This window comes from Lithobates pipiens, unplaced genomic scaffold (genome assembly GCF_037356315.1).
Source record: "Lithobates pipiens isolate NorthernLeopardFrog02 unplaced genomic scaffold, aLitPip1_a1.2 Scaffold_16, whole genome shotgun sequence".
Lineage (NCBI taxonomy): Eukaryota > Metazoa > Chordata > Amphibia > Anura > Ranidae > Lithobates > Lithobates pipiens.
Genome location: NW_027507748.1, coordinates 341,376,002 through 341,497,897, shown reverse-complemented (window position 1 = coordinate 341,497,897; position 121,896 = coordinate 341,376,002). Strand labels below are relative to the sequence as shown.

At 42.3% G+C, this 121,896-nt stretch overlaps 1 protein-coding gene across 2 annotated transcripts; it reads right to left on the bottom strand.

Moving 5' to 3' along the window:
* Nucleotides 1-1,368: 1,368 nt before the first annotated feature.
* On the bottom strand, nucleotides 1,369-90,640 carry LOC143982799 (uncharacterized). 2 transcript variants are annotated; one of them, XM_077481813.1, is made up of 10 exons: nucleotides 90,475-90,630; nucleotides 67,105-67,163; nucleotides 43,319-43,378; nucleotides 41,014-41,148; nucleotides 37,072-37,142; nucleotides 28,555-28,653; nucleotides 22,257-22,401; nucleotides 19,503-19,600; nucleotides 14,118-14,219; nucleotides 1,369-8,446 (listed from the first exon to the last, which is right to left on the bottom strand). In XM_077481813.1, exons 3-10 carry the CDS (start codon nucleotides 43,350-43,352, stop codon nucleotides 8,174-8,176), a joined length of 957 nt encoding a protein of 318 aa, XP_077337939.1. In that variant the 5' UTR covers nucleotides 43,353-43,378; nucleotides 67,105-67,163; nucleotides 90,475-90,630; the 3' UTR covers nucleotides 1,369-8,173. The 2 variants fall into 2 exon arrangements, with proteins under 2 accessions (XP_077337939.1, XP_077337938.1); XM_077481812.1 differs by lacking the exon at nucleotides 67,105-67,163 and having other exon boundaries at nucleotides 90,475-90,640.
* Between the last annotated feature and the right edge of the window lie 31,256 nt (nucleotides 90,641-121,896).

Here is a 121,896-nt window from a genome sequence, read left to right as displayed (position 1 = left end):
AGTATGTCCGATCGGCCCAGTTGGTCGGGAAATATTTCCAACATGTTGGAAAATTGGGTCCGACGGATATTCTGACGGAATCAGTCCGATGCATACCACACACAGTCGGATTATCCGATGACACGGTCCGATAGGACACATTCCGACGGATTCTCCGACCGCGTGTACAAGGGCTTATAGTTATTATGGGGAAAAAGCTACCTCCACTGAAGCTTTATCACCAAGGCTTGTTTCCACAACAACCCAAAATTTTCTAAATCCAATTGTCATTGGGACAGAAAGTGAGGTGAAATCTTCTGAACAGGGTCACTGACAATAAAACAAACATTACAGGGGTGATAACCCTTCCCTATGCTATCCAAAAAGCTTAGAAATTGTTTTTTGGCTGGAGCTACACTTAAAAAATTTACCTGTTCCGGCTTACAAACAGATTCTACTTAAGAACAAACCTACAGACCCTATCTTGTTTGTAACCTGGGGACCGCCTGTATTTAGAGAAATTTTAAAATCCAGCACCTCTGAAATCTATGAACTTTAATGATTTCACATTTTATCATAGAAGAACATTCCATTTCACTATGCAGGGGAAGGGAGCCACAGTCATTAACGACTTCAGCCCTGGAAGAATTTATCCCCTTCCTGAACAGAGCACTTTTTGCGATTCGGCACCGTGTTGCTTTAACTGACATGGCTCCCAAACAAAATCAACGTCCTTTTTTTCCCACAAATAGAGCTTTCTTCTGGTGGTATTTTATCACTTCTGCGGCTTTTATTTTTTGCGTTATAAACCAAAAAAGAGCGCCAATTTTGGAAAAAAAAAGCAATATTTTTTTACTTTTTACTATAATAAATATCCCCCAAAAATATATAAAAAAAACTTTTTTTTTCCTCAGTTTAGGCCAATACGTATTCTTCTTCATATTTCTGGTAAAAAAAAATCACAATAATCATTTCGTTTATTGATTGGTTTGCGCAAAAGTTATAGCGTCTACAAAATAGGGGATAGTTTTATTGCATTTTTATTAATATTTTTTTTTACTAGTAATGGTTGTGATCTTCTTTGGGACCATTTACATTTATACAGCAATCAGTGCGATTAAAAATTTGCTGATTACTGTGTAAATGTGACTGGCAGGGAAGGGGTTAACCAGCAGGGGGCCTCCTGGCCCTGCTAATATGATAGCCAGATCAGTGGCCCAATGCGGGGCCAGAAGGTGTGGCTGTGAGTGATAGAGCTCCTCTACCCTCACAGCAGGGATCGTTGTGTTTAACACGCACACACAATTTTCCCCTGATTTTAACAGTATATATCTTGGTAATAGAAATAGAAATATCATATAAATATCATATAAAATCAAGTAAGAAATCTTTTAGGAAAGCGTATAAGGAATCATTTATTACATTTGAGTTGGAACAAACAGAGCATGCATGAGCTTTATAGTCATAGATAGAATTGGATTGATTTTTAAAGTAAAATTCAAAACAAAACTTTTTTTTAGTTTTTGGATAGAGTGGGCAGGGGTTATACATTACTAGATTTCCGCACTCTTTTTGTCCTAGTCATCAAATTTATAAGCGGAAATTAAAATCTTTTTGCAGCTGCTGTTGGAATAGGAGAATCTTCCAATTTCCGATTTCCTTTCTATAATAGTAGATTTCACTCACTTTCTGTTGTGTGTCTCTCTTACAGGAAAATGAGTGAAATCCCCCCATCTGGGACACAGACAGCAATAAAAACCTGACAAAGGTTCTACAACTAAATCCAAAGTTAAATAAAAACTATTCTGGCTAGAGTTCCACTTTCATTAACCCCCCCTTTTTTTTTTTTAATCCAAATGCTTTAAGATTTTCAAGGTACCATATTCATGGTGCAGTAATGCAAAGCTAACCGTCCAAGTAACAAATTGTTAATTGTTTGTGACATACCAGTATAATAATATATAATTGTTAAAAAACAGGAGTTATTAATTCACAGGAATATGCTTAAAAATATGTTTTTATGATATAAAATGTATTATGAAACACTGTGTATTAATTGTCAGTAATGGTAGGAACCATCCAGGTATGGGTCTTCTTCACTAGGGATTTCCAGTGTGCCATTTTCTACCTATCAGTCTTTGTCTTTGTTTAGCTGGGTGCTGGCCCCCGTTCCAACGTGCAGGTTGCCTTTGTTTTTTCACCTGCGTCCATTACAGTGGTGTTTAGGCAGCCTATAGGGCAGTGATGGAGGAACCTTGGCACTCCAGATGTTTTGGAACTACATTTCCCATGATGCTTAGCTACACTACAGAGTGCATGAGAATTATGGGAAATGTAGTTCCAAAACATCTGGGGTGCCAAGGTTCGCCATCAATGCTATAGGGATACAAATGCAGTGGCTGCACAAAAGTTGACAGCTGTGCAGGAGTGGCTGCAGGACCCCGAATGCTTACTATGCTAGTGCCATCTGAAAGATGCCTTTGCACTTTCTACTGCACTTTCAATAGTGTAAAATAATTGAAAAATTCAAAAGCAATTATGAAACTTCTTATCATGGCCACACTAGATAGCAGTTCAAGGAAATCACAAGTAGGTGTCTCTTACAAAAGTCCCCAGCAAATACAGGAAGCTGGACAATGATTCAACCTGACAGTATCTACCCAAAACCAAATGAACTGTTCTAGATGTTTTGTATACATTTAATTTAAAGTGAGTTTGGTCAATCAAATAATAACAATATGGCTAAGCATCTGTAATTATACAACATTTCTTTAACAGTATCTTCCATGAGTCTGAGCTTTTCCTTTGCAACTTTCCAGGGGGTTTTCCGTTACCTACATTGGGAAGTAATTCAAGAGTATATATTGTCCAATGCCTGGATAGTCATTTGCACAATAGTTGTAGAAAGATTAGCTACATGCATTCTGTCACCTGCTTTCACATCAGAATTGCCAGAAATAGGAAAAATACATTTCTATTCACAACACAGCCAACCAGAATTCACCTACCGTGATGAAACAGTCTGCTTACTGTGAGCTATTGATATTTGGACATTAAAGTGTTACGAAACCCGATAATATGAAAATAGTTCATCCATCCCCCACAGCTTATAAATCATCTTTTTACATTAAAATATTGCCACTATATACCTTTTTGGATGATCTGTATACCACGGTTACATGATAAACTGCAGAGTTTCTCCAGTGCTGAGAGTTCAGGAAGAAGGAGATTTGCACTGCAGCTTATATACACGCCCACATGTCTGATTTCAACATCATGTGACCTGGCTAGCTCTGATCAACAAGTGAATGTTCTCTTCAGCATAAAAGACACAAAGGAGCATTTGCAAGTTGGCTACCCTGCCTGTGTTAACTGGCTTTCCCCAGATAGACAGTGCAAGGAGGGAAGGATCTATGCCTTTTTACACAATGCAGAGTTCCACAAGTTCCACAAGTTCCACAGTGAGTATAACAAGCATGCTATGCTGCATAAACAGACTGATTTTACTGTTGTGGGTTTAGTAACACTTTAACGTTAGTCTTTGTACAGTACTGTTTTATCAGATAATTACCAGTTCAGTATTTCTACTATGTTCCAGATATAACTTAACTTGCAACAAGTACTAATTTTACATTACCAGTAAGCCTGTTATTATAGAAATATAAAGGCTGCCATTATTGACCCCCTGAACGTTTTTACTTGACTGGCTGTTATGCTGAACTTCAGCTTTTCGATAATATCTGAGTCCTTGACCTGAAACAAGCATGCAGTTTAGGCTTCTTCTGCGTTGGTGACTCAAGCCTTAAAGCAAGACGATCTGTATGTAAGCCAGGATAAGGGTATTTTCAGGAGACGTCAGCTATGGCAGTCTCTATATACTTTTCCCAGTATATATATATATATATATATATATATATATATATATATATATTTATGTTCACAGCGGTACATAGAAAAATATATTCATCTTTGATGGTTATAATTCTGTTATTTATTGACACATTGTTCTCACTTCTACATTTGTATGGGTTATACTCTGTATTTTGCAAAAATCTCAATAAAAACTTATTGTAAGTGAGTAAGTGAAAAATAAATTCATTTTAATTGGTATAATATGCCTTATGAATAAGCTTTACAATATACACTGTAATTGTCTACTAGGCTATAAAGTCTATAAAGCAAATTGATACAACTCCCAAAATATCTGTATAAAAAATTACATTAAAATATATTAAATGTTAAGTACGCACCTTGGGTAGTTTACCGTATTTTCCAGCGTATAAGACGACCTTTTACACTTAAAAAAACTGGCCGAAAATCGGGGGTCGTCTTATACGCCGGATCAGCCCCTCCGATGCCTGCTGAGGGTTCGGTAATACTGTATGTAGCTTTGGCTACATACAGTATAAACACCGCTGAGCCAATCCCAGTGAGCGATGTATTCAAATGAATACAGAGCCCGCTCGGATTGGAGTAACAACCTCTGCCAATCCGAGCAGGCTACTCTGTAGCCTGCTCGGATTGGCTTTGAGAGTCAGAGAGGCGCGGGCTGATGATGATACAGCCTCTGCCAATCCAAGCAGGCTTTGTATTCATTAATAGAATACATCGCTCACCGTGATTGGTTCCAGCAAAAGCAGGAAGAAGGATATGGCGCCAGCTCCTGCTCCAGCAAGAAGGACGAAATATCAAGCGTCGGAAGCCTTGGAAGGGGGTCGTCTTATATGGTAAGTACAAGAAAAAAATGCTTAAACAACAGTAAGATTAGGGGGTCGTCTTATATGCCCGGTCGTCTTATACACCGGCATATACGGTATTTATATTCCGTATGATTACTCACAAAGGATCCAGACAAATTACTGCTTTGTGGAACCCTTTTAGGTCTGCTTCACACCTATGAGTTTGCGAGTTATAATGTAGGCTAACGTGCATTGGTCACAGGTGTTGTGTACGTGTCTAGGGGGTCTTCCATGCCTTCCTAATGAGCATCCATGTAGTAAACAATGTCCTAGACACTTACTGCACCACTATACATACATTTTTAAAACATATACAGTGTTGCTGTGTGATGAGGAAATAAAATTGTCAGGTGCATTTTTTGATGTGTGGATGCTTGTGAGAACCCTAGGAAATGAATAGGTTAAAATACATATATATATATATATATATATATATATATACACATATATGTATATGTGTGTCTTTTCTTTGGTCAAATATTACTTCACTATTAGCCTTTATTACCACTTGTGCTAGGCCTACTTGACATATTTTTGAACATTACAGTAATTCATTTATATATAAAATAGCTGTTATCTGTATATCATTTAATAATCATATAATTTTCAACATCTTGTGCAATATCTGCATATACAGTATCTCACAAAAGTGAGTACACCCCTCACATTTTTGAAAATATTTTATTATATCTTTTCATGTGACAACACTGAAGAAATGACACTTTGCTACAGTAGTGAGTGTACAGCTTGTATAACAGTGTACATTTTCTGTCCCCTAAAAATAACGCAACACACAGCCATTCATTTCTAAACCGCTGGCAACAAAAATGAGTACACCCCTAAGTGAAAATGTCCAAACTGGGCCCAATTAGTAATTTTCCCTTCCCGGTGTCATGTGACTCATTAGTGTTACAAGGTCTCAGATGTGAATGGGGAGCAGGTCTATTACATTTGGTGTTATCGCTCATACTCTCTCATACTGGTCACTGGAAGTTCAACATGGCAAAGAACGCTCTGAGGATATGAAAAAAAGAATTGTTGCTCTACATAAAGATGGCCTAGGCTATAAGAAGATTACAAAGAATCTGAAATTGAGGTGCAGCATGGTGGCCAAGACCATACCGTGGTTTAACAGGATGGGTTACACTCAGAACAGGCCTCGCCATGGTCGACCAAAGAGTGCATGTGCTCAGCGTCATATACAGAGGTTGTCTTTGGGAAATAGACGTATGAGTGCTGCCAGCATTGCTGCAGAGGTTGAAGGAGTGGGGGGTCAGCCTGTCAGTGCTCAGACAATACGCCGTACACTGCATAAAATTGGTCTGCATGGCTGTAGTTCCAGAAGGAAGCCTCTTCTAAAGATGATGCACAAAAAAGCCCCGCAAACAGTTTTCTGAAGACAAGTAGACTAAGGATATGGATTACTGCAACCACGTCCTGTGGTCTGATGAGACCAAAATAAATGTCTTTGGTTCAGATGGTGTCATGCGTGTGTGGAGGCAACCAGGTGAGGAGTACAAAGACAAGTGTGTCTTGCCTACAGTCAAGCATGGTGGTGGGAGTGTCATGGTCTGGGGCTGCATCAGTGCTGCCGGCACTGGGGAGCTTACAGGTCATTGAGGGAACATGAATGCCAACATGTACTGTGACATACTGAAGCAGAGCATGATCCCCCTCCCTTTTGAGACTTTTGACAACATAGGTAAAACTGCGCTACACACCCCTGAGGAAAGAGGTTTCTGAAACACGTCGGGTGTGGTCCGTATGTTCTGCTGTGGTGATCACCGTGGCCCCTCTAGAGCTTTGTTTCTATGCTTTGCCATGTATATGCATTTAATATGTCTATAGCCACTTATTGATTATTTTTATTTATTCATATTCATATAAACTTTGCATACTTATTTTTATATATCTTTAGTGTACTATTAATTGGGCCATTAAAGTCCCATAAGGGGGAGTTCCTTCTCCACTTTCCCTCACTTTTGAGATTGGGCCATAGGGCAGTATTTCAACATGATAACGACCTCAAACACACCTTCAAAACGACCACTGCCTTGCTAAAGAAGCTGAGGGTAAAGGTGATGGACTGGCCAAGCATGTCTCCAGACCTAAACCCTATTGAGCATCTGTGGAGCATCCTCAAATGGAAGGTGGAGGAGTGCAAGGTTTCTAACATCCACCAGTTCCGTGATGTCATCATAGAGGAGTGGAAGAGGACTCCACTGGCAACCTGTGAAATTCCGGTGAACTCCATGCCCAAGAGGGTTAAGACAGTGCTGGAAAATAATGGTGGCCACTTTGGGCCCAATTTGGACATTTTCACTTAGGGGTGTATTCACTTTTGTTGCCAGTGATTTAGACATTAATGGCTGTGTGTTATTTTGAGGGGACAGCACATTTACACTACAAGCTGTAGACTCACTACTTTACATTGTAGCAAAGTTTTGTCATTTCTTCAGTGTTGTCACATGAAAAGATATAATAAAATATTTACAAAAATGTGAGGGGTGTACTAACTTTTGTGAGATACTGTATATATCCACTGGAAAAATCTAAGAGAACAGATGACTATAACAATTCACTAACATTTCATCAAAAAAATAAAAAATAAAAAAGATATCTACAAAAGTCTGGAACTTCATGAGAGACTTGGTCCACCCAAAGTTGATGGACTGAGTATAGCGTTGAAATCACAAAGATAAATTACCCACAGAATGAACTTATGCTTCACTATTTAAGTGAAGGGCTATGGCAGAAACAAAAACGGTAGTATATGAAGGCAAATATCTTTGTCATTACCATAGCCTTATGGGGACTAGGTGTGCATTTTCTGCACTGTCTACAGTGTATAATTTTAGATTTTTGATTCACTTGACTCATCAGACTGCTGTGATTTCTGTAGGTAAATTTCCAATCCAAATGTCTATCTATCAGCTACATTTTTTAAAAGGAGATCTCATTTCCCCTTCTTTTTTTATCATTTATTTTACCCTTCAGTGGATGCAACATGGTAGTGGGGCGGAAATAGCTCTAACGGTCTAGAAAAACTTTAGTGGTGAGTTTTAGTCTGTGGAATCACACAGTGGTAATCAAACCAGTGGAATGATTCAGACTACCATATGCATCCACTCATAACATAAGTTTTGGGAGGACTAGGCCCTTTTAGGGCAATTTTAATTCCAGATTGTGGTACAAATATCACACAGCTGAGAACGTCATCATACTAAAAGAACGCCATTGGTATGATAATACAAATTCTTACACTAGTTACAAATTTTACAGTAATGATTCATACATCTGTTTTTTATGTATATACCTGTTATATTTCTCTGGAGGTATAAGTATATATCTTTTTCAACCCAATAATGTCATTACGTCAACATAAAAGATGTTTGTGTGAGTGAAAGATAGAGGTCACATTACAGATCTTTCTTCCACATTATATAGTGACCGACTTATATATGTGAAGAAGAAAAATAGTGCGAGAGAAAGATGACAATGAAAGCACAAATGAACATTCTGAGGACAGAACCGTCGTGGATTTGAGTGGCAGCATTGAAATGCACCTGTCCATCCAATTTCATGCAGCATCCAGTGTTTGTAGAGTTGCAGCATTCCTGGAAACAGTCACCATTGGTGATGATAGCACAAGATTTAGTGCTGGTGGCACAAGTGTTACTGCAACCTCCCTCGTAAGAGATAGCGCCATTCGTCACTTTTTTCTGTAACTGCAGAGCAGAAAACGAACATTAACATTTTTATATATTTATTTAGTACCAATATTAAATGACGAAGAAAGCTTTAATAGCACAGTCTGGAGAGACAGTATTATCATTTACCAGTACACGGCGTCCCTGACTTACGAACGCCCGACTTACGAACTACACCTACTTATGAACAGGGTGTTGCAGGGACCATCTGCCGTTCTGCGCATGCGCGGCCAGACGGAGCCCAGGAAAATGTGGGAAATGTCCGTAATTTGCCGAGCATGCGAAGAACGGCATTTCGACGGAACATCGGAAATGCATTGTCATGCGTGGCTGACTTACGAACATTTCCGGATTACAAACAGGAGGGAAGTCCCTAACGGGTTCGTAACCCAGGGACCCCCTGTATTGGTTATCACAAACATCTGAACTTGCTTTAAAGTAAATCTAAACCCTAACTGGGTGGTATTTAACTTGCTAAAATACTGTATCATAAACAACTGCTTTCACCTTTTACTTGTTGATGATCTCCTGTACTCATTTTCAGCCACTTCCTGTCTACATGAACAGGTACCAGCATTACCCTGGACTACACTACAGAAATAACATTTGGGATGGGATACCACAGCTGGACACATATTATCCATTCCTATATTATGTTTCCATACTTTTGGAGGTAATATAGTACATTTCGTATAGACTAAAAAGTGGGATAACTGAGGCTCCATATGGTATCGAAGGATTTGGTCTCAAAAGACAGAATGTCCCTTCAAATGAAGAACAGTTGGGAGCTATAATATTATAGAGCCACATGTTGTCATGATACTGCACAAAGCATTTAGCATATTACTGCCTGTTCAAGAAAGAATATACATTAACCACTTAAGCCCGGGCCATTTTACAGCTAAAGGACCAAGCCCCTTTTTGCGATTCGGCACTGCGTCACTTTAACTGACAATTGCGCGGTCGTGCGATGTGGCTCCCAAACAAAATTGGCGTCCTTTTTTTCCCCACAAACAGAGCTTTCTTTTGGTGGTATTTGATCACCTCTGTGGTTTTTATTTTTTGCGCTATAAACAAAAATAGAGTGACAATTTTGAAAAAAATGCAATTTTTTTTACTTTTTGCTATAATAAATATCCCCCAAAATTCTCCTCAGTTTAGGCTGATACGTATCCTTCTACATATTTTTGGTAAAAATAAAATTAAAATAAGCGTTTATTGATTGGTTTGTGCAAAAGTTATAGTGTATACAAAATAGGGGATAGTTTTATGGCATTTTTATTAATTTTTTTTTTTTACTAGTAATGGCAGCGATCAGAGATTTTTATTGTGACTGAGACATTATGGCGGACATGTCGGATAATTTTGACACATTTTTGGGACCATTGGCATTAATACAGCCATCAGTGCGATTAAAAATGCACTGATTACTGTAAAAATGTCGCTGACAGTGAAGGGGTTAACCACTAGGGGGAAGTGTAGGGGTTAAGTGTGTGGGTGCGTGTTTCTTTTATTTAAGGGGGGGCGTGGCTTGCGTGTGGTGTCACTGATCGTCTTTCCCTATGACGGGGAACAGGCAATCAGTGACAAGCTCACTAGGAAGCACGAGGAGAGGTTTGTTTACATTTACCTCTCCCCGTTCTTCAGCTCTGTGACCCGATTGCGGGACACCGGTGGCGATCGGGTCCACGGGTCCCACGGCCACGGTCACGGAGCTCAGGACCGGGTCGCGAGTGCGCCGCTGGTGGCGCGCGACCCCTGGCTGGGCACTTAAAGAGCAACGTACCTGTACGTGCTTGTGCCCAGCCATGCCATTCTGCCGACATATATCGGCGTGAGGCAGTCCTTAAGTGGTTAAAACCCAACCCCATCCAAATATTTTTTATTAGGTCTCAAAGGAAATAGTAAAGAGTTTTCATAACAAACCAACATTAAAGTTGCACATGTTTGAGACATTAAGTCTATTGTCAGCAAGGATACGATAAAGCACATGGATCAACCGTACTGAGTTGAAGCTAGCAGTAAAAAGAATACTTTAGACTCAGTATTTGAAGGCCTATGAGGATGGATGCTCATATGGTTCATGTAATTAAAGTATAACTAAAGGCAACATTTTTTATTTATTTTTTGGATGAAGTGCAGTGGGATTAAAACACCTGTCAGTTTTTATTGCCGTCTGTGTCCCCTTTAAGGAAATTAACCCTCTCTAGTTGTCCTGTTTACCATTATCATTAAAAGTGAAAGTAAAAGAAAATCACAAATTTTGGGTTGTCCCCAGAAAAGTAATAGAGGAGAAATCTTCCAATGGGGACACTAGTTCTGGTGTACCCCAAGAGATACCCTTAATTTGCAGGGATTTCCTCTCACTTCCTGTTTGGCTATGGAACAGGAAGTGAAGAGAAATCACTGTAAGCAGACACAGATGGCGGAAAAAAATCTGATGGGGTTATAACCCTCCCTTTCTCTACTCAAAATAAAAAAAAAGGTTTTGCCTGTAGTTATACTTTAAGGTAGAAAGAGAATAATGTTAAAAGAGTAAGTGAGAAGAGAGCGATAAGAGTTACATAGTTGGTAAGGTTGAAAAAAGACACAAGTCCATCAAGTCCAACCTGTGTGTGTCATTATATGTCAGTATTACATTGTATATCCCTGTATGTTGTGGTCGTTTAGGTGCTCTTCTAATCGTTTTTTAAATTATCGATGTTTCCCACTGAAACCACTGCTTGTGGAATAGAATTCCACATCCTTACCACTCTTACAGTAAAGAACCCTCTACGCAGTTTAAGGTTAAACTGCTTCTCTTCTAATTTTAGTGAATGGCCATGTCTTTTTAAATTCCCTTGCATGGAAACATTTTATCCCTATTGTTGGTCACCAGTACGGTATTTGTACATGGAAATCATATCCCCTCTCAAGTGTCCCCTCTCCAGAGAGAATAAGTTTAGTGCTTGTAGTCTTTCGTCATAGCTGAGATCCTCCAGTTCCTTTATTAGCTTTGTTGCCCCTCTCTGGACTCTCTCCAGTTCCAGCACATCCCTCCTGAGGACTGTTGCCCAGAACTGGATGGCATACACCAGGGGGGCCCAGAAAAGAGTCTTGTAGAGTGGGAGAATTATAATTTTATCTCTGGAGTGAATCTCGTTTTAATGCATGCCAATATTCTGCTGGTTTTGCTTGCAGCAGCTTGGGATTGCAAGCCTTTGCTGAGCCTATCATCTACTAGGACCCAGTGGCGTAACTAGAACCTTCAGGGCCCCGATGCAAGAAACCATGAAGGGCCCCCTGAACCCCAGCCAGGGCCCTTCCCTTCGAGTCCAGCGGTGGAACTCCAGGGCGTGGTCACAGGTATGACCTTTGTGAGCCCTGTAGGTCCACCACTGGCATCAGTAGTTTTTTTTAAATTATTTTTAATTTTTATTTTTAGGTGCCCCATTGGGGGACTGTCCCTAGGCAGGATGGGGTCCACGTCCCCAGAAGAGATGAGGTCCTTTTCTCCAGGGCAGATGAAGTTACTGCCCCCAGGTGAGAAGGGGTCCCTGTCCCCAGGGGAGATGGGGGTCCCTGTCCCCACGTGAGAAGGGGCCCCTGTCCCCAGGGGGAGATGGAGGGGATAAGTAATGGTGTGTGGGGGATGGGGTCCTCTCACTCATCATGACCAAGCTGCAGGCCGCGCACTCATCCATGTTGGTATGGGCTCCATCCAGTGTGCTGGACGGGTGATCAGCATATCTCCCAGAAAGACCTTTCATCATCTGTGTATGACGGGGGAGGAGGGGGGCTGGCAGACAAGCCTGCAGTGTCCTCCGGGAGCCGGCTCTCATAGGGCTGCACTGCATCTGTGTGCTTAAAGTTTGTTTACCCGGGAGAAGTATGCAGTGCAGTGTGGGCCGGACTCAGGGGGGGGCCGGACTCTGGCTGGGGAGAACAGACATCGGACTGAGCAGCAATGCATGGAGCAGGAGAGGGGTACTCTGAGGAGCCAGCCGAGGACACAGGTCATGCGGGGAATACACAACTAAAGAGCAGTCAGTGCGATAGTCGAGCGTGGAGCTCTGCTAGTCACCCTCCACCTCCAGCCACCCGTGTGCATGGTGCACTGGTACCCCTGGCTGCCTATGCTGCTGCCAGCCATATGTAGAGGGGGCTGCATGGGCCCCCTGCAGCACAGGGCACAGTTGCGGTTGCGACTGCTGCACCCCCTATGGTTACGCCCCTGCTAGGACCCCCAGGTCCTTTTCCATCCTAGATTCCCCCAGAGGTTCTCCCCCCAGTGTATAGATTGCATTTATATTTTTGGCACCCAAATGCATTGTTTTACATTTTTCTACATTAAACCTCATTTGCCATGTAGTTGCCCACCCCATTTATTTGTTCAGATCTTCTTGCAAGGTTTCCACGTCCTGCAGAGAAGTTATTGCCCTGTTTAGCTTAGTATCATCCGCAAATACAGAGATTGAACTGTTTATCCCATCCTCCAGGTCGTTTATGAAGAAATAAAATAGGATTTGTCCCAGGACCACACCAGACCATTCTGAGTACTCTGCATTTGTAACCACCCTCTGGACTCGCCCTTGTAGCCAGTTTTTAATCCATGTACACACTCTATGGTCCATGTTAATAGACCCTAGTTTGTACAGTAAACATTTATGGGGAACTGTATCGAATGAAAATTTTGAGGATTTAGGGTACTATTAATAGTAAAGTAAGCAATGATTAAAGGATGTTGGGTGGAATGTCTTGATCTAGGGGTCCCAGATTTTACAAAATTTGGGTATGGAGTTGTGGGAGGATGCAGTGTGCTGTGGCGGCAGTAACTCACACACAGTCCAGCTGCAACAGAAAGAATTTATATTTTAGTGAAAATATAACAATTCACAACCAGCCCAGCGGAAGGCAGCCTGACTGGGAATACTCACAGGTGAACATTAGATTGTAGCAAAGCAAGTCTCAGCCAAAATGACAGCATATGTCTTGAGGGCCGAAATATGGCTCTCAAGACATACACTGTCTGGAACCTTTCCCTGCTGCTATTACTGCCCCTGACAGATGAGTGACCTGTTGCTAAAATACCCACACGCTAAATGCGTGCCAAACTCAGGAGCCAGGGTCTTAAATAGACTCTGCCTGACCCAAGATGGCCACCAGAGTCTCATGGGCTGTCAGCATCCAACCAGATTGCTGCTCCTAGTGACCCAGAAAACCACAGAGGAGCCATTTTCCTCTTGACTTTCTCTCCCTCTGCACTGCTGTTACGGTTGAGTGCAGTGGAGAATAGACTACAGCTGCCTGCAGAGTTTTGGACACAACCACATGATTTTATTGCTATCTGTGTTCCTGTGGTAGAAATGTTCCCTCACTTCCTGTTCCTGGTTATTGACAGTAAGTAAGAAGAAAATCTCAAATGTGGGTAGCATGAGTACCTTCTGTATGTAATGCAAGTATGGAACTTGTTTGTATTATAGAAGAATAAAGGGAAGGAAATTATTAAAACTGGAGCAGCTGGAGCAGTTGTACATGGTAACCAGTCAGCTTCTATCTTTCATTTTCAAAACGTAACTGAAAAAGTTGAAGTTATAGACTGATTGGTTACTTTGCACAGCTGCCCTAGGTTCCGTGTGTTCCCATTTAATAAATTCCCCTCAATGTGTTTATACTACATACTTCGCAGACAGCATTGCTAATGACTTACCTCACAGTGGTTTACCCCAACCTGACATTGCTTTGTTGCTGCAGTAACTTGACTTGTAAAGCAGTCTGTCCCAGAGCAGGTAAATGATCTGCATTTCTTATCCTAAACAAAATAGAGAAATATTATTTAAAATGGTTGTCAATGGTTGTTCTGTCCTTAAAGAAAACAACACTCATATAGAGTGTTTTTAAACACACCTTTAGCATTGTTTTCTGACAGAAAACTCCTCTAAAAAAGCACAATCCAGGAGGTTTTGTATTTTTTTGCCTGTAAATGATGCACTTAAAATATGTCTCATAAATTAATAAAAAGAAAAAACAGAGCAGAGAAGGGTTAGAATCTCTGTCAAATTTTTATTGATGTGTTCTCAGGTCACCAAGACATGACAGGAAATTAATTGAAAACACCGAAAGTGAGGGGAATTTCCCCACTGGGGAGATACACACATAAAAAACCCTGCAAAGGTTCCAACTTATTCCTAGTCTTCCCACACCTACAAAACCGTTTTGACTTAAGGTTCCATTTTAATTGCATAATCCTACACGCCACTACATACTTAGTATTAAAAATCATAGTTGTATATACCCAGTAGGGATGAGCCGAACACCCCCCGGTTCGGTTCGTACCAGAACTTTCGAACGGACCCCACGTTCGTTACGAACGTTAGAACCCCATTGAAGTCTATGGGACTCGAACGTTCGAAATGGAAAGTGCTAATTTTAACGGCTAATATGCAAGATACTGTCCTAAAAAGGGTTTGGGGACCTGCCTCCTGCCCCAGGGGACATGGGTCAATGCCTAAAATGTTTTTAAAAATGGCCGTTTTGGCGGGAGCACTGATTTTACTGACAATGAAACTGAAAAAAAAAGTGAAATATTCCTTTAAATATGGTGCCTGGGGGGTGTCTGTAGTATGCCTGTGAAGTGCCACGTGTTTCCCGTGTTTAGAACAGTCCCTGCACAAAATGACATTAAACTGAAATAACACCATTTAAAACTGCTTGCGGTTTTAATGTTATATCTGGTTCCTGCAATATGGTTGAAAATCATTGAGAAAAATGGCATGGGTAGCCCTCCCTGCCCATTACCAGCCTATTTGGGTCTTGTACGCATATTAAGGGGAACCCTGTACCCATATTAAAAAAAGGAAATGCGTGTGGCCCCCAGGCCCTATATACTCAGAACAGCAGTATACAGGCGGTGCAAACAAGACAGGGACTGTGTAGGTTTGTTGTGTTAAGTTGAATCTGTTTGTAATTTTCAACTGGTACATTTTTAAAGTGTAGCTCCAGTCAAAAAAACTATTTTTAAGCTTTTTGGAAAACATAGGGAAGGGTTATCACCCCTGTATAATTTGTTTTGTCGTCCATTTTTTTTCATCTCACTTGCTGCTGTCTCCTTGCGTTTGCAAGTAGGAGATGTTTGTAAATTGGATGTTTGAAAGTAGGGGCCTGCCCTATATGCTCTGCAGAAATGGCGGAACAAGGTGTTGGTTTTGCTACAACATTGTAAGCCCTCAAAGTGACTCTTGGTGGGCGCTGGAGCGCCCTGCTGTGAACGATTATATCAAGAATTGTAATTACATGCCATTGTTGAACAGTGGTAGAAAAATTGACCTCTGGTGGTTGTGGTGCTGGTGCCACAACACTATAAGTCCTCACCGTTACTCTGGGTGGGCACAGGAAGAGGCCCTCCTGTGAAATATTATATCAAGAATTGTAATTACATGTCCCTGTTAAACAGGGACAGAAAAATTTGGCCTTAGGCACTGCTGCTGGTGCCACCACACTGCAACCTCTTCCATATACTCTAGTTTTTTTGCTGGAATTAGCCCTGCTGCAAAGCATTGCATCAAAAATTGTACTTAAACGCCCCTGTTAAACAGGGGCAGAAAAATTGGGCCTTAGGCTGAGGTGAATATCGCGGTGTATACTGCGGTCAGGGCATGCAGACAATAACCAGAAAACAGCAGAGATAAAGGGGTATATACAGATGTATACTGTGCTGTGCTGGAGGCACACACAACTTCCAATAACTCCTGCAGATGGCAATTGGGCTCAAATAGAGAACAGTTATGTAGGTGGATTATAGCGGTATGTACTGGGTACAGAGCACGCAGACAGCACACACTATCTCCTAACACTACTGACTGCAAGCTCTATTATTAAAGATAGATCACTAGCTATATAGGTGAGGTGAATATCGCGGTGTATACTGCGGTCAGGGCACGCAGACAATAACCAGAAAACAGCAGAGATAAAGGGGTATATACAGATGTATACTGTGCTGTGCTGGAGGCACACACAACTTCCAATAACTCCTGCAGATGGCAATTGGGCTCAAATAGAGAACAGCTATGTAGGTGGATTATAGCGGTATGTACTGGGTACAGAGCACGCAGACAGCACGCACTATCTCCTAACACTACTGACTGCAAGCTCTATTATTAAAGATAGATCACTAGCTATATAGGTGAGGTGAATATAGCGGTGTATACTGCGGTCAGGGCACAGACAATAACCACTACACAAGAGCAAGATAGGAAATCAGCCAAAAATGATCGGTGTGTACTGTGTTGAAGGTACACAGAACACCCACTGCTTCAGATGCCAACACACTACACGAGGCCGCCTCAATGGCGTCCTTATATAGTGTGGGGCATGCACTACACAGCCTGAGCTATGATTGGCCACAGGCATCCTGCCTGTGGCCAATCATGGCTCTCCTCGCTGCTGGCGCTGCGATTGGCCAAGCATGCAGGGTCACAGTGCATGCTTGGCCAATCATGAGCCAGCAATGCACTGCGCCATCGCAGTGCATTGTGGGCCATGAGCGCCACACGAATTTTGACGCGAACGGACCAAGAGTTCGGATTTCGCCGAACGGACGAACAGCCAATGTTCGAGTCGAACGTACGTTCGACTCGAACACGAAGCTCATCCCTAATACCCAGTCATAGTTAGCATGTCATAGTCCTTGTCATATTTAGGGGGGTCATATCCATATATGTTGTGCCATAGTTAGTTCTAGTCATATATATATATATATATATATATATATATATATATATATATATATATATATATATATATATACCCTGTTAAAGTTAGAGATGTAATTTACTGAAAGAGTAGTTGATGCTTGGAATAGACCTCCAGCAGAGGTAATAAGTCAGTCAACAGTAAGTGGCTTCAAACATACTTGGAACAAACATACATCTGTACTCAGACAAAAAAGTTAACAAAAAAAAAAAAGAAAAAAGCAGACTTAGTAGACTACTTCGTCTTTTTTTCTGATGTCACTTTTCTATGTTTCTATTTATAGCTCTCTCCTAGTAAGGGGGTAATAATTGTGTACACCTTATCATAGTTAGGGGGTTTGTAGGCAGATAGAGTTTTATGCTGCCCCAGTCAGGAGTGTTAGTGTTAATTGTGTTTCCCGATTCTTTCTTGGCAAGTTTTTTTGGGTCTGACACACTGGTTCTATGTATTAAAAAAGGACAGGGGTCTGGACTTGAGAGAGCGGTTGTTGCTGTTGGCTGTTCATTGCTTTGTTCATGGTACCATTGCTGGCATATCTCCTGCTAGCCTGCTGAAATATGCCAAGACTGTAATGCCAGTTAATGAACATCTGGCTTCAGGATCCTTCTACAGCTTAGGGGGCTTGCTGGGACCTGCAGTCTGCCCTGAAGATGCCAATCCTGGATTTTACCATCATGGACTCCAGGGTAGCCACAAGCCTGAATTAGGGACAAGTTTAGGGAAAGACTGTTGGCTTTGTTTGACTGTCATGCCAAGATATTTAAAGTGTAACTAAAGGAAGAACTTTTTTTTTGTTTTGGACAGAGTGGAGATGGATTAGAAAGCTTGTCATCACGTTAAAAATGAACAGACTTTAGTCCGTTCTTATGTGGGCAAGTCTGTTCATTCGGAAGTCTCTCGTAACTCCGTCGAAAGTCAGTCGGGAAGACCGTTGGACCTTTTGCTGGCAGAAAGTCCGGTCGTGTGTACACAGCATAGAGGAAATCCCAAATGTTGGGTTGTCCCCAGAAAAGTAATAGAGGGGAAATCTTCCAATGGAGAAACTAGTTCTGGTGACGTGGGTGTCCCCAGGGAATCCCCTTAATTTGCAGGGATTTTCTCACTTCCTGTTTGGCTATGGGACAGGAAGTGAAGGTAAATCTCCGCAATGGAACATAGATGGCAAAATAAAATCTGAGAGGGGTTGTTACCCTCCCTTACTCTATCCAAAATGAAAAAAAAAAGTTTTGCCTATAGTTTTATTAAACCTTTTTGAAACGTTGTCTTTGCAAGTAATTTGTAATGTAAACTTTGTAATGCAAGTAACCCTCACACATAGTCTACAGTTCAGATCAGCTAAGCACATTGGGGTATGAAGACAGCAGTAAAAGAGTTAATACAGTGTGAAGATACAAGTGGTTTCTCTAGCAACCTGTTGTAAGTGTGACATGTGGGGCAGCGATTTGCAGGAGTTACTTTCGGTACTCTCTGTAAACAGTCTGCCTCCCATAACAATGGGAGCAGATCAGCACAGCTGAGGTCCCCAGCCTATACACAGCCTATATGGAAGAGGAAGAGTTAGGTGAGTGCACACATGGAGTCTGTGCTAGGTGCACGGCAGGACTCCATTGCGTTAATGGGAGTGAGGTAGCAGAGATACGCTGGACAGGTGGAGAGGACAAGGGCTCTGCATGTCCCTCCTAAATGCTGTGAACGATGTGATTGCTGAATATAGCTTTGGACCCATTTTGGAGATCTTGGTGTGCTGGTGACATCTCTCTCTCTCTCCTAAATGCAACAGTGACCACGGTGGTGTATATTAACATCAAGGGAGTTGACTAGAGTTTAATCGCCTGTTCAAATAAAGGTCCCCCGTGTGTAAGGCAGTGACCCTGTACACAGTGTCTAGCATAGCCCAGAAGAACCCACCCTGGGGTAGGCCTCTTATTTGACCCTTTATTGGAGACCGACGAGAAGGGAAACCTGGAGGATGTGGTGACCAACCCACTACCCCATAGTCCCTACAGGTTGTGTCATATATACCCTGTCATATGTATGGAAACAATCGTTTTATACAGGATACCCTTTAAAGCTAATCATAGCCATATATACATTGTCATAATAAGGGGATCATAGTCATATATGTTTTTGTTTTTTTTCATAGTTACTGGGTCATTGTCATTAAAACTGTCCTTTCCCATGCCACAGATGAATGATTCCAGCACTACTTCCCCATTACAATAGACAGAACAATACCTGATTCCAAATGGCATGAGATTACGTGATTCTGGCACTATCCACAAGTTGCCAGTGCCATCTAAACCTGCTCCCCATACTATATCTGCATGTTCCGTTTATTACTTACACTGTATTGAATAGTTGTTGTAGTAGTTGTGGAAATGGTAGTTGTAGTGGTGGATGTAACTGGAGGCTTGGCAGTTTGGTTGCCCATAGTCATGTTACCTGTAATGAAGCAAAAGGAAAATGTGCAGGATGACAAAAGGAAGGGTACCTGTTTTCTATAAATGATGTTTCTTTCTATTTACAATTGTTTTGCATTAGAAAATCAGTCAGATATCATTCTGAATATTCAACATTTTTCGAAAAAGAACTTTGCTTGGTCTATAAGAAGATATTTGATGGATGTACTTGCATATAATTTAAGCAGAATGAGTCATCTATTTTTTAATATTTTTTAAGATATAGCTGACCCGTGATTTTCAGCGATTGTGCCAAAAACAAGGTAATTCATACTACTAAGACTCCTCTGCTGAAGCTGACTGTTGTTTCCAGTTCTGTGCTATAATTGTCAGTACAGTAAATGAGTTTATATGTAAAGTCAAACCTTTCTTTTTTAGTTTAAGAGTAGGGAAAGGTCAAAAATCTTGAATTTTTTTTGTAATCTGTGTTTTGCTGGGGAGATTTCCCTTCACTTCCTGTCCTGTAAACACAGGAAATCCAAATAAAGTCTCTTCAAAATGTAGTACATCACTTCTTTAACAGTTGTCACAGGAACAAGTATCCTCATTGGAAGGTTTCCCTACTCTTCCTGTTCTGGGGAAAGGCACTTTGGTGACAAATAGAGAGGTCAAGGCTCCCTAGTGAGGACAGCTTTTAAAACCTAACAGTTCTTACTTCCTGACACTCTAAAAAGGAAGAAAAAAAAAAGTTTCTGTTTCTGACATACTTTATTGCCAAGGAATTGACCATTGCATTTTTTCTAGGCTGTAGCAACTTGCACTTTTCTTATATATACAAGATTGTTTAAAGTTACTCAGCCCAGATACCGCAGATACAACAATACTTCTGGATAACATCAGAACTGCCAAACTTGTGTAGCGCCCCCCCCCCCGACCCCAGGCATCAGGGAGGGCGGACATTTCACCTCAGTGCAGTGGCGTCGATATGGGGGTGTGGACCGCACCTGTGTGACACCTGTCAGAGGGGTGACACCAAGGAACAGAGTTCCGTCACTTCGGCGCTGCCCTGTGCTTTCTGCTCACTGCTGTCACTTCTAAACACAGAAGCCAGGCTTCTTTATTTAGAACTGACAGCACTCCTGTCCGGGTCCGGCTGCAGCATCTCTCACCGCCGGCTGTCACGCTTTTGCAAGGCTCTTATGACAGGTCATGAGGAGGAGCCTGAAAGGAGGAGCATCTCCCGTACTGCACTGAGCCGCGCAGTATCTGAGGTCTATGTTTGGAGGGGAGAAATTAAAAGCATTTATTGTGCTAATTGGGGCATGGGGGTCAGTTCTGGTAGGGGAAAGACAGTCTTGCCAAGGATGGTAATTTGGAGGTGGAACTCTGCACCTGAATCCACCTGAAATCTGCACCTAGCACTCACCTGAACTCTGCACCCTGCACTCACCTGAACTCTGCACCCAGCACCCGCCTGAACTCTGCACCCAGCACCCGCCTGAACTCTGCACCCTACACATAGCAACCACCTGAACCACCTGAGCACCGTATCAGGCTAGCCGATGGGGGGGGGGGGGGGGGTGACACCAACTCTAGTGAAGCCACCTCAGGGTGCTGGTGGGTGTGGACATTTGTAAAAATGGTGGGTTCCAGACATTTTTAGAATGCAAAAGTAAGTTTATTGTTTACAACAGAAGAAAAATTTGGGAGAGAGGGTTAGGGCACAGGACACCTCAGAACTATATGAAAAAAAGCCCCAGCAGACTCCAAAATCCCAGCTCAGGTAGACAGCAATAGAGAACAAGGGCCCTAGGCCTGCACCCAATGTTCTGTATCTACGTAGACTACGTAGCCCCCAGGCAGCAAACAGGCTCTCTCCAACAGAGACCCCAAACATATGGCTAGGCCTCAGATTTCAGGCCTACACCACAGTAGCTGTTCCTCACACTTATGTGTATATAAAGTGAGAAAAAAACGCGCTATCCACAAACAACAAATAAATAATAGCTGCCAGCACCGCAGACTTACTGCAACAAACAAAATGGTGAAATAATAAAAAAAAGTGCAGCGCTTAGATTATATATATGACAATATCTATATAATCTTTTACCAGTGTAAATAATATAATCAACTTTAATAGTGAAAAAAAACTCTGCATAAATTAACACTATTAATGATTCTATGTTTTAGACAACACTATAGCCAAAAAATAAAAATAAAAATTGATATACGTATATCCACCAAAGTGAACGTGTTAGTCCATAAGTGAAACAATATGGTGACAAACTGCAATATCTTGAGAAGTTATAGTGACTTCAGTCCGCCGGAGCCACTGATTGGCTCCCCCCGCTGGCCAATCGCACGCCCACAGATCGCCATGTATGAGCCCAACGTACACATACGGCGATTTGCGCAGCCGAGCCAACCTGCCGCAGTCAAGGCCATCGGCAAGCGATTAATCTATCCATTATTATATGTATGTGCTCCAACTCAAAACACTCAAAATTATAGAGCTAAGACTGCAGTACCCTGGGGTGCCGTGACATGGCCACTGCAGCTTATGCATTTAATTGCAAATGTGTGCCATTTAAACCCCTTGGTTTTAACATGAACTGTTAGACAGGAAAATTTGGTTTGTTGCAGGGTGGCTGTTAAGTGAGCTGGGATATTTGGTTTCTATTTATACTTAATTTTCTTACCTCCATTTATGTGTTCTGCATTGAGGCATATCGATTTATTGCAGCAGTTTAGTGCACATCCATCTTGCTGTGTACTGTTGCACATGTGATGCATGCAGTGCTGATTGCATCTGTTTTCATAAAAGGAGCTGTTGTGACGGTACGTCTGAAATGACACATCAAAATTCAGGATTACTCACTGTGTTTAGAGTTTCGCTGATCCACTTTCTCTCCCCCCCCCCCTCCGGTGTCACATTTGGCACCTTCAGGGGGGAGAGGGGGAGCAGATACCTGTCAAATCCAGGCTCCCACTTCAGGCGAAAGAGCGATGCAGATTCTGCGGCGAACTACGCCATGTCCGGCCCCCCCTCCTTCCCCCCACTGTCTTCTGGGAGACACACAGGTCCCAGAAGACAGCAGGGACCAGTGAGGATGAGCAGTGTGACTCGCTCATGCGCAGTAGGAAACATGCTGTGAAGGAAACAGTCTGTGAAGCCGTGAAGGCTGTGAAGGCTGTGAAGCCGCAAGGCTTCACTTCCTGTTTCCCTTACTGAAGATACCTGGAGCCGAGGGATGGGTTGGCTTCAGGTGAGGACATTTCCCTGGACAGGTAAGTGTCCTTATATTAAAAGTCAGTAGTTGCAGTATTTGTAGCTGCTGACTTTATATTTTTGTCTTTTTAAATTACAATTAGTGTCTGTGTATAAATAGTAAATAAGTTTGTTAGCTCTCACATGGATGCACTAAGCAGGCTAGACACTGAGCCATCAGGAGGTAGAAAAGAACAGTCAAAAGACCTGCGTATCAAGGTGAAGTGGGCTCTTTTGATACCAAGAAAAGGTCAGGTAGACCAAGAAAGATTGCACCCACAACTGGTAGAAGAATTGCCCAGGATACAAAGAAAAACCCACAGGTAACCTCAGTTAAATACAGGATGCTCTCCAAAAAGATGGTGTGGTTGTTTTTAACCGCTTGACGACCAGCCACCATCATTTTACTGTGGCAGGTCGGCATGATCCCACGAGCCGTCGTAGCTAGTGCGCACACGCCCACTGCACTGCGGGGGTCCTGATGCTCGTGGCCAACTGTCGCGATGACCGCCGGCCACGAGCGATCGTGGGCACGAGAGGCAGAACAGGGATGTGTATGAGTAACACCCCTGTTCTGTTCAGTGAGGAGTGACAGATCGTGTGCCCCTAATTGCTAGGAACTACGATCTGTCATTTCCTCTAGGTCAGTCCCCTCCTCCTTCAGTTAGAAACACACACAGGGAACACAGTTAACCCCTTGATCGCTCCCTTCCCTGCCAGTGACATTTTTACAGTAATCAGTGCATTTTTATAGCACTGATTGCTGTATAAAATGCCAATGGTCCCAAAAATGTGTCAAAAGTGTCCGATGTGTCCACCATAATGTGGCAGTCCCAATACAAAATCGTAGATCGCCGCAATTACTATTAAAAATAATAATAATAAAAATGCTATAAATCTATCCCCTATTTTGTAGACGCTATAACTTTTGCTCAAACCAATCAATATACACTTATTGCGATTTTTTATTTTTTTACCAAAAATATGTAGAAGAATACATATCGACCTAAACTGAGAAAAAAATTGCTTTAAAAAAAAAAAAGGGGGGGGGGGGGATATTTATTATAGCAAAAAGTATAAAATATTGTGTTTTGTTCAAAATTGTCACTCTATTGTCACTTTATAGCGCAAAAAATAAAAACCGCAGAGGTGATCAAATACCACCAAAAGAAAGCTCTAATTGTGGGAAAGAAAGGAGGTCAATTCTGTTTGGGTACGGCGCCGCACTACAGCGCAGTTTTCAGTTATAATGATGCAGTGCCGAATCGCAAAAAATGGCCCGGTCATTCAGCAGCCAAATCTTCCAGGGCTGAAGTGGTTAAGGAGCACAAATCAATGATACTTGAACAAAAAAGGGCTGCATGGTTGAGCTGCCAGAAGGAAGCCTTTACTGCACCAATGGCACAAAAAAGCCAATGAGGCATGTCAAGGCGTTGTTGGCAAATTGAAACCATGTTGTTTTTGTGGAACTTGTATTTATTTGTGAGAAAAAAAGGGTGTCAATTTTGTTTGGGTGCAAAGTCACACGACCGCACAGTTGTCAGTTAAATCGATGCAGTGCCGTATTGCAAAAAATGCTCCGGTCAAGAAGGGGGTAAATCCTTCCAGGAATTGTGCTCCTTAACCACTTCACCCCTGGAAGATTTGGCTGCTGAATGACCCGGCCATTTTTTGCGACGCGTCACTGCGTCGATTTAACTGATAATTGCACAGTCGTGCGACGTTGCACCCAAACAAAATTTACATCCTTTTTTCCCACAAATAGAGCTTTCTTTTAGTGGTATTTGAACACCTCTGTGGTTTTTATTTTTTGCGCTATAAACAAAAAAAGAACGACAATTTTGAAAAAAAAAAAAGCAATATTCTTCTACATATGTTTGGTAAAAAAAATTGCGTATATTGATTGCCAAAAGTTATAGCATCTACAAAATAGGGGATAGATTTATGGCATTTTTATTATTTTTTTTTCTTTATTAGTAATGGCGGTGATCTGCGATTTTTATCATGACTGGCAGACACCTCGGACACTCTTGACTCCATTTTGGGATCATTGACATTTATACAGCAATCAGTGCTATAAAAATGCACTGATTACTGTGTAAATAACACTGGCAGGGAAGGGGGTTAAACACTAGGGGGCGATCAAGGGGTTAAGTGTGTCCTATGGAAGTTTTCAAACTGTGGGGGGATGAGCTACCACTGAAATGACAGTGATCACCTCCCAATCACAGGGAGCAGTAGATCCCTGTCATTTCACTAGGCAGAATGGGGAAATGCCTTGTTTACAAAGGTATCTCCCCGTTCTTCCGCTCCATGTCACGATCGCAGGCCCCCGGTGGACATAGAGTCCACGGGACCCATGGGCACGGTCGCAGAGCACGGGCCGGAGCACGTGTAACCACAATGCTGTGATTTAAAGGGGACGTACCTGTAAGCCCATTTGCCCAGCCTTGCCATTGTGCCGACATACATCGTTGTGCGCTGGTCGGCTAGTGGTTAAAAGGCCAGAAATGTGGGACATTACCCTTTAATTGTCATTTTAACCTGTGTGTGCCTCCTTCTGTGTCTGTACCAAGGCTAAACATTCCAGAGTATGTAAACTTTTGATCAGGGTCATTTGGGTAGTCTCTGTTGCCATTATGATTTAAAAAGAGTAAACACAGTTGATTGATAATGAATGGCTTCAGCCAAACACTAACTATGAGTGAAAGAAAAGTTTTTGTGTTATCATTCATATTCTCTGAAAAATGGCCAAGAAATCATAAATTCTGCCAGGGTGTGTAAACTTATGAGCACGACTGTATGTAGGTATATATATATATATATATATATATATATATATATATATATATATATATATATATACATATATATATACACACACATACACACTATGCTACCAAAAGTATTGCCTGTACACGCACATGAGCTTTAATGGCATCCCAGTCTTTGTCAGTAGGGTATAATATTGAGTTGGCCCACCTTTTGCAGCTACAGTTTCAACTATTCTGGGAAGGCTGTTCACAAGGTTCAGGAGTGTGTCTATGGGAATGTTTGCTCGTTCTTCCAGAAGCGCATTTGTGAAGTCAGGCACTGATGTTGGACCAAGAAGACCTGGCTTGCAGTCTCTGCTCTAATTCATGCCAAAGGTGTTCTGTTGAGTTGAAGTCAGGACTCTGTGCAGGCAAGTCAAACATTCCCATAGACACACTCCCAAACCTTGTGGACAGACTTCCTAGAAAAGTTAAAGCTGTTGTAGCTGCAAAGGATGGGCCAACTCAATATTGAACCCTACGGACTAAGACTGGGATGCCATTAAAGTTCATGTGTGTGTAACAGCCGGTATCCCAATACTTTTGGTAATATAGAGTATATTACTTTCATGCATTCTTGCAGCAGCCCCCTTAGCCCCCCTAATACTTACCTGAGTCCCTTTGCGATCCAGCAATCTGCACTTGGCAGGAAGGAGGGGCCAGGAGCCCCAACAGGGGGGCTGAGAAAAGGAGGATCTGGGCTGCTCTGTGCACAACCACTACACAGAGCAGGCAAGTATGAAGTGTTTGTTATTTAACCTTCCTGGCGGTATGATTCAGTCTGGAATAAGGTGCTGAAAGCGGTACAATTATTTTGCATGGAAATCTGGCTTTTATTTTGTAGTCCTGTAATTCTTAGGAATAACGCTCTGAAATCTCTTCAAACCAGAGTCTAGCAGACATCCCGGGTATGATAAAGTTTATAATATAATAAAGAATAATAAAAATTATTCAATAATGTAATCAAATCCAAAAAAAATGAAAAAGTGACATGTTTTGGTTGCTATGGACAATCTCCAAATTCCAGGCAGAAAAAACAGTATTTATAATATAAAAGTGCATGCAGGGCACTGCACAGACCACTAGGGACAAAGGGGATGTGTAATTTTTAATACAGCACTGTAATCTGTAAGCTGTGCTGTGTGTGTTTTGTGTGTTTTAACTTTTTTGAATTTGCCGCCGTTCTCCGCTCCCGTGCGTCGTAACGTCGCAGGGAACGGAGCTCGGCGGCATTCGGCACTGTGAATCGAGCGGAGGACAGCTCGATCACACAGCGCGGCGGACATCGCTGGATCCAGGGGACAAGGTGAGTAACTCTCCCTGTGTCCTCCCCTGCATCGAGCGATGCGATCCCGAGTCTGGCTCGGGGTTACCGCTCCTGTAATTAAAATCCCAACCCGAGCCAGACTCGGGATTACCGCTAGGAAGGTTAAAAAAAAACAAATAACTTACCTTAAGAGCCCTTTCACACTGGGGCTGCTCCGTGTCAGCGGTAAAGCTAGTTTTAGCAGTGATTTACCGCCGTTTTCACGCGGCGATATTCAGCCACTAGCGGGTCACTTTTGACCCCTGTTAGCTGCCAAAGAAAGGGTTAAAAGCACCCGAAAAGCACGCTTTTCAGGCGCTTCGGCAGCGCTGTCCATTCATTTCAATGAGCAGGGCCCCAAAGACACTGCTTGCAAGACTTTTTCTAATATCCTGCAAGCGCACTGACCCAGTGTGAAAGCACTCGGGCTCTCCCACTGAGGCTACAGGGGAGGCGCCTGAAAAACACCTTAAAACATGTGTGAAAGGGGTCTTAATATCACTTTAACCTTTCCTCTTTATGAAACCCCATTACTCTCGCTGGTTCACCATCCCAGCACACCAATCTCTGACTATCATACCCATATTCTATTTCTCCTCCTGTCCAGCCTTAAAATAAGATTATAGCCAAAACTTGTTTTCATTTTGGATATTGTAAGGCCTGTCATGTTTTCTATTGCCATCTGTTTTTGGAGAGATTTCACTTTCCTGTCCCCTAGCCACAACAGAACGTGAAGAGAAATTTAATCAAAGTGAGGCAATCTCTGGTTGGCACAAGGGTCACCAGAACTACTGTGCCCATTGGAAGATTTCCCCTCTATTCTTATTCTGGTGAGGATTTCCTTTCACTTTCCTTCTCAGTGATAATGGTCAACAAGACAAATGGAGATGATAAATCTTCCTAACAAGGACCTTATAAGTCTTATTGTCCATCTCCACTCTATCTATACGCTCTTATGCTCTAAGCCAGGGGTAGGGAACCTATGGCTCTCGAGCCAGATGTGGCTCTTTTGATGGATGCATCTGGCTCTCCCCTCCCAATCTGCGGATTGCGTGGTGTGCCGATCCGTGGATTGAGCCCATAGGAAAGGCCGCAGCTTTGGCCTAGCTCCGGAGCTGCGGCCATCTTGGTACACCCGGCGGCCGCCTAGGTGAGCGGCGTGCTGACGTCATCATCGCCCTCCTCAACTGCTCTTGGATCTGCCTGCCTGTGTAGTGGTAAGCAAGCAGACAATCGTAGGGGAGATGACGTGGATATTACAGTTATAATTGAAATTAGTTGATTAATCGATTATAAAAAAAAATATTTTTAAACATATTGTATAGCTCTCACGAAATTACATTTTAAAATATGTGGCGTTCATGGCTCTCTCAGCCAAAAATGGTTCCCTACCCCTGCTCTAAGCTCTAGGGGAGATTGAAAGTATTGCATTCACAGTATTACAGTATTAGATAGAAAATATGTTTAGCAAGGCCTAAGAATATTTTTCATTTCATGCTGTAAATTAATATTGATGAGTTTTCAACAAAACATGATGAGAATGTTTAAATAAAATAATTGTGACATACTGTATAAAGGCATACAGTTGTATAAATACCACATCTACTTACCTCACAAAAAGTAGGACATGTTGTGTTACTCAAATTTGAAAAAGAAGATTCATTTTTGTAACAAATGTCTCCCATGCAGTGATATAAGTGACAGGTGTTCTGTGGTAAAATGATAAACAGGCAATGTTATTAAGTGCAATATGAATACAATGAATTATTCAATCAGTTGCTTGACCCGTGTTTTTAAACTCTATACGAGACAAATCTTCTGTGTTATTGTTTAATGTTCATTTTGAAAAGTTCAGGTGTGGGACTGCCATGCACCACCTATAGAAGAGTTTTTTTTTCTGCAATCTTGTTTGACTATGACTTAATCCTGGGTCAGGATTGAAAAGTAGAATCAGACAGCACTTCTTTAATAAATCGGGGTAAAAAGATGATCTCAGTTCAACATGTTAAATACAGTAATTTTGTCTGGGGCTGTGCGGGGTGGGGTGAGGTCAGGTGCCAGGTTGGAGGGCCCCAAGGAGGAGGACACCAGGGAGGGGGAGCCCCTCCCTACTCTTTTGTGTGTGCAGGTCGGAGGGCCCCATGGAGGAGGAGGTCAGGTGGAGAAGCCTCCCGCTCTTTTGTGGGGCCCGCTGTCATAGTCAAGCAGGCTCCGCTCCGGTCAGGCACCAGTGTGTGCCAGGCTGTGCTGGGTGGGTGAGGCCAGTTGGTGCCAGCGGCGGGCCCCATGGAGGAGGAGGTCAGGGTGGAGAAGCCCCCCCACTGCTCTTTCTTGCAGCTGCTGCCGAAGATCCTGGTGGAGATGGGGCACAGGCTCAGCTACCTCTCCTGGCACCGTTGGACAGGTGACAGCTGGGAGGACTGGTGCTTCTCTAGGTATGTGTGACACTGCCTCTCACTTGTCCTGCTGCCCCCACCTGTCCTGTTACCCCCACTGGTGACACTGCCTCTAATCTGTAATGCTTCTCCCCCCACCTTTCTCGCTGCCCCCACCTGTTCGGCTGCCCTCCTTCCATGACACTTCCTCCTCCTGTCCTGCTGCCCCCTTCCTGTCCTGCTGACCTCCTCCCATGGCATTTGTGCGTTATAAGAATTGGATTTGCTTGTTCCATGTCGGGAGTATGTTCGATTGAAGAGGTCTGGAGTAAAACTGGGCAAAGGGAACTGCCTCGAAGGAGCCTAGTATCAAGCCAAGAATCCTCATGCAGGAGTGAACTGAGAGGTTTGATTTTGACTTAAGTGTCTGTGGGAGGGACATTAGGGAAGCAACTTTCCCCCAAGGAAAGAAAATTCTGGCTTGGGCTGCATTCAAGATTAGACGCAGGTACTCCAGACAATGGCTGGAGAGCAGATTTGTAAAGTTGATTATCCAGCTTGAGGGGAACTGAACACTGCAAAACAAAGTTGTGGCTGAGAAGTCCTTCAGCAAGAGGTCATCCAGGTATCCTGCGATATAAATGCCCTGGGTCCCATGAAAAGCCAGAAGTGCGGCATGCACTTTTGTAAACATTTGGGGTGCAAAATATATACCAGATGAAATAGTAGTGCTACAGATTAGAAGTATTGGTCTCCTACAGCAAAATATAGAAAGTGTTGAGGTTTATGGAAGAAGTGGAATGTGTGGATAGGCATCTACTGTATGTCAACAATGCCGGAAATTCCCCATCTCTGAGAGGTGCAATGCCAGATCTTGTTGATTTAATCTGGAATTTTGGTCCACACAGAAATATATTTAGTCTAGAATGGGTCAGATGAAACCTTGAAACTGTGTCTAAAAGATTGATACAACCACTACTTGTGCCTGAAGTTCCTGCAAAGCGGTAATAAACCCACAATTAAAAATGTAATATATTGTGGCTTATCAATCATTAGATGTGGTGGCTGCATTCATTTTCTTCTTTTTATTTTTTTTCCCAATGTTTTCACTTGGTGCAGCTGCTCCAGAGCTTAGTAAATTAGGTAAAACTTCACTTTGCAAAGACTATCCAATCACGTGCAGGGAAAATGTAAAAAAAAACTGCATTTTACTTGCACATGATTGGATGATGGAAGTCAGCAAAGCGTCTGCTCAGTTGCTAAGCTCTGGAGCAACTGCACTTTGCAATGTGCACAGTTGATTTGCCTTTAGTAAATCAATCCCTTAATCTTTTACAATACACATGTGTGGTAGGAGAACCGTTTTTTAATGATTTATCAAGGGGTTGCCCACATAAGGTGTCCAACATCAAATGGCTTGCATAGAAGATGCTTTTTATAAGCAGGTTCAGCAGAACAAACTTTTAGCCATAAAATCTTGCACTTTAGCATGAAGATAAAGGGACATACTAGATGCTTGGCAAATTACATTCTTGAGAGTGTCAACACAAAACAATAAGGCTGAGGGCATCAGCTGCCATTGTTTTAAAAGAGAGGGGTCAAAGACAATTTCTTGGCCTCTGTTCATTTGACTTGTACAGTTAGCAATAGTCTGGCAAATAGACATTGCAGCAATTGCTGGTAGCAGAGCTGAACTTGCAAGAGCAAATAAGGCCTTCATGAGGACTTCAAAATGCCTATCAACAAAAATGGAATTCAAGCCCAAGGGTGGCCATACATAGATCGATATTCGCCCATTCAGAAAGGATCAAATGAAGTTTGATCTATGTATGGGCAGGCTGGATGTACACAAGTCGATCTACAACCAGCTTGTTGTTTTTTTCCTGAATATTCAGTGGCAACGGCTATAGGCAGCAACACTGATCATTGTATTCTGATGACGAAGAAGACTCCCCGCTGTCAGAATACAATACCACAGTGGGAGGGATTACCGCATCCACACTGAATCAGTGGATAGGGGAATCAAGGCATTTAACTTTTGCGCAAACCAATCAATATACGCTTATTGCAATTTTTTTAACCAAAAATATGTAGAAGAATACATATCGGCCTAAACTAAGAAAAAATTTGCTTTTAAAAAAAATAAATGGGGATATTTATTATAGCAAAAAGTACAAAATATTGTTTTTTTTTTTCAAAATTGTTGCCCTTTTTTTGTTTCTAATGCAAAAAATAAAAAGAAAGCTCTATTTGTGGAAAAAAAGGACGTCAATTTTGTTTCGGTACTGTGTTGCACGTACAATTGTCATTTATAATGACACATAACGAATCACAAAAAGTCGCTTGGTCATTCGGCAGCCAAATCTTCCAGGGCTAAAGTGGTTAATGAACAGGGTGTCCTGGCAAGACCACGGTAGTCGGTTGGATTTGGCTAGGTTATTAGTAGAATGGTAAGTGACCAGGTAAAACTTATTCTTTAAAAGGGGAAGTTTATCATCTCTGAAGTGCGTTTCCTGGATAAATGCCACATCTGCACATGAGCATTTCAGGTCATTTAAGAGTATACGTCTTTTTTCGGGGGTATTTAGCCCCTTGGCATTAAGCGAAAGTATCTTAACATTATCCATCCCAGGGTAAGGAGTGTGGATTGCAGGGGGGGGGGGGGGGGGGGGAGGCGTCACAGTACTGAAAGCAGTATAGATGAAGTAGAAGTGTAGAAGTGAGGAAAAGAGAAAGAAAAACTACTAAACAAGAAAAAATTAGTAGTTCGATTCAGAGGGTCGTGTAGATAGGTACACGGCCCTTGAAGCTATAGTGGCAAAATATTGTCAGCAGCACACTTCAGCCAGTGTTGTCGCTGGGGTAATGCATCAGCCTAAGTGGGGGAGGGGGTAGACAGGAACCAACAGGGTTTGCCCCCACCCAGCCCACCCAACACGGCATGAAATAACATTACAGTAATGGAAAGCATAATAGTGTATCCATATAACCAAGGTAACAAAAGAACATTTCCTCATTATTGGAACTGTAAGTTAGGAGAGTTACCCAAGACAGCATGGAGCCATCCTCCTATCCATTATCCAGACAGGGGCGGCTCCACCATGTCAGAGGACCTAACTGCGCACTTGGGACATAGCAGACTTACAACCAGAGAGGTTATAAAAATTTCTAGTAGGCATCAAGACACGGAAGACCCTCATGCCAGCAAAAAGAGGACCTCTCCTGCGAATCAGTCCACCCAATCGCGTGCCACTCGTGATCTGTGTGTCTGCCTCTCCAAAGCCGGTACCCCGCACAAGGTGTTTTATGTCCCGACTCCACTGGACCTCCAACATCCAAAGCCCTGGTGGAGCCCTGGCATGTCCTCACTGCCCGCGCAAAACAGGGGCTGTAAACACTGTGGAGCATAAGAAACCCAGGGGGAACACCTCCCATCTTTGATATGTCTTCTCTAAGTGCTGTAATTGCATTATCTAGAGTCTGCCAGGCTGCATTTTCCAGCTGTATTTTTTAAAAAGGAGGGGGACAACGTCAGCTGTATTCAGTCCTCGTGGACATGCATACACTTATGTTCCACAGCATCACGTAGTGTCACGGATTGTAACACAGCAGAAATGTGGAACTCAAACATTAAGGCACTCAGACCTTCACAAGCTATAACAATCCTGTCTGTTCCTGTAAGGGATGTACACAGCATAAGTGCAAACCGATGTTCCTCTGTGTGTCTCACGTCTTAAGAGTCGATTCAGCTCCCATAGACTTTGTATCAGGAAGGGGGCAAACAGAGCAATGTTCTGAGAAGGTGTACCCCATACTGCAACCGAGGGCATGAGTTCTCTGCGGGGGCAGCTAGCAAAACAAAGAAATAGCTATGCAGTCTGACTGAGCGGACACAGAAGACAAATGGTAGGTACGATTACCTACACAGGGAGTATCGTGACGAAATGGTGAGACGTTATTCCCAGCTCTGTGGGCTGGGAGAGGGTTTTGCTTGCCAAGAGTTCCGAGGGAGAGCAGCATCATCATGCAGTCTACAGTGATCAGGACTCACGGGACCCTTCGCCGAGGGCACTCCGGATCTTCGCCGTGTTCTCTGAGGCTGAGAAGATCGCCAGGTTGCCACCAGACCCACGCGTCCCACTGTCCGGGTATGGACATCAGCCAGTTCTGGACTGGGACGGGGTCCGTCTCCATAAACTGGAAGAGTGCAGGCAGGTCTCCAGGTGAGAGCAGGGTAAAAGAGTGCTGGTCTCTGCGGAAGGTGGCTGAGAGGGGGAATCCCCATCTGTAGGTGTTGCTGGACTGGCGTGCAATCTCCAGGACCGGGCGCAGCATGGCGTGGCACTGTAGGGTGGCTCTGGACAGGTCTGAGAGGATGCTGATAGGGGCACCGTCAAACTCCAGGTCATCATGCTTCCATCCCTTCTGCTGTACAGTCTCCTTGAGTGTGTACAGTGCCTTGCAAAAGTATTCACCCCACTTAACAATAGTCTAAGTTGGTGAAGTAAAATTAGAAAAACATATACATAAAACTATTTTTCATAAATAAAAAACTGATAATTGGCATGTGCATATGTATTCACCCCCTTTGTTATGAAGCCCATAAAAAGCTCTGGTGCAACCAATTACCTTCAGAAGTCAGATAATTAGTGAAATAATGTCCACCTGTGTGCAATCTAAGTGTCACATGAGCTGTCATTACATATACACACACCTTTTTGAAAGGCCCCAGAGGCTGCAACACCTAAGCAAGAGGCACCACTAACCAAACACTGCCATGAAGACCAAGGAACTCTCCAAAGAAGTAAGGGATAATGTTGTCGAGATGTACAAGTCAGGGTTAGGTTATAAAAAAAATATCCAAATCTTTGATCATCCCTAGGAGCACCATCAAATCTATCATAACCAAATGGAAATAACATGACACTATAGCAAACCTGCCAAGAGACAGCCGCACACCAAAACTCACGGACCGGGCAAGGAGTGCATTAATCAGAGAGGTAGCATAGAGATCTAAGGCAACCCTGGAGGAGCTGCAGAGTTCCACAGCAGAGGCTGGAGTATCTGTACATAGGACGACAATAAGCCATACCCTCCATATAGTTGGGCTTTATGGAAGAGTGGCCAGAAGAAAGCCATTACTTTCAGCAAAAAACAAAATGGCACGTTTTGAGTTTGCGAAAAGGCATGTGGGAGACTCCCAAAATGTATGGAGGAAGGTGCTCCGGTCTGATGAGACTAAAATTGAACTTTTTGGCCATCAAAGAAAACGCTATGTCTGGCACAAACCCAACACATCACATCACCTAAAGAACACCATCCCCACAGTAAACATGGTGGTGGCAGCATCATGTTGTGGGCATGTTTTTCAGCAGTCGGGACTGGAAACTGGTCATAGAGGGAAAGATGGATGGTGCTAAATACAGGGATATTCTTGCGCAAAACCTGTACCACTCTGTGTGTGATTTGAGGCTAAGACGGAGGTTCAGCTTCCAGCAGGACAATGACCCCAACACACTGCTAAAGCAACACTTGGGTGGTTTAAGTGGAAACATGTAAATGTGTTGGAATTACCTAGTCCAAGCCCAGACCTAAATCCAATAGAAAATCTATGGTCAGACTTAAAGATTGCTGTTCACAAGCGCAAACCATCCAACTTGAAGGAGCAGTTTTGCAAGGAGGAATGGGTAAAAATCCCAGTGGTAAGATGTGGCAAGCTCATAGAGACTTATCCAAAGTGTCATGGAGCTGTGATAGCTGTAAAAGGTGGCTCTACAAAGTATTGACTTTAGGGGGGTGAGTAGTTATGCACATTGACTTTTTCAGTTATTTTGTCTTATTTGTTTGCTTCACAATTAAAAAAAAAACATCTTCAAAGTTGTGGGCATGTTCTTTAAATTAAATGATGCAAATCCTCAAACAATCCATGTTAATTCCAGATTGTGAGTCAACAAAACACGAAAAATGCCAAGGGTAAATACTTTTGCAAGGCATTGTATCTGTGCAGCCTACAAATCATGTCCCTCAGTCTGGTGGAATCAGTGGAGTGGGGACCCAGGGCTCTGTGGATCCTGTCAAACTCCACTTGGTTAAGGAGGGTATTGTCGGATACCTTCTGGAAGATTGCCGCTGCCGATTCCGCAAGGTCTTCAGGCCCCGTCGCTTCAGGCAGACCCCGTATCCCCAGGCTGTTCAGCCTGCTCCTGTCCTCTATGTGAAGTTGAAGGGCCACTGCGGCATCAATGTCAGCATCCTGGAGGGATTCCAAGGCCGACACTCTCTGGCTTAGGGTTGCCATAAAGGACTCCCCCACTCAGAGTCTGTTGGTAAGGGACTTCTCATCTCTTTTAACCCCCTGCATCTCCTTGCGGTGGTTCTCCTCCAGGCAGCCAATGGGTAGTTCAATGTCCGATTTAGTCGGGAGGGCCTGGAGGAGGACTTGGAGGTCAGAGTCCAACTGGAGGGTTTGCGGGTGATAAGCTTTGAGAGGCCGATCGGGGATCTGGCAGAATGACGGAGAATGCATCCGAAGCCGAGGAGACAATTGGGGAGGCTGGGTGATTGTAGGGGCTGGAGACCCCAGGCGAAGAGCCACGTGATTTTTTTTTTTTCTTTAATTTTTTGTCTTTTTTCATTTATATCGCAAAAAATAAAAAGCCCAGTGGTGATCAAATACCACCAAAAGAAAGTTCTATTTAAAAAAAGATAAACACTTCCTTTGCATACAGTGTTGCATGACCGAGCACTTTCCAATTATAGTAGCGCAATGCTGAATAGCAAAATATGGTCTGGTCATGAACTGGGTAAAATCTTCCATAGGTCAAGTAATTAAGGACATTGCTAAGATAGACCCAGCTGTTCCTGTTCACCTCACCATCATGGAATGAGTCCTTTTTTTTATTCAAACCCCCTCACATGTGCTTCTCCCCCCTAATGCAATGGCTCTGAGCTAGACCATTGGAAAGCTCACTTCTGTGACGGTGAAGGTGAGCAGTAACAGCTGGGCATCTCTTGCCAACATCTTTAACAATGTCCTTTGAGTTTCTAGTCAGGCTTCATGAGGTACTTAAATGGCCTACACCTATAGCAAGGGCATTATTCAATTTTGCTCAAAACAATAGACACCCCTTATCTGCATAAGTAGTTTTTTGGTAAAGGTGAACTAACCCTTTAACGTTAATAACTCAGAAAGTACTGAAAGCAGTGACAGCCAGGTAACTAAACTTCAAAAGAACATCAGCGGTGGAAGCCTACATATTTTTCACAGGACAGGTTACCTTTAGAGCCGGTTCACACAGCGGGCGATGCGAGGCGACACGACTCGCCTCGCCTCGCTCTCGCAAGTCGCCCCCGTTCTGTACAATGGAACCGTTCTGAGAGGAGCGACTCGAGTCGCTCCGACTCAGAAAAAAGGTTCCTGTACTACTTTTGGGCGACCTCGGGGCGACTTGCATTGACTTCTATACAGAAGTCATCTGCAAGTTGCCGCTGAGGTCGCGGCAGGTCGCGGCGAGGCAAGTCGGAGTCGCCTCGCCTCGCCTGCAGTGTGAAGGCTCCTTTAGGATAGCTCAGAATTGGACTGTGTCCAGGCTATTTATTTATCTATCCTCGGTAGATGTAAAATAAGCAAAATAAGGCCAGCTAGGAGATATACAGAAGTGTTTAGCTGTAATGGAGATTATGAATTTGAGCTCATCATCTAACATATACCACATCACAAGTGTTTGACTTGCTTGAGTTCTAGATACATACATTAAAGTCATCAGATGCCAGTGAGCTGTTGGATGTAGGAATAGAATGTTCCATATCCCCCATTGTCGGAGCTGTATAACAAAGGAAAACAGTTTGAAAACAAAGCTTCAAGCAAATTATTTTGTAAACAAAGTTGGGAAACCAAGTTTCAAGCATTAAGGTATTGTGTAATTAAAAAATATGTATAAAATGATCTTAAATGGAAGAAAGTTGGTGTTTTATGAACATACAATTAAAGTTTTAGACTAACCAAAGGTGATATTTTTTGTTACAGAAGGAGTTTGTGGGCTGAGTCCGATTTTTTTCTCAAATATTTCTTAAAGTAGTAAACCGCAGAAGAAACAAAACAAAAGACAATAGCCTAATGTACTAATATGTACTTAGAACGAGGCCTCCACAGCGTGCCTGGTCACTGCTGAGGGAGCTGACATGTTTCCTCTGCGTTTTTTCTGGGTTGTGAGTGGCCGGAGCCGCGATGATGTCACTCCCACACATGCATGCAGGAGTTCTCCGACTTAGTAAGGAGATCTGAATTTCTGGCACAATCCGGCAGTCCTTCAGTGCGCATTCACTGGCTTCAGTGACTACATGCAGTTTGAATATCTCCTAAACCATGCAGGTTTAGGAGATATTCATTTTACCTACAGGTAAGCCTCATTATAGGCTCACCTGTAGGTAAAAATGACCAAGCAGGGGATACAACCACTTTAAATATGAATAATGTTGTCTTCCTGCCATAGCTCCTAACTCTCTTCCTGTTTGCTTGAGAGATTTGGGGTGTTTCATTCCACCTTTGCATGTTCCAGCTACTCTAGAGCAATTGACAAAATATAAAAAAAAAAAATTTAAATATAGAAGGGAAAGTGCAGAATTTAGCATAGCACAGTGGCTAAAGGGTTAGCACTTCCGCTTGGCAACACTAGGGTTGTCAGTTTGAATCCCAACCATGGCACTACCTTGCCTGGAGTTTGCATGTTCTCCCTGTGCATGCAGGTTTTTTTTTTCCCCACACAATCCTGACGATGGCACTACCTGCCTGGAGTTTGCATGTTCTCCCTGTACCTGTGGGGAATTCCTCCCACACTGTCCCAACCATGGTACTACCTGCCTGGAGTTTGCATGTTGTCCTTGTACCTGCGGAGTAGGTTAATTGGCTGCTGTCTAAATTGGCCCTAGTATTTGTATGTATGAATGTGAGTTGGGACCTTAGATTGTAAGCTCCCGGAGGGCAGGGACTGATGTAAATTGATGGTGCTATATAAGGACCTAAAATAAGTAATAAATAAAAATGTGATCATATGAGCACTTATGATATGATATCAGAAATATTATTGAGAATATATCTGTGCTCATCATTCCCACAGGGGAATTAGGGGTTAAATTATGGTGCACACTCCCCCTGTCTCCCAGAAGGTGCTTTTATTACACTACTTTTACACCTGTGCGTTTTGTAGAAATACACAACAGTCTATTTAACATGGTTTCCTAGGGATGTAATTCACACCTGTGCATTTTTCGGCACTGTGTTTTTTTTTAAAAGGGTCTTTTTTTTCAGCAGATTGTGTTTTGTGTGTAATAGACATCAATGGAGTTGCACTAAAAACGCAAGTGTTGCTTTGCAGTTTGTTTTTTCTCTTTAAATACACTATGTATAGCTGGTAGCCAAGGAGCGGGCTGGGAAGCCAGCCGCTGCATCCTTAACAACCGATGAGTTAGCTGTCAGCAGGGTTCCTCACTGACAGCTGACTGTAAAAAAAAGAATTGCCCAGCAGGTCCCCACCCCCCCTGAACCATACCAGGCTGCTGCCCTCAACAAAGGGGAATGCTTTGATGGGGACAAGGGCCTCTTCCCCATGACCCTGGGTGCAGGTTATGGGGGTCTGCAGGCAGGGGGCTTATAGGAATCTGGGGGCCCTCAGATCCTGCCCCCCCTATCTGAATGAGTATGAGGTATGCATTCACCAAAAAAAAATACATACATAATGTCACATAATGTCACAAGGGGGCAGGGCCACCTGGTGATGTCACCTGGCCCTTACCTATTTAAGAACTGTCAAACGGAGGAGCGGGCAGTCGGCGGTTAGCCTTCGTCGAGTGCGGATTGAAGATGGATCTACATTGTGGGACATTGTTTTTTTTTTATGATTTGATTTGATTTGTCAAAATCTGTGTTTTTTTTTTTTTTTTTGACACTTTTTTGGTGAATGAGTAGGGGTACAATGTACCCTTAGGCTCGGTTCACACAGGGGCAACAAGACTTTTGGAGGCAACTTGGACGTGACTTGAGGTGACTTGACGTGATGTGACTTGACGTGACTTGACGCGACTTGACGTGACTTGGACATGACTTACAACACTACTTTAAGTCGCCCCAGGCCAGGCGACTTGCCGCGGCCAATCAGAGAATGAGCTCTCAGGGGGGGGGAACTCCTTTTGAGAGCTGATAATTCTCTGAGAGTCGCCTCTGTATAGACGGAGATCCGACTTGGAGGCGACCTCCATTGAAATCAATGGGTACCAGTCGCCTACAAGTCGGATTGAAGTAGTACAGGAACCTTTTCTGAAGTCGGAGCGACTTCAGTAGTGTGCATTAAGACAGCTCTCATTCACTTACATTGATTTCTACATGTTGTGCGACCTGAGGTGACTTGGGGCGACTTGAAGTCGGATCTGAGTCGCCCCTGTGTGAACCGGCACTAACTCATTCACATGGGGGCCCCCTTGTTAAAAGGGGCTTCCAGATTCTGATAAGTCCCCACCCGCAGACCCCCACAACCACCACCCAGGGTTGTGGGGAAGAGTCCTTTATCCCCACCAACATGGGGACAAGGTGCTTTGGGGTGGGGGGGCCTGGGATAGTTCAGTGAGGGGGGGGCACTTGCTCATCCCCTCCCTTCCCTGACCTTTCGGGCTGCATGCTCGGATAAGGGCCTGATATGGATTTGGGGGTAACCCCACGCCGCTTTTTTCCTGTTTTTTTTTTGCCGGCAATTCTTTTTTTTAACATTCAGCTGGCAGTGGGGAATCCTGTACCTCTGGACCCATTTACATTACATAGCCTCCATACCTCTGGACCCCTTCACATTCCATATAGAATTCTGCCGACAGCTGATGACTCATCTGTTATTAAGGACACGGCAGCCGAAAACTGCATGCAAAAATGCATCAAAAATGTGGGCTTAAAAACCTAGACTTACTCCAAATGTACCATGGATAAAAAGTAAGACAGCCACACACTGTTGATGTATAAATTAGATTTATTCCACCAATGGCTACAAGCCATAGTCCCCACCCAGAGACCTCCACAGTCAAATTCAGTTCACCAAATTGGCCTTAGTGGTAGAAAATGTTGATCTTATGTACATCACTGGTGTGTGGCTGTTCTTCATCCGTGTTACAAGGGAAGCTATTTGGCTTTACCCAAAAAAAGCATTGGATGGGGAAATGACAAAAAGGGGCTTATGTCAATGGTATCAGTTTGACATTAGTTTGGGATACCTCTGGGACCATTCAAAACTCATTGACCTACATTTGACCTTCTTCAAGTGGGTTTTGCATTTCCATAGACTTGTATGAGAATACAAAACCCATTTGAAACAAAGAAAAGCCCATTAGCACAGGCTTGAAAACAGTGACGGTAGCTGCTATAGAATATTTGGATGCAATGAACGGAATGGAACTCCAGAAGCAGCGGCCTGGTTACAACTGGGACTTTTGTAACCACTCTTTCTATGAATTACTGCACTTTATTTCAAGGCTGCGTGAAAAAAGTAGAACAAAGTGCAAAATAAAGAGGTTCCATTTATTAAAAACAGAAGAGCAGGACTGTCAGATTAGTATAGGCAAAAACTCTGCTTTTGTTCCCATTCGTTTTTCCCCATTTTTTTTTATGTTTTTATTTTTTAGTGTAGTCATACAGACTTTTGTAGCTATGTAATTTACCAGTTGTTGTGTTTGCTGCAGCATCCATGGGGGTCGCTGATATATTCTCTGTGGCAGGGTCTTCTGTAGTACTCTCCGCTTCTGTGGTATCTTTGACAAGAACCAATGAAATCCCAATCCATATGAGAAGGCATCCTAATGATTGATTATAAAACAGTTTTCAGGGTTTTGAGTAAGTACCATAACATCTTACTAAAGAAAAAGCTTTTGCGCTAAGTGCACAGATTCTAAAGATAAGAACAGCAGCACTCAAACCATCCTAATACTGGACAAAAATTTACTTATAAAGAACTGGTGCGCTATCCCTTTAAAAGTGGAAGTATAAATCATACAACCAAACCTTAAAATATAGGTAAATAAGTGCAATCATATATATCAAAGGTGCACATCAGACAGACAACAAAAAGTGCAATTTAAATGATAAAAACACAGTTCATCAAAAGTATGAAAGTCCAATAAAAATGTACTGCGCTGAGTGAGAAGTGTACTTCAATGTGAAATTCATATTGTGATTAAACAAAAGACGCATAACACTACCTTCCCCACCACACACACAAACGCACGCACAGACAAACACACACACACACATACACACCTAGGTTCCAACTTACCTCTCCACATTGGAGGCAGCCCCTATAGACTTGAATAGTCCTTACCCCTTTCTTTGGAGTAAGGCACTGTTAAAGTGAATAGAGAATGCAGGTACCAAGAGAATCTGCTACCATCAGAGACAGGTAAGCAGGCACTTAAGTATGATGTGCGGGCAGGGGTGCACCTAGAGCATTTGGCACCAGGGACAATTTCCTATATTTGGCACCCCCCAGGTGGCGCACTGCAACAAACGTCAATGTGCTGACGTCACGTGCAGCGCCTCTGCACACTGTGGCCCAGGAACCCAGAAGAATCTTCCCTCTGCTCCCCCGGAAGGCCACTCTGCAAAAAAAACCCTGCGGCCAGCACCAGACAGAAATACATGTAACTGCCAGTGGCATCACTAGGGTTGGTGTCACCTGGTTCAGTAAAACAAGGTGTCACCTGGTGTAGTAAAACATGGTGTCACCCCTCCCCAAAAAAAAAATGTTTTCCTGTTTTCTGAAAGTGCACCAAAAATGCAGCATGCAGGACTTTTTGGTTCACTTTTAGAAAATGCATAAAAAAACACGCAACCTAATAAAAACCTATAGGACTGCAGCTGTAACTGCGGGAAAAATGTAGGAAGACCCCCTTTACATTACACAGCTCCCGTACCTCTTGACCCCTTTACATTACACAGCTCTGCACATCTGGACCCCTTTACATTACACAGCCCTCGTACCTCTGGACCCTTTTACATTACACAGCCCCCACACCTCTGGATCCCTTTACATTACATGGACCCCACACCTCTGGAGCCCTTTACATTATACAGCCCCCTGAACCTCTGGACCCTTTTATATTACACAGCCCCCACACATCTGCACACCTTTATATTACACAGCTCCGTGCCTCTGGACACATTTAAGTTTTACAGCCCCCACTACACCTCTGGACCCCTTTTACATTACAAAACCACCGCACCTTTGGACCCTTTACATTACACAGCCCCCTAGCATCTCTGGTCCCCTTTACATTACACAGCCCACTCACATCTCTGGATCTCTTTACATTACTTGGCCCCCACACCTCTGGACCCCTTTAGATTATACAGCCCCCACACCTCTGGAACTCTTTACATTACACAGCCCCCCAAACTTCTGGACCCCTTTACATTACACAGCCCCTGCACCTCTGGACCCCTTTACATTACACAGTCCTCACATCTCTGGGCCCCTTTACATTACACAGCTCCCCCACACACCTTTGGAAAGCCCTCAGGCTTTCACACTGGAGACAAAACAGTGGCTGTTTCAGGGTGCTTTGCAGGCACTAGTTTTAGCACTGTAGCACGTGCAAAGTGCCCCAATGTGAAAAGGGTCTTAGGGATATTTCAGCTGCGCACCTTGACTTAATCATGCTTGCACACAGCCCAGTGTGTTGGGGATAGTACTCAAATTGCCAGAGGTCATCTTTTTCCAAATCTGTGTACAGAACTTGATGTCTAAATTTAAAGGGACTTCTATAGCATTGGACATGTTGATATAAGCACCATGCAGTCTTAAATTTATCATGTACTCATATACTCACCAGTTTAGTACAATAACCCAAAGCAACCAGCTAGGATTCATCTTCTTCTAGCGAATAATAGAAATATATAGCCTCAACAATTTGTTCTTCATCTCTGCTAAATCATCCCATGGATATATTTGTGAAAAAATTTTCCACTCACCTTGAAGTGTGATCCGATGGTGTTTGATCCCCATTTCTTAGGCAAAACGTACAGATTGACCTACAAAACCAAACAGAATATATGTATATGACACTAGTATTTCCGTAATCCTTTTAAAGCAGTTTTTGGAGATTTGGATTTCCTTTTCAAATTAAACAGGGATCATACTTTTATAGTGTCTGATCACTTGCTTTATAAGTAAATTAGATACAGAATTAGGGACATTTATCAAGCAATTTGGCAACACAATCTCATGCATCAGATATATTTTAAATCTGGGGTCAGCAACCAGTAGATCACGGCCAGGTGACTGGTAGATCGCGGTCTGGGCTTGCTGACCCATCATCTCAGAGCATCAAACAGAGTGCAATGCAGAGGGACCACCTGTAAAGCTGAAGCTGTAGTAGGGAGCAAGAACTGCATAAGCCGATGCCTCCTCTGTAGTGCTGGTTCCTGTCCCATGCGGAGTGAAACCAACTGCACTCCACTTCTTATCCCGGCTAGCCAGTGGCGGCAGGTGCTAAAAAAAATTTGGGGGGGGGGGGGGCAAGCAAACTGAAAAATACTGAAACAAAAACTTAAAATGCAGTCACTATGCCCAACATCTGCAACCACTGTGCCCCATCAATTGCAGCCTCTGTGCCCATCAATTTGTTAAAAAAAACACCCCTGCCGCTGGAATTCAGGTGCCCGGCATCCAAAAAGGGGCCGGACGCCTGAATAGGGGGTGGCAACAGTGGCCATGGATAGATTCATGCAATGCAATGCAATGCATGAATCTATCCATTTGTCATATCGGGGATGGCGTGACAGAGCCAGCATGGACGGGCCAGCAGCAGGAAAGAAGAAAGCTTTAGGTCAGTGTGAAGCAATACACTGGGCATAATAGTATACGGCTGCTTTCACACTGATGCGCTGTGGTTTACACTGCACACCACGGGTGCAGTGCAGTTTACCTGGGGGTTTGCTGCACTTAACCATAACTTCAATTATGTCCTGCGGGTTTGGTGTGCTTTCAGAAAGTGCACCACACCTGCAGGATATAATAGAAGTCTATGGCAAAGTGCAGCTAACTGTAAAGTTGAAGACTGTACACTGTGCTGCAACTGTGGTGCAGGTAAACCGCAGCACATCAGTGTGAAAAAAGCTTTATAGGTGGCTCCGAACAGTAATGCCGCGTATACACAATCAGAATTCCGGCCAGAAAAAGACCGATGAGAGCTTTTCATCGGAAAATACGACCGTGTGTATGTTCCATCGGAATTTAGCTGTCCGAATACCCGCCAGCCAAAAATTGATAGCATGACGGAAAAACTTTCTATCGGTAATTCCGATCGTGTGTATGCAATTCCGACACGTCAAAAATCACGCATGCTCAGATTCAACTACGAAACAGAAGCTATTGGCTACTGGCTATTGAACTTCCCTTTTCTAGTCGCGTCATACGTGTTGTACGTCATCATGTTAAAAACGATCGGAATTTGGTATAACCATGTGTAGGCAAGACAGCTTGAGCTGAATTCCGTTGGAATTCCGTCGGGAAAACCATCAGAGCTTTTTCCGATGAGAATTCCGATCGTGTGTACGCGGCATAAGGGTGCCTCTGCAACTAAGGGCTCATTCACAAATGCAGCAGTTACTGCTGCTTCTCTGAAAAGCCATCTGAGTGTGTTTGACAGGTAGTGAGGAGGTGATATGTTGCCCTCCTCACCACCTGATTTAAACCCATGATTGGCATGCAATGTATGCGATTGCAACACAGAAGTACACTGTCAAAACTGGATGACATTGTGGGTGATCTTTGGCTTCTTCCATGTTGTTCAGGTAGATCTCCACCTCTTTAAGGTTGCCTACCCCTGCTTTAAATATACTGTATGTTTTTTCAACGCTTCGTATTACCATTGCCATGTACTCCTATAAAACAAGTATCCTGTTCTCTTTGCATTGTTTTATTTGTGTGAAATACCTGGTAATCCTGCCAGTCCCCCTATATTCCTATTTTAAACTTACTATGCCAGGCCTGGAAGCACATCCATCCCAGCATAGTCAGTTTTCTTCTTTGCTTTCTACTTGGGAGTACAGCCTGCCTGTACTCCAATGGTTAGACTTGTGCTGACATCAGTGGCTGCCCGTCTCCCCTATCCATGTGACCGGCCCCCTGATCTACATACAAGGACACCAGTCACATGGATTCCAATGGGGGGGGTGTTTTTTTGTTTTTTTTTAAGCACGTGATTAGAGCCAGAGGCTCTAGTAGGCTTAAAAAAAGGGTGGGCTCGGGCGTAGAACACTGCACTCTGAGCCCACCCAGTTGTGTGACAACAGCAAATGAATATTCGTTATTCTCACAATAATTCGACTCCCAGCCAATCAGGAAGTGGGTTATGAGACCTGTACCAGATTGGCCAAAACAGCAGGCAATCCTATTGGACGCCTAGGAGGAGGGAGGAGGAGGAGAGAGGAGAGCATGGTCCGAGGAGAAGATCCACCAGCCATCACTGAATTGGCTCACCCACAGCGGTGCTCCCCGGGTTGGATGGGAGGGAGGGGAAATTGGATTGAGGAGGTAAGGAGGCCGTCCAACTCACACGCACATGGGGGGGGGCATTCCCCCCATTCATTTCCCTCGAGAGGGGGGTAGATTGACTCATCTCCCGCTGCGGGGGTGTGGTGGTTGGCGCCCCCCGAATTATCGAGCACTAGCCACTACTGGCTGATACACCCCCCCCTGCTCTGCTCTTCTCTGGGAGGATAAGTGTCTGTTGTTTCTCTGCCTCCTGCTGACGACCCTCCCAAAACACCCACAGCCCTTCACTAGGAAGACTTATGCCGCTTACACACAACCGGACTTTTCGAGGGACTAGGTCTGACGGACTTTCGGCGGAGTTCTGACGGAATTCTGACGGACTTTCTGAATGAACGGACTTGGCCACACACAATTACACCAAAGTCCGATAGATTCGAACGTGATGACGTACGACCGGACTAGAATAAGGAAGTTCATAGCCAGTAGCCAATAGCTGCCCTCGCGTCGGTTCTTGTCCGTCGGACTAGCATACACACGAGCGGATTTCTCGGTAGGAAGTGGGTCCGGTGGAGTTTCTGGCGGAAAAATTTGAAACATGTTCCATTTCTAAAGTCTGTCGGATTTTTGCAAATCAAAAGTCCTCTGTAGCCTACACACGATCGAATGGTCCGCCGGAATCGTTCCGTCGGACCTCTGATGTTGAAAAGTCCGGTCGTGTGTACGCGGCATGAGTGTACTGGGGTTTCTTAGCCTGCTGCTGACACTCCCCCTACACTACTCTTCATTGGGAAAATCCGTTATTGCTCTTTCTTTGCCTCCTGCTGACACCTCCCCCCTGCAGTCTCCGCCCACCACCTCTCTGAACCCCTGAGAACAGAGATTATGTGATCACTTAAAGATAAAAAAAAATTAGTATAACGTTTTATTATATATGAATAGACAGATTCTCACTCCAAACAGATGCACAAATAAAGTGGTTCTAAAGGCAGGGGGTTCTTTTTTTACCTTAATGCATTCTGTGCATTAAGGTAAAAAACCTTCTGCAAGCACCGTGCCCCCCTTATACTTACCTGAACCTGATCTTGATCCACCGATGTGCATGACAGCTGCGGCTCTCTTAGCTCTCTCTCCTCTTTGTCATAGACACAGCAGCAGGAACCATTAGCTTCTGCTGTTGTCAATCACAACCAGTGAGAAGGGAGACACATAGAGGTGGCTCGGGAGCGAGCACGCACAAGTACCCCCAGAGCAAGCCGCTTGCTGTGGGCGCACTCGGGAGGAGGGAGGAGCCAGGAGCACCGGCGAGGGACCTGAGAAGAAGAGGATCTGAGATGCTCTGTGCAAAACCATTGCGAAGAACAGGTAAGTATAACATGTTTGTTATTTTTTTTTTAAATAAAACATTTGCCTATAGAATCAGTGGTCAAGGTAGGTTTAATTTTGTCACTACTGTCGATGAGCAGCAGAGAGAGGAATGTATTAGTGAAGCTGAACTCTTATAGTGGGTTTCTGCCCTGCTGTTTAGCATTGCCTTTCTGTGCTACAGGATTGATAACTGTCCCCCAATGTGTTTCTATAGTAATAAATTAATAGAACAGTTTTGCCAAAATAATATTTGAATACTATACCTTTTCCCCAGCCTTCTTTGACTTAAAGTATAACTAAAGGCAAAACTTTTTTTTTTTAGTTTTAAATATAGTGGAGAAGGATTACAAACATGTCCATTTTTATTGTTGTCTATGTCCCCTTTAGACAGAATCACCCTCTTTATTTATCCTGTTTACAGTTCTCTATAAAGAATGAAAGTGAATGACTATCCATAATTTTGTGTTGTCAAACAGGAGTAAAGGGAAAATCCTCCAATCAGGACACTAGTTCTGGTGACCCTGTGACAACCAGGGATTCTTTCATGTTGGAGGGCTTTCCCCTCACTCCCTGTTTTGGCTATGGGACAGGAAGTTTATGGAAATCTCTCCAATAAGACACAGATGGTGAAACAGAAGGGGTTACCCTCCTTTATGCTATCCAAAAAAAATAAAAAAATCCTTTAGTTCTATTTTACAGGAAATCTGTACCAAGACAAATACAGTAAAACCTTGGATTGTGAGCGATTGAATTCGTTCCAGAAAAATGCTTGTATTCTAAAGCACTTGTATATCACCTGTGTGATTGGCTCACTGATTTTCCCAGAAGTCTGCACTAACATACAAGTCAGATTTTTGGCATCCCTTGTAATAAAAATGTCAATTTGGTGAGATACTCCCAAAGGGAAATCACGTCTAAAGGGGTGCAGAGCTTGTCAATTTCCTCCTTATACTCTTGCAGGTACAGCAGGTGATTGATAATTATAAAACCACTCCCATACAGATTTACTCTGAACATAGACACACTATTCTTTCAGAATCGCAAAAGGAAGGAATCTGCAACAAAGTTGGTTAAAATCCTTGCAATGTACATAGATCACCCAGAGGGGAATGTTTTTTCTCAACAGACGTGGAGTTAAAAATAAAAATGTATTGAACAAAAAAAGGTCTGGCTCGTTTACAGCTGCCGTTATTAAAATCTACTATTGAAATGCAGCTTGTAGGTTGCAGAGATTTGCTACTCCATTATTGCAGAGTTTACTAAGGTTGAAGGGCTTGCAATCAGGGCTGCTGATACAGCCCGTACAGCCTACCTGAGGGGGCCCCCTTCAGCTCCACCCCTGGCCCCGCCCATGGTCCCTCCTTCAGCCCCCCCTGTCCTAGCCCCTCCCCAGACCCCGTCTTGAAACAAAGTGCAGGTTTGTCTACAAGTGATAGGCATGGCTGGCACTGTCTGCAGCACATTATGGCATTGGCGGCACTGTCTGTAGCACATTACGGCATTGGCGGCATGGGTGACACTGTCTGTAGCACATTACGGCATTGGCGGCACTGTCTCTGCAGGCAGCACATGCGTTATGGGCCATAAAGCATGTGCTACCGGCAGACAGTGCCGCCAATGCTGTAACGTGCTGCAAACAGTGCCAGCCGTGACACTAATGGCATAACGCATGTGCTACTTGCTGACAGTGCACCCATGCCGCCAATGACATATTGTGCTGCAGACAGGGCCACCCATGCTGCCAATGGCATAATGCCATTGGCAGCATGGATGGCACTGTCTCTGCAGGCATCACATGCGTTATGACATTAGCGTCATGGGTGGCACTGTCTGCAGCACAATATGGCATTGGCAGCATGGGTGGCAATGTCTGCAGGCAGCACATGTCTTATGGGCCATAACGCATGTGCTACCTGCAGACAGTGCCACCCATGCCACCAATGCCATATTCTGCTGCAGACAGTGCCACCCATGCTGCTAATACCATAATGTATATACGCTGCTGCATCAGTAGTAGATCTTGAATTCCCCCCCAAGCAAGCACACACCTGTGTCATTTTTAGCTGGGCTCCATGAGGCACTTCTTCCCTGATCCTGCTGCTGCCTGGACTGGAGTGTCCAACTGTCCACAAATGATTCCATTCAGATGCAATCATGTCAATGATGCCAGCTACTTATTTTTTGTGTTCTGCCACCGCCGCTCGCCTCACTGGCACTTCTCGCAAGAGGAGGGGGAGGAATCACTCCACGGCGCCAAGGGGGACGGCACGATAGAGGACGCACTGGCTGGGACTTGAGCCACAGCCAGCATGAAGAGCGGGTGCAGAAGAGGTATTCTTCCGCACCCGAAATAGAAGAAATAGTCCCTCCCCTGCCGCCACCTAGTCTGCAGATAGCTATCTGCACACAAAAAAAAAACGTAAAAATAACCGGGGGGAGGTGGGGGCTATTTGGTTGGTAGTTGAGCCGGATCGGCCATGGCTGGAGGATTTTTTTTTTTTATATTATTTATCTGCTCAGCTTGCCTGGGCCCCCCTGCTGGCCCGGCCAAGCACAACAGGGCCAGTCGTACTGGCCTATCAGCGGCCCTGCTTGCAATAGTTTGTCAGCCGTTCGATGAATGCCAGTGCTATAATCTATAATCTCAAGATGTATCCTAGTCCATCATCTACTGCTTTTATCTAAACTAGACCAAATACTATACTTGTCTGACTTCCAATCCCAACAAAGGAACTTAAAGTTTAACTAAAGGCAAAATGTTTTTTTTTTGTGTGTGTATGTAAAGGATGGTTATAACTCCTGTCACATCTCCGCAGCAGCTCCGGTGCATCTTTTGGTCCTTTTCAGGTTTGAATTCAGCCAAAAATACGGGCTGAAATCGGACTTGAAACTGTGAATAGAAAAGCACTGGACTCCCGCTGTGAGCCGCTGCGTGTTTATAGTGTGAACCTTGCCTTAGTTGTGTACTCACTTGTTGCCAGCACTTTAGACATTAATGGCTGTGTGTTGAGTTATTTTGAGGGGACAGCAAATTTACACTGTAATACTGTACACTCACTACTTTACATTGAAGCAAAGTATCGTTTCTTCAGTGTTGTCACATGAAAAGATATACTAAAATATTTACAAAAATGTGAGGGGTGTACTCACTTTTGTGAGAAACATTATGCGTGCAGGGGAGGCTGATATAAAAACAAATTCAGATATTTACACTAGTCGCAGCAGCTTTAAACCCAGGGAGACAAAGCAGGAGAGTGTAGCACCCTATACCAATAGGTAGGTGCTAGTAATAGTTTTTTTTACTAGGAACTGTCAGCACAGGCAAATTTAGGCAGGCCTATGCTGCAAGCTAGGCCTGTCTGTTTTGATCTGGGGGGCTGGGAGTGGTCAGAGTAGCAGTGGGTGTGACCACCTGTGCTCCATTTCTGAGGCACCTCCCCTGCTTCCACGGGGAATATTCTCTTGGAAGAGGGGCAGGGCCTATAACTGGAGTGGCAGGCAGCTCATGTGGGAGCCCTGACCAATCCCCATCTGGTATTGGCAGGGGGCAGGCCTCCTATATAAGCTGAGATAACATGCCACTGGGGGGGAGATATCGGCTGAGTGAAGTGAGGAATGGAATAATAGGCAGCAGCAAGAGGGCACCCCCTTCTGGGGGGGGGGGGGTGTACTGATCGCAGGAGGAGGCCCAGGGAGAGCTGTGAAGGAACTTTGCCTCTATACGGCCATTGGCAATGTCTTTATCATCACACGGTCGGTGATAAAGAACTCCTGGAGCAGAGGGGCAGGTGAAGCTGTCGGAACGTATGGTCTGGTCAAGTTCCTCATCAAGGACTCAGGGCAGTTGAAGGTCGGGGGAACTTTACTTCTACACAGTCATTAGCAAAATCTTCATCATTTACACAACGAATGATGAGGAGTCCTGGATCAGAGGAGAGACTGTGGGGATCCGTGTCAAATCGATGTGGCCTGAGGGCACAGGATTTGCAAGCTGGGCTGGCTGGGAACAGTAGTCCATTATCCAAGTGAATGCTTTTAACCTACTAGGCCTCTGGGGAGAGGTACTGCAGGCCTTTGGCTTAGTAGAAGCGAGCAACCAGAGCCTGTTTAACCACTTGCTTACTGGGCACTTAAACCCCCCTCAGTCCCAGACCAATTTTCAGCTTTCAGCGCTGATGCACTTTGAGTGACAATTGCGCGGGCATACAACACTGTACCCAAATGAAATTTTTATCATTTTTTTCCCACAAATAGAGCTTTCTTTTGGTGGTATTTAGTTACAGCTCGGAGTTTTATTTTTTGCTAAACAAACAAAAAAAGATGCAAAAAAAAAAAAAAAAAAAATCATGTTTTAATAGTTTGTTATAAAATTTTGCAAACGGGTCATTTTTCTCCTTCATTGAAGTGCGCTGATTAGGCGGCACTGATGGGCTGCATTGGTGGGCACTGATGGGCTGCATTGGTGGGCACTGATGGGCTGCATTGGTGGGCACTGATGGGCTGCACTGGTGGGCACTGATAGGCATAGTTAAGGCGGCACTAATAGGCACAGATAAGGCGGCACCGATGGGCACAGATAAGGCGGCACTGATGGGCAAAGATGGGCACAGATAAGATGGCACGGATGGGTGGCACGGATAATTGGCACGGATGGGTGGCACGGATGGGCACTGATAGGTACCACAGATAGATGGGACTGATGGGCACTGATAGGTGGCACTGATAGGTGGCTCTGATAGGTGGCACTGCTGGGCACTGATGGGCGGCACTGCTGGGCACTGATGGGCGGCACTGCTGGGCACTGATGGGCGGCACTGGGGTGCAGCACCTTTGAGGCAGATTGGGTGGCACTGTGGGTGGCACTGTGGGGTGGCACTGTGGGTGGCACTGTGGGTGGCACTGTGGGTGGCACTGTGGGCACTATGGGCACTGACAGGGGGCACTGACGGGAGGCACTTACTTTTTCTTTTATTTTACTTCAGGATGGCACTGCGGGAGGCAGGTGGGCACAGGCAGGTGGCAGGTGGGCACATGTATTGATGGCCGTGATCGGGACTGATGTCCCGATCACGGCCGCCGGTGATCGGCTTTTTTTTTCTCTCCTCGCGCTGTCAGCGCGAGGAGGAATAATAGCCGATTACCGGCTCCGTTCTATCACATGATCAGCTGTCATTGGCTGACAGCTGATCACGTGATAAGGGGTCGGGATCGACCCCTTACACGGATCGGTGATCAGGCGAGTCTCACGGACTCGCCGATCACAGAGCGCGCCGCGCGCGCCCCTCAGGGGGCGCGCAGGCCGCTCGTAACCAGGACGACGTCAATAGACGTAGTCCTGAAAATGTAGGTCCGCGCTAATGCCGTCATTTGGCAATAGCGCGGATCTGAAGTGGTTAAGGACTGATTCAGAGTGGGTCCTTCTTGCTCATAGAAGATGTGGCATTACTTGTGGGGGCGCATGCGCGGCGCGATGGAGAGCGGACGTCCATAGAGAGAGCTCCAGAGGCACGGAGACTTCTCGCCTTCCCGCAGGGCTAATATCCCACCAAACCTAACCGAAATTGCCAGACACCCCTGCGGGAACTCCGGGTGTATGCCGTCCCGCAAAAAACTGAAAAACAAGCCGCAAGGGTCGCTTTCAACTTACCTCCTCCGCACAACTCCCAGAACAAGCATGGCTAAAGATGGCGCCCAGGCGCGGCGATCCGCTTTATCTCCGGAAGTCTGCCCTGGAATCTCCTCTCCTGTCCAGGATGATGGTGAGTGCCCCGCACATCTCACTAAAGCAGATTTGGAAGATAGCCTGACATCCATGTATGAAAAGTTAGCTGGGACTTTCCAATCAGAGCTGCACAAAGCTACGAACACTTTATCATTGGAAATTACGAACCTAGGCAACCGAACGGATATCCTAGAGACCAAACACGATGAGTTGGCACTAGCGCATGTGGATCTTCGTAAAGAATACGAATCCCTTGCCGACAACTTTCACATGGTTCAATCACAGGTCGAGGACCTCGACAATCGTAACCGCAGAAATAACCTTCGTTTGCGTGGCATTCCCGAAACTGTCACCGACCTCACTGCGGCGGCCATTAAAATATTTCTATCTCTTCTCCCCACTACCCCTTCTTCAGCGTTCACATGCGACAGGATACATAGGGCTCTCCGCCCCAAGCCTCCCGCAGACAAACCGCCTCGAGACATCATTCTGTGTCTCAAAGACTATTTAACTAAGGAAGAAATCCTGCGCTCGGCAAGAAATTCCACCAATATTGAATTGGAGGGAAACAAAATTCAAATCTATCCAGATATCTCCCAAGCTACATTAGACCGTAGACGTAAGATGAAAGAAGTCACCTCTGTGCTACAAGCTGCTAGGATCCGCTACAGATGGGGATTCCCGTTTAAACTTACGATACCTCATAATGGTTCAACATATACAGCATACAACGCAACAGAAGGAAAGGAGATACTGATTAAGCTGGGCCTCATGGAACCGAATACTCCAAACCGCCGCCCTTCTACACCGGCACCTAGTCCTATTTGGAACACACCTTCTTCACGCCGTGGTCAAGGTAGTTGGCGCCAATCCCTCCGTGACAAGCCAGCCTGATTCATCATTTCCCTCACGTTTTTGGTCATCACGAACTCAAACTTTAATCCAACAGCTATTTTTTACCCACTAGCCGTTGGCCACTTGGCCTATTTGTTCACCACTTAACATTTCAATCCGTCCTCTATGACCAGTCTCTAGGTCTATGGCTGAACATTGGGTTTTCCCCCCCCTACCCCCCCTGCCCCCCATACCCCCCCTCCCCTGTGTGTCTACTTTTTTCTTCACCCTTTTCGCCTTTTATATCCAACAAAATGGGGACGGCCTTCCTACACCTATGCACTTTTAAGTTTGTTACTGTAGTCCTGTTGGGCGGCTGGTCTCCCCTCGTCCGCTGTTATGCCCCCCTATCAGTCACTGGTATCCTCCTTTTTCTGGATCCACTGGCTGATATTGGACGTATTGTCCATGGTTATTTTGTATTTTTTGGTCATTAAGATTTTTTTTTCTTATGACCCCATTGCCTTCAGATTAATGAGAAAGAGATCCGGCCTTTTTTCCGGCCTCTCATTGATCCACTTTTTTTCTCTGGGTCTTTTCTCTTTTCAGATTTTTTCAATGATGCTAGAAAATTTAGTTACATCATTTTGTTCTTTTTACACTCGTTTAAATATTCAGTGTGCTATAGTCGATCAGACGGTTACTCGTAAAATACTAACACATGGATTTGGTCATTATTTCTGTTACTATGTATGCATTCTGCTTATGGTCTCTCCACGATACGTAATCCCCCTCTATCCTGTCTATGCTATCCTAATCAAAGTGTTGATATTTTACCAATGGCTTTAAAAATTTTATCACATAATGTTCAAGGCTTTAACCTACCACAAAAACGCAAAAAAGCCTTTTATCAATATAAAAGCCTGGGAGCTGATATCCTCCTGCTCCAAGAGACCCATTTTTCAACCGATAACCACCCACAATACTTTGATAAATCATTTAAACAATTTTTTGTATCCTCTTATTCTTCCAAGTCTCGTGGAGTGGCCATATTCATTAGAAACTCTCTATTTTTTGACCCCGAACATATTTATAGAGACCCTGGTAGCAGATTTATAATTCTACAAGGCAAACTGCAAGGCCGTACCACAACAATTGCCTCTGTCTACGCCCCAAATGTAGCGCAAGCAACTTTTTTTCAACAATTTTTTACCATTCTTGATAGGTACATATCTCCCCATATGATAGTAGGTGGCGACTTTAATCTAACAGCACACCCCACCCTTGACAGAAGCAGTGTTACCCCTTCCTCCAAGGCCTTCCCTAAATCACTCTCACACAGTTTAAACACACATCAACTTTTAGACGCATGGCGAGCACACAATATCGGCTGTAAATCATACACTTTCTATTCTCACCCACATGATAGCTCAGCCCGCATAGACTACATCTTCTGTACTCCTTTAGTACTTGCGAATTCCACCAATGCTGACATACATGTCTGCCCATGGTCAGACCATCAAATTGTGGCTTTCAGCATCTCTAGGTTAGGTCTTAAGCCCACCACTTACACCTGGAGACTGAATGACTCCCTGCTAACTGACCCGTCAACCATGGAGAATCTTACAACACATCTCCATAACTACTTTAATGAGAATCAGCTACCAGACACCCAACCTGGTTCTCTTTGGACTGCCCACAAAGCAGTGATGCGTGGTCATCTCATCAACATAGCCTCCAAGAAGAATAAGGCTAGGTTGTTGGAACTCAAATCACTTACTAAAACACTTGATAAACTTTACAATTGTTACAACCAATCACCCACCCCCGACTTATTACAGCAAATAAATAGCAAAAAACAAACCTTAGACCTTTTATTATCTGACAAAACAGAAAAATCCCTACGTTGGGCTAAACCTAAGTTCCTCCTTTACAGTAACACTGCTTCTACAATGTTCGCTCGCAAACTCAATCAAACGGTTAAACCGACTCACAATTACAAACTCCGTAACTCCACAGGCTCCTTGGTTACACACCCTGAAGATATACTTAGAATCTTTGTAGATTATTATGAAAAACTTTATGCTGCTCCCTCTCCTACTAAGGATCCTTCCTCCCAATCTTGGTTCTCCAACCTCTCACTGCCATCTTTGTCACCTCAACAAATAGAGTCATTGAATGCCCCATGCACAGAGCTAGAGATCTTGACGCTTATCAAATCACTTAAAACTTCTACTGCGCCAGGCCCCGACGGATACTCAGCCTCTTACTACAAAAAATTTGCACACATCCTATCACCCAAACTGACCTCTCTATATAACCATGTATTAAAGGGTAATGACTTCCCTACAGAAATGTTATTAGCCAACATGTCCCTTATCCCCAAACCCCACAAAGACCATACTCTCCCCCAAAATTTTCGCCCAATATCAGTGATTAACAACGATTTGAAGATTTTCGGTAAGTTGTTAGCCAACAGGTTGGCTGCTGTTATATCTTCTCTCATCTCACCTGACCAAACCGGATTTATTTCAGGCAGACAAATTACCGACAATATTCGCTTGGTCACCAACATAATCCAGGATGCCAATCTTAACTCGAACCAAACACTCCTGCTTAGTCTTGACGTTCACAAGGCATTTGACAGCGTCAGCTGGTCCTACTTAGACCACCTATTACCCAAATTCGGTATCTCTGGCGAATTCTTACACGGCTTCCACGCCTTATATAGGGAACCCCAAACTAGAATCAAATTACCAGGTAATAACTCCCAATTTTTCCCACTGCAGAGAGGCACAAGGCAGGGATGCCCTTTATCCCCCCTCCTCTTTGCCCTAGCAATAGAGCCCCTAGCCCGTGCCATTAAAGATAACACTAACATTCAAGGTTATCACAAAGGCCCAGACGAATTCAAAATAAGCCTATATGCTGACGATGTACTTCTTTTTATAACTAACCCCTTAATTGCGCTCCCCAACTTGATTACTTTGTTAGATTCTTTCTTCACTATCTCAGGGTTAGGAGTTAATTTAGCCAAATGCTCAGCTATGCCCATTAACATCCCTAACGACTTAGCCTTATCATTACAACGCCTCTTCCCCTTTGCTTGGTGCACCCAAACGTTTCGCTACCTAGGTATACAACTTACCCCTGATTTTAAGACTTTGTTCCAAGCAAATTATCCCCCGGTAGTTGCAAATATTAGATCGCTTCTACTTACTTGGGATAAGTATCATATCTCATTTCTTGGCAGGGTCACAGCCATTAAGATGGCTATATTGCCAAAATTACTCTTTTTTTTTTAGATCCCTACCTATTTATATCACAAAAATCTACATAGACTCTATTCAAAGAGACATCAACAAATTTATTTGGCACCATAAAAAGCCCAGATTCCACAAATCCTTGCTATACAGACCTCTTCATGTGGGAGGCCTAGGACTTCCAAATTTATGGCTTTACTATTTATCCGCCAGACTAGCCCAATCGGCTCAATGGCATAGCCCTCCAGCCGATATCCCTTGGCTTAAATTTGAAAGCAACTCCATCTTCCCCTTCCTACCCTCAGGATTACTATGGTCTAATTCAATCAAACCCAGTTGTTTCACCTCTCGCAATACAATCATCTATCAATCCATATATTTATGGTCACTCTATAGAAAGAAATTCCATCTAGCCTCCTCTATCTCGCCCTTACTGTCATATCTAGGAGACCCTGAGTTTCCCCAAGCGTTCCATGACTCCTCACAGTTTTTTTTTTGGCGAAAGGCTAACCTAAACACACTCCAGTGCTTTATAACAGGATCTCACTTTAAGTCTTTTCCTCAAATACAAATGCAATACAAACTTCCTTCCTCGCAACTACATAATTACACTTTAATTAAACAATTTTTTCAGTCTAGAGGCCCCTTAGACTCACGCCTACAAAGTACCTGCTTTGAACGTATTTGCTCTCATTCCCCTAGAGATAGAGGTATAATTTCTATCTTATATCGCTCACTTATGGAGACCACAATAGATGATAAAACCAAACCAATGCTCAAATGGGAAACAGATATGGGCTTATCATTTAGTCCATCTGATTGGCAGAAAATGCTGTCCAATATGTTCAAAAGTACAAGATCTTACTCGATACGTGAGACCGCTGTCAAATTACATATGAGATGGTACATGACCCCTGCAAAAATCCATTCGATTTACCCTGCAGTTTCCCCACTTTGCTTCCGTGGATGCAACGAAACAGGCACACTATCACATATCTTTTGGAGCTGTAGCCGCCTTTCCCCAATATGGCAGAAAGCCTCGGCCGTGGTCTCCTCCATAGTAGGCCGTCCTATTACCTTTACGATGCAAACCTGCCTATGTTTTTCTTCCATCCCTAATATACCAAAACACTGTAGAAAGCTTATTTACACACTCTTTATAGCGATCCATTGGTTATTGCTTTTAACTGGCGTTCTCCATCTCTTCCTTGGGCACAAGTCATGACAAGAATGGAAACTATTAAGTTATCTGAACGCATCCACCATATTTTATTCGACACTATGCAGTTATTTGATGATAAATGGAAACATTGGAACACATCATTACTATAAATGCCTTGTACGTTTTCCAAACTTCCACCCCTCAGTTTTTGTCTTGCTTTTTACCCTTTCAGACCAATTTCTGTACCTACTAACCTTTTATATCCCATCCTGTATATGTAAACTTTATCTCACTCTGTATGCCAAATCCGTTCTGACGCTACTGTTGTACTCATTTTTACATTCATTGAATAAAAACTCTTTGTAAACAAAAAAAGATGTGGCATTACTTGCTTCAGGATTAATAAATTTGTGCAGGAAAGAAGTTGTGCAGGAGGAGAAGTTCTGGGACCATCACTTTTACACAGTCAAGAGTGATGTCCTCATCCTTTACATGGTAATGGATGGGGAATTCTTGGAAGGAATAGTCTGCGGAGTTAAGTAGAGAAGGAGCAACAGTCTGCATAGTGATCCAGGAGCAGAATCATAACAGTCATAAATGCACATCAGCTCTTCAGGCTCTAACCATATGCTAGAGATTGTAATCTTTAAAATATGATGGCAATTCATTGATTCTATGGGCATCCCTTATACCCTTTTCCCCAGCCAAAAAAGTTTTACCCCCCCCCCCCCCCCAATAAAACAACAAAAAGGGTAGGTGATGTATGAAGTCTGGCAGCCGGGTGAATTGGTGTATTGTTTGTTACTAGTTGCCAATTACACCGCTACAAGAGCAATTGGCAATCAAGGACAGAGCATTGTCATACCAGAACAGGAAATGTCTGAACAAGGACCTGTCAGGGTCACCAAGTATTGTGATATAAGCTACAGATTTAAAAGTATGAAAAAATTAGTTTTAAATTATTATGTTAAAGATTAGAGTTTGTATCTACTTTACAAGTGTGTTTAATGAGTAAATAACAACATATACAACTGTATAAAATTTTATTTTTATATCTGTGAAGAGTTCAACTATGAATTAGTTATTCTGCCTGGCAATTGCATAAAAACAAACCCATTTTAATAAATATCCAATTGTTAGTAGCTGTGGCGCCCCAGGTTTCTTTGTCCTTATTGTGAAGCTATTTCCGTCAGTTCTCCTGGAGCTGAGGATGGGGCTCCAGATCAGCACGTGCATTAAATGTACGTCCTGTTCACATCCTCACTGTGCACTGCAGGAGACATTACTGCATCACAAAGTGCTTGTATTCTTTCCTGATGGTTCCAAAAAGAAACAACATCTCACTGCTCACAAATAACTGATTCGTTTAGTGAGAGACAAAAACCAAGTGCAGGAACCTTTTAACAACAACCGGGCAACCACCATCTTACATGCTCTAATTTGATAAAAGTTGAAATGTAATTGGCTGCTTGGCAGCATTACAGCACCTTGTTAGGCTAGCCATACAGATGCTGATAACCGGCAAAGAAAATTGTTTTAGACATAGTCTACTAGTGAGCAACTGATCTACAGATCATGCCCATTTGTCTTTATCCATTGTTGCCTGCTTGGATGTCAGATAAACTGAATGTTGAACTTGTTCTCTCTATTATCTAGAACAGGGCACCGTGTCCAACTGGCGGCCTTCATTTGTGGCCCACAAGATTTCAGATACAGCTGATGCAGAGGGGCAGCAGGTTGCTGGGTGCTAGAACGCTCCCTGCATTTCAGCACCTCCTGACACTTAAATGATGTTAGCCCTACCTGTCAGGTAAAGTGATCTTCTGCAAAAGAAGGAGAGATGGTGGTATTCCAGCATGTAAAATCTGTATCTTTATTAATGTAGCGGTACCCCTGTGAGGGCTGCTGATTGACTCTATACCGCACTGGCTACCCCGACTCTGCAGATCCTCTCTTACCTCTGACACCTTGGGTTCCATTCTGTAATAGGATGTTATCAATGAGAAACTCAAACAATGTCCCTAAACCACTCAGAAAGTTTACTAGAGTGAATATTAAACACAATGAGCAATATGATTAAACACAAACAATAAATGACAGTTGATAACAGTCAGTATAGATATGAAAACTGTGAATTTAATAATCACCATAGGGAGTATATGTAGACAGGTGTACAAAGGGACAAGTGTTCAATATGCTCCAAAACCTATATTAAACACCTTCCCACTGAGGCCTCACCAAATTGCAATATAATGTTACTTACATTCAATAATACAATGCAATATTTAACCTGTACTCAAGGGCTCCCCCTAGGTTGTAATTCAATGTTCAAACTACAAAACAGAACCGTGATGCTTTGCAAAAGATGATAAAAGTTCCTTGATTCCAGATATCTTCAGCTAGCCTGTAGTTTAAACTGCAGTATTTGTAATCCAACAGGGCAAAACAGAGAAAGCAAACTGTAGAATAAATGGTACGTTGATAACTGTGTAACTGAAGAAGTATGGCACTTGTAACTTGCTCCTTAAGTGTGAGTGTAATACAGTACTTACCTTACAGCACAGGGAATAACAAACCCCAGAGTTCAGCTATATGTTGCCTGTGAATAAGTAGAATCCCTTCTGTGGAACTACAAGTCTCACCAGCAGTCTGTAAATAACTCCCTCAGCAAACAGTGTACTTTACTGAAATGGGCAGGTGCCCTCTCACCACAATAGACTCAGAGGCTGTGAGGCTCCGTCCGGACTCCCCTCCTGATGTCTCAGTTTGATAAAAAAGATGGCGCTGTCACGTTGTACCACTCCTCCAGATGGCTGAGATGCAGTAAATCTTCCAGATGTCCTAGCACTGCACACCTATCCACTTGCTAAGCTGGCAGGGCTGTACTCTGAAGTTCCTCAGAGGCTGGCGATCCTGCTCCACGCTGTATAGGCCGCAGTCTCCTGGTCATACACACAGACCTCCTGCTGGCAGGTGTTGAATGGCATCCAGAGAGCCTGAAAGATGGCTACGCTGTTCCTTTTATTACTGCTACCAGCATGCAGTGCTGCGTGCTTTGCATTGTCTGTATTGTAGTTCAGGGCTGATCCAGCTAACAGAGTCACTTCCTCCTCCAAACTACATCTGCCACAATGCTTTGCAGCGCTGCTTCTCAGGAATTAAAAAAAAAAGTCCTAACGGCATTAAAAGGACACTAGAGGGAGCCAAACTTATTTGTAACCATAACAACTGTAATGTCTTATATTAGCAAACCCTTGGCTACATTAAGAATCCATTAAAAGCAAAGGCATGACATGGACATGCACATGCAACCCATGGAAAGTCAGCAAACATGTTTCACACTCCTGTGCTTAATCATTGCTGATTACACCAGGGTCCAGCACTCACATAACTTCGAAGCTGCAGGTGGGATCAATCAAAAGAAAATGATCACAGCCTCACGATTCCACAGCCCAACGAGACCACCCACTGCTCCATATAGTACATCAAATATAACACATTCAAATGGAAAAAAAGACAACATATACAGTTAGGTACATATATATATTTGGACACAGGCACAATATTCATACTTTTGGCTCTGTATGCTACCAGAATATAATTAAAACGAAACAATCCAAATGAATTTGAAGTGCAGACTTTCAGCTTTAATTCAAGGGGTTGAACATAAATATCAAGTACAAATGTTAGGAACTGCAACCATTTTTGTTTTTTTTATAATCTTTATTTAAAGTTTTCAAATGTAAAAAACTTATAAAAAATGAAAAATAATAATAAAACCCTGAAAAATAGTCATCATTTACATACAGTTAAATGGTAACAAGAACCATGAGCCATATCAGTGTTGTAGGAACGGCAACCATTTTTATACACGTTCCCCCCTTTTTCAGGGGCTTAAATGTAATTTAACAAATGAATATAATCATAAATGAATGTTAATTTTTCATATTTTGTTGAGAATCATTTACTGGCAATGACTAACTGAAGTCTGGAATCCATGGACATTACCAAAGACTGGGTCTCCTCCTTGCTGATGCTTTGCCATGCTCTAACTGCAACTGTCTTCAGTTGTTCTTTGTTTGTGGGTCTTTCTGCCTTTAGTTGTGCCTTCAGCAAGTGAAATACATGCTCAATTGGGTTGAGATCAGGTGATTGACCCAGCCATTGCAGGATATTCCAAGTTTTTCCTTCAAAAGCACCTGGGTTGCTTTTGCAGTGTTTTGGATCATTGTCCATTTGTACTAGGAAGTGCCGTCCAATCAACTTTTCTGCATTTGGCTGAATCTGGGTTGACAGTATATCTCTAAACACTGCAGAATTCATTTGACTGCTTCTGTCTTCTATCACATCATCAATAAACACCAATGACCCAGTGCCACTGGAAGCCATGCATGCCAATGCCATCACACTGCCTCCACCATGTTTTACAGATGATGCTGCGTGCTTTGGATCATGAGCTATTCCAAGCCTTCTCCACACTTTTTTCTTCTCGTCATTCTGGTACAGATTAATCTTAGTTTCATCCATACAAAGAATGCTTTTCCAGAACTGGTCTGGCTTTTTAGATGCTTTTTGGCAAAGTCTAATCTGGCTTTTCTATTCTTCACACTTACTTCTCTTGATTTTAGACTTTGACTATGATACACCCATCTCCTGGAGAGTGTCCTGGATATTGTGAATGGGTTTTTCTTTACCATAGAGAGGATCCTGCGATCATCCACCACTGTTGTCTTCCATGGACATCCAGGCCTTTTTATGTTGCTGAGCTCATCAGTGCGTTCTTTGATGGATTTGTTTAGTTTTTGAAGTCTTACAATGGTCTGTTTCACTTGCATGGGCAGCTCCTTTGAACACATGATGTAAGTTCACAGCAATAGGTTCCAAATGCAAATACCACACTTAGAATCAACTCCAGACCTTTTACCTGCTTAATTGATAAAGACACACCTGGCCATGAAACAGCTTTTGGTTCAAATGTCCAATTACTTTTGGTCCCTTTAAAAAAAGGGGGGGTGGCTATTCTTAAGAGCTGTAATTCCTAAACCCTTCCCCTGATTTAGATGTATCAAATTAAACCTGAGAGTGTGCACTTTCAGCCCATATCCAATATATAACTATAGCTTGAATAGGTTTTGGTAAATACTTGAAAAATCTAAAATTGTGCTTGTGTGCAAATATATATGGACCTAACTGTATATTACATTGTGAGCAAAAAACAAAAATGAAAAACATTTAACACCACCTAAGATCGGGAATAAAGTGATCTCCTGCTATGGATATGTCAGATCCAATATGCAGGCTCCTCCATGTCAATGCTGACAATAATACAACGGTTCTGACGTGTCTGGAGGCAGGCTGCCCACATTTAGATACTGGGGCTCCAACAATACTCCTTTTAAAAATGCTATGGTCATACATTAAAAGGATGTTGGGGATACGGGGCTATCTGTCCGAAAGCCCCTTGTGGCAAAACCTGAACTTTAAAGAACTATACAAACTTAGAGACTTTGGGAACTGGGAAAGGGCAGGCATAAGATACATTGCAAAAATATATAATGGGACTATCCTTAAATCGTTCATGGAGCTACAAACAGAATTTAACATACCACGTACTAATTTCTACAAGTAATTGCAGTTGCACCATGCACTACAGAAACAGTCAAGACAAACAGATCTTAGATTGATAGACCACCCACTAATACAAGGGGTCCTAATGGAAGGTGAAAAGAAGGGTATGATCTCTAGATGTTATAATATGCTCCTTAACACAATTCAAGATCCAGCCAAACTACCTTGTAGACGCAAATGGGAGGAGGATGTGGGTGCCATGGATGGGTAGACCTGGAATCTTTGCCTCGCCTCTGCTCCCCTGGTCTCAGCATCTGCCTCTCAAAAACTTTCCCATCTTTATTTGTTACATGGGGCATACAGAACTCCACCACATCTCCACAAATGGAGATTACATGACACACCCCTATGTCAAAAATGTCAGAGGGACAATGGTGACCTTTTGCACATGCTCAGGAAGTGCCCCAAACTCTTCCGCTATTGGAAGGAAGTCCTTGACACAATTTCTCAGGTTTACACTTTTACCATTCCATGGAGCCCTACGATATGCCTACTGGGTGCCCTGGACGATGAGATGTTATCCCCACCCGCACACACATCGATTCTTCGCCTGTTGTATGTTGCTCGCAAACTAATTGCACAACTTTGGATTACTCCCAGGGTTCCCACTAGGCACCAATGGGTTGAGCAAGTCAATAAAATGTTAATCAGAGAGAAACTGACATACCAGCACTGAAATGTACCCCACAACAATGTGGCAGGCCTATTTGGAGGCTCCTGGGATAGTTCAATTAGTTAAAGATAGACTTTTATAGGGCTAACGTCTAGAAAATGCTGCTTTAAATGGTTGGAAAGCGAACTGGCACAACTCCAAAGTGTGATAGCAGCTATAACTTTGGTGGGTTGGATAGAATGTTGGGGAATGGCTTGCTTCCAAGGACCTGGGGGCATGCAGAACCTGTAGTTCTGTCACATATTTGGACTGTATGATGCAAAGTTTGACTAAGTAACGTGTCAATGACGGCTTTATATTATACTATGTAATATCCTGTATGATGTGTATTTGACTCAATAAACATGCAAAATAACTTTTTCTGATAAAAAAAAAAAGTGATCTCCTGCTCAACATGCATAAAGTAGTTCCAGATTAATTTAGGAGGGAAGAAGCAGCATGGGAGCATGTGCTCAAGTAAGTTACCACTGAACAGTGAACACCAATAAAGGGGAGATTTATCATTATCACCACTGACACCAACCTAGTTGGACATTTATTACTGCCACTGAAACCAAAGAAGGGGGATTTAAAGAGTATGTAAACCCAACATTTCATATTCCTGATATGGGATTGCTGTACCATGTACTTGTATGGAAAAATATCCTGATGCCCTTGTATTGCTTCCTTTGTGTGAAATCCCTGGTGTTCTTGCTAGTCCCCTCGCTTTCCTATTAAAAGCTGACCACACTAAGCAGGAGAGCACACTGTGGATAGTTTACTAGCTATGCTAGGAACTCAGGGTGCTCTCCTCCAATGATCAAACTTGTCCCGACAAGCCCCTGCTGCACAACAATTAATTGGGAAGCTCAGTGTGTTTCTCCTCCCCTCAACTTTTATGTAGCTGAGAACAAAGGAAATGTGATCACTTATAAAAAAAAGAGAAAAAAGGTATTGATTTTTTTTTTTGTTTCTATACAAAAATGTTTTGTTTTTTTCATTTCTATTTTAAACTGAATGTTTTACAAGATGATCGCTGATGTTAGCACTACCTGTCAGGTAAAGTGATCTCCTGCCCAACATGTATAAGGTAGTTTCAGATTGTCTCTAAAATCACTAAAGGGCCATCCATAATATTGAGTGAGTAAAATGCAATAGATAGCTGTCAGAAACTACAGATAAGCAACAAGAGATAGCCAGAGACCACAGGCATGCAACAAGAGATGGTCAAGGGGACTGCAGACATGCTTATAGGAGATGGTCAGGGACTGGGGACCTGATATTAGTTGTTTGAGACTGGGGATATGTTTCAGGAGATAGTCATAGGCTAGATCAGTCTTTGTAAACAACTTTACACCAGGGGAACCTGTGAAATCATTTTCAGGTGCTCGGGAACCCCTGCTAAGATTACTCCATTATGGATCATAAGGAAAACGCTCCTTAGGGTCCATGGCTTAAAAAACGCTGCTTCTATGAGTTTTGCCTGCAGAAACAGCTCAATGTTACAGCTTTTAGAGGCACAAAAAAAACCCTTCTGGTTTGCTTTATTGAGAGGAATTTTCTGGCAGAAAAAAATGCTAAATGCTCCTAAACTCTTCTAAACTTCTGTACAAAAGCTCTCTATGTAAGCACTTTTTTTATGCCAAAAGAACTGCCATTTTTTCAAGCCCAGTGTACATGGACCCTTACACTGGTGGTCAGTAGAAGGAATGACTCTTTATAATGCTGGTTAGAATGCCACCCCTACAGACAGCTGAAAAATATCAAAAGGAGTAAAACTTGCGCTTGGTAAAGAAATAATTGATATGAGAAAAATCAATTAAGATAATAGCAGCTGAGCACAAAAAACCAGATACTAGGTCCAACTAACAGAAATGTGAAAAGCAGTGCAGCGCTTAATGTGTAACACGTGACTAAATATAGTGAAACAATAAATCAGGAAAAAACTTTCAAAGATGATGTTTCCAAAAAGTAAAACATCAATGATAAACAATACACATGTGAATATTGTGCAATAAACAAAAAATGGGTTATTAAAGCTGAAAAATATCATTGGTGTTCTAATGGTTCTGCCAAGTGGCAATGGGCCTGGAACTATGAAGGCGCTATCAGATTGAAGGTGAACGGGTTACTGTTAAACCGCTGTATGGTCTTGGCGAGCATTCTGCAGATCAGTTTCAGAGACTTGGCAACCTTCTTATAGCCTTGGCCATCTTTATGTAGAGCAACAATTCTTTTTTTTCAGATCCTCAGAGAGTTCTTTGCCAGGAGGAGCCATGTTGAACAGTGACCAGTATGAGAGAGTGAGATCGATAACACCAAATTTAACACCTTTGCTCCCCATTCACACCTGAGACCTTGTAACACTAACGAGTCACATGACACCGGGGGGAGGGGGGTTTGCTAATTATGCCCAATTTGGACATTTTCACTTAGGGGTTTACTCTCTTTTGTTTCCAGATATTTAGACATTAATGGTTGTGTGTTGAGTTATTTTGAGGGGACAGCAAATTTACACTGTTATACAAGCTGTACACTCACTACTTTACATTGTAGCAAAGTGTCATTTCTTCAGTGTTGTCACATGAAAAGATATAATAAAATATTTACAAAAATGTGAGGGGTGTACTCACTTTTATGAGATACTGTATATAGCCAACTTAACTCTGTACACTGTTTTTAAATAACGAAACTGAAAAGACAATCCATAAAAATCTGAAATGGGAAGTCCTCTCTCTACCCCCCCCATAGCATCACAAAACCTGTACATGAATAAAGATGTTACACAATACAATATTTTTTTGGCTCCAGTCAAAGTAAATCTGTCAAACTCCTGGATGAACCTGGGAAAAAGATAAAAATAAATTTGGTGATAAGAAAAATGATCGGTTCCGACTATTCACCCCAATAGTCAGAGAAAGAGTCTACTTGTTTAAATACAGCTGAGTATTACACTGAATAACAGGATACAACGCACCTAAACTATAGGACAAAGAGGAGGAAAAAATGCCTGTGTGCCAGAACTCCGGGAGCTATATATTTTATGCAAGTTCTCTTGCAAGTCATACAAACATTAAATGCGCAGTATATTCCTAAATGATTAAACATAGAACTATTATTGGTTAAAATGTACCTATACTTATTTGAATTAAAGAAGAAAAAAAGAAGCTGCATATTAAATTGTATATATAGTTAAACTATTTATTTTATTTTTGGATAGACTGGGAATAGATAAAATGATTTCTCCTAACTTTGATGTCTTGGTTACAATAGTTTTACTAGACAGAAAGGAAGGGATTTTTTTTTTTTTTTTTAAAGTAAAGCAGGGGAAGACTAGAATTCCCATTTACTGCTGTCTATATCCCTGTTGCAGATTTTCTTGTATGGTGTCAACATGACAGTGACGCTCTAATCCTTCTGCAAAATAAAGTCAAAATGTTAAAATGGACTTATAGTCTAAAGATGTCTAGCATACACAGAATGTTAATTTTTGTAAAATCTGTGCTATGTGCCCAAATGAAAAAGCCTATGAAAATTTTAACTTTTCAAAATATTAAGATCTAAACATTTCTTTTAGTCTGCAGCTAGTCACTCGTGCTTGTGATATCTGCCCTACTGTGCCCTCAGTGAATGTAATGATTAGCAAGCCTAGCACATGGTAGCTGCCCACAAAACCGAATTAAAATATTGAAAAAAAGAAAGCTCTAGAATTCTGAAAAGAGCTGGTTGTGATTGACAGCCCGCCCTCTACCTCCCAATAATAAAGGAAACAATATGGTGGAGTGATCAGAGCGAGATATTTGATGCTTGGCACACACCTATGATGCAGTTGTAATAACTATTGTAGCTATGTTAAAGAGAAACTTCATTATTACAAAGAAAATTCTATAATTTATTTTACATTATAGGCCGTATACTGTGTCTCCAATAATTCCAATTGCTAAAACACTAACAGGCCTATTTACTCACTTATAGGGACATGTCCCTGAGGATCACATCCCTTGTTTTTCCAAAAGCAGTCTCCAATCCTAGTGATATTGCTATGGTGACAACAGGTTGGCAAAGCACACAATAATAATGATACTCCAGGGACATGAAAAGATGCTCAGTTGGAATTGGAAGGCACGCTAAACCTTGTTTGTAACCTAAAAACACAAGTAGAGTGACGAGTGTGACAGAGAACAAAGTGTTCTCCTTGTTGATGCCCCATGATTTTAAAGGTATAGTAATTAACCTTCTTAAAGTGGACCTATCCTTGAAATTCACTCTTAACGTAAGTTAGTAGGGCACATCACCATAACAAAATTATGTTACTGTTATGAGTTTTTGCTATGAAAGCTTCTAGGTTTTTGGCCTAGCCTTGGCAAATATTTAATGGTCTCTTTGGCTTCCAGGAGCAGAATGGCTGATTTCTGCCAGATAACAAAAAGCCTATAGTTTTTAGAAAGTTCCTGTCTGGGAGATGCACTCAGATAAAAGTATCAGCAATAACCACTGTAGATATATATATATATATATATATATAAAGATATATATATATATATATATATATATATATATATATATATATAATGTATTATAACAATATGGGGTTGATTTATTGAGACTGGAGAGTGCAAAATCTGGTGCAGCTCTGCATAGAAACCAGCTTCCGGGTTTTGTTTTCAAAGCTTAATTGGACAATATGTAGTTAGAAGCTGATTGGCTACTATGCACATCTGCACCCGATTTTTTTACTCTCCAGTTTTAGTAAATCAAAGCATATGTGTTTTAATACGTTTACTCTTTCTAAAATGTTTACCATTTCATTGCAAAGTAACAGGTTTCCTGAACAGTCCACCATTTTTACTACTGATATCTACCTTCCATTCATTCCCCCACCACCCTACTCAGCCACCAGATTCTCCTCTAATATCTACATGTCATTTCTAAGTTAGACCTCATACAGAGTTAAAGCCTTACCCTTGGCCCAACATGGCATCAACATGGGTACAAAGTGCTTTGGGGGGCAGAGCCAAAGTACCTTCTCCAATGTTGAGGGCATGTGGCCTGGTATGGTTCAATTGCTTGTCCCCTCCCTTTCCTGATCAGGCTGCATGCTTGGATAAGTGTCTGGTATGGATTTTGGGGGGCCCCACACCTTTTTATAAAAATTTTTGGCATGGTACCCCATGCCGTTTTTCTTCACGCGGGTAACTCTTTTTTTTTTTACATTCATTAATAACATATGTGGGGGCAGACATATTTGCTCATTACATACTTAGGCTTTGCCTCCTGGTTTTCACTACTACACAATGGTTGTGCTTTACTGCATCTTCTCTCAATGTCCAGGAGTATGCAGAACCACTGAACATAATGTCCGTCTTATAGTGGATGATATCTCATAAGCTGCTAAGCAGGAAAGTTCTATTTAATACAAAAACAAAAAATATGAAAGAGTAGTTACAAAAACTTGGGGAACGCTGCAGTAATAGCACAAACTATGTGCACTCGGAAATATTACTCCTTTAATAAAATTGTTAAGAACGGGCAAAAGAAGACCAGCACTCCCACTCTTTTAAACTTTAGCATAATAAAATCCACATTTATCTATATAGCCAAATTGGCTTTCTTTCTGTCCCAGTATTATAACTACTCCAGATCCCGTTACTCTGTCCATGCAGCACATTACAATCCTACACTGCCATCTTCTTTTTTACATCATCAGTGACTGGCTTTTTTTTTTTCTTGCTTCTTGTACCGCATACACACGGTCTGACTTTCCGACGGAAAATGTTGGATGTGAGCTTGTTGTCGGAAAGTCCAACCATGTGTATGCTCCATCGGACATTTGCTGTCGGACTTTCCGCCAACAAATGTTTGCTAGCAGGTTCTCAAATTTTCCGCCAACTAAACTTTGTTGTCAGAAAGTCTGATCGTGTGCACACAAGTCCGTCACACAAAAGTTCATGCGTGTTCGGAATCAAGCAGAAGAGCCTCACTGGCTATTGAACTTAATTTTTCTCGGCTCTTTGTACGTCTTGTACGTCACCGCGTTCCCATGTTCGTAATTGTTGGCCAACATTTGTGAGACCGTGTGTATGCAAGACAAGTTTGAGCCAACAACCTTTGAACAAAAAAATGTTGGCGGAAAGTCCAATCGTGTGTACGGGGTATAGGAGTTTACTTACCAATGATGTCCCTACAAGCTCTCGTCCATGTGCCTTAAGAGATTTTGCATGGTGGCCAGTGGTCAGATATGCAGGCCTGAAATCTGGAAAGATTTTAGTATCTAGAGCTCTGCAGCCTTCTTGGATGTGTGATATGTATCAAAGAACGTTGGAGGTGGAGAAGGGCTATGTCATATTGCTTAGACAATAAAGAAGATCTTTATGAAAATTACAGTGGTATATAACAAACAAAAGAAAATTAATTCATAAGCGTTTATGTAAGGAGTGACGAGGAGGAAAGAAAAGGGTGTAAGTCCAAAATATGGTCTACAATAACTGTCAGCATTTAGTGATATACAGGCAGTCCCCGGGTTACAAACAAGATAGAAACTGTAGGTTTGTTCTTAAGCTGAATCTGTTTGTAAGTCGGAACAGGTCAATTTTTTAAGTGTAGCTCCAGCCAAAAAATCTATTTTTAAGCTTTTTTGGATAGCATAGGGAAGGGTTATCACCCCTGTAAAATTTGTTTTGCTGTCTGTGCCCCTGTACAGAAGATTTCACCTCACTTTCTGTCCCAATGACAATTGGATTTTGAAAATGTTGGGTTGTTGTAGAAACAAGGACCAAGGACTGGTGATAAAGCATCAGTGGAGACACCTTTTTCCCCATAATTCTTACAGGAGAGAATTTCCCTTCCTAGGGGTAGATTTCTTCTCACTTCCTGTTGTCTCCCTCCATTTGAAAGTAGGAGTCGTTTGTAAGTCGGATGTTTGTAAGTAGGGGACCGCCTGTACTGGGCTGGAGCAAAAGCATCATGGGCCTGGTGCTGAGCATTTTGGTGGGCCTTTTTATGGAAATAAATAAAATGAAAATACACACGATTTTTTGTTAAAACAAATTAAATAGGGGGAAAGGAGTGAGAGAGGGGGGAGGGGTTGAAAGAGAGAGGTGAGAGAGAAGGTGTGACAGAGAGAGAGATAGGGGTAAGAGAGAGAGAGAGGGGGGTGAGAGAAATATTAATGCACCGCAATTTAAATATCAATGCCATCCCTGATTTATATATCAATCATGCGTACACTGCACAGAGCAGGGCTGGGCAGGGCAGCATTAGTGACTCACTGGGTTGGGCCTATCTTAAGTTAGGGGCCTGGAGCTGGCTGCAGCTCCAATAGCTCCTATGTTAATCTGGCCCTGGTGATATAATCTATTATATCTAACTTTTTTAATTGAAAGTTTTATTAGACATGTCTTAGCCCACGTACACACGGTCGGAGATTTTGCCAACCAAATCCGTCGGATTTTGCCCGTCGGATTTAGTCCAACGGATTGTGTCCGAAACTGTTGCATACACACGGTCGGGCCAAGTTGGTGAAAAATCCGATCTTTCAGAACGTGATAACGTAATTTCGTTACGATGGGACTACATTTCAGGCTAGTAGCCAATAGCTTTTATGTAGGAATTTGATCTGAGCATGCGTGGCACTTGGTCCGATCAAAATGCTCTACACATGATCAGATTAGGTCCGTCCGGCCCAGTTGGTCAGAAAATATTTCCAACATGTTGGAAATTTGGATCGGACGGAGATTCGGACGGAATCAGTCCGATGCATACCACACACAGTCGGATTATCTGACGATGCGGTCCGATAAGACTCATTCCGACAGATTCTCCGACCGTGTGTACAAGGGCTTACAGCAGCCTTTTCTTCATACTTAATTAAATCATTAATTGAATAATTATATGCATGGCAGCCAATGGCTACTTATATGCCAGAATGCACAGAATGTTTTAAAAATAAACAGCTGATTGAAACAGTAAAAATGGAACTCTAGGCAAAAATAAAAAACACAAAAAGGAACTGATCAGTTCATATGCTGAAAAGAAGCATGTCGATAGGAGGAGAAAGCAAAGTGACAGAGAGATGAGTCCATCGCTGTGCTGCTTCTCATTTTACTATGCAGTCAAAGGCTGGGGTGAGTCCAAGACAACCAAGGCTAGGTGGAAGTGGGTTGAATGGTGTTGATCATTGGACTGTAGGTGCTGTATTGAAAATCTCTTGATTGAAGGTAAAAATTGTAGCAAAAACTATATTTTTATTTTGTTTTTTAATGGTCATTTTAATTTTGTTCATTTTGGCAGGAAGTCCGCTCTGAGACACCTACAGACATGAAAATATTTATGGTCATATTTGGGATGGTTTACAGTATATAGCTATACACCTTCGGTGTCCCATGGCTGGGCCAGCTTGCTAAAAGAATTGATTAAGTTGGATGAATTTTTCTGGTCCATCACTACTGGGTTACACCAGAAATAACCTAGAACCCTCACATTTGTCAAATGATTTTTCTCAAGTACACTCGCTCTCTGCCTGTACTGTCCATGCACAGCCGACTAATTGTCTAATGTTTGAAAGCACCTTTAATGTGAATTAAATTAATGAATTGGAGTTTAGAAAATGTATTCTATTTTTATAAATGTTGTTTAGACAAACATCTTTTATTTTTTGTACCTTCTCTAGGATTAAATTGTAGCCCTAGGTGTATTACAGGTTGTTGTGTCTGCTAGTAGACAGGTACATATTTATAGGCTTATAACTTATTAATATACTGACACCTGCTGAAAACATCTTTAAAGTTTACTGGTTATGCTGTTGATACCATGTGGCTTTTTTTTTTTTTTTTTTTTTTTATATATTTTTGCTTATTTACGCCTTTATTTTTGTAGTAAAATGTGAATGGTTTATGATGTAAGTAGCCTATGACTCTTAACAGTATGTTACTATAAACATGCATGGATAGAAATTTGACAGCTGAGACAGTTGACTTGTATTTTTAAGGTGTGAGCTCCAGAGCTGGCATCTTGAGTCCGCTTGTACTACCTGGAACAAACTAGAAAGCAGGCAATCACACAGATCATGTATTACAATGTATCACAACTGGTGCCAGTTACTTAAGCAGGGTACACACTATAAGAAAATTGGGCGAACGTTTGTCTGGTTTTTCTCGATGTTTCACACCAAATTGGAACAGATAAAGAAGATTTGTACGATCATTCTTACGAATATTCTCATACGACAAAGGCTTTTTTTGTTGTTGTTTGTTTCCGATCATGCGCAGTCTTTCTTTTCTGATTTTTCTTGTATGAAAGACGTACAAAAACGGTACACATTAAAAGAAAATCTTTCGTTCTGTTCCCGTACGAGAAAACTTTTGGAGTTTGTCCCTTCAGTAATTTTCGTACACACTATAAATTCTTTGGACAAAAATGTTTGCCCGATTTTCTTATAGTGTGTACGAGCCTTTAGTCTGGCCATACATGGTCGAATTTCTAAAGAATTTTCTTTAGAAATTTAGTGCGTTTTGTGATCCGATGGTGCCACCATTGACTTCAAAATTTGACCAACCAAGCCTTCAATTTCACCTACTGTTGCTACAGAAAAGAATTTTTATGGCTTTGAATCTTCTTTTCTTTCTGGGAATTTTATTTTCTTGCACATGTGCATTCCTTTTTCGATTACATTACTTGCACGATTCTTCCATCATTGATTAGAAAATCATTAGCTTTTCAAAAAATTTCCAACATGCCCGGTAACTCAAGTGCAATGGACGTACGAAAATAGGCTGTTGCTGCAGTCCACTAATGGTGCGAAATTCGAACGAAAATTCTTAGATAGGATTTTCTAAAGAAAATTCGACCCATGTATGGCCTTGCCTTACTTTCACAATTCATTTTTTTTTGCTGATGGAAAGAGACTGCTTACAACAATGTATAGTGAAAAGGGGACTATTGAAGTTTCTCAGTTTCCTAAATGCTTAAAAATTAAAACACAATTTTCTAATCAAATAGTTGTATTTTTTTGGATGATTCAAAGTTTTATTTTTATTTTTTCAAGGGGAGGAACATAGAGGTTCCAAAAGTTCCCTGAAGAACTACCTGCGTCTAATTCAGGCAAGAATTTGTACCAATGTTGTGTTTGTGCCAGTGTAAAATGCAACATTCAAGTAATCATTCAATTCAAGTAGTCCTTACTACTGCCACTTGCAGCATGATATCATTGCTACTCATAGCTTAACCACTTACCACCCAGGCCAATTCTGACATTTTTCTTCTACAATCATCATTTTTTTTGCTAGAAAATTAAATAGAACCCCCAAACATTATATATGTTTTTTTAGCAAAGACCCTAGAGAATACAATGGCGGTTGTTGCAACTTTTTATTTTGCACGGTATTTGCGCAGCAATTTTTCGAAAGCGTTTTTTGGGGGGGAAAGAAACAGTTTTGTGCTTTAAAAGTAAAGTTAGCCAAATTTTTTTGCATATTGTGAAAGATGAAGTTACGCCGAGTACATAAATACCTAACATGTCATGCTTCAAAATTGCACACGCTCGTGGAATGGCACCAAAGTTCGGTACTTAAAAATCCCCATAGGCGACGCTTGAAATTTTGAGTTACAGAGGAGGTCTAGGGACAACATTATTGTTCTTGCTCTAACGTTCGCGTCGATACCTCACATGTATGGTTTGAACAATGTTTTCATATGTGGGCGGTCGCTTCTGCGTGCGTGTACACGGGGACAGGGCCCTTTAAAAAACGTATTTTTATAGTTAATTATACTTTCTTTTTTTATTTTGACACTTTTTTGAAAAACAAAACAAAAACAAATGTGATCACTTTTATTCCTATTACAAGGAATGTAAACATCCCTTGTAATAGGAATATGACATGACAGGTCCTCTTTATAGTGAGATATAGGGTCAATAAGATCCCACATCTCACCACTAGGCTGGGAAGCCTGAAATAAAAAAAACAAAAAAAAACAATCACAGCTTTCCATCCGAGGCAGCGACATTTTTTTGAATGCAGAGGCCGGGCATGATGTCATAACATCACGCCCGGCCTCCAATGATCATAGAGACTCCAGCGACCATCTGGTCCTCCGGAAATCTCTATGATCGACATTCAGGGTCGGCGGATCCTGTGTCCGACTCACCAATCGTAGTGGTGAGTCGTTAGAAGCACCGGAGGGTGGCGGAAGGGGGGGGTGTCCCCTCTCGCATCCCGTAGGAACGATCAAGTGGCAGAAAAGCCACTATGATCATTCTTATGGCGTAGGGAATCGCCGGCTGAAAATGGCAATATCGGAATGATGTCTGTAGCTACAGGCATCATTCAGATATAGCCGCTCAAAGTCCATCGTGTCATATGACGGTGGGCAGGCGTGATTAACTAAAAAAAGTTTTATATTTTACAGCTTGCTCATTTTTAAAGTAGCACAATTGCCATTCAAAGTGCGACAGCACTGAAAGCTTAAAATTGGCCTGGGCAGGAAGAGAGTGAAAGTGTTAAAAAATATAAAGTGTAAAAGGGGGAAAGGGTAAAAAGGTAAAAAATGTTTTATATTTATTTCCCCTCCTCCTTCCCTTTGTGAAAGGCAAGAGAGGGGAGAAGAGATCCAGTGCTGTGCACAGCTGCATCTCTTCTCCCCTCTATCACATAGGGACTCGAACAGAAGCAGGAGCCCATGCTGCTGGCAATCAGACGCAGTGAGGAGGAAGTGGGGGGTGGAGCTAAGCCCCGCTGTGTGTGCCTATGGGGCGTGGCTCCATAGATAAACAGCTTGGGAGCGAGCAGGCACTGTGTGCCCCCATAGCAAACGGCTAGGGGAGGATCCAAGATCGCTGACCCGAACAGAGGAGGATCTGGGCCACTAGGTGAGTACATATAACATGTTTGTTATTTTAATTTTCTAAAATTTACTTGAGTAACATCTTAAATGTGGGAATCTGCATTTGTTTTTTCTTAGTTTTTTTTCTTTTCCTTGAATTAAACCTGGTGATCTATTCAGTAGCACATTACCTGTCTCATGATGTCGCCACTGTGGTTAGGGGAGCAACAAAGACATCTTTTGCAGCATTGCCAGTCTGGGGGGGAGGGGGGGGGGGGCGGTAGTGTTAGATGCACTTGCAGATTTAGATGTACTAGACTAACAAATTAAAGCCAAAATCCAGTTAAAACTTTGTTGGCCAGTTACAGCAACATACTTTTTTCTTTTGGGATTTTAAATTAATGACTAAGGGTTGACCACTTGAGCACCCCTGTCAGTGTTAAACGGTTTGTCTCAACACTCTAACTACTAATTGTTCTGGACAGGTTGGTCTGTAATGGAAGTTGAAAAAAAATAACAGACTTATTGGCTGGATCACCAAGAAGTAAAGGAAAAAAAAAAACTAAAAAATAAAACTAATGATACCAAAACTTTGGCAAGCTCAAATATATCAGTTTTTGGGTTTAAATCAGTACTATACATTCCAATATGAAAGACTTTGCCATCTCACTGAATGTAGATATACAGTATATATGAACTTATATAATTTACATACACAAAAACTATTCTATTGTCCACACATGTATTCATAATTTTTTTTATGTATAATTAAAACTTATTAATGCTGTTTTAATACTGTTTCTCTAAATGCATAATAACTTCTGTAAAATAATAAAGAGAAAATGGACAACACTATTCAGCATTAGTAATAATTTACTCCTCTTTTACTGCCCAAAAAAACCTAAGCTGGCCATACACAGTTTTTTTAGCCAGTAGAAATCAGTGTCCTGGAGAAGAGGTGTCTGAAAACAACATCCTGCTACTTCTCCAAGTTAGTGCAAGCACAGATATGGTTATACCTCTGCATGCTGCTTACTCCTGACCCCTAAACTCTGTGCTATATGCACTCCTCACTTCTGCACTCCATGTGCTACCTTACTCCTGGCCCCATGTACTTTGTGTAAGACAATATATATGCCTGACTTTTGCACTCTCTGCATTAAGCACTCCAGACCCCTATACTCTTTACAGTCTATACCCCTGACCCCTGCACTCTCTTCCCTTTCACTATGTGCATTGTGCACTCCTGATCTGGCATTCTCGACCCAAAGCAAAGTAGATTCTGGTTTTATTTACCAATATCCCTTTAATCCTTTCCCACTATTACCACAATTGGGTCACACCCACAATTTGCCATGGTGCATATATAGTGCAGCACACCAGTTCTGTACTCATGCTGCCCAAGGAATTTTGTCTTTATATTCTGAATTCCAGTCTCTTGTTCTAAAAGCCTGTAACCAATTGTTTCAAGGCATGTTGAAAATGGGGCTGTGATTTTGTGCCATGGTTACAAATGGGGAGTGGTTTTCTGGATATGGATACCGTATATATGGGCTTGGTCAATAAGTTGCCCCCAGATTTCTGGGTGTGGTTATAGATGGTCAGTAAGGTGCCCCTGGATTTCATTTTGAAAATCTAGTAGCCTGATGCTGCATACACACGACCGTTTTTCCCGTCAGAATAAACTCAGACGGAGTTACGCTTAAACAGACTTGCCTACACACGATCACACCAAAGTCCAATCGTTTAGAATGCGGTGACGTACAACACGTATGACAGGACTAGAAAAAGGAAGTTCAATAGCCAGTAGTCAATAGCTGCCCTTGCATCGTTTTTGGTCCATCGGAATAGCATACAGATGAACGGTTTTCCCGATAGGAATTGATTCCATCGGAAAGATTTAAAACATGTTCTATTTCTAGGTCCGTCAGAATTTTCAAGTAAAAAGTCTGCTGAGGCATACACATGATCGGAATATCCGATGAAATGATTCCGTCTGACTTTTTCTGGTGGAAAATTCGACCGTGTGTACAGGGCATTAGTTTAGGGGAATCATAGGATTGCCAATTAATTGGCATCTTGCCTTACATATTGAGTATACTATGGCTCTTTTGTATTGAATGTGTGAATCCCATCACTAATGCAGTGTACACACGACCGGATTTTTTTTCGACAGCAAAGTTCCGACGGAACAAATCCGTCGGACAATTTGATCGCATGTGGGCTTTGTCTGACCTTTTCTGTTCAAAAATCTGACGGACTTTAGAAATCGAACATGTTTCAAATCTTTTCGCCGGAACCAGTTCCTATTGAGAAAACCGCTCATCTGTAGGCAGGTCTGACGGACCAACAACGAAGCAAGGGCAGCTGTTGGCTACTGGCTATTGAACTTCTTTTCTAGTCCTGTCGTACGTCAATTGTGTTAAGCGATCGGACTTTGGTGTGATCGTGTGTAGGCAAGTCCGTTTCAATGGAACTGTGTACACAGCATTAGGGTGGAGAGGGGCAAGAAAAAGACATAATAAATTCTTGGCTTGGTGTTGATGGATAAATAACAAGCTAGTAACTCATCGGTCCTATGTTCCATTGTTATCCTCTGTACAATTTTCCTCAAGCTGCGTGACCTATTAGCAGCTCGAATGTTCACATAAATACTTCCACTGGGATCACTGACTTACGTTCAAGTAAATTGTACATGAAGCAAGTGGGACACCACACAAGTCTCCTGGGAGGCTTCAGAATCGTATTAAAAATGAAGTACACTACGTGGACATGATTCCTGAACAGATTTAATTCAGCCTAGAGATAAATAAAAAATATGCAGAAACAGCATATGTAAGCTCATGCAAAGTATGTACAAATGTACAGTATTTACTGGATTTTTACTTACTGTTCCCTCTTACTCCAGTTGACTGGCTGGGCTCAGTATCAAACTAATGCCATGTACACACAATCAGACTGTCCAGCGGACAATCCGCCAGACTTTGCAGCAGAGGTCCGCCGGAATTTCTGAACGACCGGACTTGCCAACACATGTCAGGACTTTTCCACCGGATTAACGCGGGGGTCCGCCGGACTTTAGAAAAGAATGGACTTGCCCACACACGGAGTAAAGTCCGTTCACGTGACTCCAGGTAGATGGGACTAGCGTAGGAAGTCAATGTCGCCGCCTCCATCAGCGAGATTGACACCTCGTGAGCCCCGTCACCTGGTATGGATTTAAAGGGGAACCTCTACACCAACAAAACAGCGTTGGGGTCCCCCATAGTCCATACCAGACCCTTATCTGAGCATGCAGCCTGGCAGGTCAAGGAAAGGGGGTGGGGCGACCGAGCGCCCCCCCCCCCTCCTGAGCCGTACCAGGCCGCGTGCCCTCAACATGGGGGTGCCTTGGGGAAGGGGAGGCCCGGGGGATGCTGGGACTGTGACATCATAAGGGGCGGGGTCACCATGTGACATCACACTGTGACCCGCCCTTATGCCTATATAAGTCGCCGCGCGACGTGTCCCTGCCATTATGGCCAGAGAGAACGTCGTTTCAACATCGGAAGAAGAGAAAAAGATGGAAGAAGAAGAAGCAGGAAGAAGAAGCAGAAGCAGGAAGAAGAAGAAGCAGAAGGCGGCAGCGACAGCGACAAGACCGGGCCAACGCTAGTAAAAGAGCTGGAAGAAGAAAGCAGAGGCCCGGAAAGAAGAACCGAAGAGCGGGACAAGACCCCGAAGTCGGCAGAAGACCCCTGAAACCGGAAGAAGACCCCCAGACGGCGGCGGCGACGACGAAGGAGAAAGCCGGTCTCCTCCGCTAGTAAAAAAGCTAGTAAAAGAGCAGAAGATAGTGGAGGAGTCCGGCGAGAGGATCCCCGAAGACAGAAGAAGACCCCCGGAGCTGTCTAACCACTTCCCAACCGGCGCACGCTGATGTACATTGGCAGAATGGCACGGGCAGGCATATTGGCGTACAGGTACGTCCATTTTTATATTCCGCCCTGCCATCGCGCGCCGGTCGGGACCCCCGTGAGTCCGGTCGCGGGTCCCGCTGACTCGATCGCCGCGGGGATACCAACGATCGCCTCACGGGGCGGCTGAACGGGGAGATGCCGTTGTAAACAGCATCTCCCTGTTTTGCCTAGCAACAAGTGACACTGATCTCTGCTCCATGTGGTTGGAGCAGAGATCAGTGTTCACTAACACAAAGCCCAGCCTCCCACAGTTAGTAACACGCCCCTAGGAACACTTAACCCATACACTGCCACCCCCTGGTTAACCCCTTCACTGCCAGAGTCATTTACACAGGAATCACTGCATTTGTATAGCACCGATTGCTGTATAAATGACAATGGTCCCAAAAATGTGTCAAAAATGTCCGATGTGTCCGCCATAATGTCGCAGTCACAATAAAAATCACAGATCGCCGCCATTATTAGTAAAAAAATATAATTATTAATAAAAATGCCATAAAACTATCCCTTATTTGGTAAACGCTATAACTTTTGCGCAAACCAATCAATAATCGCTTATTGTGTTTTGTGAGGAAAAATTTTTTTTTCATATATGTTTGTGGGATATTTATTATAACAAAAAGTAAAAAAGAATGCGTTTTTTTCTAAATTGTCACTCTATTTTTGTTTATAGCGCAAAAAATAAAAACCACAGGGGTGATCAAATACCACCAAAAGAAAGCTCTATTTGTGGGGAAAAAAGGACGTCAATTTTGTTTGGGAGCCACGTCGCATGACAGCGCAATTGTCAGTTAAAGCGACGCAGTGCCGAATCGCAAAAAGTGGTCTGGTCTTAAGCCAGAAAAACGGTCCGTTCTGAAAGTGGCTAATAAAGTATTTTAAAAACCTGTGTTGTGTTTTTTTATTAACCCTTTTTTCCCCAGGTGAATGGGTAGGAGTACATCAAAGCCCATACTCATTCACATAGGGTGGGGGCCGGAACCAGGGGGCACCTTATTAAAGGGGGCTCCCGGATTCTGATAAGCTCCCCACCCGCAGACCCCAACAAACAATGGCCAGGGTTGTCAGGAAGAGGCCCCTGTCCTCATCAATATGGGGACAAGGTGCTTTGGGGGGACCTACAGGGCCCTCCTTCCCCAAAGCACCCCCCCATGTAGAGGGCACGGGGCCTGGTATGGCTCAGCAGGGAGGGGGGTGCTTGCTCGTCCCCACCCCCTTTCCTGACCGGTCGGGCTGTGTGCTCGGATAAGGGTCTGGTATGGACTTTGGGGGGACCCCCACACCGCTTTTTTGGCGTAGGGGTTCCCCTTTAAATCCATACCAGGTGACGGGGCTCGCGAGGTGTCAATCTTGCCGATGGAGGTGGCGACATTGACTTTCTGCGCTAGTCCTTTCTACCTGGAGCCATGTTCAAAATTAATGGACTTTACTCCTTGTGTGGGCAAGTCCGTTCATTTCAAAAGTCCGGCGGACTAGCACACAGACGGGCGGATTGAGTCCGGCAGACAATTTTGAGTCAAGACTTCTTTCTAAGTCCACCGGACTTTTGGGAAGAAAAAGTCAGCCGGAGCCCACACACGGACGGATTGTCCGGTAGACTCTGGTCCGCCGGATAATCCAATCCTGTGTACGCGGCATAACGAGATAAGACATCAAATAAGGCATGCCAGAAATGGGGGAGGAGAGGCTGTAATGCCGCGTACACAAGATCAGAAATTCGGCCAGCAAAAGACTGATAAGAGCTTTTGGTCGGAAAATGCGATCATGTGTATGCTTCATCGGACTTTTGCTGGCCGAATTGAGGGCATGTTCCCATTTTTTTGGTCGGAAAAAGTTCCTATCCGAAAATGCATTCGTGTGTATGCAATTCCGACGAGCAAAAATTCACGCATGCTCAGATTCAACTATGAGACGGAAGCTATTGGCTACTGGAACTTCCTTTTTCTAGTCCCATCGTACGTGTTGTACGTCACTGCGTTCTTAACGGTCGGAATTTGGTGTGACCATGTGTATGCAAGACAGCTTGAGTGAAATTCCATGGGGAAAACCATCAGAGCTTTTTCCGACCAAAATACCGATCATGTGTACGCGGCATTAAAAACAGTTTGACCGTTCTGCATGTAACACTATCACTTGGTATATATGAAAGTCATAGGATAGGTCATTACATTTTTCTCAGTTCTCCTTATTTCAAGGTTATCGAATGAATCGCGTCATCTAAAAATTTTAATAAATTATGAAGTGAATGTTGGTGGGTAGAATGATTATGCAAGGCTCTTGTGTCCCCAATAGTAGCTGGAAGCCAGCAAAGGAAGGAAAAATATGAAAGATGGTAAATGGGTATTGTGGACTAGGACACAAGGCTATAAACTCAGCCCTGGATAGGCAACATACTTTAAAGCTCAACTCCAGGCACAAAAATGTTAATTTAAATACATTCCTCAATAGCTACAAAGGATATACAGTGGAAAAAATAATTATTTTATCCCCTGCAGATTTTGTAAGTTTGCCCACTTATGAAGAAATGAAGAGTCTATAATTGAATTAATAATAATAAAACTTTTGTAAAAGAAGAGTCTATAATTGTTATCATAGGTGTATTTTAAATGATAGAGACATGATATCAACCAAAAATCATGAAAAAACATGATACAAATGTTATAAATTTAGTTGCAGTTCAGTGAGTAAAATAAGTATTTGATCCTCTTTCAACCAACAATAGTTCTGGCTCTCACAGACTGGCTGCAGTATGTGGTACACAGATTAGTCCTGTCAGTTTAGGAAGATGCTTCTAACGACAACTCATTATGTGTACAAAAGACACCTGTCCACAGAATCTCTTTTTTCCATTTAGCCCTCGATCACAATGAACACGGCTTTGAAATAATGTGAGTTCATCTGAACTCGCACAATTTCAAAGCCACATTTCGGTATGACTTTGGGGGCAACTTGAAAGACATGTCTGCGGGTTCATGCACAGATGTCTATTGAAATCGCCCCCCCCCCCCCCCCAATTCGCCAAGAGTAGTGCAGAAACTACTTTAGGAAATCGGTGCAGTGTCTCGCCGATTGGGACACTCCTATTGCTGGCAATACGCTTCAGTGTCGCGCCGATTGGGACACTCCTATTGCTGGCAATAGACTCCAGTGTCGCGCCGAATGGGACACTCCTATTGCAGGCAATAGGCTCCAATTTGACATGCGATTTGACCTGTCATACGGACCATGACTTTTGCTGTAGGATGTGACTAGGAAAATGCCAGGAAAGACCTCCTAGAACAGCTGAACTTTATTTTGGGTTAATAAGAGGCACTCTAAATGATGGCAGGTGTGTACTGACTCCTATTTAACATGAGTTTGAATGTGATTGCTTAATTCTGAACACAGCTACATCCCCAGTTATAAGAGGCTGTGCACACTTATGTAACCACATTATTTCATTTTTTTATTTATCCCACCTAAAAGATTTCAGCTTGTTTTTCAATTGAGTTGTGCATTTTGTAGGTGGAAAAAAATCTGCAATTATTTATCTTTGTCTCATTTTTTACATTGCTGAAACCTGACATTTTAACAGGTGTGTAGATGTTTTATATACACTGTATGACAAATGCATTTTTAGATTATATTAGCCTATTCTGGAGTTTAGCTTTGTTCAAGCATTAGATTTATGGCTTCTGTAACATAAATCCTATATTTCTTATGCAGTATATGTATATTTTTTTTATTATAGTGTCACTCTATTTTAGGAATTTACTTTTATATGACAGTACAATTAAAAAGGGCCTTTAAAACTTGAAGAATAAGTTATGTGCAAACCAACGCAGAGAATGAATGCTTGCCGCAGGGTACAAATTACATATGTCATAGTTAACTATGTAATTTCAAAGCCACAGAGGACTCTTCATTAGGTGATATAGCCTGATAATTAGGAAGTTCTATACAGTGGTTGTTTTCCCAGTAAGTCTTCAGGGAAGCTTACATACTATTATAGCATGGCATAAAACGTATATTTTCTTTGGGAAAATTAGAAAAGAATGAAAAAAGGCAACAGTTTTAGTGACTAATGCCCCGTACACACGAGCGGATTTTCCATCGGAAAAAACTTGGATGTTTTTTCCAACAGAATTCCGCTCAAGCTTGGCTTTCATAGACACGGTCACACAAAAGTTCTCTGAACTTTTGACCGTCACGAACGGGTGACGTACAACACTACGACGAGCCGAGAAAATGAAGTTCAATGCTTCCGAGCATGCGTCAAATTGTTTCCGAGCACGCGTACGAATTTTGCGCGACGGAATTTGTACAGACGATTGGAATTTCCAATTGGAACATTTTCCGACCGAAAAATAGAGAACCTGCTCTCAATCTTTTGCTGGCTAGAATTCTGCCAGCAAAAGTCCGATGGAGCATACACACGGTTGGAATTTCTGACCAAAAGCTCGCATCCAACTTTTGCTGGCAGAATTTCTAATCGTGTGTATGGGGCTTTTGTGGTATTTATGTACCCTTTTATTTTTTATATGAATTTGAAATTAGGACACTACATATAAGACAATTTAAAATAAAAATAAAAATTTGTTAGAAGCTGTTTGAAATTCTACCAGGACACTCCTCGTATGATAAAGGTGACTGACTGCCCATCCAATTTAAACTTTGCAAACTAAAGTGGTGCCATAAAATGTTTACAAGCTTGTTGAGATGGACAGGTAACAGCATGGCTGAAATACTTACCTTTCCTGGACATAATGCTGCACCAGCTAATTTTCAGTACTAACTAAGCTGAACTTGAGGAATTAGCCAACATCTACCCTTGGGGGGCTTATCTGTTCTCCAACAAGGTCCTGCCAAAGGTGCAATTGGGTCCCTCCAACCACCTCTCTAAACCATTCTTGGCTTCAGTCTTTGGCCTCTTGGTTGGCCAGGTTCGAATGAAGTAACCCCCCCTGCATGCATGCACAAGGGAGTTACTTCCACCCAGCACAGCATCTTGCTGAAATTGCACATTGCACATGCATGGCTCAGCATACTTACAAAAAAAAGGGCAAAAGAGACATACACAGTCTATCTGCCTATCTGTTGACAGTTTAGCATCTTTGGCACAACTTTAACAAATTGCACTCCCTGCATGGTAGAAATATTATAAAAAGGCTTTTTTATTTTGAAAGGGAATTTTCTCTTAGCTTAGTAAATGTGATGAAACATCACTTTGCATAGTATATCCAATCACATGCAGGCAAAATAAATAAAACACTATTTTTGATAGCACAGGACTGGATAATGGATGTCAGCAAAGCTTCACCCCATTCACCAGACCAAGCGAAAATTCCCTTGAAAAGTGCACAGCCTGTTTGTCTTTATTAAACCATGAATCAACTTTATATTGTGATAAAAAAAAAACAGCAAATCACAACCATTATGAAGCATTGCAAAGAAGGAAGCAGGAAGGAACTGCATATGTAAGCAACATCTATGGGAGCCCTTATATTGATATATAAATACAAAGTATAGAAAGAAACATTTTTCGCTTTCTAATTTTTTTGTTTATGCAACTGATCTCTTAAATATACTTTCTGGTGCAATCTACTATCAGTCCATCCAGATACTCAACTGCATTTGATCCCTAGAATATTCATTAATTTAACATACTGTAGCTTTAAGTTAGCATTTGCAGATTCTGCTGATCAACGCTGTCAATGCACCTGTTGTGACTGAGCCCTAAGCCTAGGTTTACATATGTCAGTGGTTGGAAACGCGTGCATAATCGCAAGGGCATTTCGCAAACCTGGAAGTGCCATTATTTAAACACACCTGGTGCATCAGTGCACATTTTCATGTGGTTCCATTCAGTGTGTTTGGGAACTTTTTTCCTTGTCTTTTTTTTTCGTGGGCATGCAAATGCACATGCACATGCACATGCACATATACATATACTATATTGTCAAAAGTATTGTGACACCTGCTTTTACATGCACATGAACTTTAATGGCATCCAGTCTTAGTCCGTAGGGTTCAATGTTGAGTTGGCCCACCCTTTGCAGCTATAACAGCTGTTCACAAGGTTTAGGAGTGTCCCTTTGGGAATGCTTGACCATTCTTCTAAAAGCATATTTGTGAGGTCAGGCACTGATGATGGACAAGAAGGCCAGGCTCACAGTCTCCACTCTCATTCATCTCAAAGGTGTTCTATCAGGTTGAGGCCAGTCAAGTTTCTCCACTCAAAACTCGCTTATCTGCGTCTTTATGGACCTTGCGTTGTGCACTGGTCCAAATCATTTGGTGGAGGGGGGATTATGGTGTGGGGTTGTTTCTCAGGGGTTGGGCTTGGCCCCTTAGGTCCGGTGAAGGGAACTTTTAAGGGGTCAACATACCAAGACATTTTGGACAATTTCATGCTCCCAACTTTGTGGGAACAGTTTGGGGATAGTCCCTTCCTATTCCAACATTACTGCGCACCAGTACACAACATTATTGCGCACCAGTGCATAAACACATGATTGAGCGAGTTTAGGGTGGAGGAACTTGGCTGTCCTGCACAGAGTCCTGACCTCAACCCAATAGAACCCCTTTGAGATGAATAAGAGCGGAGACTGCGAGCCATGCCTTCTCATCCAACATCAGTGCTTGACCTCACAAATGCTCTTCTGGAAAAATGGTCAAATATTCCCATAGACACACTCCTAAACCTTGTGGACAGCCTCCACAGAAGAGTTGAAGCTGTTATAGCTGCAAAGGGTGGACCAACTCAATATTGAACCTTACACACTAGGACTGGGATGCCATTAAAGTTCATGTGCGTGTAAAGGCAGGTGTACTAATACTTTTGAAAATACAGTGTATGTGAATGTCGATTAATACAGATTGTCTACAATAGCCTTTTTAGGGAGACCGGTAATTTCCCAGGCAAAGTGTCATTTATGGAACCACTATGACTGCAGAACTACAGCCACGCCCCGCCTACAAAGACAGCATAGAATTCATATTATAAAATCTTAGCATTCAAGTGAGGTTTGCTTTGATCATGGTCATCATAGCTCCTCCCATGGGTAAAAACAATGTGTAGAGGTCCCCTAATATATAGCATGAGTCCCTTTGCAACTATGACTTATATACAGTGGGCGAAATTATTATTTGATTTCCTGTAGCATTTTTAAGTTTGTCCACGTACAAAGAAATTAAGAGTCTATAATTTTTTTTTACAATAGGTGTATTTTAAATGATAGAGACAGAATATCAAGCAAAAATCCAGAAAAAAAAAAAACACATAAAACATGTTTGCTATATACAAATGCTATAAATTATATTGCAGTTCAGTGAATAAGTATTTGATCCCTAAGCAAAACATGACTTAGTACTTGGTGGAGAAACCCTTGTTGGCAAGCACAGAGGTCAGACGTTTCTTGTAGTTGGTGACCAGGTTTGCACACATCTCAGGAGGGATTTTGGTCCACTCTTCTTTACAGATCTTCTCTAAATCCTTAAGGTTTCTTGGCTGTTGCTTTGCAACTCGACGTTTCAGCTCCCTCCATACATTTTTTATAGGGTTAAGGTCTGGAGACTGAGTAGCCCACTCCATGACCATAATGTGCTTCTTCTTGAGCCACTCCTTTGTTGTCTTGGTGGTATATTTTGGGTTATGCCAATGCCGAAAGACCCATCCATGACCCATCTTCAGTGTTCTAGCTGAGGGAAGAAGGTTCTCATCCAAGATTTTACAATACATTGCCCCATCCATTGGCCCCTCAATGTCGATCAGTACCTTTAGCAGAAAAATAGCCCCAAAGCATAATGTTTCCACCTTCATACTTGACTGTAGGGATGGTGATTTTAGGGTCATAGTCAGAATTTTTCGTTCTCCAAACTTGGCGAGTCAAGTTAATGCCAAAGAGCTCAATTTTAGTCTCATCTGACCACAGCACTTTCTCACAATCCTTCTCTGAATCATTTAGATGTTCATTGGCATGACTGTACGTGTGCCTTCTTGAGGAGGGGGACTTGCTGTGTTTGGAGGAAGAAAAATGCTGACTATGACCCTAAGAACCTCATCATTACAGTCAAACAGGGAGGTGGAAACATTATACTTTGGGGTTGTTTCTCTGCTAAAGGTACTAATCGACATTGCCGCATTGAGGGGCCAATGGATGGGGCAATGTATTGTAAAATCTTGGATGAGAACCTTCTTCCCTCAGCTAGAACACTGAAGATGGGTCATGGATGGGTCTTTCAGCATGGCGATAACGCAAAACATATTGCCAAGGCAACCAAGGAGTGGCTCAAGAAGAAGCACATTAAGGTCATGGAGTGGCCTAGTCAGTCTCCAGACCTCATTCCTATAGAAAATTTATGGAGGGAGCTGAAACCTTGAGTTGCCAAGTGACAGCCAAGAAACCTTAAGGATTTAGAGAAGATCTGTAAAAAAGAGTGGACCAAAATCCTTCCTGAGATGTGTGCAAACCTGGTCACTAACGACAAGAAACGTCTGACCTCTGTGCTTGCCAACAAGGGTTACTCCACCAAGTAATAGGTCATGTTTTGCTTGGGGATCAAATACTGCAACTCAAATTTATAACATTTGTATCATGTGTTTTTTCTGGGTTTTTGGTTGATATTCTGTATCTATCATTTACCATACAACTATGATAAAAATTATAGACCCTTAATTTCTTTTTAAGTGGGCAAACTTCCAAAATCTGCAGGGGATCAAATATTTATTTTCCCCACTGTGCTATATACTATACATACATTTTTAAAAACATTTCCTTAGGCTGCATTCACACCTAGGCGTTCTAAAAACTAGAGCAGAATCATAAATTTCTGACCACATTTTTTGAAAACGTAGTAAAATAAATGCAGCAAAACATCTTAGCCCTTGTACACACGGTCGGACATTTCGACAACAAAATCCGTCGGATTTTGTCTGAAACTGGTGTTGTATACAAATGGTCGGACAAAGTTGTCGGAAAATCCGATTGTTCGTAACGTGATGACGTTATTTGGTTATGACGGGACTACGTTCAGGCTAGTAGCCAATAGCTTTGGGCTAGGAATTTGATCTAAGCGTGTGTGGCACTTTGTCCGATCGGAATTCTCTACAAACGATAGGACAAAGTCCGATCGGATCATGATGTCGGAAGATTTTTATATCCAGCTCTCTGTTGGTCGGACATTCCAACGGAAAAAGTCACATGAAGCCCACACACGGTCGGATTATCCGTCAACACGGTCCGATCGGACATTTTCTGTCGGAATGTCCGACCGTGTGTACAAGGGCTAATGAGCTTGCGGTGCCATTATTTCTTATTGTATTGTATCTCATATTGTAAAGTGCTGCGCAAACTGTTGGCGCTATATAAATCCTGAATAATAATAATAATAATAATAATATTGGCACCACTAATGCGGATAGCAGTCCCACACAACAAAGTGTGGCAAAACGCGGAATGTAAATTGCACTTGGCTCAGTGCTAGAAGAAGGGTACTTGAGCTATTTTTGTCGCATTTGTTGTGCGTAGGGTAGCCTTTTCAAGCAAATGGGCTTCCCGATGCTGTTGGGCAGGTGTGAATAGGGCCTTTATGCACATATATAGTATATATATGCCCCTAGTCAGTGAATAAATTAAAAGTTCACACCAGATTTGCAGTTCACTTTAAAATTTGGAAATTAGTGTTTATTTCTAACATCCAATCAAATAAGGACAAATGTATTTTTAAGTAAGCAATTAAGAATGGATGAGTGCCTGGATTACAAGCTGTGTTTAGTAAATTCAGCTATAGCCGCATAAATATATTATACCAAAAAAAGTAACAAAGTACATTATAGCAGGAAGATAATGCAATAAACAAACAGTATTTGACTAAAAAATGTTTTATCAGAATTTTCCCAAGACCTCTGAAAACATTCATCAAGTAATTGGAAAGAAACACTTTCTTGTATGCCAATGTATGCCAATTCAAGACCAGGGAAGAAAACGGTATTGCCCATAGAGACAAGATTCTAATGTTAGATTAAAAGTTTAAACCACGTCGTGTTGCTATGGACGATGTCATTATTTTCCTGTCTACTTAAAAAAAAAATGCACTAAGATTCATAGAGCATTTTTATTTATTTTTTTATATCAAATTTTACAATGCATTTAATGAAATTACAATCATATGATATTACTCTATTTGAATACGTTGCCCTACCCTCATCTAGAAGAAACACGAGCATGTGTACAGTGCTAAACTCACCGAGAAGATGCTGTCTGTAGTAGCAGTTGTAAAATGTGTAAATTCAGGAGACGAACTGACGATGCAACAGGCAGAAACACAACTGATCGAATCTTTCCTCTCTGCTCTGAAAATTCCTCCCAGCTCCACCCTTTAGGGATGCTCTAGTGCAAATGCCTTGTGTAAGTACCAGTACAAGACTACTTTTATAACAACATACAATGTAGCTGATTATAGTCTACCTGCAGGATGCTAGCAGATTATATATTTTAACCTTTGAAAGATTATAAGTGATATTTCTGTGTAGCCATAATACCTGTTTGAGTTTTTGACACCTTTGAGTCAGTATGCTGGACTCGTTAAATTCTAAGATATCTAATATAGAATGATAATGCGTAGATTTGTTAACTGTAGTGTTTTTTTTTTTGTTTTTTTTTAGATACAAATGTGAACAACATCATTTAAATAATCATATTGATGAATGTTAATGATTTTAATTTCCTTACGGGGTATAATTTGCTATAAGCACAAGGTCAGCCGTATCATTTCATTACCTTTCAAGTCTCTGCTTCCTGATTACTAGTATCACTGTACAATGATTGTTCTTCACCAATCCTTTCTTGTAGTGTGAGGCAGGCCATAGACGGTTCGAATTTAGGCCAGTTCAGCAGGAATCGGCCGAGATTTGAACCTTGTATGGGGAGGCTGAATGTACCAAGTTAATAGATCAATTATCTTGGGTACAACCAAGCCTGCTGGATTCTCTTGCGACTATCGATAGCGGCTGCTATAGCAATAATCACTGTTTTCCTCCAACCCGCGTTTTTTTTTGGCACAATTCGCCCATCAACACAGACAGTGCAGAGAGGGGAATCCCACCTGCTGAGACATTATGTTCTCGCGGCGGGGACGGCTTACCCCACCGAGAGAACATAATGTCTCAGCAGGTGAGATTCCCCTCTCTGCACTGTCTGTGTTGATGTGCGAATTGTGCCAAAAAAAAAAACGCGGGTTGGAGGAAAATAGTGATTATTGCTATAGCAGCTGCTATCGATAGTCGCAAGAGAATCCAGCAGGCTTGGTTGTACCCAAGATAATTGATCTATTAACTTGGTACATTCAGCCTCCCATACAAGGTTCAAATCTCGGCCGATTCCTGCTGAACTGGCCTAAATTCGAACCGTCTTTGGCCAGCCTAAAGCTGGCCATACACTATTAGATTTTTTTTTTTGTCAGCCTGCAGGCTGAATTTTAAAATATATCAGATTCCTCCATCCATGCTATGCAATGCAGAATCCTCCTTGTGGGGGGATTGGCTGCAGCCACTGTTCGACTGACAATTTTCTGCCCAACTCCTTCCATTTTTCAGTCAAAAGACATCAGATTGGAAAGAGCACATTTCAGAACGGTTCATCAGGAACAGGCCTAAATTCAAACAGCATACATGCATACCCCACTTTTAAGTAAACAATGGGGTTTATTTACTAAAGCTGGAAAGTTCAAAATCATGCTCACTTCTGCATAGAAACCAATGAGCTTCCAGGTTTTATTACCAGATCTTAATTGAACAAGCTGGGGTTAGAAGCTCATTGGTTTCTATGCAGAAGTGAGCCTGATTTTGCACTTTCCAGCTTTAGTAAATAAATCCCATTGTGTAGTTAAAAGTGGGGTATGCCTGTATAGTCAGATTTAGTCTATGGGTCACGTATGACTGATTCATTGTAGTAGATACTCTAAAAGGCTAACTGAGCGTATCTGATCAGTCTTTGACTACTTCAGCTCCGGAAGATTTGGCTGCTCAATGACTAGGCCATTTTTTGCAATACGACACTGCAACAATTTAACTGACAATTGCGCGATCATGTGACGCTGTACCCAAACAAAATTGACGTCCTTTTTTACCCACAAATAGGGATTTCTTTTGGTGGTATTTGATCACCTCTGTGATTTTTTTTTTTTGCGCTGTAAACAAAAGAAGAGTGTCAATTTTGAAAAAAACACAATGGGGGATATTTACTAAAGGCAACTCCACTTTGCACTGAAAGTGCACTTGGAAGTGCACTCACTGTAGATCTCTGGGGGACATGCGAGGAAAATAAAAAACAGCATTTTAGCTTGCACATGATTGGATGATAAAATCAGCAGATCTTCCCCTCAGATCTACAGCGACTGTACTTCCAAGTGCACTTGTAGTGCAAAGTGGATTTGCCTTTAGTAACTAACCCCCAATATATTTAAATTTTTTCCTCAGTTTAGGCAGATATGTATTCTTCTACATATTTTTGGTAAAAAGAAAAACTAAAAAAAACGCAATAAGCATATATTGATTGGTTTGCGCAAAAGTTATAGCGTCTACGCAATAGGGGATAGATTTATGGCATTTTTATTATTATTTTGTTTTTTACTAGTAATGGCGGTGATCTGTGATTTTTATTGGGACTGTGATATTGCGGCAGACAAATTGGACACTTTTGACACATTTTTGAGACCATTGACAACTATACAGCGATCGGTGCTATAAAAATGCACTGATTATGTATAAATGTCATGGCAGGGAAGGGGTTAGCACAAGGGGTTAACTGTGTTCCCTAGTGTGTGTTCTAACTGTAGGGAAACAAAGATTTGGGGGGCACACCCTAAAAAATGCATTAAAGATGGTGCAGCCATAACACCATACAGACAGAAAAAAAAATTACTGTGCACACATACAAAAATTACATTTGACTCCCGCAAGGCTTTTTAAAAACACCTGAGCATATTCAGAAAATATGGGGATATAGTTACACCATATGGCCATATAGTGCTAAGCCCACTACTATGTCAAAGTACCCCAATATCAGTGGGTCCTATGCTATTCCATAGAAGGGAAGATCCTGCTTTTTTTCTGTCTGTATGGTCTTATGGCTGCACCATCTTTGATGCATTTTTTAGAGTGTACCCCCAAATCTTTGTTTGTCTAGTGTATGGATTCTGACCAAATCCTTTCAGGCTGGAGCACCCCATTGCCTCTTATTATCATCCACCTGTGTTATAGTAGGAGTCCTTTTAGTTCTCCCATATAGAGGAGTGTATTTCCTACTTCAGAGAAGCAGGATCTTCCATTCTATGGATAGCGTAGGACCCACTAATATTGGGGTACTTTGATATAGTAGTGAGCTTAGCACAATATGGCCATATGGTGTAACTAAATCCCCAAATTTTCTGAATATGCTCAGGTGTTTTTAAATAGCCTTGCAGGAGTTAAATGTAATTTTTTTATGTGTGAGCTGTAATCTTTTTTTTCTTACTGTAGGGGGGATGGGACTGACTAGGGGAGGAGAGAGATCGGTGTTCATACTTAGTATGAACACACGATCTGTCTCCTCTCCCCTGAGAGAACTGAGATCTGTGTGTTTACACACACAGATCCCGGTTCTCACTCTGTCACAAGCGATCACGGGAGCCCGGTGGTCATCGCGCCCGCCATGGCACTCGCATAGGCACCTCCTACAGAGTCTTAAAGGAACGACATAAGTTACATGTATATCTGCTGTCTTCTTAATATATTCTTTAGAATTCTTACATTGGGTTAGAATTATTACTTGCTCATTCAGCAGTAGGAGTGTAGTCTTGGCTTACACTGGGAGACAGCTGATTGGAAGAAAGGTACACACCCCCACTTCACATAGGCAGAGGAACGAAGATACTTTCACAGCTGTGCTGTGACAAGACAAGCTCTCTGCTAATCTAATTATAGCACCCACCCCAACACACATTTCAGGATGGTTTTATCTCCAGTCTCTGAGAACTTTTCAGAAGTTATTAGGCTGATAACAGAGGAACGAAATAGTAGAACGACACAGGACTCAGGGCTTTGGAGAGAGATAAGTAAACGCTACTAAAGTCATATGTGCCTAGGTCAAATTTCATGAATCGGTTTACATCCACTTTAAAGTGGTATTAAACTCAAAACCAAAAATGTAATATATTGCAGCCTAAAACCCAAATGCAAACGTTTATTATATTGCAGCTTACCAGTTCTTAGATGTGATGGCTGTATTAGTTTTATTATTTTAGGCTTTCATTCCTCTATTTTTACCTGGTGATCCAGTAAGTGAGTTGTTTTTCAAAAGAATAAGCTCTCTTGCAGATTATATCAGTTACAGGGATGTGACAACTCATTTAAGTCTGGCAAGGGTCCCTACAATGATCAGCTTTTATTTATCCATGTGAAAATTTTATCCCAAAAAGAAAAAAACTGTTGCTGTAACTGCTTAGAAAGTGTGAGCTGCACTGCAGAGATGAACTATAAGTGTTTATTGAGATGGTATGCCACCCCGGATAAAACAAGTAAATTTCAAGGGGAAACCTCGGCAGATTGCTGGAGAGGGTGCGACGCAGTAGGTAGTATGGGTCATCTATGGTGGGGCTGCCCTATTATTAAAGAATACTGGGAAAAAATCTCAAGATATATTAGAGAAATCACTAAAAAGAAGATAGAGAGTGATCCATGGGTCATTTTGCTGCATGGTACAAAGGAGGGCATTGAACAATACAAAGACTCTTTGGTGCCTCACCTTTTAAATGCAGCAAAGAGACTCATACCCAAAAAATGGAGAGTGGCGGAGAGTCCAACCGAATGGGAATGGGTATACGCAGTTGAGGAAACCTATAGAATGGAATGCATGAAGCATCATTTGGAAGAAAGAAATGAAGGGATAAGAGGAAAGTGGGAGTGTTGGAGGAATTTCAAAAGATCTTGGTACTATGCCGAAATTATAAGGTCACAGGAAATGGATAAATAAAGAACCAACATCATAAGACAAAGGAGCTAGATGGCCGCTCAGAGGTGGGGGAGGGGATAATGGGAGGGGGGTGGGGTGGGGAAATAAAAAAAGAAAAAAAGTTTGTTTTAATATATATGAATAAACAATAATATGTTTTAATAATACATCCCTCCTTACATTTGGGGAATATAAGTTATATCAAGGCCACAATGATGTGGATTAAGACGAGACATAAGGGACATCACCTGGGTCTCTGGAGTTTGAAACACTGAGGTGGCAAGAAAAAAAAAAAAAGAAAGTGTGAGCTGGAGTTTGGCTTCAATTTGTTAGTGTATTTAAATCTGCTAGCACATCTAACACTCCCCTCCCCCGGACTGACAATGCTGCTGTCCAAATGTGCCCCCCTGTGCTCCCTTATGCAGGCCTCTAATACAAGAGTGTTTTTTTGCCTTCCTCTGGATCAACTGTGGGTATAGAATTGGGTATATGGGATTGTATGATATTATTATAATAATTTTTTTGTGGTTGAACTGGATGGACTTGTGTCTTTTTTCAATCTAACTATGTAACTATGTAAGAGGTATCACCAGATTACCAAATGAAAACAGAGGGGAAAAAGGCCTGAAAACAGATAATGAATGCAGCCATCACATCTAAGGATTGTAAACTGCAATATATTACATTTTTGGTTTTGGGACTAGAACCAATTTAAACAATCATTAGATGTGGTGGCTACATTAGTTTTCTTTTTCCTCTGTTTTCACCTGAGAAACTGGCCAATAACACACCTCCTGTATTATATTGCCTACATTCTATATGATGGAACAACAGAGGCAAATTTGGACAGCAGCATGGTCAGTCTAAAGCCGCGTACACATGGGCGGACTGTATGGCCTACTTAGTCTGTCATACAATCCGACGGACAGTCCGTCCTACTTTCGAATGAACGGACTTGACCACACACGGATGCACAAACAGTCCGTCGAAAGCTTGCGCGATGACGTGTACAGCACGTACGATGGGACTAGAAATAGGAAGTCCAATACACAGCAATGCACCCTTCCGCCGTGTAAATCCTTTCTGAGCATGCGCCATTCTTAGTCCGTCGAACTAGCCTACTGACGAGCGGATTGTCCACTGAAACCAAAGTATGACGGACAGAATTTCGAAAAATCCGAAATACTTAGTACGCCAGACTGCACGCTGAAAAAGTCCGCTGAAGCCCACACACGAGCGGACTGTCCGCTGAAATGTGTTTCGACGGACTAAGTAGGCCATACAGTCCGCCCGTGTGTACGCGGCATAAGGGGAAGGGAGTGTTAGACGTACAAGCAGATTTACACCAAAATTTAAGCCAAATTCCAACTCACACATTAGCAGTTACAACAGTTTTGTTTATTTTGGGGGAAAGGTTTTACATAAATAAAAGCTGATCGATGTAAGCAGCCTTATCAGTGTTAAATGGTTTGTCTCAACCCTAATAGCTACATCTGCAGAACAGCTTGTTCTGTTGAAAAAGAACACATTAAAGAGGGATTTTCACTGTGAAAAAAAAATATTAAAAGCCAGCAGCTACAAATACTACAGCTGCTGACTTTTAATAAATCGACACCTGTCCCAGGATCCAGCGATGTCGGCAGTCGAGGGCGGTCGACCGCTTGGCTCTCGGCTGCTAACGCCGCCATTCTAGGTGAGGGAATCAGGAAGTGAAGCATTGCGGCTTCACTTCCCGGTTCCCTACTGCGCATGCGCTGCGAGTCGCGCAGCGCAGTAGGAATTGTCCGCGCTGTGTGTGTCCCAGCAGACAGCGCGCAGGGACAGGAAGAGGCATAGACTCCTGTGGGAGTCTATGCCCGGAAGTGGGTATAGACAGGTATCTGCACCACCCTCCCCCCTGAAAGGTGTCAATTGTGACACCGGAGGGGGGAGGGTTCCGATGAGCGGAAGTTCCACTTTAGGGTGGAACCCCGCTTTAAATGGCCAGGTGAAAATAAAAAAGAAAGCCTAAAAAAACAAAAAAACAAAACAAATGCAGCCATAACATCTAATGCTGGCCATACACTATACTAAAAATCGGCTGCACCCAATTTTGAAAAAACGAACATTTGGCCGTGAGCAAAAACTATAGCATCATCATGTTCTGACCGATAAATCGTTCAGATATAAATGAATGCATTGTTTGTATGTTTTTTTTTATCCCTAGTGCAGACACAGTTCGAATGGGAAACACATTAACCTTTCAATTTATCGTTCGTTTTTTTCTTTCTTGTAATAAGTTGTCCTTTGTTTTTTCAGCTCAAAAAAAATGATAGATTTTGTTCTCATTAATTGGCCGAAAAACGAATGAATGAACAGTCTAAATGACTGCGTTTCGGGCGATTTTTCGGATAGTTTATGGCCAGCATAAGAGTTGGTAAGCTGCAATATATTTCTTTGCATTTGGGTTTAATACTAAAGCTAAATTCCAGCAAACAGCTAAATACATATATGCTAGTTGTTTAAAGTACACTATATATATTGTACATAGCTTCACTAAGAAGATGTAAGTCTGCTTTCAGCACTCATTATTTCAGGAAACTCCATTGTTTATAGAATTATGGGAAAAAGACCCTTTACCATTTCCCCATGGCTTACTAGCCATCATCCTGTGTTGTGATAACTCTCACAATACAATAGATTAAGGACATAACCTAAAAGCTGTGACATCATTGTGGCATGTCATATCATCACTGTGGGTGCTGCCTTCACAGCTAAGTTCTAAAACTGAAGCAGATTTGTACAAAAGCAGAATACAAAAGGACAGTCACTATATTAGGACAGAGTCAATATAAAATTCATAGACACACTACTCAAGGTTTTAAAATGGTTTTCTTTCTCTACCTTAGTCTCCTAAGACTTCAGAATTTTAATGGTAGTCATAGGCAGTGGAGGGCTGATGGACAGCCACAAGCCAACCGTCTTCTACCAGGTCACCAATGACAAGGCATTAGGGTGGATAAGTTGAAATTCTGACACCTTTATTGACAGATTATCAGGGGGAACCATAGAAAACAAGATTTTCTAATCCGTCTAATTGAAGCAAAAAAGAAGAGAGATCCATTTTTTGTTTCACCTTTTTATTTATATATCCACGTTCCAGACTAGGTCTTTTCTGACACTTTTTCTTTACATGAAACAATCTTTTTTTTTTTTTGCTAGAAAATTACTTAGAACCTCCAAACATTATAGATTTTTTAAAGCAGGGGCTCTAGAGAATAAATTGGTGGGTTTTGCAATTTTTTTTATGTCACACAGTATTTGCGCAGTGTTTTTTGAAAAATAAAAATACTTTTTGGGACTTTAAAGGAAAAAAAACACATTAAATTACCCGTTTATTTATTTTTTGTAAAATCTAAAATGATGTTATGCTAAGTAAATAGATACCAAATATGTCACACTTTAAAATTGTGCATGCCCGTGCAATGGTGGCAAACCATGTAAAGTTTACTATCCATAGGCGAAGCTTTAAAAGAATTTACAGATTACTACTTTAGATTTACAGAGGAGGTCTAGTGCTAGAATTACTGCCCGACCTGGCATTCGGGGCGACACCTTACATGTCTGGGGCAATCGCTGTTTGCGTACTGACCGATGCACTCGTTCGCCATTGCGTGTGACCATGGGAGAATGGGGGCACTTAATTTTTTTTTTTTAAAGTAGCGCATCTGTGCAAAGTGTAGAACAGTGCTGCAGCAAAATGACATTTCTAAAGGAAAAATGTAATTAAAACTTCCCCGGCTGTAATGTATTGCCGGCTCCTGCCAATATAGATATAAAATCAAGGAAAAAATTGGCGTGGGTTCCCCAGTCCAGTCCTTTGGGTCTGGTATGGATTTTAAGGGGATTTTAAATAAAAAAAAAACTGGTGTGGGTTCACCCCCAGAATCCATACCAGACCCTTATCCAAACATGCAGCCTGACCCCCCCCCCCCCTCATGTGAATGGGTACTGGGCACATTGTACCCCTGTGCATTCACCAAAAAAAGTGTCAAAAAGTAAAAACAACCCACAATATACAGTTTTTGACAATTCCTTTATTAGAAAAGGTGAAAAAAAAGTGTCACGCAATGTACATGCATTCTCAATCATGCCGCCCGATGAACCCGAAAAATATAAAAAAAAAGAACAAAACTCAGCCTCCACGGGAGGCCTCCCGGCAACTGTTGTCTTTTGGCTTTGACAGCTGTTATATAGGCAAGGATGGGGCCACCTGCTGACATAACCGGATGACCCTGCCCCTTCTGACGTCACAGACCCAGGGCACACACAGGGCCTGGAATGGATTGGGGGGGGGGGGGGGTCCGTGCTGTTTTTTTTTCTTAATTCTGTCATAGGGTTCCCTTAACCACTTCAACAATACACTGTATTATATACTCTGCCCTGCACGTTGTGCGTGTATGTATATATATATATATATATATATATATACACACACACACACACACACACACACACACACACACACACACACACACTACACTGCCTGCACTGCATATATATTCTACACTGACTAGTGTATATATATATATATATATATATATATATATATATATATATTCACACACACACACACACACAGACTGCCTGTTCTGTATATATAGTCTACGCTGAATGCACTGTATATATATATATATATATATATATATATATATATATATTCTAAACTGACTTCACTGCGTATACAGTTGTGCTCATAAATTTACCTATCCTGGCAGAATTGATGATTTCTTGCCCATTTTTCTGAGAATATGAATGAAAATACAAAAACTTTTCTTTCACTCATGGTTAGCATTTGGCTGAAGCCATTTATTATCAATCAACTGTGTTTACTCTTTTTAAATCATAATGGCAACAAAAACGACCCAAATGACCCTAATCAAAAGTTTACATACCCTAGTTCTTAATACCTTGAAGTCTTGTGTGGTATTTGTGGATGATTTATCTTCTCAGATGGTAAAGCTGCCCATTCCTCTTGGCAAAAAGCCTCCAGTTCCTGCAAATTCTTGGGCTGTCTTGCATGAACTGCATGTTTGAGATCTCCCCAAAGGGGCTCAATGATATTGATTCAGGAGACTGAGATGGCCACTCCAGAACCTTCACTTTATTCTGCTGTAGCCAATGACAAGTCGACTTGGCCTTGTGTTTTGGATCATTATCATGTTGGAATGTCCAAGTACGTCCTATGTGCAGCTTCCTGGCTGATGAATGAAAATATTCCTCCAGTATTTTTTGATAACATACTGCATTCATCTTGCCATACATTTTGACCAAATTTACTGTGCCTTTGTCACTCACACATTCCTAAAACATCAGCGATCCACCTCAGTGTTTCACAGTAGGAACCTTTTATCATAGGCCTTGTAAATATTCTGCAAATAAAGCATTTATGGTTGTGGCCAAAAAGCTAAATTTTGGTCTCATCACTCCAAATGACTTTGTGCCAGAAGGTTTGAGGCTTGTCTCTGTTCTGTTTGGCGTATTGTAAGCAGGGATACTTTGTGGCTTTCTTCTGGTAACTCGACCATGCAGCTCATCTTTCTTCAAGTGCCTCCTTATTGTGCATCTTGAAACAGCCATACCAGATGTTTTCAGAGAGTCCTGTATTTCACCTGAAGTTATTTGTGGGTTTTTCTTTGCATGGCGAACAATGGGAGTTGTGGCTGAAATTTTAGTTGGTCTACCTGACCATGGTAAACAGAACCCCTAATTTTCCACTTCTTGATTAGAGTTTGAACACTGCTGATTGGCATTCTCAATTCTTTGGATATTGTTTTATATCCCTTTCCTGTTTTATACAGTTCAACTACCTTTTCCCACAGATCCTTTGACAATTCTTTTGCTTTCCCCATGACTCAGAATCCAGAAATGTCAGTGCAGCACTGGATGAAAGATTCCAGGGTCTGTCAGGAGTCCAGAAACCCACACACACACACACTAATTACAAGCAAACAGATAACAGGTGAGGATGGTTACCTTTGATAACCATTCAAGCCCCTTTGTGTCAACTTGTGTGCATGTTATCAGACCAAAATCACTAGGGTATGTAAACTTTTGATCAGGGTCATTTGTGTCGTTTCTGTTGTCATTATGATTTAAAAAGAGTAAACACAGATGATTGATAATAAATGGCTTCAGCCAGACACTAACCATGAGTGAAAGAAAAGTTTTTGTGTTATCATTGATATTCTCTGAAAAATGGCCAAGAAATCATAAATTCTGCCAGGGTATGTAAACTTATGAGCACAACTGTATATATATGTATATATATATATATATATATATACACTGCCTGCACACCACTAACTAACCTGCCTAATCTAGATCAGGTTCTCTCAATCTCCATGTTATCACACTACATACGGCTGCCATGTAAGCAGCCTTATATAGTGTGGGGGGGCGTGGACTTAGCCCCCTTAGCATGATTGGCCAAAGACAACCTGCCTTTGGCCAATCATGGCTCTCACAGCAGATTGCGCTGTGATTGGCTAAAGCATGCAGGTCAGGTGCATGCTTTGACCAATCAGCAGCCGTCAATGCATTGGGATCTCGCAGTGCATTATGGGGTGCTCCGCGGCACTCAAATTTGCTGTGAACACCCCATATGTTCGGTTTGTCTGCAAACAAACTAACATCCGATGTTTGAGTTGAACTTACGTTTGCTTTTTACAAACATCGGGACCATCCCTAGTCACAAGGGATGTAAACATCCTTGTGACAGCAACAGTCATGTTCACTTTATGGAGAGATCTGGGGTATAAGACCCAAAATCCCACCTCTGCTCCATAAAAACATTCAAAATACCAGGATCTGAGTTTTTGAATGCTTTTGATTTTTTAAAATTGTCACGGTTGACATCCAGGTAAACCGGAAGTGATGTCAGGTCATCTCTTCCAGGTTACCATAGCTGAGAGCCAATCAAAGTTGATCTGGGCTTTGTTTTGGCTCTCTGATTGCTGGATGGTCGATTGGGTCCCCCAGTGGGACGGGAGAGTCAGAGAAAGCTGCAGGAGTCTAGTTAGCCACTAGGATTGCTTTTAAAAGAAAGTTGATCTCCGGCTTTAAAAAACGGTACATGGATGAGGCCTACAACTGCCGTCATCTTCCCGGTATAACCACTTGAAGGCCAGCGACATACTGGTACATCGCTGACCTGGAAGTGGATATCCTATCTTGTTCAAAATATGCTCTTTTGATTGGTCCAAAACAGAAGTAGCTTTAGTTCCCATGTTCCTCAACAGATCGATCTGTCTGTCTAGAATATTGAACGAAAAAACGAGGCGGCTTCAAAAAGTAAAAATTTGCCTTGATTTATAGAAAATATTTTTTTGTATGATAACAGTGCTGAATCATGTGTTTAAATATGGACACCAGGTGGGTAAAACACTTCAAACTCAAGTTTAATAGAAAAAAATGTAAACAGTATTTTTGTAATTTGCCAAACGTTAGTAAAACTGGAGCTGCCCCTTTTTTGCCATGAGCCCTGGAAAGTGGAATTTAGATTGTCATCTGAAAATCATTAGAGAACGGTCATCAGAGTCTATAGATGCATATAGTAAACATGGGTTATTCAGCCACTTCAGGATCCAAAACCCAGTCTGAACAGTCTGTTTAAAGAGAACCTGTTCAAGTGCTTACACAGTTCACATTTTCTTTACAGATCTAAAATGACAAATGACTCGCCCTTTGTTAAAAAGGAAAAGGATGTTTATGTCAATGCTAAGTGCCAAATTTGGAACAATAATGGAACATAAGGAAGTACCCCACAGCCGCCTTTGATGTGACAGTTGACTGACACACAATGATTTTTTTTTTAAACTTACTTAGAATTGGTCATTGTTAACCAGAGGTATGCTACTATCATTTATGTCCACTGGAAGTAAGTACAAAGACACTTTTAAATGTATGTTCTATTTACTTCTTAGTTAGATCACCCTTTTAGGAGCAGCTCCCTCACTTCTTACCAAATAGATCTTTGCTGGTAGATCACTTTGTATAGTCTTCTTGCTTACAGTATATCCTATAAGTGAGTGAATAATACTGTGTAATACTCAGGAGATACTCAGAAAATATTCTGAAAGTATATTAAAATAACAATGTGGGTGGTATGAGAATTCTCAATCATACTGCCTAGTTGTCCGATACATAAACAAGGTTTTGCTCTAGGATGGATTAAAAGTCGAACTCTAGGATAAAATTATCTATAGCTGATTGCTGGGTTTAAATTAAAAAAAACTCTCTAAAATCCTAAATTTTACTTATCTTAAGAAATGGTCTTGTGATCATCCGGCACTGGGTCCTTTTCCTCTCGGTTTACTTCCTGTAGCAGTTCTTTAGGGTGTCACTGCTTGTGTGGGCATCTTCCATTGACTGGCCAGTGGAAGGATCCTCCAAGGATTCAGAGGACGGCAGACATCAGACCAAAAGGAGTATAGGGGACACGCAGGTGACGGTTAATGTGTGATCCTCGATTAGCAGTTTTTGCAGGTGGGATTGCATACCTTCCAACATTATGAGATGGGAATGAGGGACATCTACTAGCAAATGTATGTAGTCATAGGACACGCACCCTGCCACAACCCCTTAAAGGAGAATAAACCCAAAAAAAGGTTAAACAAATCCACAAGTGCTTTTTTTTACCACTACTATTCCTTTATATTGGCTTTTAAAATGTAAAAATGCAGCAATTTAGAAATTGGATGAAAGGTTTAGCACTAGGAAACACTTTTTGAAAGATAAAAAGTGCATTTTATATACAACTATATAGATCAGACCAAAATGAGGGACAGAGGGACATCGCTCGAAATCAGGGACAGTCCCTCGAAATCGGGGACAGTTGCGAGGTATGGGATTGGTGTTAGTGAGTGACTTGGAACCAGTATAACTGGCTTCATCAACTAAGCAAAGCAAAACACCTGGCAGGATGGGTCAAAAAAGATTTTGCTTTGGGCTTTAAATAGATGGTAAAGAAACATACCCTAATAAGCTATTAACCCCCCTGGCGGTATTCCCGAGTCTGGCTCAGGGTGGAGATTTTGTACCAAAAGCGGTAACCCCAGAGCCAGACTCGGGACCGCATCGCTGAATGCAGGGACAGGTTTACTTACCTTTTCCCCTGGATCCAGCGATGTCCCTGCGCTGTACGAGCGAACAGTGTCTTGCTCGATCTGTCACGGAGCCGAGCTCCGTTCCCTGCGAGCATTGCAACGCATGGGGATGGAGAACGGCGCCAAATTCAAAAAGTGAAAACACACACATTACATACAGTATAGTGCAGTGATGGCGAACCTTGGCACCCCAGATGTTTTGGAACTACATTTCCCATGATGCTCATGCACTCTACAGTATAGCTGAGCATCATGGGAAATGTAGTTCCAAAACATCTGGGGTGCCAAGGTTCGCCATCACTGGTATAGTGTAATCTTACAGATTACATTGCTGTATGTAATTATTTCACATGCATGCAGTTTTATCTTATAAAAACTGTTATTTATGCCTGGAAACTGGAGATTGTCCATAGCAACCAAAACTGTCCCTTTACATCAAAAATGGTTTTAGACCAGTTAGAAAACAGCGATAATATATTGGAATCACTCGCAGAATTAAGCGATGGCGATTTGTGGGGAGATCCGTTATCAAATACTGAAAAGTAATGACAGTGACAATTCTGCAACTGAGCAAATTTCAGTGTTTTTGATTTGATTACATTATTGAATAACTTTTATTATTGTTATATTATTATTTGGTATAATTATTTATAGTTATTTATTATATTATAATTTATGATTTCACTTTTCAAACTTTATCATACCCGGGATGTCTGCTAGACTCTGGCTTGGACAGATTTAAGTGAGTTATTCCTAAGAATTACAGGACTACAATATAAAACGCCAAATTTCCATGCAAAATAATTGTACTGCTTTTAGTACCTAAAATCTGAAATAATCATACCGCCAGGGAGGTTAAAGAAATACTGTTAAGGCATTTTTGTCTATTTTATACACACAAAATGATGGGCATAAAGTGTAAAATAAGAGTTTTGTACTCACTATAAAAATCCTTTTCTTGGAATTCATCGAGGGACACAGGAAGTCATAAAGTGGTTTTAAATCTCTGAAATTAAAAATGAACAAAGCATTTCCTTCTATAGTGTGTATTTGCCTCAATCCAAAGCACATAGTGTGAATCTTGTTTGCTCTCTCCTTTCTCTGCCATCTGCATGAGCCATATTCCCTTGCCACAATATAGTAGGTGATTGACAGTCTCAGCTGTGCACGTTTCCCCATGAGACTGTGTAGACGGGGTGTGTCCATTCCTTCTACTCAGGTCTCGGATAACACTCAGCTCTCTACTATACTGTGCAGTGTGTGACTCCATTCCCAGTCAATGCTTTTTACAAGGAAACTGGTTGGTAGGAGAGCTGTCCGTGACGTCACCACACACCAGCAGGCAATCTGAATAAATTATTTTTTTGGGCTGCTGAGTGTTTTTTTTATATTATCCTTTTAAATGTGCTTGGAAAAGTTTTTATGGTTGCAATAAACTCCTAAAGAATTTATCGCACATGAGTTCCCCTCTATTTTTTTTTTCTCCTTTTATAAAACCTGAATGGAACCTCTCAGCTGAGCTGATAAAATAAAGAATCACTTTATTTTTTGAAAAAAAAAAACACTATATGGAAATAGTTGTGAGTAGGGATGAGCCGAACCCCCCCCCCCCCCCCCCGGTTCGGTTCGCACCAGAACTTTCGAACGGACCCCAAATTCGTACGAACTTTAGAACCCCATTGAAGTCTATGGGACTCGAATGTTCGAAATTAAAAGTGCTAATTTTAACGGCTAATATGCAAGATACTGTCCTAAAAAGGGTTTGGGGACCTGGCTCCTGCCCCAGGGGACATGGGTCAATGCCTAAAATGTTTTTAAAAATGGCCGTTTTGGCGGGAGCACTGATTTTAATGATGATTAAAGTGAAAAAAAAAAGTTAAATATTCCTTTAAATATGGTGCATGGGGGGTGTCTGTAGTATGCCTGTGAAGTGCCACGTGTTTCCCGTGTTTAGAACAGTCCCTGCACAAAATGACATTAAACGGAAATAACACCATTTAACCACTTTCAGACCTGACCATTTTGCTGGTAAATGACCAGAGGTCTTTTTACAATTTGGCACTGCGCTGCTTTAACTGGTAATTGCGCGGTCATGCAATGTTGTACCCAAACAAAATTTGCGTCCTTTTCTTCCCACAAATAGAGCTTTCTTTTGATGGTATTTGATTGCCTCTGCGATTTTTATTTTTTGCGATATAAACGTAAAAAGACCGCAAATTTTGAAAAAAAATGGCAGGGCAGTACAAAACCCCCCCAAATGACCCCATTTTGGAAAGTAGACCCCCTAAGGAAATTGATAAGTGGCATGTTGAGCCCATTGAATATTTTATTTTTTTGCCTCAAGCGATTGAATAATGACAAAAAAAAAAATTTTTTTTTTTTTACACAAAGTTGTCACTAAATGATATATTGCTCACACATGCTATGGGCATATGTGAAATGACACCCCAAAATAAATTCTGCTGCTTCTCCTGAGTACGGGGATACCACATATGTGGGACTTTTTGGGGCCCCGAAATCCAAGCACCGCCTTCAGGCTTTCTAAGGGCGTAAATTTTTGATTTCACTTCTCACTACCTATTACAGTTTTGAAGGCCATAAAATGCCAAGATGGCACAAAACCCCCACAAATGACCCCATTTTAGAAAGTAGACACCCCAAGCTATTTGCTGAGAGGCATTTTGAGTCCATGGAATATTTTATATTTTGCCACAAGTTGCGGGAAAATTACAAACTTTATTTATTTATTTTTTTTTTTTCACAAAGTTGTCACTAAATGATATATTGCTCACACATGCTATGGGCATATGTGAAATGACACCCCAAAATAAATTCTGCTGCTTCTCCTGAGTACGGGGATACCACATATGTGGGACTTTTTGGGAGCCTAGCCGCGTACGGGGCCCTGAAAACCAAGAACCGCCTTCAGGTTTTCTAAGGGCGTAAATATTTGACTTCACTCCTCACTACCTATTACAGTTTTGAAGGCCATAAAATGCCAAGATGGCACAAAACCCCCACAAATGACCCCATTTTAGAAAGTAGACACCCCAAGCTATTTGCTGAGAGGCATGTTGAGTCCATGGAATATTTTATATTTTGCCACAAGTTGCGGGAAAATTACAAACTTTTTTTTTTTTTTTTCACAAAGTTGTCACTAAATGATATATTGCTCACGGATGCCATGGGCATATGTGAAATGACACCCCAAAATAAATTTTGCTGCTTCTCCTGAGTACGGGGATACCACATATGTGGGACTTTTTGGGAGCCTAGCCGCGTACGGGGCCCCGAAAACCAAGCACCGCCTTCAGGCTTTCTAAGGGCGTTACAGTTTTGAAGGCCATAAAATGCCAAGATGGCACAAACCCCCCCCAAATGACCCCATTTTGGAAAGTAGACACCCCTAAATTTAGGGGTACACTAGTGAGACTAGGTAATAAATGGCGGGTGCCCTGAAACTATAAAAAAATAACGTTTGCGGCGGGTGCGACACGAATTCAGCCATACTATCTGTATGGCTGAACTCGAATCGCACAGAGATCGGATGTGATTTGCACTGCAGTGCGGTGCGAATCACATCCGTTCTCATAAACCGCTGCAATGTGAACCCAGCCTTAGTGACACTGGCGACGGGGGGTGATCACGGGGTTAAACCTTTATTGGGGGGGTTAGGGGGGTACCTTAGAACTAAAGGGGGCTAACCCTAACTGCCCTAACAGTTATTACAGTCACAAATGACACCCGCCGGGTGATCAGGGGGTTAAACCTTTATTAGGTAATAAATGGCGGGTGCCCTGAAACTATAAAAAAATAACTAACCAACCAGCGTCACCTGTAACAGTTTTATGGTCATCACTGGTGAAAGGGTTAACTAGGGGGCAATCAGGGGGCTTTATGCGGTAGTATATGGGGGTCCCTGGCGCTATAAAAAGCTGCGGCGAACCTAAATACCTACCTGCCTAACTAGCGTCACCTGTGACACTAATACAGCGATCAGAAAAACGATCGCTTATTAGGCTGGGTTCACACTGGAGCGATGCGGGAACGCCACGAATCCGCGGCGGGTTCCCGCATCGCATGCCTCCCGGCGGCAGTTCACACTGCCCTATGCGAACTGCTGGGAGTGTCAGTGAAATGTTAATGACACCCCCAGATCAGTTCGCATATCGCAGTGCGATCTGCAAACTCGGATCGCATGGTGTGAACACCCATGCGATCCGATTCTGCTGCGGGCCAAAAAAAGGGCCCGTGCGAATTTGCGGCGGGTGCGGCGGGTGCGATGCGAATTCAGCCATACTATCTGTATGGCTGAACTCGAATCGCACAGAGATCGGATGTGATTTGCACTGCAGTGCGGTGCGAATCACATTCGTTCTCATAAACCGCTGCAATGTGAACCCAGCCTTAGTGACACTGGCGACGGGGGGTGATCACGGGGTTAAACCTTTATTGGGGGGGTTAGGGGGGTACATTAGAACTAAAGGGGGCTAACGCTAACTGCCCTAACAGTTATTACAGTCACAAATGACACCAATGCAAAAAAAATAAAAAATTACATTGGTGTCACTGTGACTGGGGGGCAGGGGTAATTGGGGGGGTGATCGGGGGGGTGTGAGTGTGCCTGGCATGTTCTACTGTGTAGTGTCGTGTTGGTGCAACTCACCGATCCTCTCTCCTCGGTGTCGGAACGAAAAATACCGACACGGAGGAGAGATTACATCACTTCCTCTCCTGTGTTTACATTACAGGAGAGGAAGTGATGTGACGAAGGATTTCTATTCGTCGGGAGCGATCGCGAGGGGGTGGCCATGAATGAATGGCCGCCCCCTCATCCCGGATCGCTCGTGAACGAATACCGACCGCCACAGGCACCGGGCGGGGGCCCGATCGGGCCCCCGACCCGCGGGAAGGCAAGGACGTACATGTAAGCCCTTATGCCTGCCCGTGCCATTCTGTCGACGTACATCGTGGTGCGGCGGTCGGGAAGTGGTTAAAACTGCTTGCGGTTTTAATGTTATATCTGGTTCCTGCAATATGGTTGAAAATCATTGAGAAAAATGGCATGGGTAGCCCTCCCTGCCCATTACCAGCCTATTTGGGTCTTGTACGCATATTAAGGGGAACCCCGTACCCATATTAAAAAAAGGAAATGCGTGTGGCCCCCAGGCCCTATATACTCAGAACAGCAGTATACAGGCGGTGCAAACAAGACAGGGACTGTGTAGGTTTGTTGTGTTAAGTTGAATCTGTTTCTAATTTTCAACTGGTACATTTTTAAAGTGTAGCTCCAGTCAAAAAAACTATTTTTAAGCATTTTGGAAAACATAAGGAAGGGTTATCACCCCTGTATAATTTGTTTTGTCGTCCATCTTTTCTCATCTCACTTGCTGTTGTCTCCTTCCGTTTGCAAGTAGGAGATGTTTGTAAGTTGGATGTTTGAAAGTAGGGGCCTGCCCTATATGCTCTGCAGAAATGGCGGAACAAGGTGTTGGTTTTGCCACAACATTGTAAGCCCTCAAAGTGACTCTTGGTGGGCGCTGGAGCGCCCTGCTGTGAAATATTATATCAAGAATTGTAATTACATGTCCCTGTTAAACAGGGGCAGAAAAATTGGGCCTTAGGCACTGGTGCTGGTGCCACGACACTGCAACCTCTCCCATATACTCTAGTTTTATTGCAGGAATTAGCCCTGCTGCAAAGCATTGCATCAACAATTGTAATTAAACGCCCCTGTTGAACAGGGGCAGAAAAATTGGGCCTTAGGCACTGGTGCTGGTGCCACCACACTGCAACCTCTCCCATATACTCTAGTTTTATTGCAGGAATTAGCCCTACTGCAAAGCATTGCATCAAAAATTGTAATTAAACGCCCCTGTTAAACAGGGGCAGAAAAATTGGGCCTTAGGCACTGGTGCTGGTGCCACCACACTGCAACCTCTCCCATATACTCTAGTTTTATTGCAGGAATTAGCCCTGCTGCAAAGCATTGCATCAAAAATTGTAATTAAACGCCCCTGTTAAACAGGGGCAGAAAAATTGGGCTGATGGCATCACCCAGAGCCAGAAATGTTCTTCCAACATATCAGCGGAGGAGGAAGAGGATAGACAATCAACATAACAGGACAGTCACTCAGCATCAGCATAGGCAGTCTTGAAGGGATGTGATATTTCAAAAAAAATTATTCGGTTACATCAGCTTCAGGTGCTTGGTAGCTGTGGGTGATCCAAGACTGATTCATCTTGATGAAGGTCAGTCGATCAACTGATTCGGTGGACAGGCGCACCCTGTGATTGGTAACAAAGCCACCAGCAGCACTGAAGGTGCGTTCCGAAAGAACGCTGGATGCAGGACAGGCCAGTAGCTCAATTACATACTGTGCAAGCTCTGGCCAGTGATCCATCCTCAAGACCCAGTAAGCCAGAGGATTTTCGGTGGGAAAGGTGTCCAAGTCTGACCTTGCCCCTAGGTATTCCTGCACCATGTAAATCAGACGCTGGTGATGGTTGCTGGAACCAATCATACCTTGGGGCTGCGGACTAAAAAATTGTCTGAAAGCATCAGTCAGACGGCCACCTTCTCCACCGCTCCTTCTGACCGATGCCTCAGCAACACGTTGTCTAGGACCAGGAGTTTGTAACCTCCCAGTCTCTGGGAACGCGTTGCACAGACCTTTCTGCAAGGCCTCCCGGAGATGTCTCATCCTCTGCTCCCTCTGCGATGGCAAGATAAGGTCGGCAACCTTACCCTTGTACCGTGGATCAAGGAGAGTGGCCAGCCAGTAATGGTCCCTCTCCTTGATCTGAAGAATATGAGGATCCTTCCGCAGGCTTTGCAGGATCAGGGAGGCCATGTAGCGTAGGTTAGCTGAGGCATTCGGTCGGGAGTCCTCTGGGTCACTAAGGACAACATGATCCGCAGCTACCTCCTCCCAGCCACGTACAAGTCCACGTGTTTCTTGGGACTGTAAATCATCCCTACAAGACTGCTGCTGCTGCTGCTGCTGATGCTGAGTGCCAGCCTCCACCTCCCTGCTGACACAATCATCCTCCTCCTCCTCTTCCTCCTCCTCATCCTCTGTTCCTGCTGTGCCACCCATCACACAGGAACTGTCTGGATAAAGGGGCCTTGAGAGGCAAGGAAGTCCTCCTCTTCCTGCCTCTGTTCTGCCTCAAGTGCCCTGTCCATTATTCCATGCAGCGTATGCTCCAAGAGGTGGACAAGAGGTACAGTGTCATTGATGCATGCACTGTCACTGCTCACCATCCTTGTGGCCTCCTCAAACGGTGACAGGACAGTGCATGCATCCCTGATCATGCCCCACTGGCGTGGTGAGAAAAAACCGAGCTCCCCTGACCCTGTCCTGGTGCCGTAGTCGCACAGGTACTCATTGATGGCCCTCTGCTGCTTGTGCAGCCGCTGCAGCATGGCCAACGTTGAGTTCCACCTGGTGGGCATGTCACATATAAGGCGGTTCTTGGGCAGGTTCAACTCCTTTTGGAGCTCAGCCAGCCGAGCACAGGCATTAAATGATCGGCGGAAATGCACACAGACTTTCCTGGCCTGCTTCAGGACATCCTGTAAGCCCGGGTACCTGCCGAAGAACCGCTGCACCACCAGGTTAAGGACGTGAGCTACACAGGGCACATGGGTCAGTTGTCCCTGTCGGAGAGCAGAGAGGAGGTTGGTGCCATTGTCGCAAACCACCATTCCTGGCTTAAGCTGGCGTGGCTTCAACCACCTCTCGGCCTGCCCCTGCAGAGCTGATAAAACATCCGCCCCAGTGTGGTTCCTGTCCCCCAAACAAACCAGCACAAGCACGGCATGTCATCGTTTTGCCTGCGTACTTGCGTAGCCCCTGGAACGCCTACGGAGCACCGCTGGTTCTGAGGACAGAGCACTGGAAGAGGCCATGGAGGAAGAAGAAGAGGAGGGGGTGGAGGAGAGAGGTGTGTCACAACCAATCGTAGCATTTTGGAGGCGTGGTGGTGGAACAACCTCCAACACTACTGCACCTTGTCCTGCATCCTTCCCAGCTGCCAGAAGAGTGACCCAATGGGCCGTGAAAGATAGGTAACGTCCCTGTGCATGCCTGCTGGACCATGAGTCAGCGGTAATATGCACCTTACCGCTGACCGCCCTGTCCAGCGAGGCAAGGACATTGCAAGAACGATTCTCGTAATTAGGAGTCCATTGTATCTGGTAAGAAACCATCTGGCTGCTTGTTTTGTCCCCGCAAGGATCAATGTGCAATATCTGATAAACCTGTGTAGGATGAATATGATACGGCCACAGAGTCTGTAGGATCACACCAGCTGTTTTCATCTCCCTGTTATGGACTTTTTTTCTATATACATATATATATTTTTTTATCTATATATTTTTTGTTTTTTGGACTTTTTTGAGGTTTTATCAACATGCAACATATATGACTCACTTCACTTATTTATTATTTTTTTATTTTTTTCACATAGTCTTTTCAATTTTTATATAGATTTTTTTGAATTCTTACACATAAATCATTTTTTGTATTTTTATCACGATTTTTATAAAATTACATTATTTCAAGGGTGTTTTTACACACATGTGTACACTATTTGAATTTGCGCAACTTTTTGCATTTAGTAATATTGTTTGGATTAAGTATTTAATCTTATAAGTTTGTGGCATTTATAGTTTATATTTTCACCTTTCAGAGATGAGTGCAGAATTTATTTACTTTTACACAGCTGGAGCCATTGGCTCTTTGTACTGCCAATCAAAGCCAGTGACAAGGGAGCAGGGGGCGGGGAAGAGTCCCGCTGTCTGTGTCAACAGACGCAGACAACGAAGCTTGGAAGCAAGCCTGCATGAGTGCCCCCATAGACAGTGGCTTTCTATGGGGGGACTCGGCAGCGGGGAGGAGCTAGGAGCTTCGATAGGGGACCCAAGAAGTGGAGGATCGAGGTCGCTCTCTGCAATTATATTGCATGGAGCAGGTAAGTATAAACTTATTTGTTATAAAAAAAAGAAACAAAGCTTAAAGTGGAGCTTCAGTCAGTTTTTCATCTTTCCATCTATTAAATCTTCTGCCCTTGTTGTTTTAACTTTTTTTTTGCTTATAAATACCTTATACAGCCCACTTCCTGTTTCTTTTCTGGAAAAATGCCTAGGCTCATGACATCATGCACAGTTTTCTCTCTCACTCTCGTGAGAATTTGCCAGGAAGGGAGGGGGATGAGTCATTAGAGGGCCAATGAGAGCTGCAAAGCCGGAGTTGTGTCTCTGTGTAAATCCAGGAAGTGAACAGGAGGCAGCTTTGGTTGCCCACAGTTAAGATGGTTGCAGGCAGACTCAGTGGAGGGAGATTTCTGCAGCATATTTGGCAAGTACAGAGTCACAGTATATATAAAATAATTTGCAAAGTGGTTGGAGGGAAGCTTCAGAATGGCAAATATGTTTTTATTACAAATTATGTGAGCAGACTGTAGTTCCTTTTTTTAACAATCACTTTAGGGCCAATTCACACTATGTGTGGTAAAATGTATGTCACTGCAGGGACACACAGGAAAAAAGGGTTTCCTATGTGTCCCATTCACACTGTAATGCAGCCTAGAGCTGCTCTGCAGCGTGCTGTAATAAAATACAGACATGTTGTGTTTTATTACAGCGCACCGGGCTGCATTGTACTGCAATGTTCAACAGTGAATGAAGTGTATGTTTTGTACACTTTAAATAAAGCTTATACACTGGTACAGGGACTGGGTACGGTTCCCAGTATGTATATGGAGAGTAACCGATCCGGAAACTGTGATCCATAAGGCAATAAGCTCTTGATGGGAGTGTCAGTCTAAGATTAGGAAGAAAAAAAAAGTTTTTGGAAGAAAATTCTTCTACAGGATATGAGGTCCAATACGCAAGGCAGCCATTCTCAACCAGGGTTCAGTGGAAACCTAGAGTTAAACCAGAGGTTGATATGGGTTCCTTGAGCTGTGACTGACTGACCCCCCATTTAATGCTGCCTCTATAGTTCCAGGGCCAATTCCACTTGGTAGAACCAGCTGCATGACATCAGCAGTCTGTCTGGAGCATATTTCCCACTTAAAATAATATTTTATGGGTTTCTCTGGGTCAAAAAGTTTGGAAAAGGCTAACCTAATAGCCCCTGTAAAGCGCCTGAAAAACTCCTCCCCTGCCACCCCAATGGTAAAGCCCTGGGGCGCTTAGCTGGCAGGACATAAAAAAAGTCCTGCAAGCACCATCTTTGGAGGGGTGGAGAAGCGGTGTATACGCTGCTCCTAAACCGTTCCTGCCCATTGAAATTAATGGTGTTACACGGGCGCATTTATCCCTTTCTTCGGCCGCTAGCAGGGGTTAAAAGTGCCCCTCTAGTGGCCTAATAGCGCTGCTAAAACTATGGTAAAGCTCCACCAAAACCAGCGGCGCTTTACCGCTAACGCTGTCCGCGGCTCAGTGTGAAAGGGCTCTTATTCTTAAGGAGTGGGATGGGTTATATGGGGGTGTTCCCAACCAAGCTTTCCCAGTGTCCAATCACCTGAAGGTAGTGGCATGGTCTAAGAATACATTTCCTGTGTCCTGTACTCAATGATTAGGATATCCTATTTTCTTTCTTGTCCAACGAATGCCACCGGAAATCCTAAACCTTCGGGACATCCAAAAGCATTCCAACTGACAGGTGGACAAGACAGCCAACAACAGATCACAGGCCCAATGAAAAACATGGAATAGAGGACTACCTGCTGCTCAAAGAGCTTCCTGAAGGACCCAATGTCGGAAGTTGGCATTTGATGAGAGAGGAATGTCCACCTAGTAGAACTTACAGATCATGTAAACAGAAGGTGACAGCCTTACAATTCTGGGAAGCAAAGGCCGGATGCCAAAAACCCCCAAGAGGCCCTAGTGAAGTAAGTCTTAAAGGGTAAGTTCACCTTTGTTCACTTTTTTTTTCTTCTAAATTCCAGCTCCCCAATGTACCAATATAGCATTAATGTACTTTTTTTTGCAAAAATATCAAAGTTTTACATTAAATCTATGGACAGTACCTTACTGTCCTCCATCCATGTTTCCAGGACGTATCTATTTATGATGTCTAACTTCCTGATCAGACTTTAGGTCATGACACAGGAAGGAGTTGACCAGCTGACCTCATTAGCATACACCCTGCACCAACCACCCACCCACTCACTCACTCCCAGCTGCATGTTTTTTTAAATGAAATGCAATCAATCAGTGATCACCCTTCTCGCTAAATACACAATATATAATCAAATTGCATAGTGTATGGCCATGTTTAAACAAGTACATAGGAGGGCATGGACAGAAACACTCAGCTGTCAAGCCTTGTTCACATCTCTGCATAGCGGGAACTCGTATTCCCACATGCGTTTTTTTTTTGGGGGGGGGGCGTTTTGGAGCATTTTTACTCATCACACATAGGTAATCAACCCAAAGAAGCTTCAGAACCTTTTTTTCTTGAAGTGGAACTTGGTGCATTTTTTACTGCGATGCTTGGTGCAGTGCATTTCTGAAATGCAAGGAAATGCACAGTTGTGAATGGAGCCTCATTAGATTTTGTGTTACCGCACCAATTTCACTTTCAGACCCCATACTCATCTATCATAATGGTAGCGCACATTTTGTGGCTCGTTTTTCCTGTGACACACATAGGGCAGCCCGTTGATTTCAATTGGCTGTGCTATATGTGGCTTATGGGACATTTTGTTGTTTTGTTGGTTGTGTGTTTTTTACTGTGTGTTTTGCAGCATTTGCCCCTTATTTTTTCACATGCCAAAATGTGTATTTGCTTCTGTGTTTGGTGTGCCATTAACAATTAATGGCACTGGAAGCGCAACTAGTAATTTTAGGTGTATAAACATGGCCATGCACTATACAATCTGATTGTACAATCTCCTTTAGATTTACCAAATTTATATAATAGGAGAAAACACCTATCTTGCTAATCACTCTGTATCCAATCAGACAGGCCCTTACACTATATAGTTGACGGTAGATCTAGGAGATTGTACAATTAGATTGTATAGTGTTTGGTGAACTTTACAGAACCCATCCACATATCTTTCATCTCCTGCACACTTCAAAATGGCAAATGAAAGAGCTATGCAAGATTAATCTTAAAGGCTAAGTTCACTTTTTTTTTTAAACTAAATTCCAGCTGCCCTAAGTACCGATATACCATTAATGTACTTTTTTCGCAAAAATATCAAAGATTTCCATTAATTCTACAGACACTTCGCTCTCCTCGTGGATGTTTGTACAATCAGATTTCATAGTGTATTTTATTTTATTTTTTTAAGAAAAAAAAAAAAAGATTGCATAGTGTATGGCCATCTTTATACACCTAAAATTACTAGTTGCACTTTCAGTGCCATTAACAGCACACCAAACATAGAAGCTGTAATGAAAATTTCTAGGTTCTGTATATAATTGTATTCTATTTTATATGTATTGCACAATGCCCTCATTGTGCACACGGCACTAATAATGTTTTCAGTACATGTTTTGCATTCTTTCGAGTCCTGATTAGAATTAGCCTGCCTATGTAACGCCCCTTGTTACCATAAGAGTACAATTGTAATATTAATGTGATACCTACGTAATCATGTGTATAAAAACCTTCAAATGCGTCATAATAAAGCAGAACAGTTATTTGGAAAGATGCTGAGCGTATATATTTTGTGTCTGTTCCCTACTGCAGTAGATATTATTTATTTGGAACCACTAATCAATATGAGGATAGGAGTTGCCTATCTATAAAATATCTAGGTCAGGTAGCGAGTTTTGCCTAGAAGGGGTTTCCAGGTCACCCTGAGTATTCGAAACGAGGAGCTTGAGACGATGCGGGAATTTCTGATAATCAGCCGGCTGAGGTAAGCCTCTTGTTTACAATTGAGTTATCAGACTTCCTTGATTGGTAAGGCATTTTCGGGACAAAGGGTACCTATTTTACTCCCCTTAATCGAACTGTATTGATTGGTGGTTATATGTTATGTTGGCACTGTCTACTGTCCATCAGAGTGTTATAGATAAGAAAGGGAAGAATAGTGCTGTTCACAGGTATATGTAGTACATCTGCTAGATAAAGTAGTTTAGAGGCAAGAGGGTATAGAAGACTGACCAGTCATTATGGGCATTAAATTAAGTAAGGGAATGAAGGGTAAGAGACACACGCTATATATGAACCGAAGGTGCGGTTCCACCTATACTGAGCCCCTAGATTAATATTTAAAGTGGACAAGGATCCACAATGGGTAACTGGGTTACCACCGAAGTCCACAGGGACTAAGAATCATGTAGAGTAAACAGCTAGAGAAACAGCTATGTATGTGAGCAGGATAGATCAAGGGTGACAATTAACACTAGACAGAAAGGGACGTTTGTGGGATGAATTTGGGGTCAGGCACTACAACTAGTAAAGTCAAGAAACAGAGAAACGAGAGTTAAAACAGAATGCTTTATATGTTGTCAGAGAGGGAAGATGGGATGAGCACTATGTATGCCCGTCTGATCATAGAAGGTACAGTATGTGAAGTATGGCATTACAATACATTGGGTGCAAAGGATATCAGAACAAAATAAGAAAAGCATTTGTTAAGCATGGAAGTATTAAAAAAGTTAAAAGAAAGTGAGGGAATGATATGCATGTGCTGTGTACAAATGGGAAAAATGTAAGCGATTTTAGAGAAATATTGGTGTATGTTTGTGAATGCTGGAACCTTTAGTTCTATCTCTTGTGTGTGTCATGTATGCAGATGTGACCCCCTCCTTTGCGCTCTCATGAAAGAATGTAGCTGGGATGAGAGGTCAGTGATAAACTGGAAGGACACCATGCCAATTTCAGTTTTTTTAGACAAAACATTTATAACAAAAATGAGCCAGGTTAACAAATCTAATGATAAATAATGTGATCACAATTATTTTTTTATCTGTTTTCCAAACATGGTAAAATGAAGGTTACATTTAACCGTGTATTACACAAATTGAATATCCTTTGATAGTGCATTTAAAAAAGGGAAATTTAGTAAAATTAAGTAATATGCCCCCCTTTAAGGACATTTATCTGAGCATATATATTAGTTTGTGATATTGAAATTATCATATGAGTATTAATTTCTAATATGAGTTTAACAATTTTATTAATAAATATAGATATATTGAAACTGGTTTAGAAAACCTTTGGTTGGAAATGAAATCCGGGTAATGGAGAAATTGTTAAAAATTGAATTAGTTTAGATTATTTTAACAATTTTGTAATTTTACATTTATTGAGTGGAAATAAAAAAGATTAAGATGAGGTTGTTAATTGAAATACAGCTGCCATAATGTCTAACAAAGCCAAGATGGATGGGATACATAAAAAGTTTTTCTACAAAAATGAAATCTTAAAGTCTGATAATAACTTGATGTGCGGTCCATGATGTGAGAGTGATGATAAATAACATTTAAATATAACAGACCCATCACATCAAGTCCACACACCCTGTTAGGATAGATGCCACCTGCAGCCAGTTGTTTTATAGTTTTTGATGGCCAAGTGCTTTCTGGTCCATCATACATATTGTTGGTCCTTTTTTTTTTTTTTTTTTAAATCCAAAGCAGAATGTGTGGATTGTGAAATGATGTGCCCCTTTTCCTTGTAAGTGCCGTGGTATAAGCGGAAGAATATTTTGGATTTATGGACATCTATGCATGACCGCAGGGTATTGTTATCATTTATTATAATATTGGCAGGAAAAAGTTGTCTTTTTGAAACATGACACTGGAGTTCTTACACAAACAGCATGATAGAAAACAAGCCATTTTTATATTTATGCAAGCTTTACCCAGTAATGAAGGGTTCACCACACTATATCAGAGCTGTAGCTTTTATGCAAAGGTGCCTTTAGACAAAGTTGCAGATATTATTTTGGCCAAATATTTAATTTTTAATGGTCCGACATTCTGCACAGCAAATATATAGCCAACTAAATGTTTTTCTAGTGAAAGGTTCAAAATATGAATTTGGTTTGTTTGTTTATATACAAATCTAACAATGAAAAATGCGTACATTTGAATCCAGCCACCTTATTGCCTCTATTGGAGGAGGCTGGAGACAAAGAAAAACCACATGTGTTAAACTGATGACGTGGGAATCAGCTGCTGTGAGCCCAGTGCAGGACACACTCCCTGAAGACCCAGATATTTTTTTTTTTTTTTGTAGAATTATTCCCGGTTTTATACTGAGTATAGCAATACCCATACTGAGTATGCAGTTTATCACCCAGAAGGATACACTGTATTCAGAGTCATTGGATCCTTTCCCCCAGCTCCAGAAGCAGAGCTCCATGTTTTAGCAAAGCCTGTGAGCTATAAAAAAAGAGTATATATTTATATAGATAGTCGAGCTATAGAGAGCTTTTGGTTCCATTTGAAGGGCCAGAAGTTTGTTTTTACTTTGGCGGGTTAACCAATCAAGCATGCTAAGTACATTTTATCGACTGTTTTCAGCCTTCCAGATTCTTGCTGAGGTAGCCATACTAACATTAAAACTGACACATGGAAGCAGACCAGGCGACTCTTAGGATGCTGCATTTACAGCCCCGGACACTTGCTGGGTCTGTACAACTCACAGATTCCACCCTAGTTCTGGCCCAGTATATCTGGGATTAATAATGCGACTTTAAGGACCCCAGAAGGAGAAGAACAAGTGGTCCACAGGGGGCAACTTCTTACTAAACAAGACTTTGGAAAAGGTGATCATTTATGTCTGCCAGACACTCTTTTCCCTCCAGCTTGACACATGGTCCATGTCATCAGTCACAAGCAGTTATGGCTGCCTTAGTAAATGAGGGTGGGATAGAGCCAGGGTTCACCACAGTTGTTTTTATAACATACCACTTCTTGTTTTAACTGTTACCAAAAGCTGAACATCCCTTCCAGAGATAACAAAAAGATATATCCAGATGCCCAAGTCAGAATGTTACGAGCATGTATTTTGTCTGTATGGACATGCTTTCTGGATGTCCGGTGGCAAATGCTACTGCAAAGGCCTCAGTAAAAAGTGTTATCAGAAGTAGTTTGTAAGTACAGAGTGCAGAATCTACAGAGAGTAACAGAGGAAATCATTTTTATAGGAGAGACCTCACTAGAAGCTTTGAGGTTTTATTTATTTTTTTACACCCCCCTACTGTCTACAATGTAGCGGAAAAAGTAGAGTAAGAAACTAGAAAATTTTTGCATGAATATTTTCTTATATTTTATCAAGCCCCTAAGGGGATGTTGGACTCTCTTCCTATGGGAATTGGTTTGGGAGTGTGTTACTCACTTGCTTATATTTTGTCTCAGCAGCTTAAGTCCTCCATTTGGATCTCACAGAGAGGATGTTGCTGATCTTTTAATGTTTTTGACAAACTTATTTATGTGTTTTCTCCCCAATTCCAGATCCTAAAAGTTTGGAAGGATCTAAAACCAAAGCCAGGTGACTTGTGGATTGTTAAGAGACATTTATATATAAGGAAATGTTTGGAGACTCAATACAGCATTTATTTCATGTACCGTTTTGCAAAACTTGCAAAAGAAAAAAAAAAATTAAGAAATCTCTGTGTTTGATTTGTTTCCCTCTTGCGATCACAGTCTAAGGTACTTTTTGATTCAATTACTTTAATTGTAAAGAATATATATATTTGAAAAGTAGTTTAGCCATGTTGAATTCATATTTGTCTTTTGTATATCTTCAATTTTTATGTAGAATTGTCTGTGTTTACATATGCTGATAAGTCAGCATACCAACAATTAAGCTACAAGGCCATTCTGGCCCCAGGAGTGTACAGCCAGTACTCTGTAAATATGTCTCATCAATCATTTGTTTTTCACAATGAAAAGTCATTTTATAATGAAAAAGCTTCTCAGCTATTATATTCTCCACAATGGAGTTTTTGCTTCTTTGGCCAGGACTACCTCCACCTAAGCATGTGGAGGTTCCAGGTTAAAGGTGATAGCAGGTATGGTTAGTGATCAAAATATTGATCAAAAGAGAGGAGATTTGTAAGTTCTGTATATAACAGCCTGCTAAAAGGATGGACTCTGGGAAAGTGGCAAAAGGTGGATTTTTCAGATGAATCTTCTGTTGAATTACACCACAGTCGCCACAAATATTGCAGGAGACGTACTGGAACCCACATGGAGCAGAGATTTACCCAGAAAACAGTGAAGTTTGGTGGAGGCAAAATCATGGTCTGGGGTTACATCCAGTATGGGGGTGTGCGAAAGATCTGCAGGGTGGAAGGCAACATCAATAGTCTAAAATACCAAGAAATCTTAGCTACCTCTTATATTCCCAACCATAAAAAAGGCCAAATTTTGCAGCAGGATGGTGCTCCATCGCATACTTCCATCTCCAAAAACCGGACGACAACCAGCTCCCAACCACAGGAAGACATCTACTCGACCACTACAATTAGATTGCGCCTTGATTAACGCCAGGTCTGCAGTCAAACATAGACTGGAAGTACACGACTTCATCATCGAGAACAATGTA

What these genes read in the sequence shown, in the direction of transcription:
- LOC143982799 (XM_077481812.1), bottom strand. Translation starts at nt 43,352, where the DNA reads ATGGGGATCAAACACCATCGGATCACACTTCAAG. An exon ending in TGGCATCTGATGACTTTAAT is followed by an intron (nt 28,654 to 37,071) that starts GTATGTATCTAG and finishes ATTTTACCACAG; the next exon opens with AACACCTGTCACTTATATCA. An exon ending in CATGTCCTACTTTTTGTGAG is followed by an intron (nt 22,402 to 28,554) that starts GTAAGTAGATGT and finishes GTGTCATTTCAG; the next exon opens with ACGTACCGTCACAACAGCTC.